Genomic DNA, 108,922 nt, shown 5'->3' with positions numbered 1-108,922 from the left:
AAAGTATAGAAAATGGCTATTATTCCCCGCAAACTTTGCTTTTGTGACCAGGACAGTGATATTTCAAAATATCACTATTTCCAATGGGAAAACGGGCAAATGTGTGTCTTTTCGTTCACATAAAGTCAGAAAAAAACAACATATGAATCCAAATTAACATGTATTTATACTAAAGTAATACAAAAATGACTACAAAAAATTTAGAAGTGAGTAGTTTTTCGAGATTTACGATTATACTGTAAATTATATTGTTTTTTCTGACTTTATGTGAACGAAAAGACACACATTTGCCCGTTTTCCCATTGGAAATAGTGATATTTTGAAATATCACTGTCCTGGTCACAAAAGCAAAGTTTGTGGGGAATAGCAGCCATTTTCTATACTTTTGAGGCATAAGCAATTAGGAAATAACACAAGTGTATGAGGAATCAATGTAGGCACACCAAACATATCTATCTTAACAAATTCATTAAGTTTTGCATATTAATGAAATGTGGAATGGACTTTCCATCATGCTCAATCTAATCAATTAGTAGTGATTTATACCAATTAGAACCAATTTGCTTACAATAGAAAACAGTTTTCCAGTATCTTCTGAAATGGTTGCCTATTGTCCTATGCAGTTTAGCATGTTTCAAAAGGTATGTAGGTATTCCTTTACAAAACCATTTGGAAAAAAAAAGCAAAGATGTCATTCTGAACAGGTAGTAAATTTATCACATCGGGCTGCCACCACACTTGTTGGACGTCTTGCTTATTAAAATCTTTTGCTTGCTTTTTGTTTCATTCAGGGATACCACTAAGATATTTAGCAAACAAGGGGACTGGGTTGGATGCATAACCAATACTGGTCCCACCCCCAAAACTGTGTTATTTCTACAAAAAGGATAATGTTTTGGGGTATCACTGTTTCTGTGACAACTTGCTCATAAAAACCATATATATTTATCTGAAGATTAACTATTTGGGGGTAGCAGCATGTTTAGAGGGTAAGCTGTCTGGAAACAAATGTCATACTCACAAGCATCACAAGCAAAAAGGGCTAGCTTAATATTTCCACTGTTCTGAAAACATGTCTGTTTTCTACAATAGAATAGGGAAAATTACAAACAAATGGAAACAATACTTGAACAACACTCAGGGGATATAACACATTAGCAACACAGGCAGGATATAGCCATTTTAAAATGCATATTTGCAGGCTTCTCAGCTCATTACATTGTGAAATACAAATTACAATACACACTATGGCTTTCGAAGAGTTCTGCTATAATGCCTATTATGCAGCCACTGTATCGTGTCATCATAATGTTTATTAATGGACCTGTCTAGCAGGCAGTTCATCACTGCCTGCCTGTGCTAGGCAATGCACACTTAAAAAACAATCTGCAATTGCTTTCTGTCCTAGGAGATCTGCATATTAAAAACCAAACAACATGCTGTGTCAGATGACTGCAAATTAAATGTGTAAGTGCTTCCAATGCCTGTGATTGGAAGGCGTATAAATGAATAAAAGCATTTGGAAATCAACAGGTCTAGTGTTACAAAGTCCATCCACCCATCCATCTTTACTTAAACTTACAAATGAAGTGTGTCATGGAGATCACTGTCACATGGTTAAATATGGTGACATTCAGGGACATCCTCCACAAGATCGGTGTGCTACACTAATCGTATGGGTTTTTTTGTTTGTTTCTTTGTTTTTTTTTGGAAATAAATTTGGAATCTGCATTTTTTTTGTTTGTTTGTTTTCTCCCTAATTTGGAAAGCCCAATTTTTTTTTTTTTTTACTTAAACCCTGCTCACTGCTGTCACCTCCACGTTTACTCATGAGAGATGAAGACGGACACACGCTTCCTCCAAAACCTGTGTTGTCCATTTCTTTTCACTCTGCAGCCCCACCATGCAACCAACTCAGAACTACAGCGTCGGAGCACCACTCAGCTTTGGGCAGCTTACAGGCAAGCCCGTAGGCACCTGGCCAGTCTACAGGGGTCGCTGGTGCACGGTGAGCCGAGGACACCCTGACCGACCTAAGCCCTCCCCACCCAGGTGGCAATTGTACGCTGCCCCCAGGGAACTCCCATCCATGGTTGGCAGTTAAATAGCCTGGACTTGAACCAGCGACCTCCAAACTATAGGCACACCACACAGAGTGCCATTGCTGGATGCATCACTCGGGAACCCACTAATCCTATGTTTTAAAAGTTCTCATGATGATTGAAGATGGAGGTAGAACAGATGCAAAGTAAAAAATGAACACTGGTATTACTATTATGGTGCTGACTGCTGTACCAATACTGAGGGAAGGCTTAGTGCATGTAAAGAAGCATCTTTTGCCTTTATCACGTTTTGCACAGTTATCATTTTTCTTGTTTTTCCATTTGTTAAATTACAATTGTTGCAGCAAAAAAATAACCTGCATGATCTGGAATTTCATTACTAGTATCCAGCAAAAAATTTCGCCAAGCTGGCATTTCAGTCTGATATCTTTGGTCTCCAGAGTCTCTCTGCTGCTGTCACGAGCACAAACATCAAGATTATACTGAACTAGCATTAAACATAAAAAGGTTTATTAGAACTATTCAGTATGCTCTTTCCTTGGGATGAGATCTATACACATGATTAGATTGGAATTTTTTAACATTTTTAACAGTGATTAGTTGATTTCTCAAATATGACTCATCCATGGGTAATGTTCTACAGTGTTTGCTGTGCTATTTTTGTGTCACATGTTGAAATGCTTATTGACCTTTTCATACAGCCGTTAAAGCCCTCACATGGTGACCGTGATGTATGTGGTTTGAGCCCAGCCACTGTCTGTAACTTGGGAGAAGTCACATGGCTTTCCGTTAGCCTTGGCTGTTGTCTGGATGAGCAAGCACGCCTTTGCAAATCCATGATCTGGCTAGAAGTCCCTGTCTAAAGATCATCAAGTATGAGGACATCCTTTCTACCAGTCAGAATGTTACGACAAGATTGTTTGCATCATCCTTTATTTTCTATAACTTTAGTTTCTCTTTCCAAGATTAATCTCCTAGTCTTTCATTATTCTGCCCCTGGGGAGACAGTACCAATAGTTAAAGTTCACCAATGCAAAAACTCTTCCCTTAATTAAAAACACTTAAAACTGTCTTTACAGAACATACCTATTCAGACTGTAGAGGGTGGCATCAACTTAGGATTTTTTTTTTCACTAAACATGTTTAATTTAAAAATAAAATATAATTCAGTACTTGAATGCTGAATTTATGTCAAGTAGAATTAATACACTATTCAGATGAGAGATGAAAATTGTACAGAGTAACAAATGCATTCGTGCATCAACCTATTATTCCCAATATCATAAGTACAAATCAGCATACAACATGCAATGACAGATTCATTGTGACTGGGTGGATGAAACATCTCTTCTTTTGGCAAAAGAGCAGCTGAGAAAAAGAACAATTTTGGAAGGACAAAAGGCCGTTTGTCCCATCAAGGCTCATCCCTTCATACCCGACTAAGCTGATCTTATTTAATAGGACAGGATCAAATTATTATTATTATGCTGATGATTTATTTATTTTTTTAAATACAATTCCACACAGTTAAAAAATACTAAAATTCTCAGCTGCTGTGGCTCTTTCATGGGTCAATATTAATGTGTTTTGGCATCTCTTGGCTGCCATATATTTTCAATGGACACTCTTTGTTTGTGGTGGAAAATAGCTGAACATTCATAAACGGTCTTGAAAGATCCAAAATGTCCAAAATGGTTTTCTTTAGCTGAAATGCTGATGATGGGTCACAACGCCTGCTCAAAGATCAATCTGTTATTGTATATCTATCATTCTACAGGGACTGCTGCTCGGCATGCTGCTTGTGTAGTGGTCAGTGTTTGGTGATGCTCAGCCGTCACTGATTCTGAACCCGACCAGGTGACAGATGAGGTTAAGAAGGTTAACAAGAAAATTATTCAGGCAAAGAAATAGTTCCGCTAAGAGACATGCAGTCTTGTGAAATGTATTGTAAAGGTAAGTACACTTTTCAGCATGACATACAAAGTGCAGAACTAATTAAATCGCTTTTACAGTAAAATGGTTAGAAATCTGCATTCCATGTATGCTTTCTAATGGCGTGGCATTCAAAATAGCCGGTCTGTGGTTTAGAGTATAGACGCCTCTCACCAGGCAAATGCAGTTCATGAAGGAGGACTCCAATACAAAGAAAGAGCAGCTTTCACTTGGAGAGTGAAATGGAGAAGTTACTTAAACTGTGAAATATCTGCGGGAAATGCAGTAGTGCAAACTGGTATAAACGTACTGCATGAAACTAGCAGCCAACACAGGGTTTACTGAAGAAACTGTTAGCAAATTAATCAAAATTTTAAAAAAATGTAAAAAAACAGTAACAAATAAAACATTTCTCTGGATCTTTTCGTCAAGTTCCACTTTCTAGTAATGACACAATGCCTGTAGCGGATATGTCAGTTACCCATGCAGTATAAAATTATTATGTACTTAATGAATAATTTAATAAATCAATTTCTTTCACAAGAATAACAGCATCTTATGTCTGTTAAATAAATGGGCAAGAGTCAGCAGCATTACCAGAAAGCAAACATGTCTACGGAGATTATGGTTTTAGTTTTTTTTTTCTTTTTATTCTTGTGCCTGGTTTTCAAAGGGATTTTTTTTTTTTACCTTCAACTTCATGCTTGCCATTCCGGAACAAAGGCCTTGCTAATCCTTGGTCCCTGGGCCCAATTACTTTTATTACAAAAGGCTGCTGTGGTCTTTGATCTTTTGGAATTCCTGCATCTTTGGAAATTGGACACTGTTGATTTTCACAAGCTTGCAAGCTATTCAATCAGATTATGTGACCTACAGCAAAGGTACCAGGATGTAACAGTTTCTAGTGTTGACCTTGAAATATTTTCAACTAAAAGTTATAATGCCAGTAATAATGTTAATAAAGCTAATGAGATGTAAAAAAAAAAACAGTATACAATAAACACAAAGTGGTTCATACCGTGCAAGTTTAAAGTTGATAATTCACATCCAAGCCCCAGAAGAACAGGGAGCTTTTCACATCCCTGACAGTATGTCACCCATCGCCGAATTGAGTGTTTAACAAGTGGACACCACCTCCAGGATCAACAGCACACTTTTTTGTGTATTTCTAAGATTGTACGATGGAGCCGAGGTCCAGGTTGTGATACTGTGCACAAAACAACATTACTTTAGCTGGTGTCAGGGTCGTTCGAGATGACATTCCCTTTCAAACAATTATCAAGTTTGTTACTGGTATCATATTTTCCTGCATATACTACAGGGACAATAAAATGAACCAATAGTGAAGTGAGCACGTATCCTGAGACTAGCTCAAATATATCAAATATTTAACTCTACATAAACATATTTTTGAAAGCGTTTAGTAGATGTGGTTGCTCCAGGCATTGTTTCTTAATTGTGTTGCACTGTGAAGTAATCTAACAGCTGTGCTCATTAGTAACTGGGGGCTTCCGACTGAATTGCTGGAGAAAAGAAAGGGAAAAAAGCAGAGCAATATTCTAAGAAGATTACTGAAATCTCCAAGGTTATATTTTATAGTTCCCAGTTACAGCTTACATTTTAACTTAGTGGCACAGACTTAACATTTTTTAATTTAGCATCTCAACTTATATTTGCATTGGGTAGCTAAGCACAGCTTAGAGTGAACTGGGGAGATGTGTTTTCATGGCTTTTCTCTATTGATAAAAATATAAGCTCTCTATATATGCTATTTATATTATGGGAGATATTTAGCTTTTAACATTTTTAAAATTAAATACTGGTAACACTTTACATTGTGTCTCTAATTACTGCGTATTTACATAGACTAACTTAGTAAATACATGTGTACTTATACATTATTGCAATGTTGTTATACATTGTTACAATGTACATAATGTGTAGATCTTTTGCACGATATGTGTAAGTACACAATTAATATTTACGCTTTAAGTACATTCTAACTATGCATAATCACACTGTAATTATGTGTAAGTACACCTATATTTACTGTAGTGTGGAGTCACTTAATTTAAAGAGTTATATAAATATTTTACTGAAAGTTTTGGGAGCGTAGTTACTACAATTGTATATCACATGGAATTAATAATACATTGATGACTCACATGGTCTGATTAATAGATTAAAAGGAGGTATTAAATCCCTTACTTCCCTGCTGAAATGTTGCTCCTGTCTGGAAATGCTTTGCTATTGCTTTCTGCTGTAATACAGCCCTTAATTGCAGTCCAAACCCACTGAGTCTTAACCAATGGGGGCCTAATTACTGCACGTGGAGTGTTGAGGCTAGAGAGGTCAGTTGCTGTCTGCTGAATAGGATTTGTGTTCCTAATTGAGAGGGTTGTTTATTTCCTCAACTAAAATGAAGCAGAATACTTTTCGATTACTTGGACGATGAGATGAGGTAGCGTGAGGATGGGGAAAATACATTGGAAAACTGCCCCACTATTAATCACAAGGCCCTCTCTGCTCAGAAGTGGTTAGGACTGAATGACAATGGTTGTTGTGTAGTATATTGACTGAATATTGTGTGGAAGCTTACAAAATACCAGTATCACTGTCTCTCTTTCTGGTTTTGAGCATGAAAAATAAATCTAATTATGTCCCATACAGCAGCATTCAGTTGCCAATGCATTTGAAAATGTTTGTGGTATGTTTGGCTGCTACCATAAGAGAAAGGGATTCCATTCTTGGGCCAATCGCATTTCAGACATCAGGAGAATACCCAGACCTGAACCAAATGCTCTCTGACAGCTCTTTCTGAACAGGTTTAGTTTCAGTTGCAATGTAAAGGAAAGAGAATACCCTTCTTCCAAACACATCACAGTATATGCATCACGTCATCTTGTCATACAGTAAGCGGCTCAGTCACTGTGTGGTTCAGCAGTACCTTGGATTCAAACACTCAGATTGACTCACTCAAATTGAATAACAAAATACAACCTGGGGCTTTAGGGAGCGTAGCAGTCCAGAAGTTTGGACAGAGCTAAAAAATAAACCCGACATGAAATCCTCAAAATACGTAGTTATGATCTTGGACACCGTTGTTTTAATGTCTGAAACTATTATTTCAAACGTATGGTTTCAAGTTAGGTTTCAGACAACTATACATTCTATATATATATATATATATATATATATATATATATATATATATATATATATATATATATATATATATATATAATTATTAATTCCAGGAGGAAATACTCAACCCAAGTTGCCAAGCTTTTGAAATAGCAGATGGAAGAGTGAGAAAGAGAGCGATCTCTTCCTTCCTTACCTTCTTTCTCACATACAACTAGTCTGCAGTGGTTGCTGAAGCTTATCAATCAAACTCAACAATCTGCATGAATCCATCAGCATTGACCAAGCCAGCACAGGTCCCCTGTGACCCCCCCCCCCAGTGGCTAGTCCAGCTCAGAGATGCTGATTAGGGGGACAGTGTAAAAATGAACATTTGGGTGGTTAATTGCTACGCAGATTTCAGCAACGGCTGAATGTGTCTTTGTCTTGTTTGAAGCTGCCACCCAGCGAGGCTGCCATTCATTTCTGAAGGCAGTTATTGTGAAGCTGGAGCATCACTGCTCCTATTATCCAGTCGACAACGTTGGTGCAAAAGAGACTTTGTGAGGCATGATGGGGCATCACAGACATTGCAATCACTGCAACAGAAGAATTTATTAAAGAGGTCGTTGTAAATCCCCATCTCAGTTTGTGTCTTCTTATCTGGGCTGGCACTGGGGTATAGGGGCTTGTGGTAATGAGGAAGGAGTTGGATTTTTATTTGCCTTGTGTAATACAAAATCTGTTACAGCTAATTAGTTGAATTACAGATCTGGTGATGACACATCAACGTAAAAAAGCTCTCTACAAGGGTTCCAAACAGCTTAACGTTCCACTTTATAACAATCCCTATTTGAGTTCTGTTCTTTTAGGTGCTATGTTACAGTAGATAATGCAGAGTACTGCAAAGGTTGTGGAACAATACTGTTTACCAGCTAGTCGGGGGCATATACTCATATGGATGGATGAAAAGATGAATATATTTAAAGATTAAGCATCAACTCTACTAGCACCATGCAGCAATTCATATGGCTTAACTTTCAACACATGACTGCTTTACGCACACCATACTGTCAATGTGTCTCTGGCATCGATGAACCCTACATGCATCTTCACTAAGTAAATCCCAGGTGATCCCTGAAACATTATCTATGTAGATTTGTGAGCAGCAATAAAACAAACTTATTTAATTTGTTATTTTATTATTTTTTTTTTTTTTTTGTATTTGTATTATTATTTCTGAAAATGGCTGCACCTGTCTGGAGATATTTATAAACAAAAAAAAAAAACAATATATATATATATATATATATATATATATATATATATATATATATATATATATATATATATATATATATATATATATATATACAAGGCAGAGCCTAATTTTTTCTGTCAGTATTGCAACAGCATCTCACTGGTAAAGACATTCCAAAATGACATGCTCCCAGGTTGGCAGTCAGACAAGTTTTATGACAGCTCCTGGACTAAAAGAGCATAAAAGAGTAACACCTTTGCAAATAAAAACATTTAATCAATTTAAGGCTGTTTAAATTATTTTGAAATTGCATCGGGTCAATATGACCCAAAACATAACAGATGTACCTAAATCCTGAACATAATAGGAGGGTTAATGAAGGTCTGTGATGTTTGTGCAAGCTGCACAATGATATAGAAAGCCTTGCTGTAGTGTATTATTTTCCAGATACGTTGCCCTTGAGGATAACTTATTTGGGTGTAAATACAGTTAAGATATTTTTTAAAAGCTTATTGGACTCATATTAAATATGCACTGTACTAGATTGTCCTCAGTGATGTCCCTAAATAGAATATTCTCTTTCAGTGGATACAAACCGAGCGGATTTGACTTAGGGGAAAATAGAAGAATATGAAGGAAGGGAGAGAATATGGAAATGACATAAGAAAATTGAAATAGATTAGAAAGGGTTCTGTCACTGTGTGCAGGGGCTTTACTGAGGGATGGGAAATAGGAGAAATACTGTTTGCATTTTCAAACTACCCCCCTCTGTCTCTGACTGCTTGAGATCTACTTGCAGTTAAACGCAAGTACTTGAAAACTGTCATTCTTCTTGACATTTGCCAAAATGTTATAAATAAAATATGACACAAATGCTGTACTTTTGTTTAATCTTTCCAATTTTGTATTTTTTTTTTCATTCCTAACAACTGTATGAAAGCAAAGAAGGTTGAACTGCTTTATAATTCATTGACTGAGTTAGCTAGATTTTTTATTTTTTTAAATTAACCTATAAATGCAATTTTCATGAGTTTACAGAGAAATGAAAAACAACCATGTCTCTTTGAGAACAGAAATTAGGCAATTAGTCAAATCAGAAGAGCCACTTTAAATAAATAACCAGGTTGCTAATTAGTATGATTAATGAATAAGAAAGAGAACTGGATAAAGCTTTGATGCAATTGTATGGAAAGCATTGGGTCCTTTGTTCTAGCTCCTTGGTTGTGCTTGTTGTGAACCCTCCCTCACTTCTGGGGGGTTGGACAGACTGACTAACTAAAGAAGGGTATGAGAAGCCAAGCCAAGCCAACCTCCCAAAGAAAGGTAATTGCTGCACGTCAGTGGTGTCAACAGAGAGGCATGCACAGAGAAGACTGGGCTGAGAAAATAGCTAGCAGGCTGCAGTTTAAAGCGCAGAGGTGCGCTTTTAATACAAACTAAAATGTGTAATCAAAATAAATAATTTAACCACACAAGCTTTTCTTGTTCTGGCTTGCCAGTTGCCTTCACTGAACTATACCTCCCTAAACTCATCCAACAAAACAAAGGATTTGTCCTCCCTTTATACCATGTGGCTGGGACTTGATTGGTGATCAATTATTCAATCAAGACCCAGCCACATTCCCCATGGGATTTGACAGGAGTGGAATTAACCACATGCCTGTCAAATTTAAATTCAAACTAATCAGACTTTATTTTCACAACATCAAAACCACGCTTCCGCCCTTCTACAATGACAAATGATTTCTTTGGCTTAGTTACATTCTCTTAGCTCTAATGTGTAGCAAAAAACAACCAAAAGATGTTAAACAGAAGACAAGAGGGCCCAGTGATGGATCAGCGATTTGGAAAACTGACTGTTAGCAGCCACTTAGCACTTTGAAATAGTTGTAATGGTTAATCAAATTATTAGCTCTTCCAGAATAAGATTCCTAATCCTCAGTACCACTGAGTTACAATACTGATATCTGTTCTATCTACATTTTTTTGTTGCACCTACAAAACCATTAAATACTTAATCATATTAGTTCCAAAGTCTCTAAGTGGAGTCCCCAAACTCAACAGGGACTCAGCAGAATTGTGGGACACATAATTTTAAAAATTATTCTAATTAGCAGTGTATTTCCGTTCAAAAGAGAATGATGTTCGAATAAACACTTTTTAATTATACCCTGAGAGAATATGTCTTGGTAACCCGTAATTAAAGTTTCTAATTAATTCAGCTTTTCTTAAGTGTGACGAGGAACTGTGTTTGAATGTGAAATCGGCATATGAAGCAACAAGCCAAGCCAAATCTGGTGCTCTCCAAACAGACCTGGTCACTCCAAACAGACACTTCTAACTTGTAATCACTTCTGCATCAGCAGCGCAGTTGAAAAGCTGATCAGGCGGGGGTCCGATACCTGTGAGCCCCCTTCCCCTATCCAACAAAGCTTCTGTTCTCCATTCCTCACTTCTTTTAGTATAGAGTTTTAATCTAATCTCATCCTCTGAGCTTTTTGTTCTTTTGGCATTCATCTTAACAAAGAATTGAGTTTGAATAGGATTTCTCAAATTGAATAATAGTCATTACTTCCTACGCTCTGATGAAGTAATGCCACTCACAGAAACAATATCTAATCCTTCCCTTTTTTAACAGGGCTGATCCTCTTACAAGTCCAAATAAATAACCAATTTGCTACAAAAAAAAAAAAAAAAAATCAGACTTTTTAATGGCTTTGATTAAATGTGTTACTCAAAGATACTGAAGTCACCTCTATTAAATCCAGAGACACAACTTACGGTCTGTAGTTTCAAATGTGAAAGGCTAGCGCATAAACCGACTGAGCCTCCCATCCTGCTCAACACAATATTGTATCTGATATGAAAGATCATATTGTACTGTAATTACATTTTTTTAAAGATTAAAAGTTGCATATGGAATAAAGTCTATCAACAGCAGCAGCAATGTTGACCAGTTATAATAATGATAAACTGTTAAGAAAAGTAAAAAGAAAAAAATCCTTGCTCATTTGTGGGAACAAACTTTTGAAGACTGAAATAACTCATAGAGATCAGACTTTCTTCAAACAAGCTTGCCTTACTTGTGATAAAGCGGGTTCTTTTGGTCTCCAGTCATCCCAACTTGAAAGTTTCACAACTTATGGAAGTACTCAAATTGCAGCAACATTCTGGATGCATTGAAATCTCCTTTGGGACTTGAAGTAAAAAAGCTGTGACAGTCAACATAATTAAATATAGTGTTGATTTAATCTACTGTATATTTATAATAGGACAACCCAGGTTACATGATTTATTTTTTTTCCCCAGGGGAAGATAGATAGTACTGGTACATTGAACCAAAAGGCACATTGTCTTAACTCATAGGAAAAGTGAAAAAAAACAAACAAACAAACAACAACTAATAAAACCTCTATATGCATATGTAAAGAAATGATTGATATTGAAATTTCGGACCTCATTAATTTAACACTATTACCTAATTAGCTTCATCAATGGTGTTTGAGTTGAATGGTGTTTGTTTTAATGCAAAGGAATGTAAGGGGGACCCTGATCGTTTTAAATGGGGTTGGGTTGTGACTGATTGTCCAGCCTGGAGAGTTTAATTACCTTTGTCTCAGCCTGAAGGCTCACCATCCCCAGTCTCTGACCTACTTCCAGCCAGCGGAATACTGACTCACCAACAGCAACAGAGATAGCTGCTCAGTTTATGGAACAGCATTGGCCCTATTCACACAACATCAAGTAGATTCACATTTCATGTTTATGCTTTTTTTATTATTCCTTAAATTTATTTTGTGTGTGTTTTTTTTTCTTCTTCTTCTCCATAAAGGTGCTTTCAACTGAAGTTTCTCTTCAGGTCTACTGCCACATAGATAGGTCTGAGGCTGGATCAGCCAGCGTCTTTTACAGCTTAACAGCTTTTAATTCCCACTTTGCATCTTTGAATGGAAAGGTGAGGACTGGATGTGAACCACAAAGCTTACGGTTCAAAGACAGCTGTCTTTCCATTCAGCTAAAGAGCAAGCTTTGTAGTGGAGAGGTAATTGCGAGTCTTATGGTGAAGTCAGTATTATTAACTCATCAGCCACTAGGAGGAGATTCATTGCAATGGAAATGGACTCTAAAAACAAAACATTCCCTTTTCAAACAGGGTTTCCTTCCATCTTTAGTTTATAACGATGCACACATACTGTGCATTTCAACAGAAATGTGCTGCTATTGTTGGAGCCGTCATACAGCACTTTAAACACTTAAATGGGACATTCTGACCAACAATACTGAGAGAGGTGTGTGATGCTGCATTGTCAATGGTTAATAAAAATAGATCCAGATGCTTATTTCCTAGCTAGATGATCCAATTGAGCGAGAGGGGGCGAAGAGATGAAGGGCTCCAGAGAGAGAGGAATGGGAGCTCTGCAGTCTCTTTAGAGCTGCTCTGGGATTGCGTGGCAGCGGTCTGCAAGCTGTTTAGACATGAGATTCATTTCACTCAGTGGTTTTATCGAACATTTCCATACAAGGAGCAGAGTGCCAGGCTTTAACACAGGTTATGGTAAAAGAAAAAGAAGAAAAAATAAAAACCTTCATGTTCCAATGGCCCCGTTCTAACAGAGAGCCATAGATAGGGACAGGTCAAATTGAGGGTCTGGTGTGGTTTCCTTCAGTGGACTGGCGCACAGTGCTGCAGAGAGGATTAAGCTCCAACTCCTTGAGAAAGAGAGCGGGTATCTCCTGACAGGAATGAGCTCGTCAGCTGGCTAATCAGGATTGACATTGACAGGCAGGGCCGAGGTCTATGGCAGCCTTAGGGCTGGTTCAGTTTTGTCCTTGTAATTTGCAGTAAGGACCAGGGGGTTGAGGTAAGGACAGCTCCAGTAAAATCAGTTCTGAAACAAATGTCACTCGCCTGCCTGTACATCAGAAAATCAAACACTCACAAAAGAACTGTTTTAGTGAACTCAAGTAACGTCATTTAGTTCATAACTTGTGTTTAGTGATAATTATGAACGAGAAAGTTACTGTAGCAAGTATCTGGGTGGCCATTACTAACTGTGCTTGACAATTTCAAATACTTTCACATATGGTAAGCAGAAAATTACAAAATAAAATAATTATGAGCTAACGAAAACATTACTTCAAGTAGAATTGTTGTTGTCTTTGTAGAGAACTACTCATTAATAACAACGACACCATAAATTCTACTTTAAATACCTAAATAATGCTTTTCATAATGCATCAGTTACACTGTCAATAACTTGTCCCATATACTATTTTCATACTAAACTGATTAAAATTAAGAGCCAGTTCAATGAACCAATTGCAGGGAAATCCAACAGTAAACTCATCCAGAGAAAGAAGCAATCAGAAACAAGAGGGAACATGCTTTATAATGGACCATTGTGGAGTCTCTTGAACCAGAATGGACAGCTCTGATCAATTTACAGTGGTCTTGGTCATTGCAGAAAATTGTAACAGGATAGCCCAGTCTAGATCTAGACAATCATTGCACGGACTTCGTAATCTCACTTCTAGAAATGGAAAATGGATACATTTGTGTGTGTATCTATATAGTTTATCAGATTGTACTCAAAAGTAATCGACAATTGTGCTAGGCTAGGACTTTGGAGAATATCCATTAAAGGCAGTCTTTGTGTTTACCATATAGAGTGTGACAGACGGCTGTGATCAGTGTATGAGTCCATTATTTTTTACGAGAATTCAAACCTGATTTTATTAGGATTCCTTATTAGAGAACACAGTACTGAGAGCTGGCATGGATGTTACAAAAACATAGTGTACCTTATCTGCACACTAACAAGCTCCTGACAAGCTCTGTTTCCCTCTGCTGCAGCTGGGCACATCAATACCAATATCCTCCTCCCCATCCGTCTTTTTCCCCCCCTCTTCCCCCCTCCTCTCCATCCCCTCAGTTCTTTCCCTCCCTCTCCACTCCCCGCTCTCCCTCTCGCCCCCTCCCCATCCTCTCCCACCTCCCCCTTGTTCCTACCTCCCCTGTCCCCCTCCCTCTTCTCCTAGCAATCTCTTCCTTACATCCGATCCCACTCCCTTAGTCCCCCCTACTCCTCCCCTATTTCCTGTAAAAACCATGCCAATTAAACCCCAGCCAAAACCGGGCTAGCCAGCAAAGCGACTGGCATCACGTCACACCCTCCCGCCATCTCTGCCTGCAGTTTCAGCGAGGTGTTAAACAGCAGAATGTGCGAGATTAAGTGAGCATGTTATGGTCACATGTAACTGGATAAGGATGCTCATGACCTAATTGGGCCCCAGGTTACCGCACCCTTCATTTCAGCAGTTTCAGCACACAGTCCCAGCTTTCTGCAGTCTTTTTCTGAAAGGTTTGTGGCTCCCTCTGGTGCTCACAAGTTTAGTTGCATCACACTTCTACCTTTTCTCATGCAGTTTTAGGGAAACAGCCTGATACCACTATTTGGATGTTCTATAGATGCCCTGGACTTTAGATGGACACCGACACCCTCTCACAATTCGCAGAATGGTTAAATAAATTTGTCAGATGAATTTGCATGGGCGAGCACTTAGCAATTTCATTGGATTTTTGGCTTCAGTTGAATTAAATGTTAAATGATATATCATTTAATAAAAATATTAAAGTTATTAAAATATGGCTCTTTGAAATAATTTTGTTTTTTCATGAGGGAAATGTACTTTAAACGAGGGACTGGACATTTGAGAATTTTCCAGCCACATACTTTATTTATTTATTTATTTATTTTTATTTATTTTCTTGAAAATAAATTTTGTTTTGTTTCAAAGTAACACATATTATTCACGGAGGGAAATATATACTCAAAGTTGTCTGACTTTGGCTGAGTCCGCCAGCATAAGCTAAAAGCATTTACAGCAGCAATGCACTCAAACACACATCACAAACAAATATATATATATATTTAATTCAGTCTAACTTTTATTAATACTGGAATCACCACCGTGCATTATGTTACGCTAGCAGTGAATAAAGTTAACAAATTAAAAGGATAAATATTATAAAACAAAAACTTGTAGTTTAGGGGAAAGCCGGGGGGGGGGGTGGGGGGGGGGTTAGGGTTGTAGAATGTTATTTGGTTATTTACAAACAAAATTTGTTTTTACTAAATAAAACAAAAATGAGGAGAAATGCCGTAAATCTTTGAAACAATGCAGTGATATTCCTTTTTTTTTTTTTTTTTGTACAAAAACAACACACACATCATATTTTTTCACAAATAATAATAATAATAATAATAATAATAATAATAATAATAATAATAAACTTTTTTTTTTTTTTTTTTTTTAACATGGCAAATGTCAAGTTTGGAGACTGTGTTTTTAGCTTGTATTCAGTAGTGAGATTATGGGGGTACCTCAGGGATCAACCAAACAAACTAGTACCCATTGACTACCTATGGCAACCTCATTAGTAACATATTTATAACTGTACACTGAAGCGACCTTAAAAAAAGGTTTTAAATAAGAAAAATTGCAACAACCACAGCAACAAAATAAGATAATATTTCTTGCTTTGATTGGATTGTTTTTTTGTTTTTTTTCTAGTTAAATCAAAGAACAGTACTGTGTATATGAACACAGGTTAGAATAAGGCTGTTCGTATTACACTCCGAATTACACAATAACATAACGTGTCTGTTTGTATAGCAATTTGTTACTTTTGTTTGAAATTGTTAGTGTTGGCCCTAAGGTTTAGTGTACCTCTAGACAGCAACACAGTTTCTACGTTTCAATGTATTTATTTATTATTTTTCACATATTTACATATCTGGATAAACCACTCTGAAGAAGCTTTTTGTTACACTGAACTTCATGAAACCTACATTTATACAAAAACTGCGTTTAACAGGCTGGAGAAGTACATTACAGTGACGTAACTAGGAGGAAGCGTCTCCTGCTTTTTAACAATATGGTGTGGCAAGTGCCTATTATATACGTTTGTACAGGGTAATGCAGTGGCAATGGTAATCAGAATCTGTGCTATTTACAATATGACAAGGCAGAATAATGTAACTGCAGGCTGCAAGGCAGTGAGAGCATTTTATTTTGTAAACGCAAAAGAATTCTCCTTCTTAGTCCCAGAAACTCAGAAGGTTTAAGTAAGAAAAACTTGTGTCCAATACAAGAGGCTGAAACAGGAGCTTCCTTTCTACAGCATTTTCTGAATTTTTTTTATTTTTTTTTAAATAATGTGTCAAATGTACGCCAGTAACTTATGTAGCATATAAGTAAATTCACAAATCACGACAAATCTTTTAAGACATCAAAAAGCAACATTGTACATTCTTTTGACATTCTGGAAATTTGAATCTGGAAAGACGGTTTAATAATATTTTTAAACATTCATTCCAGGAAATATATACAGCATTATATTTTATTTTTGTTTACCCCTAGTATCCCTAAGTTCGTTCCATGTTTTTGTTTTCACTTCTAAAACCACGAACAGTGTCTGACTTTCCACCTATAGAATTACAACCTTACCTATAGACAAAAAGTCCAACGTTTACCTGAGTACACAATGACTACAAAAAATCGTGTGTAACAAGTCCTAGGCATGAGATGTAATCTATAATACACCTCCAGCCACAATCTTGAGACTGCAAAATGTAACAGGACATGAGATATGAATCAGACTAAAGAAAATTCAGATCACTGATCTGGAATGGCAGTCCAGGGAGCTGCAGCACAAACATTCTCAAACTCTCAGTAGAATCAGGGCTAAACCAGCAGTTACCGCTCATAATGCACACAAGACATCCATATCGGAAAATACAAAGTATTGGATAATGCATTATGCATCGCTATTCATTACATGGTTGCCCAGCTACCTTTACTAGGGATACCCTTCATATTTCTACAAGGCCTCCCCTTATTAATTGGAAAGATGTCCCTGCACAACTTTGTCCGCATCCCTGACCAACTGCCTGCAGTACTGCTGGATGACAAGTGATCAAGATTTCCTATGGAAGTGCACTAGAAGGCCTCTGTATTTTTGCACAGGTGCCCCTAGTTAAATCGGACTGGGTGGAAAAAAAAAAATATATATATAAGAACTTTTGATGGGGTGCAATATTAACATGGAACGTGATTGGGGAACTTTTTCAGATCAGCCCCCATTGTATTTGTATCTCTTGACAAGGATGAGTTATGACTGGGTTAAACCAAAATCAGAGCACCACTTTTGTTGTTCTGTATATATGCTGGTTACATTATGGCATTATAGCGCTGTTATAGTTATGCTAGTGGTCCTATAAATCTTGAATGAACTCTTTCAAGAGCCACCTGCAATCTCCTGTGTATCAGCACTCTCAAACCTGGAACACATCATCTTAAGTAGTATAGTTTCACCTGCAATACGTCTAACACAAATTCAACCATGAAAAATATACAGTTTTATTATTATTATTATTATTATTATTATTATTATTATTATTATTATTATTATTATTATTTAACTCACTTCAGCTAAAAACACATTTCTCTGTGTTCCCCTTAAGACTTGACTTTTGCTTTTTTTGTTCAGTACTTACAGACAATATTAGTGTCAAACACTTTTGCAACGTGACTTATACAATTGATGTTCACTTCCTTCATTTATATACAGGGTTACGACCTGTGCTTTACATTATAACTACAGATGAGAGATTGCTGGCAGCTGGCAAGGGTGGGAGACTTTGAAATGCGATGTGGTCAGTGAAGCTCCCATCTCCACACACACACACACACACACACACACACACACACACACACACAGTCTATGATTAAAGGTGAGCTGTGCTGTAAATGTTCCTGAGGCCACACCTACCATGCACTAGCCCGGAATTAACGTTTTAGAAAGGTATTTTCTACCACTTTTTTGTTTTACTGAGCAATCCTTTTAGCCGATGATGATGCTCACTGTTCCAGAGGTTAGAGATATGTTTAACGTGCCCTCTTTTGACATGGTCTCCTGCAGGTTACTAGCAGATTATGAGTTAAGATATTTCCATAACGCTACAGTGCATTCTTTATATCGCGTTATACTAAGTTAAAAATGTGAATCGACTGTATATTTAGATTTCTATTGTTCTTTGAATTTTTCAGAACAGGAGGGCATGACTGACACATGGTCAACTCCCATTGTTACAGTAGGAAGCATTCCAGCTAGTGCTCCTGTACGCCTGTAAACACCCCCACCCACCCCCACTCTCCGCAGAGCTGAGCACTCACTCATTCCTGAGGTCACTGTGCTTCCAGTAAACCTGATAGGTCAAAGCACTGCACAGCTACACCGTGCCATCTTCCCCATACTCAAACAGCACACACTTTATTGCGAGTTTCAGACGGTTCAAAATATCTAACATTTTTAATAAAAACACTAACAATTTCTTAAAAAAACAGGTGGTGAAATAAAATTTGATAAAAGTGCTTCAATTCAAGTTTGGGCTTACTCTATACAGTTTAATAACTTCAATTTCACAAATCATATATATATATATATATATACACACACACACACACACACACACACACACACACACACACACACACACACACACACACACACACACACACACACACACACACACACACACACACACACACAACACACACCACACACACACACACACACACACACACACACACACACACACCCCATGAGGGTAGACCACACCTAAAGAGAACATATTTTGGTCTTCTTTATCCCCTAACCCCAATCAAAAGTCAGTAAGACCTAGTGGTACCCCAAATAATAAAAGCCAATATGGACCATCATTTCTCATAATTTTAGGATTAGAGCCATGTATTTTTCTATAAGTTATATACAGAAGATATACTGAACTGTAGCTGTTATTCAATTTTTATTATTATATTGCACTTTACAGATTCCCAGGCAATGTTTACAACCACACCTTTATCGCAGAGCAACACCCCAGCTTTCATACAACTCTACCAGACTTCCTGCATCTCTTTATCAAGACCCTTTCCTTCACGTCCTGCTCTCTCTTACACTCTCACTCTTCCCAACACAATGTCCCGTTTCACTTTTGCAAATCACTGCCCACATATTTTCATTTATGCATTAATTTATCTATCACAATATCTAGTAAGGGAAGGCCCCACAAGGTGACACACATCTCATTTTTAAAGGACAGTGACACATTTTAGTGTACCATGGAATTAAACCCCCTCTCTACCATTATTCCTGTGTGGGTGATTTCATTGCTTACGCTACAATGAAACCTGGTGGTAGACATATGAATTACAGCCTGTTACAAATTTAATGTTGTTCCGTTACTCAAACTACAGCCATTCCTGTATCCAATTTTTAGTAAACAATCACTTGGTGTGTTTAAATACATATCATGAAAAAAAATTGCATTTTGCACAAAAAATGTTTCTGTTATTGTTACAATAATTTGTTGATTGTTATGGATGGATGGATGTTGCATGGTGGTATTTTAAAATCTTTTTAAGAAAAAAAAACCCCACAGCACAGAATGTATTCCACACCCTTGAGCCAGCCAGCTACACAGACAGACAGAAAGACAGAGAGACAAGGAGAGTGTTACCATAGAAACAAGTCTACAGTGTGAAGTCCATAAGGGTGGAGAGGAGCGTTGAGAAAAGACAGGCAATGATCTCAGTGATCAGTCCCTCTGCCTGCACCCCTCCCAGGCAGTCTAGGCTTAGGTTGGTGGGGTGGTTGAGGGCTGTAAGCAGAAAACAGCCTCCCCCAGCAGTATCTCAGTGCCTCGATACAGTCAAAACATCTGGTGGTGGCGTAAATTAGAAACTGTAAAACATGCGTCCGTACACGCTAAAGTAGCGGCCCAGGTTTTTTTTTTTATTTCTTTCTTTATTTAATTATTTCTTCACCTTTTATCATTTTTAATTTTGTTTTATGTATTCATTTTTTTATTTGACTTATTTTAATTTCTCTAAGGAGTCCGTGAAGTGTGAATTGTGTGTGCGGGCCACGGTCATCACAAAATCCTGGGCGCTGACCTGTCATTGGTGAGCGTCTTGCGCAGCCGCACGCCTCTCCGAATCGCCACCAGCATGTCTCCGTCGGAGGCTGGCTCCTCTGCCACGCCAGGGCCCGGGGGCGGGGCCAAGGGGTCGTCTCCAGGGAGGGAGGGGAAGGGGAACTGGCCCTCCCCCAGGGCGTGGGCGCTGGCCACCAGTTCTCCAATCTTCTCCACCAGGCTGTGGCGGTTAGCGGCTAGCAGCTGGTCCTCTTCGGAGGTCAGGACTATAGGAGGGGGAGGTTGGGCGTAGACGCTCATCTCCAGCCCCGCGCCGGAACCCCAGGCTGTGTTGGGGAGGCTGAGACGCTTGGGAGAGGCCTTGACGAAATCCATAGCGTTGGGTGACGTGTCCTCGGAGTAGAAAACACATTCCTCACTGCCGACCCTCACCGGAGGGCCCGTGTAACCTGGCGAATCAGGTACCGTGGGGGTCTTGACCGGCACTATAGGCGGGCGGATGGGTATGGGTCCAGCGTTGGACAGGGTGCGCCTCACCGAGGGTTTGGTGGAGGGGGTGCGGCGGATGGTGGCCACCCCCGGGGTCAATCCACCTCCTCCCCCTCCCGGGTGCCCCCCCTGGCCCGTGGCTCCACTGGGCAGGCCTGCAGTGCTGGCTGGCCTCTTGGTCTGGATCATGCGGCGGTAGTTCTGCGCAATGTTGCTGTTGCGGGGGATGGTGGAGGACTTGTCAAACTCGCTCTGCACCTCCCCCTCCATGTCCCCGTTCACTGAGTAGCAGTCATAATCCGACACTGTGGAGGGGGGAGAGAGGAGTCACAACTCTTCAATTTATTTCAGGTTTTGAGGGCTGTTTTAAATTTTTCATTTTTTTTTCTAGGCAGATTTGTAAACCTTATTATTTAACGCACAGCTATTGCAATAACCCCTAGATCAGTCCCTAAAGCTTTACTAGGAAGGTGTAGCGGTTGTGCCGGAGGGGGTGCTGTCTGTTACCTTGCGAGGGAATGGTGTCCTCAGAGCAGGAGGGGGTGGTGGTCTGGGTGCTGTAGCCGCTGGAGTACTGCAGGGAGTCACGGCTACTCTTCTGGTGTTCCATGCTGAGACCACGAGTCAAGACCATGGCCAGATCACTAGCAGCTGGGGACATCTCCTCACCATGCTGGAGTATAGGGGTGAGGTGAATGGGTGACAAGCAAATAGCATTGAGAAGTTATTAGCATACTATGCCTCTCTGCTTTCCTTTGCATTAAACTCCACAGGGAAACAGAATAGAAAATCAGTTACATAAATCCAGAAATAAATATTACATATATACTGAAGTAGGTCATCTATCTGCACAGCGTAGAATAGTAGATGAAATTCCCATGCATAGTTTCATCTGTCAACTAAAATGGTTCACTAGATACAGTGGAGCCATCAGGAAACCAACCATTCAGGCGCCATAACAAACACAACTCACCCTTAACTATACTTGTGCTAAGGAATGCCCATACCGTGTAACTCTGAGTCCTCATTTTTTGGGCATGTTTGTATTTTGCAATTTAATTTACACATCAATGGGATGCAGCTTGTTCCCGATAAGTGTGTGGGGCTTGTTTTAGAACACCAGGCTGCTATTTGCATACTGGTGTGAGTGAAAGTCACCTTGGCAGCGATGGTGGCCGGGGTCATCCTGAGCCTCTGGGCGTCCTCTGGGTGTATCCCAGGGTACACCTGGGGGGGCAGGGCCAGCTCAGACTCTCTGTGTCGCTCGGCTGGCTCCTTCCTCCGCTGTAACGTGCTGACCATTGGCTGGTCATAGGGGCTCGGCTTGGACCAATCCTGATGAGGGGGAGGGGGTTACTTAGAGATAGAGAAGGGAGCAACCTATCAGAGCGCAGGGGCTAGGTATCCACAAGGCCTCTGAATTTGGCACCTCAGCATCTGGGTTACAGTGTCCCATGAACCTGCCCATTCTGTCCTGTCTTCCATCACGGTGACGAAGCGTAACCTCAGTTGAATCATGCAAGAGTTAACTGAACAGATCAGATCATAGTGGTTTGGGATTGTTCATTGACAGAAGCAGGATCCAATTTGACATTGATCCCAGCTGCTACGTGCCATGCCAGTGTTTACTTTGGTCTATCAGAGAATGCATAATACTGTTGTTGTACAGCAATTCATCAGAATATTGCCAAACATTTGCTTTGTATAGCACTAGATGTCCTGGAAAACTATCAATATGTTACTGTGTGTCATTTATTTGTTTGTTTATGTATCTCGATGCGCTAACTTAAACGACTGCTAATTGCACCAAAAAAATAATACAATCACTTTCCAGAAAGTGCTTCATTGCTACAACGTATGCAGTTGAATGTTTGCAGTTGAATGTTCAAATCCCTAAAAAAAAAAAAAAGGGTTTGTAGATATAAAGAGGTTTGCCGTATTTACTAGATGTGTTCAGTTTTGCCAAACTCTTACACACGGAGTTCAGGTCACCCCTGGAATCCCGCAGGAAACAGATGGTTTTAAACAAGCGATGAAGTGAATGAATAAATGAAGAGAAGGAAAGCAAAAACAATCAGCAAAACCAAATCAAACAAGCGTTAGTTCGAGAGATACAGCGAAACAAAAAAAAAAAAGCAAACTAAAGTGCAAATGAAAACAAACCTTCCAGCAAGGAACCACTGATGAGGGAGTGTAAGTGTTGGTTCCAGGGGGGCGATTATGGGGTGGGGACGCAGGAAGAATGACAGAGAGAGGCCGGATGGAGCCAGTGAGAGAGAGAGCAGGGCGGAAGGTAGCGAAGGACGAGCCAAACTGCGAAATGGAAAGACAAAACAATCAGAGCGGGCACAGCTCAGGGCAGCCCAGAGACAAGGACCCGGAGCCTTGGTGTGGAAACCCCTCTATACAAAATACAGCAAGGTGGGAGTCTAAGTGGCATTACTTACACTATATTTACACACTAGCAGGCAGTCAAATAAGTATGTGTGGTTAGATGGCTAATCATGTAACTTTATATTACAGTAGTTTCTTAAAATGTTAAAATAATTTTAATTTGCCTGTGGTCGAACAGTTAAATTAAAACAAAACATAAAATATATCAAATTAAGTTTTGTATATTAGTCACATTTTGTTTTGTGATGTTACCTGCTTGTAATTACACATGTAGTGTCACAGTAATGATCCAACAGCATAATCAACACCACTTAAAATGAACCCTACTAATTGTACACCAACTTTCCCAGCACAGACTGTGAGTGAGTGGTGGTAAGAGAAAAGAATACACTGACTGGAGACTGCAGAGCATCATCCCTAAAGGGTGTCACCTCCATTTCATCATCATCCTTTTACTCAAAACAGACCCCCACAACAGAACTTACCAAGGTGAAGGAGTGCGAGTGGGACAGAGCGTGTTTGTGAAAGAGTGTGACACAGCACGTGAGTGTGTGCAGGAGTGTGACACAGCAAGTGAGTATGTGAAGGAGTGAGACATACCAATTGAGAGAGTGAGACAGTGGCTGTGTGTCAAAGGACGAGACAGTGAGTTGCAGTGTGTGCGTGTGTGTGAGAGAGTGTGTGGGAGTGAATTCACCTTTTCTCCCCCTGACCAGGCCCCAGCGGTAGAGGTTGAACTAACCGAGGTGGGAGAGCTGCACTCGCTCACTGACTGACAGGTCTCCGAGGCTTCAGAGGAGGCAGAGCTCGAGGACTTCTGCGGAGAGAAAGAGGAGGGTCACAGTCCCAGGAAACACTTCACTTCATCCAGAAGTCAACTAACTGGACAATATTTTACAGTATGCAAGAGAAAATGAATTGAAGTATATTTGCATATCAGGCTAATTCTGTTGTGTGTTTTATAATTTGAAAGCTGATCAAATGCTTTTTTCAAATGTTGGAAGAGTGTTGAAGTTACAGTGTTGCCCAGAGCATCTATATTCTGGTACATTCACTTCAATAGTAGTGAAACTGTCATCATCACACAGAAACACATTTGCATAAATAGTGACACTAAAAATAAATTGTTGACTAAGGGTTAAAACTTAAGGGCTTGATGCATAAAAACAAGTGTTTTTTGCAAAGTATGTAATCTAGTTCTAAAATAGCCTTGCTTTAACAAATGCCTTCATTAGTCTAAATTTTGACGCCTACATTATTTTGAAGTGACAGCAAAATGCTATGGGAATAAAACAACAATATAAAACTAGAATGAAAGAAACAACTCACTGTTTTGAGCAGCTTAGAGTTAGTTTTAATACGTTTTAATTCAAACTACAGGCCTATGCGCTCTGAGTTCTGATTGGCTGTGTTACCTGGCTGATGATATCAGAGGGCATAGGCGAGGGTGGCTTGGAGTAGAGGGCAGCGTCCTGCGAGATGAAGCCCGAGTCGTGAGAGGAGACGCTGCTGAGCCGCTGGGTCCCGCCGGGCGGGGGGTGGGCCAGGCTGCGGTATCGATAGGACGAACTGGGTGAGTGAGTCTGAGAGCCGCTGGAGGAGCGAGATGCACTACTGTGGGTGCTGTTTACACTGCTGGGGAGCGAGGGAGAGGGGAAGGAGGAGGGAGAGGAGAGACAGAGAGATACAGAGAAACAAGGGAGACGGGAGGGAGGAGAGAGGAGACAGAGAAACAAGCGAGACGAGAGAGGATACAGCGGGGGTAGCGAGGAGAGTGGGGAAGAGAGGAGGGAGAAAGGGGAGAGAACAAGGGAGTAGGGGAAAGGAAGAGAATAAGGGAAAAGACAGGAGGAGAGACAAAAAGGGGAAAATGGAGGGGATAATGAAGTGGAAGAAAATAAGGGAGGGGGTGACAAAGATGATAGGGAGAAAAACAAGGGAGGAGGAGAGATGTGAAGAAGAGGAGGGAGAGGGAAATAAAGGATTGAGGAAGAACAGGTGAATACAAGGGAGAGGGGGAGAAGGGGGAGTGTTGCAGGTGACATGGGAAAGGGTTAAGAATGGAATGGAGATTTTAAGGAGTCCGGAGAGATTTTAGGGTAGGGGGTTGTTAGACAGACAATGGGTTGGGAAGAAAGCACGGAAAAAGCAAATTGAGACGGTAAGAACGAGAGACTGGCAGACAGGAGAAGAGCAGACACATAGCTCTAGGACCTGTCACCTTTAACCTGTGACCTGTCGTACAGCCCTCCCCATAGCAATAACAACCAGCACTGTGCAGTGGGAAACTGGCAACACATTACAACAGAGGGTGGTATGTAAACGCCAATCCATATCATCAAAAAATATACTTTTGGCTTTCTACTGAATTTATCTTAAGTAATCATCATTTTATCAGGGGTGCAATATAAACAGCCCTCTCCATATTGCCAGTGTTACCCTTTAGTTCATTTATAGTTACTCCATAGTAACTACAGTATTATAGTAACTGAACAGTTGTTTTGCATATGGGTCTTGAGCACATACATATTGACAGACAGACAGACAGAAAGACAATCAGACACGCTGGCCAAGTGATTTATCTGCATAACAGTGACATCTCTTCACGCTCAATACACTTTCCTCACACTTGCTCTCAATGGCATCGCACACCTCCCTCAATGGATTTCTCAACTCCTACCCCCACCCCCACTCCTTTAAAACTATTGCTTGCTTCCTCTTTCTCCTGTGCCTTGATTACAGGTTTAGGTTCCTTATTCCTTGCCTTCAAAACACACACATGTTCTCTTTTTCTCGTTCTGTCAATCACACGCTCTTCCTCCCCGTCTCTCCCTCCTTACCTGCACATGCTGGATTTCCTGGAGCCGGAGCTACTCGGTGAGGAGGGAGGGGTCTGATAGGACCAGCTATAGTCCGAGCCCTTCAGGTCCATGATGACCTGAAACACACAGCGCACAAACACCATGAGCCATGAGCAGCGGGGTTGAGAAGCTCAGTGGTTAGAGTACTGGGCTATAGTGTGGAAGGCAGTGGGTTTGAGAAGCTCAGTGGTTAGAGTACTGGGCTATAGTGTAAAAGGCAGTGGGTTTGACAAGCTCAGTGGTTAGAGTGCTGGGTTGCAATGTGGAAGGCAGTGTGTTTGAGTAGCTCAGTGGTTAGAGTGCTGGGCTGCAGTGTGGAAGGCAGTGTGTTTGAGTAGCTCAGTGGTTAGAGTGCTGGGCTACAGTGTGGAGGGCAGTGGTGTCGAGTTGCAGTTTTTTGTATACCTGCTCGCTGGCCGGGGGCAGTTTGTGAGGGTCGGCGGTCAGGACAGTGAGGTCATCAATTATGGCCTGGAGATGAGTGATCTCTCCCAGCATGGCGATCTCTCCATTCTGAGGAAAATAAACGTTACCCTCCATGCAGTGAAGCCAGGAACGCCACCTGACAGCTCCTCTTCCCCTCCAGCCTCTCCCACTCCACTCCCCTCTTCTCTCCCTTTTTAGAAGCTCTCCCTGCCCCTCTCACCTCATAGTCTCTGTCAGCCCCACCAATATCACTCCACTCCCCTTCCACTCTCCCTGCAATGCTTCCCTTCCAATCTCCCATCTCCTGTCTCCTCTATCTCCCTGATTCCCTCTTAGTCTCTTCCACCCCCTCCTTTCTTCCCTCTCTCTCGCAGACCCTCTCTCCTTCAGTCTCTCCTATCCCCTCTCTCCTCCCTGTCTCTCCCAGGCCCCTGTTCTCTCACCACAACAGGCTGCAGGAAGCCGATGAAGGTGCAGAATCTCCCGCGCTCCTCCACCAGAACCCTCCTGACTGCCTGCTTCTCTGTCTCTTCCAGCAGCAGGTACATGTCATTGACATCCTGCAGGGCACTGTCCAACTGAGGCTGCAGGTCACCCTTACCTAGGGGGAGAAGAGGGAAGGAAGGATAGAACAGGGGAGGAGATAAAAAGAGGGAGATAAGAGCAATAGGGATGAAGGAAAGAGGGATATGATGAGAAAGAAGAGGTATAAAAGTTAGAATGGCGCAAAAAATAAGTTGATCACCACAAATACAAAACAAAGATTATACTAAAGATGTAGGTGTGGAATTCACTAAACCCAGCTGTGAAACACTAAAAACAGAGCAAGCCCTCGGATGGGGCATGATGGTGTCTGGAACCATGCAGGAAACAGGAGAAAGAAACTGGTGAGAATGAGCGGGTGAAGAACAGAAAGGAGAAAGGAAAAAGGGCTCCCCAGCACCAGTGAACGTGCAACACAGAAACAAACTCTACAGCCAGGTTGAATCGCGCAGGGTTCTACAGCGTGCAAATCTACATGGAGCCAAACACAGCAGTTATATGAGGCTGGCCCTTAACTAAAGTGGTCTAATGCAAGCAGAATAAGATTTGGTTAAGATTCAAGTAAATTAATTATCTTACATATCTAAAAAAAAATACTTTTTAATATCATAAAAAAAAAATACTTTTCAGCAATGGTGACTGCCAATACTAGTACAACATTCAGTGTGGTACCTGCCTGACAGACACTCATTTTTAAGAAGAGTGATTATCTAGCCTCAGATACTAAGGTATTTAGTAAGCAAAATCATTTAAAATAACTGCTGAGTGCACACAGACCACAACTAGACTTAAAACCTCTGTTTTATCAATATACGATTAAGCAAAGAAAAGCAAGGCCTCAGTTACTCTGTACTCACCTAGGAGTTCTACAAGTGGAATGTGCGGTGGAGAAAGAGAGAGAGAGAGAGGAAGAGAGGGAGAGGGATGGTGGAAGGGAGAGAGAGAGAGAGAGAAAGCAGAGACAGGAGCTCAACGTCAGGGTTAGTAAAGAAGCCATTGCAGGATTAGCATGTTTCAGTGCTGCACAAATCCGGTGCGTTCGTGCAGTCTGCAGCCAGCACAGCAAGGCAGGGGTAACTTCACAGAGACGAGCTAGAGATCAGGACAGGAGCAGCTGGATTACAGCAGGTTCGGACATAAATTGGATATTTTTTCCCCAGCACTGTTTTTGTAAAGCCCTTCCTTGTCTTTGTTTTGGGCTTGTACTTAAACAATAGGTTTGTGCAATTTCCCAATTTACCAACTCGCTATAAATCAGGACACAGGACATCAGATTACTGCCATAAAACAGGCCTAATAATCGCTCATAAATACAGCTTTATTGCCACTTATGCCTTAGTGACTGCTTACTACATTCTTCCACAGTTGTCCAGTGAATTTCATTTGTTGTATTTAATGGAAAGTTCCCAAGGTTATGGAATATGATATACATACAGTGTATATATACATATACTATAAAAAAATATATATTTTATTTTTTCACAAATTTTCACTTCATTCTTTGATAAATTTTGACCTCAAATGGCATTCCTATGTTATCTTTACAGCAGGGGTGGATCATACACAAATTCTATGCTAGCCCATGGTCAGACTCCCCCCCCCCCCCCCCCCCCCAGAGCACCATTATTGCAGTGTAAAAACAGATGTTTGTCTAATCTGAAGATCTCGGGTTGCAGCAATTAAACATCTTCAAGGATTGATCAGTACATTACAAAAGGGGCATAATAAAGGCTCATGAATATGTAATTAGACAGCAGTGGAATGAAATAAAATAATCATTCCTGATTGGCAGGGCCTCGTTGCTTGGTAAATCCCTTTGCCCTGCTGTAATCTTTCTCTGCTGGTAACGACGATGCTGCAGGTGGATACGTTGCATAAACGTCTCACTGATTCATTTGCTCGCTCTTGGTCTGTTTTTCTTGCTGTGTGAGTGCCAGAGTTGACAACAAACCACCTGGGGACTATTAACACTGACAGGGGCTCTCATTTTCGCTGACAACGCTGGCATTTTACTGACCTCAGATACATGACAAACTGCATCCAGTTATTCCAAGGGGGGGACGGGGGGGGGTATGTCAAATAGGAAGTAGACGTGGTCCCTAAGCATGCATTTCCATCTTGAAATACAGCACAAACTATAATTCCAGTCACCTTAATGAAGCAGCCAGTAAAACAGTTTCTCTTTTACATAGAAGTAAATAACAGAAGCACCTTTAATATTTATCTCAAGTGCTGCTCAAGCATAGAGGAATACCGCTGTACCTATAGTAACAATCACCCAGTTGTAACTCCAAGCACACCTGCTATTACACATGAAGATTTTATGAATTAGAGGCATTAGGAATTAGAATTAGAGGCATTTTCTGGAATGTTGTCCACAGCATCATAATGCATTTTGACACATCCACAGTTTTTCCCAATGGAATTCCCCTGGCCTACCTTTCCTGGCCTTCTTCTGCAGCTTCAGCGTGTCCGAGGATTTCTTCTTGATCTCATGACGGGCACGTTTATACTCTGAAGAGGAGAGGAGGTGAAGGAGATACACATTTTTTTCGCATCAATATTAGAACACTAAGCTCTCAGCATGAGTTTGTTTTGCAAAATCCTTGCTTTTTGTTAATAACCCACATGCTGTAAAGGATGTAGCAAAAACAATGTGTTAAAAAAGATGACTTTTGTCTGGTCTGGTACTATTTTGATCATTTCTCAATAAAATGATCCTGTACATTCACACAAGCACCTATTCACACATGAAAAATGCATATCGTTGACACCCTCAAACCGGAAAAATACAGTCTTCCATGTATTGCAACAAAACACAACCCACACACATCTAATAAATTACTTTAAATAAATATGAGACAGACAGACACTGAAATGTGAGACGCACACAATCTAACAGAGGGACAGGCACCAAGAGACCGGGCAGTGAAGAGAGGGCACCTTTCGCATGGTCCTTGTCAAGCTGAGTGGCGGTCTTCTTCCAGTCCTCAATGCGGTCCTGCAGTGGTGTGATGAGACTCTCCATCAGGGAACTGCACGAAAGAAGCCACAATGATCACAACCATAAAAACTTATGTTCAATTTTATAAAACAAAAACAGGAACAATGTTTTGTCGAGCTGAAGAAATGCGAAATTAAGTTCATTAATTCAAAAAGGAACTCCTTCATTGATATGTACTGATGACTACAGGGTAGAAATATATATATATATATATATATATATATATATATATTATATATATATATATATATATATATATATATATATTTTTTTTTTACAATATTTTGGTAAATGGGTCTTCCAAGTCCTGTCAGTACTTTAAGAACTCTGACTTTGAGGTCCCGCCAGGACTGAAAGAGTTCACTGAAGGTCTTATAAGCACACTAACTTGTTTCTTTCTTGTTTTATAACATGGGTTATTGGTTTAAAAAAATAGGAGCTAAAAAAAAAAATACAAGATCGTCTCTCTGTCTTACTTGGTGAAGTGCCGCAGTTTTGATTCGATACTGCGATGTCTCATGCACATCCGGGTCAGAGCTGAGCCGATATCTCTGGTGGCGCCTGGAAAAGAGAAGACATACAAGAAGTCAGACTTTCATTCCAACACTGGCCAGCAAGGGGCAGCATCACCTTACAGAACAAGAGATGATTTAGAGCTGAGCACTAGACTTTGGTCTAGTGGTAAAAGCTGAGAAACTGGGACGAGACGGCCCTGCAGGGCTGACCTGGGTAACTACTTGTTTCCTTGAAGGAGAAGACAAAGATCCTCTAAATGGATCCTCTCTGTCATTGTCACATTCTCAGAGCTGCAGTGTTTAAAAGGCTTGACATCTGTGAGCTTTATAGAGCCCCCCCCCCCACATATTCACAGCACTGCGACTGAACTGAATTCATACAGTAAAGAGAAAAAGAGACTAGGGTCCTTACGCGGTTTAAATCCACACTTTCATAAGAACATGCTTTTTGAACAGGGCAGCATCAGTACCTCTATTGATCTGAAAGAATTCGCTGTAGGTTTCTGTGTGTATCATTTCTAAATGAAAATAATTTATACTGAATAGTACATATAGACACACTGTGCATACCTGTGGAGCTGGCTGGACATAATGGCAAATAAAAGGAACTGTTATACAGTATAATCATTGAATCTAAACAACAACATAATACTCCTTGAAGTCCCTACAGGGGTGATTTATAGATCCCCTTATTAACATAACAAACCACATTCACAATATAGTGGGAATAGGGTAATATCAAAGATCCTCCGCTCTTTGTATCATTATAGAGACCACAAGCCAGCCTCTTAAGCCAGTAAATGCAATTACAGCCCCCTACAGTGCAGTCCAACAAAGAAATGCCTGGGGGACTGTAAAAGCTGCGGACCAACATGGAGTAAAGAGCTTATCCATAGTGTCATGGCTTCAGGGGCTTTTTAAACAGTGAAGAAAACAATTCCAAAGGGTAAAAACCTTTAGTATTTACACCATTCTATTTTAGACAACCATCAACTGGACTGCTCCTTTGAGAGGACCCACTAAAAAGCATGTAAATGTTATTAAATATTTACTAAACCTAAGCTGTCCAATTTAGCTAACCCACCACATTGTCTAAGGGATCACAGCAAGTGCAAGTCAATGTTGCAATAAAGGATTAATTAACACACTCCAAAGCCATGAAAGCAATCACTCACCTCTGCTCACTCTTAGAGTAATTGAATATCTTTTGTCTTACTATAAATCTGCGTGCTTCTGCAGTTGGGTGCGAGTATGCGTGCAAGTAAAGTGTGTGTGTGTGTGTCTGCCTTAGTGTATGTGTGTGTGTGTGTGTGTGTGTGTGTGTGTGTAATTGTTTCACTGCTTTGGACTGTGTTAATTAATCTCTATGTCCTAAGAAATATAGGGGCATGCAAGGACAGATCCCAGACACAGCTGGAAATGTGTCAGCATGGGTCTGGGGGTTAGATAAACTGATGTCCTTATTTCTGACAAAATCAGTCTCTCGCTTGGTTGAAACTGCTCTGAGCCAGGCAGGCAGACACATGTACACACATGGCAAGGCTGGAAAGTGATTTTCTTTCGAGACAGCGAGTAGCTAAGAGCCTAATATTAGACATTGGCAATCGCTATTTAGCCGCCTTTGAGTAAACAGCCGCATCAAACCAAAAATGGAATTAAAAGCCTGTAAAAATAATAAGAAGCTGGCCCTGTCCTGCGAGCATATTTGCCAGCCATCTCTCAGACGCTGTGGTTTGTTTACCGTCTCCTCCTTGCACGGCTCCCACAATGCACCGGGGCTGGCCAGGCAGGGGGGATATTGATTTTTCTCATGACATTTGGTCAGCCTGAGCTTCCCCTGGAAATGATCTGCTTACTGAGCAAAGGAGGCACAGAGAACCTGAAACAGGGAGCGTGGTGAAGGAATATATAAGACAGGGTAGCAACACAAAGGCTGGCACCATCACTCTGTCTTTACAGTTTTGATGGTGTCAGCACCACATCACATTGAGATCTGATCATGTAAAAAATGTAATTAAATTAAAAAGCACCGATTGGTCAATTTTACAATATTTGACATTGAGGAATTGTTAACAGAGTGCCGCAGAGCAGATCCCATCTGCCCCAGCACCGTCACTAGCCTGGAAACAGGCCAAAACCTGAGTAACACACACACGAGTTCGGTTAAAGTCACGACTTCCGCAGATTTACAGCAGCTGGTTTTAAAAGTTGTAAAACAGCGGCCTCAGGCTTCCTCCTTAATACCACATACTGAGCTGGCAGATAAAAGCAGCCAAGATCACCTGCATAAAAACAAACATTCACTACACAGCAATGAAACCTGGTGATGATACACTCTAGTAATAGCACCATAAAGCCTTAGGGGGAGCTGTATCCCACAGCTGACGATATGCAAACGGGGCAGATGATGTTTTAATACTAGAACCATCTCTTTCGGTTCTCAGAATTTCTTAGATTACACTACATTCCGTTTGTTACGGTAAATCAGTCATAACAAAAAGCTAGTATTATGAAGGAGTTCTTCAGTCTCCATGTTTAAAGGCACTGGACTAGTCTCAATGGTAAACTGGTCAACATATTTATCAAGCTGGACTGAATTATTTATTTTCAGATATTCCAGTCTCGCAGCAGGGGGCACTACCAGGCAGCGGGGTTCAGAGGCATCAATAATATATACAGAAAGCCTTGGCCATACAAACAACTCGTCAGCGTCAAAGTTAAGAGGGGAGGCAGTGATTATGGGCTAAAGTATCAGTTCCCGTGCCGCAGGGATGGCTGCAATTTTAATTACAAGCCGCTCAGTAGGGTGCAGGTTTAAATGAGAAGGCTGCAGAAGCCCATACGGTCTGGGGCAGATAAAAGAGACAACTCCCTTTGCACAGGGTTAACCACCTTCAGCGGTACCTGCTGCTTTCTCTTGAAGTTCAAAACCACTGATTACAGTGTATATCCTTTAGCTCATTCTCTTTCCTTCACAGGCACACAAATCGGATTTTAATTATTGATAGGGCAAACGGGTCTCAGTTGCGAGTGAAGGGAGCTGCAGCTGTGTGACCAGGCAGGCAAGCAGGCAGTGATTTATAGACAGGCACCCCAGCCCTGCCCCCATCCTGGAGGAAAAGGAACTCCCTAATGGGATATCCCTCCATTCAGCCTTTCTTGCTCTGCCTTTCCTGAGAACATGCTGTTTACAACACTGTTTCCTCATCACTATTCTTACAGGAACAATGCATGCTGGGACAGCCTGCTAATTTAAAACAAGATGGTACCACGGAGCGTGTGTGTGTGTGTGTGTGTGTGTGTGTGGAACTGCCCAGCATACAAGGGTTAGGAAACTGCATCCTGGTCACTTGAGGTTCTTCACTAGCTAACCTATTGTGATGTCAACAAGGAGCAGCAAGCACAATCCACAATATTTAGAATTGGTGAATTCGGGGGCCATTTGTGTCTCCGTGTCTCAATAACTTTAGAACCCAGTGCAACTTACAAATGTTGATGCATTTGATTTTGCAAAAATCCTCGTGGCACAAGAATTAATTCCCCGCAGAGCACACCTGCCATGCCCAGACACTGCAACGTGCTCAGAGCAGAGGTTTGTTGTGCAGACTGGCTCTTCTCAGTTCAGTGGGGAGAAGTTCCTGGATAGGGGCGAGAGGGTGGTACATTAAGGTGCCGTCCTTGGCACTGTGCCTAGAGTTTGTTTACTCCAGTGCTACTTGCTCAGTGCACCCCTGGGAAACACAGAAACAGCCAGCAGCTCCCCTGAGACCCCAACCTGAATTACCAGTCTCATTAGCCAGTCATCCAGACATTTATTGATGCAGTATATTCACCTCCCTGCACGTTTAGTGCTCCCATCCAATCTCACTGTTAGACCAAAGGCATTGGTGTGGAGACCTTTACCACCGGTGAATGCAGGCTTAGCTAATGCTGCACAGATTTAAACAATTTAAACCAAAATGTATGTAGTTCGTTTATATGAAGTCCACTGCACTGGATTAATCTGAAAAATACAGCACAGCTTTATGATCTGCAATAGTTCCCTGTATGGTGCTAGTCAATTAAACTGTCAGATACACAGTGTTGCTAACATACGATTGGATCTTAGTTGCAGGGAGCTGCAGTTAAATGAATCCTCTGAAAATGTTCCTTTTGTGTGCATGCTGTAAATGCTGGGGTGCGTCTATGTGTTTGCAGTGCCAGGGAGCCTGGGGTAGAGAGAATGCAGTATATTCTGATCAGATTCGCTACTCCATTGCCATGCCCAGCCTGTTTTCTTCCATCAGTGACAGAGAGCAATACTGTAGTATGCCCTCTAAGCCAGCGCAACTCTCTGAGAAATCAATTCCCAGGCAAGCGTGTTGCTGTGATAACGCAGACCCCAACATTCTCTCTATCGGCACTTTGGTTGCCAGGCTCCATATTGGAAATTATTCCGGGGGTCTTATCGACAAAAAGAACTGACCCAACATTTTAGGAACACCCCCCCCCCCCCTCCCATACACACACACACACCTCTCCTCACCATTCATTTTGGAGTAACAGCTTGTTGCAGCTGAAATGAACTGCACAGAAACCTTTGAGAGGCCCCCTGTGAAGCCCTGCTTGTTATTCCCATAGTGAAGCTAGCCTGTCCTTCAACACTCACACGCATATATACAGTACAAACTCACACACTCGCAGACTGTGAATACAGACAAAGAGGGAGAAGGAGAGGGCTCCATTGAGGTGCTAAATATTCCCTCCCTGACAAAATATGAACAACAATCTACAGTGTGGTTCAACGACGGTATAAAGGGCTTTAAGATACTTCTTGTGTTGAGTACACCACAGATCAGTCCAAGCAGTAAGAGATGGAGTCTGCTGTACTGTTTGTGCCATCATGAGCTGGGTGTCCAATCAAACGTGCTGATTTGGGGGGGAGGGGGGGGGGGCCTGGGTGTTGTGTTATTCCAGACATGGCTGAATCTCTGCTCTGAATTCCAGCTCTTTTCTGAGAGAAAAAGCAATCCGCCTGAACTGTGCATGTCCCAGCAATCCCAAACAAATCACTTTATTGACTGAATATTTTATACTCTCTGTGTTCTTTCCTCACTGCTAATGACATCGTTTTGTTGTTTCTTTCTCTGCAAAATCTCCAAAAGGAAGAAACTAAATTTCTGGAACCCTTGTTACACGTTTCATCCCTATTTAATCTCCTTTACCCCCCGTCCCCATTTCCATCTCCATCTCTCTCTCTATCCATCTCCATCTCTCTCTCTCTCTCTCTCTCTCTCTCTCTCTCTCTCTCTCTCTCTCTCTCTCTCTCTCTCTCTCTCTCTCCCGTTTCCATAGCAACCTGGGAGATGGAATCTGCAGTGTGATTCAGAAGCAACAAAAACAGGCTATCAGCTCTCTCTCCTCGCTCTCTACATCTTGTCTGTTCTCGCTGCTGCAAAATACAGTCTGAACTTAATCTTGCTTTACATAAAGGGCCACAAATAGCCTTTAAAAATGCAACCACTCCATACTAAACCTATATATACACCAAAGACCACCTAAAATGGCTGTACTCTGTATTGCTTGTACATATTACAGTACATACTGCTAATATCTAGGATTTGGTCTGTAAATGAACCCTTTTAAATGATTACCAGGTAGCTGCATCAGTGTACAGTTATATCTATTTTTAATTTTATATTAAATCAATCAGTATAAAGCTACTCAGCTTGACTTATATCTTGAAGAGGAGTTGGATATGGAAGAGACAAGGAGATAAGTCTCTTATAGGAAATGACTGTGCACACCGAAAGGACAGGCCTTGTGGTAAACAAACAATCCAGAGTTATTCATTCTTGAACTTTATTGCACTCTACCCGAGCGATGTTAACCCAGGTGTTGTTCAGGCCCCCCTCTTCCCTCCCTTCCCTTCCACAAGGGTTGAGCTGCAAGGCGTCACATCATGTATATGTCCTGGAATTTCCTACACCAGGGCTCCCCACTTACAGTTAGGTGAGGTAATGTGAGCTTCCTAACAGAGCTTAGCCATACACCTCAATCCACACCTGAACAACAGAGCCCCACCCAGGCAAAATCAGATACACATGTAACAACCAGGGAATGCAAGTTAACCGATTACAAAAGATCTGCTAGGAAAAAACAAGATTGGGTTATTTATCTGAAACTGCAACAACCATGATATGTATAAATGCTAGTTTGTGTGTGTGTGTTGGTGTATTTTAGTGCAAGGCAGTCTGTTTGTGTGTGTGTGTGTGTGTCTATGCTCTGCCTACTCCAATCTGGATTACTCTTGACTATCCCTAAATATTAATTTTCTGAGCCAGTGTCTGCTATGGCATAAGACTAGCAGCCTTTGGACCTCCAATCGCTGTGTCTCCTACAAAACACGTGAATAAGACTCTTCGAAAATACCATATTAACAGAATTGTTTATAAAATTCTTATACTGGTTAAATTAAAATGACAAATTAGAAAGAAATAGTGCAAAACAGCGTATTTTAAGTTATAACTGTATTGGTCTTTTTAGTCCTTTTTAAAAGCACTATCTTCACTGCACATGCATCCAAAATCTCCCTTTTAACAAAGTGTAGGCCACTCTAGTTCCCATTGTGAGCAAGTGACTGAACATTCAGGCTACTGAGCCAGGCCCACCAATTAAAACACAGTTTGCCTTTTCACCCGACTTATCGATTGCCAAACCAGACAGACCATTGTCCTACTTTCTATTCAAACAGAAGCCCTGAAGGGAGAGCAGAGGCTGGCTCTCCGAATGAACAATCAGTGCTAAACAAACTGGGCCAAGCCTGCAATGAACACACAGAGAACCTCGACACACTCTCCAACACGTACACTACGCACACACACACATTCCTGAGCACAAACCCGCTGAACTACACACTTACACAAATGCACACAAAAACAGAAACAAACAACAGACACCCACTTGCATTTGCATGTGTAGTACTTGGTGTCACCAAAATATATTTAAGCGGCCTTTCAACATAAATAAAAGAGGACCGGGGTGACTTACATTAGATTCCTCATGGCTTTATACAGTACTTTGAAGAAATCTGATTTGATCTGTTTTATTTTGCTGTGTAAGTAAGTTCTTCAGGAGTGCAAGAAACTGTGAGAAAGCCAACATATCCCTTAAGGTTAAAAGTGCATTTGTTAGGAGGGAGGATTAGAAATGCCGCTGTTGAACTGAACTGAACAGAAGACACCAGTGCAAGAGAATGTCATTTTAATATCCGTCTTCCCAGGAAGCAGTTCAAACGGTAAGCTTAGACCCAAAGTGTCATGCGTCAAGGTATGAAACACCAGCAAGTTTTATTTTTGGTACCTGCCATTCAGAACTTCAGTCAATACCTACAGTTTTGTCAAAGCGTTTGTTTAATGTAACTGTTTTACTAAAGATATATGGTGCCTGGTTAGACCAAGAACCTCTGAACTGCGATTACAATCATAGCATGTCAGAAACACCAAGGTGTTTTTTGTCAGTTTAAAAAACGAGGGACTTATTGCATGCACTGATGGCATCACTTCACGGTAAGCAGAGCTTTGCCACATAACTGCAATAAGACTCACCGTGCCAGAAATGACTAAGATTACAAACCAGTGTGGCAAACTAGCATCTGTGAACCTCTCTTATTTTATGGGTCAATTATTTGAGCTAAAAAGCTGATGTCGGACAAAGTCTCTCGTTAATTTCCAGTCAATTTGTCATCGCTGTCAGATACTGTGCTTCTAATCACAACATGCTGGCAAAGTAGCAGGGATTGCTGGTGGACGGTCGTGTCTATATGAATCAGAGAGGTGCTGATAAATAGCTGAGGGGGTATTGTTATTTAGCTAGACAGTGGCCTAGTATTTATTGTTTTCAATGTCAACAGTTCCTCTCCCTGTTTTCTCTCTCTCGCTCCCAGTCCGTCAGTTTCTCTTACTGCTGGCCTGGCTGTACGTCTGGGAGATGGCATTGACTCAGGGTCCCACACTCAACCGAGGCTGACAGTCTTGTTGTGGCAGACAGGGCCTTCCCTCCGGCCCTCTTCAGCACCCCAGGGGTCTGGTACAGCCTGCCCCCAGCAATCACTTCTGATCTCACTGAGGGCCAGGCAAGAGATAGAGACTGGCTCACTGCATCCATCACAGCTAAGGCAGTGTGGGGAGCTGGTTAGACTCTACTGAGTTATCTGCACAGCTAAGCTGCACCTAGCCGGAGGATTGGGGGCTTGTATACCTTCATGCTCCACCGAGTTCTTACTTTGATACCAATGCACTGACGAGAGCCTGACACAGACAAAGACATTTGTCAAATTTTATGGGTGATACTGAATACGAATGGAACTAAAAGATTCTCAGCACAATACAAAATGAAAATAGTGTTTGCATATCTATTAATAATAATCTTTCGGTTAGAGGTCCTTTAGGAACGGCTGCAGTGTGTGCGAGAGAGTGAGGGAGATGCAGTGCTTTGTCTTGACCAGCAGGGAGCGCCCATGAGAGTTGCTAAAATGGCTGACAGGAGTGTGATGTACAACGGAGGTGCTGGGTGAATAATTCCTTTTCAATTAGAACATGTCGTCATCTGTCCCCTGTTATTAGACAGGGATGTTTTTTCTTCTCCCCGAGCAGACGTCTTTTTTTCATTTCTGTCAGCATGGAAGACAATCTCCCCTGGACACAGAATCAACCATCACAACCTGCCAGGAATTCTGCCTTGCAGTCCCTCATCTCCCACAACTTCAACCCTATGCCTCTTGGCCACACGGTCTCCCAGTCTAACCACTAAGCCAAACTGGCTCCTTGTCCCTCAGCTCAAACCCCTTGGTCATACTGCCCATTTGTTTCAGTTTTTTTTTTTTTTTTTTTTTTTTTTTTTTTACAATAACTGATGGGCTGACTATAAGTTATGTTACCTGTCGTGTTGTTTTAATTAATAAATCAGTGAAAAAAACTGAGAGTAAATAATGCATACTCATTACCTTCTACTGAACATGATTAATGTATTAAATCTGTCCCATTTCAAATGCAACCAGCGCAGACTTCCCTGTCCTTATTAAAATGACTACGACTGGTTTCTCTAGCGCAGTTCTTCATGCTGTCAAATTCCTGTAACGAACCATGCAAATGGTTCAAACACCTATTAATGCAAGTCAGAGCTGGACCTCTGCATTACAATATAGTTACAACTAGTTTCTCGAAGTAAATTAATTGCAAACCTCGTAACCTTATCTGTTCAGAACCAGCCAAAAAAATACAATCAGTCGATTGGGAGTCATCAATCTGTAAACAATGAGCATCCACTCTCTGCTGCGTGAGCTGTGCAGATTAATGACGGCATAATCACGGTTTGCAGGGATTAGGTGCGAAGTTAGGATTCCTGGTGCATGGGTGCAAGCTGAAGGTAAAAGTGAAGAAAAACAACTATGAAACCTCTTCAGCATCAACCATCCACACCAGGTACCGTACAGAGTAATGATAGTATGCATTAGGGACAGTGGTTTGAATTGGACCAGGTGCAGAATCAAAATGCATGACTGCCACGGTCCAATTACAGTCCCCGTCATGAGCCTGTGAACAAGCTTGAGAAGGGTCCCTGGGATCCACAGCAATCCAGCTCAAAAAGGAGGGAGGGAGGGAGGGAGGGAGGGAGGGAAAAGCTAGTCAACTCCCTGGCTGGTTTGGAAAATGAGGGCGAGAGAGATACTTTCTCCAATAAAAAAATGTAAACGAGGCAGGCAGCCAGCCAGAATCACTCTGTTCCTATCCATTATTGAGAGTCAGAGAGAAAAGAGAGTGAGAGACACAGAAGACTGAGCTAAAAAAAAAAAAGGAACAATTTTCTATTTCACGTATACTGTACATTATTTAAAAGATGTTACCAGCTCCTCTGTGTGCTGGCTAAACTTCCCCAAAAAAGGTACTTAGGGTTCCAGCAAAAGAGAAAAACAAATAACACATCTTTTCCACCCAATACAACAACAACCAAAAAGAAAAACTCCTGAGCTGTTGCCCAAATAGAGATTGCCATCACAGCACTACAGCTCTTTATCCCTGTTTAAAAGCAATCCCTTCCAGCTGGAATCAGATGCGCTAGAGGTACGGGAGTTAATACCATGGTGCAAAACTTAGCAATGGAGCAAAATCTCAGCAGAGCCGGCCCGGAAAGTCTGGGAAGGAGCCGAGCCGCAAGGCCTGCCAAAGCAGTGGCTGTGCGGAGCGTTTCGGATGCAGAGATCCTGAGGAATGGTGGCACTGCTGATTGGAGTCAGCTGGACAGAGCAGCATAACCCAAACCACCCTCTGGATGGAATTATTCCCGGGAGTTATTACAACCGGCTGGGAAGGAGGAGAGATCGGCTATTTATTGCATGAGGAGATTCCTGGCAGGGACAGGCTTGCTAAAAATACAGGATCCAGCAGATGTGTTTTTCATTTAACCAAGAACAGCAGCATTCCCAAAAACAGCCCTTACAGTCCGGGCCTGGGAAAGCAACAACAGACACAACAGCACAGAAAGGGGGAGAATCTCTTCCTCACCTCCACCACTCCCCCATAACATTGATTTCTTATCTACCACCCTTCATCTTCAATTCAAACTATTGCCCGGTGTCCCCATTCTGCTCCCTCTTTGTTGTAACTGGTAAATTGACATTTTAAGATGTTGCAAGGATTGCAGGCAGATTTCTGATAAGCAGGCAGACAAGACAAGACTGAATTACACAAACCTCCACAGCATTGTAGTTCTCACTGTACTGTACCGCATCCAGTACTGGACATGCTAATTATACTGGTGGAATTCTCCAGAACTCTCTAGATAACATGTTAAAGATTGCATATCACCAAGGACTAGTCTCCAGAACCTTCTGACACCTGTACACAGACATTCTGAAACTGTCCAATACCAAACAAAAAACTATTTTTAATATGTAGTTAGTTCAAGACTAGGGTGAAAACACTTTGGAAATGTGCCTCTTTGGTCCAAACGTTGAACTGAATATACTGCATAAGTGCTCTTAAACAGCCTGTGTTCCCCTCCGTGCTGGGAGACGTGCACGTAGGCTGCTGGGGGGAAATGTCCATCTGCACACCTGTTAGGAGGAAAGAACTTATCAAATAGAAAAGACAGAAACTGCTGAGTCATTTAGTTGTAAGGTTTTAGACAGGGCAGCCCCGTCAACCATTACTCATTTTCATATGCCGGTTTGAGGAAGATATTTAAAACAGGAGAGCAGCGTGCACGCTCGTTTCCAAAGAGGCCAAGTGCCCACGATGGGGGGGCGGAAGGAAAGGAAATTATTTGAAGGAAGGAATGCTATCGATCTACTGTAAACCACTTTAGCACAATTAGATATATTTAAACAATTAGATTAACGTATACAATTAGATAAACTTTCATATACAATTAGATAAACTTTCGTATATAATTAGTTAAACTTTAGCCATGAAGGGCAAACAGCAGAACTGTTGTGCTACCCAGTAAACAGTACAATGCACAATTAGCAGCCATTTAAGCTAGCGGTTTAATGTATGGCGCTCTAATAAAATGGAGATTACAGTACTTATATATCTGTTTATTGATCATTCTATCATACATTTAATCAGAGATTTCCTTTAAATGGATCAATAGCAGGTTTATAATCATCAATGAAGCACTTCAAATGATACCCTTCAAAATAAGTGTATTATTATTATCGGCCCATTTAACTGACCATGTCTAGCCCTTTTCTTCGGGTCCTATTTATTAAGTATAAATCAACAAACGGACATAATTCCAGAGAAAGAGAGCAGACAGACATACGGACGAGCAGACAGACTGATGGAAATGTCTTGATAGTTGACACGGTGTTATTCCCAAGTGCTGTTTGTTCCCAGTCCTGTTCTAATGCCAACCTAGACATTCCTGAGGTGCAGCCAGCTGGCCTGGTCTGTGGTGTCTGCTGACAGTGTCAAAGCTGCTCAGTGCTCCAGTCTCCTAAACACAGTGCTACTGGAGCAGCACAGCAAAACAACTCATGATGCAGAGCTACGCAGTGCAGCCTCACGACAGCATGGCACCACCGTATCTCTCTCATGAACACCATCATGTGTGCATCGAACATTACCGCGCTGTTTACAGTTCCTGGTAATGTTGAACGACAAACCACTGCATCTAAACACCCTTATCTGTAACACAAGGTCAGTAAAGGAAAGCAAGAATAAAAGCCCCTGGAGTCTTAGCAAACTCTCTCTCTCTCTCTCTCTCCCTCTCTCTCTGAAAGGGCATCAGTGCAGGAGAAAAAAAACAGCTAACTTATTTAACAAGATATTCTTAAAAACAGATCCTTGGTTTTTAAGACTTACATTCAAAATGCAAACCCCAACGCAACCACTTGCATCAAGATACTGAATAAGAATGAAAGACGGCAGTCAGGAGAACAGCATAGGTGTACAGTGGCAGATTCCAGGCTGAAGGTAATCTGCACAGGCTATATTGTCTACCAGGTATGATTGATCTGAACTGCAATTTCCCTTCCACTGGTGTGTCTGTAACTGCGAATAATAATTTCAAATTACCTATAAAACAACTGAAGCCAAAATTGCCGTTGTGTGGTTCCATGCTCCCATAGCTGGAAAGAGATGTAGAAACACACAGCGGAATCAGTACAGCTACTCACTTCCACAGTTCTCCTTTTTTTTTTTTTTCAAAAGGTCATTGTTTGGAAATATTTGATATTTGGTTTTGCTTTTCAGGGCTGCATTTTAGAAGAGAAGAACGGGAAGGGACAGCTACAACGATTAATGTTAGTTGTATAAAGGTCAGCTTCAGAGTTTGTCATATATTAAAAGCAAACTTAGCCTTGTACTTCCATTTCTTTGACAAACTGTACATATTGCCGTGTAGCACAGAGAGATAGGAGACAGGAGAGAAAGCTACACGTCCAGATGGCCAGCATCAATACTGTACAGCAGTAGCCACCTTCCCCCAGTCGCTGCCATCTGCCAAGCCAAGGAGTTGGAGGGGCTTACAGCCTGAATTACAAAGTGTAACGCCCCCTCGCTGACACACTGATCCAGGGCAGGCAGAGCCGCTGGAACTCAGTCTGTGTGTCAGTAAGAGAAAGCGAGAGAAACAGACAGAGATTACACTTTACTATCCCGATCGGCAGAGCTGGAGTCCCCCGATAAACAAGCACTGTGACCGCTGCCAGCAATTAGCTTCAAACCTGACCATACAGGAATACCAATACATTTCCCTACAGTGAGATGTTATCTAAGAATATCTATCTATCTCTACTGCCTCATCTCTTTATAAGGATGATCCAACATGCCAGAATTGTGAATGAGCTGTATCCCTCTTCCAAGGCTACCAAAATCCCTTTATCTCAATCCAGTTACTCACTGAGTGCTGATGATCTATCAGTCTACATGCCACAGAACTTTACATTTTCAGATTTCCCTTTACTTTGTAAAGACAAACCGGTTCCAAAGTTCTTACCTTCCTGCAGATAGCAAGACGAGTGCACATCCAGACATCTCTGGTACCTTGGTGGGATAGTGGCTGGCAGATGAAGCAGATCCTGGGTATTTTTTAGGATGACAATCCCATGGATGATAGTGACTGCACTGACCCGTCACACGCCAGGTGATGGGTCAGGATTAGGAGGGAGGCAGGGGCTGCCTTCCATGCCAACTGGAGGCAAGCAAGCAGTGCCACAGTCAACACTAGGAAGCTTTTCAGTGGGGCACCAGGCCAACAAGTTTCCCCTATCCAGCAGAGATAAACAGCTACTACAATACAGCACTGAGAGCCGGAACTTGCTCACCATTGATGTCAAATCACCCGGGGAATGTAAGAGTGCTCTAACTCGAAAGCTGCTTAATGAAACGGAGCATCTGAGTTCTTCCTGCACTGCCAGCCATGCCACAGCCCCAAGACAAATGAAGGATATGCTTTGCAATAACGGGCCCAAGTTTGCTAAGAAACTAATGAGTTATTTAAGCATGTTTTGGATTATATACAGTTTTGTATACAACAGTGCCTGGAAGAGGCTGATGACAAGTTATTTAATCCATTAAAAAGAGGTTAATCAACCATTGCCTCTTTGGAAATTTTTTTCCAGAACAGCTAGTTTTTTTCACTGCAGATTGATATGCTATTGCTGAGTTTACAGCTATGGACAAAAGTTTTGCATCACCTAGAAAAAAAAATATATATATATATATATATATATATAATATATTTTTTTTTTTTTTTTTTTTTTTTTTTAATTTTAAAAAAAATTAAATATATATATATATATATATATATATATATATATATATATATATATATATATATATATATATATATATATTTTTTTTTTTTTTTTTAGGTGATGCAAAACTTTTGTCCATAGCTGTAAACTCAGCAATAGCATATCAATCTGCAGTGACTTGCACGCTATTATTCATTTTGTGCTTCCTCGCTATACCTGTCTTAAGGGGGAGAGCTGTACATTCATGACAATTTGAATTACTTAGAGCTTGCTATTAAAGTAAGACACACTGAAAAGTGAATTCAGGCTTTTGAATACAATCACTCAAACAAGCTTCCCAGGAACCTGAAGAAAGCAGCTATAAATATCAGTGTTTGTCTTGCCCTGCTCTCCACTGAGAGAGGCAGTCTGTAAGTGTGACAGTGTGTGAAGCTCAGGCCTGGCTCCCTGCCACAGTAAACATGCAGAGCTGACCTCTGAACCCTGCTCCCGGAAATGGAAGCTGTTCACATCGCTCTGCAGCGATACCCAATGAGGTCATCACAGAGGAGTGACCGCCGTGCCATCTCCACAAGCAAGGATCCAAATAAGACATATCACTTACAAAAACATTGGAATGATTCCCCCACTAAACATGTGGAAAATCTCTAAAGCTGCCCAAATTCAAATGTTAATGAATAAGGCAGTTCTTGAAGTCGTTCAATACGGTAACAGCTCTGCAGCCCCATGCGATGACAGCGTTTTGGATGAGTGCCACATGAATAAGGGGTCATTCATTCAAGAAAGACATGCATTACTGCTGTATTGCCCTTTTCTATGCTGCTATTAAATCCACAGCACCACAAAGATAGGACGCTGTGTACACGCTTACAGGGGGTCTTCATAACCTCATCATAGAGAATTTATCAGATTATAGCTAAATTAAATCCAAAACAACTATAGGAGGTTAGGAGTGTGCAAAATCAAGGCTGTTATCGTGTTCACCTAGTAAATGGTGGCAGACAGACAGACGGATGCACAGACAGATGGAAGGACACGCTGCATAGTTTTGCCAGTCATGGGTGTACCTGTGCCATCACAATAAAAACACTTGCAGTCTCTAGCAAGATCATGGCTCCAAAACCTTTACACAGGAACACTTAGCAAAGCTGGTTTGTAAAACCACAGCTATAATTTAGCAATAATGCAGTACATTCATACACACTTGCTATGTGTTTATATGTGTTCTCGCTGCATTACTTATGTTGCCATGCTAACCCAGACAATGGCAACAATAAATTATTAACAAACATTTTGAATGCCTCTGTAGACAACTCTGCAAGGACTGCACTGAATCCAGTTGCACATTGGGGGTGGGGAGGTGGGGAGGTGGGGGGTGTGCGTGAGCGAAAGCCAGCGCAGGGTTATGAAAAGAAATGTGTCAAATAAAAACTCCAGCTGAGCCAGTAACAGCCCTACACTGATATTGAGAGCAATCATGTCTGATTCCCAGCACTTAATACCAGGGATTACCTTGCCTTAATCTGGGCTGCCTAGTTGCTGGTTTGTGTTGCTCGCCCCCAACCTCGCTCATCTGCAGCACTGCACGAGCCTCGGCCACTACAGGATAAATCAGAGCTGACACTGCCTCGGAGGCCAAGAGTTGACAAGGGCAGACTCCACTAAGGTAGTGGCTGTAATTTACACTATCTCCAGTCCCTCAGTTCTAGCCATTAGGCCACACTACCTCCCAGTCCCTAATCTCTACCCACCAGACCACCCCAACTTTTTGAGTTGTTCCTTTTGTTTTTAATGTATAAAAACAACATTATTTCGTCCAATTAAGAAGAGGTCACAGAGATTTCCAGCCCTCTCTTGGAAGTGTCAAACAGGCCCTCAGTGTCCCTTGCTCGCTGCAGCGGAGACTTCCTCGTCTCAGAGAGGCTCATTGTGCCTTGACCTGCCAGCACAAAGCCTCCACTATACATGGGAACAGAATAAAAACTCCTTTACTTCCAGTCCAAGTTCTTCCTAATGAGCTGCGAGCGCTACAAATAGACTCCAGTGCCGGCTGCAGGCGCTTCTTCAGAGAGCCATGCCAGCAGCGCCCACAGCAAACCAACAACAGTCCCTCTCTGCCCGCCCTGCCAGCGGCCTTGAGCCCAGGCTGGCACCCCTTTGTTAATGGACTGAATTTCCACTTAATAAGGCACAATGAACAGGCTGGCAGGAGAACAGTGGCTCAGTCACTTCCCAATCACGGGGCAGAATGAGCAGAGAATGATCGGATGTGCTGTGAGAATCTGGAGTCAGCCGTACAATCACAAGGCGACCTAATGGATACAAAAAAAGGTGATCCAAAACTAGTCCTAGAGTAGTGGGAGCCCCTTTACTTACAAGTTGTAGCACCAGTACTGTATTGTGCACTCTTCCTTAAGTCGGCGAGAAAAATTGTCATAAAATACAATTTTGATGTAAAAAAAAAAAATGTGATGAAAAACGAAGACGAGGGCATTAGCTGAAACACTGGTCTCCTTCTTGTAGCTTTACCTGTTAGTGTAAAATTACAGAAGGCTGAAAACACAATTCAAAATGTGGGTATCAAAATGTTTTTTTAAAAACAAAAGTACAGTAAGTACACCTTAAGATGTTTTTCCTTTTATATGTAAGTTTAACTATTCCTGCAGGTCAAAACCTGTGCATGCTGGGTTCAGTGCTGAACAGAACCCAGTAACTGAACTGATCTCTTGTACATACGTGGCTGTAGATCTGTTGCTATAATGAACAAGTGATGATTCACCGTGCCTGTCTCAGCCCTTCTTTCGTAAGGCTGCTGTCTTGGCAGAGAAGCACTTTTGAAATAAGTAGCGAGTCTCAAGTGGCCCCCCTCCCAGTCCAACACATCCTTCCTGTCGGATTGCAAGTAGCTCTACAGTTTTCGATGATTTACGGTACAGCATTCTCATAGCATGCTGCTGGTCACGTGATAAAGTGCCTTGGTTTACAAAAACAGTCAATTTCTTCACCTCTAGATAGAAATCAGGTTTGTGTTTTTTTTCCTGACACAGATGTGTTTTTATGCACCGCAGATTTTAAAAGTTTTTTCTACCAGACAACAGCAGGATAGGAGTGAATTGTGCAGTGCTACAGATTGTGCACCATTCACTTTTCACCTTAGATTACTCTCCAGCAACAGGTGTGTGTGTGTGTGTGTGTGTGTGTGTGTGTGTGTGTCTAAAGAAAAAGAGGTACGGCATTGCAGAGAAAAAACAAATCGATGACAGACCAACTATTTTTGCAAACTAAATATGCCATGAGTCTTGTACCATAATGGGAAAAGGGCCAACTGAATATATCAGCTTACAGAATATGCTTTCACAAGCTGTGTTTGTCATTTGACACTAAGGGCTCTGTTACTTACAAATTGCTCTTTTTGAATTATGAAATTTAGATAATAGACATTCACTTAAATCTACCGCTGTGTAAATTCAACCCTATGTCACATGACACCTAATCGATTCAGTTCACTTTTTAACTTTTAAAGTAAATATGGTCCAATCATTTAATCAATACTCCAGGTCTGTACTGCTCGCAATCAATTTTTCCAATCAATCCATCAAGTTCCAACTCCATCTCTTAATGTGTTATTGGCAAAGTGCTGCTCTGGACTAATGCGTGGCTCTGCTAGCTGGTACTGCATCAGGACCAGTGTGAGTGACCTCTGTGCTTGTTCATTATCTCCCCCGGGACGCCAATGAAAACGAGGTGGTGCAAACTCTCTGAGGATTCTCTTGGTGTTTTTCATAGCTCTCCGGCTCACCAGTTATGGAATTTGCATGCAATCCAACAAACTTAAAGAAATGCATCTTTATTTGGGCATTATTTGGCAACGTTTCCTAACCCAAGGAATGCCCTAGAATGGTGGAATTGTCCATGATCTGGTTGTGAAGTGCCTGGCCCCAACTAGTACTTTTACAGGCTGTAAAATGAATGCTGTTTTTTCAAAGCACTGAGTCTGTTCATTGAAGAAACGCTGGTTAACCAACAAGGGTCAAATTCTATTGTTAAGGCCTACAGTACACTAATTTATATTAACAGTACAGGAAATTCCATCTGGGTTGTATGTCATGACTTAAGTGTCGCTTTGCCACATCCATGTCAGGGTTACTGTGATTCTCAATTCGGAAGATCTACTGGTGAACTTTTACTAATCTAGATTAGAAGGACACTGTTTCTGCGCAGAGACCCCCCCACACCCACCATCTGTGTTTGTTTGTTTCTCTCGCTCGCTGTCATTATCTCTGTCCTCTCTGGTGTGTGTGTGTGTGTGTGTCAGTATGTGTCAGTGTGTGTGTGTGAGTGCTTGTCTGCCTCTTGTGTGAAGATCTGTCAGTAGGTTCTGACGATTCTGAAGACATTAAATATTGAAAGCATCCAATATTGAAAGGGATTCTTGAAAATTATGTGGCAGGTATATGTATGCAGTTTAAGCACATGACACTATAAGAGGTAAATAAGATGTATACAGAAAGAACTGTTCTTTAGAATGAATTTTATATAGCTTCCATGCTTCTGATACAGAACTGCCCCTCTGTTTTCATATACCATTTCCTCCTGTTTTATTGCTAAAATTTTTCCAATTGATGTTTGAAGTATATGACATCTACGGTAAGGAATTGAAAAGGCTTGCTTCTGGAGCTAATGATCTCATTGTGCAATTATCAGATTATCACATGAACAGTATACCGGAAATTGGTCAAGATGGTCATTTTTTAAAGATATGCTTGCATTTTTTTTTTTTAATCTATTATATGTTTTCTTTCAATACATTTATTTTATCCTTTTTTACCATAAGTTAGCTGGATAAATGATCTTCAAAGGATCTGGTTAGGTTCAACAAAAATGTGCAAATGTTTCTAAAACATATATATTGTGCAGGTTCCCAGCCACACAAAAGGGAGTGTCCGAACCAGGAAACAAGGAAGAGGAAACAACAAAACCACATTGAAAACTTAATTAGAGTTTGTTTCCTGTGAAGGAATGACAGGAGTACAAATGATGCCCAAGAGAAGACAACACAAATCTGTGCCTCCTCGATACTGTCAGTTTTACTCCACCCTCCAGATCGCTTTTGTTATTCCGGAAGACCCAATAAGAATCTTAAACTAGACTGTAGGAGTCATACTAGAATATAGTTTGGTTTCCCCGCATCTGTTTCTAACAAAACACATGAATAAAAACAGGACTTTTTGTGGTCCTACAGCACTTTAGGACTTTACTACACCTTTCATTGAAATTGGTACAATACAGTATTAGTAACAGATGTGGAAGGCACCAAGACACATGTAGAAAAGAAAAATGCAATAAAATGTCATAAATCTGTCTAACCTAGTATATACTAGTATAGGAAACAGATGGTTCCTGGTGTGTAGGGGGGGGGGGGTGGTCACGATACATTACAAAAAGACAATTCTAGAGGTTAAAGTGGTTAAACGTAAAAAAAATGTAACTGCTAATTCAGATCTGAGACGTACTAAGGGCCTATATTTGAACACAGAAGCTCAGTCTCAGTCAAAGGGATGTGGCTGGCCTCGGGAACAATAGCCCCAGTCCTCACAGGAAGCTTAACTACCAGAGGGCATGGCAATGATGAAAGAGGGTGACTCCTATTGTTAAAAAGAAGCCGCAGCCGAAAATAAACCTAAATTAAACTTTCACATTTAATAGGCATGCTTAGCCACATGGTTAGAGCTTGCAATAGTTCATTATCAGATGCAAAGTAAGATTCCCAAAATAAGAAACATATTGAACATCGACTGATTGTTTATTCCAGTACTTACTGTATTCTGGGGAATTGCTAAGCATTATGCAATGTTGTAATGAAATGCTTTGCCATTATATAAAAATCTTATGCACCTGGAATGTCGTTGTTTCCTTATGGAGTTTAGCACTGCATGAGATCAGAGCCAATCTCCAGGCTTGCAGTATGAGTTGCAGGGCCCACAGGCTGTCCAAGATGTTTAATTAGACATCAAGCAAATGCGTTCTTTTTGATGAACAGTGCAATGCTTTGTGTTTGTGTTTATTTAAATTTGTGCAGACATTCAACATTATCTTTATAAAACGAGATGTCCGAATCAGCACCTTCAACACAAGAATTCGACCTCTCATGACGAATCACAAACCACCACTGTTCAAACGAGGAAATATCTCTCAGCACGCAAGCTTCCTCCCAGCCCCTTGACGACCCCCAGCGTCCTAATCGCAGAGTGTTTTCTATCGAATGTGGACAAGAAAAAGTCTCCTTACCTCTGGTGTTGGTTGCCATGTCTGCCACTTTCTGAAAGGCATCCAGGAAAGCCACAGCAGCCAGCACTGTGGTCCTGGGACAGAGAGAGTCAACATTAGTCGTTCCTACCCATCTATCTACCTGCCTCTCTGTTCACAGGGCAGCTCCAGCACAGGGATTACCTGTGCAAGGTAAGGGGCAGACAGCACTGGAGGTGATGACCTTTTTCCAAAGAGCAAGGGTGAGGAGCGGGACACATGAGAGCCGAAAAACAGCTTTCACAGGGACACAGCCAGGCCACCACCCTGGACACACAGCTAGTGGGTGTCTGAGTGTACTGTAGTGTGCAGGTATGGAGAGAAGGAGATATACTGGACTCACCTCAGCTGAGAATGCAGTTTGGTGGCCTTGGCACTGAAGTCTTCCCAGATGGGGTAGGAACTCTGCAATGGGAAAAAGAAGACATGTTAGTTTTTTTACGGTATAGCCTTGCTCTATATATATTGGGACACAGGAATCACATTTGTACTGTCTTTGAATAGAATCATCATCATTGTGCTTTCCCAACATTACAGTCATAGTACTAAAAAAGTTGATTTATAAAGATTTAAGGACAGGAGAAATTGCACTGTGAGTCAGACAGACACAACAAAGAACCCAGACTTAGATATTAGTCATTGCTGACTTTAGAAAGTGTTGATCCCAACTCAAAGCAGAAAGATACATCTCCCCTTTTCAATGTGTGGTTATTCTTTAAGTATCATTAATTAGGACTTTTTTTCTAATTAACATACTGGTACTGTGTTTTGTAATTACATTGTTATAACAGGACATTGTAATACACCATGTAGGTACATTCTACACAACTATATGTATCATTAATGCCATTAAATAATTAGTTCAATTACTTACAGATAGGCTGGCCATATCCCGGTTTTACTATCCGCCCAACCTCAATGCTCTAGTTCTCAAGTAATAGAGCACACTCTAGTCAATAAACTCGATCAATTGTAAACAGTCACAATTTGTTTCGAAGCAATCCACTCCAATTATCAAGCAGCTACTCTCAACAAACATCAGTGCTATTTCAGTGTTTCTTATCAAAGCTAAAACTCTGTACAGGGCTTATCGACTGGGGTCTCCAGTCCGCAGACAGTGGAGAAATGCACCTGTTCTCATTGTGCAGTAGTTAGCTATTACAAACTGTAGGAATGTTTGAGCAATTTATCTTGGAATTGCACAGGTCCAATAGTCTCCTTCACCTGGCGCAGATTTTAATTTTTATTTGTACGTTTTTCTGGTACACTGTGGTAAAACCCTGACAATGCACATGGATGTGTGGTAAAACCCACTGTATAAACATGGCTAAGAATTGTACATATAGAAAATGCAATGTATAAGCACAGAGAAAACAAATAGCATACTAAAATACATTGAAGGTCTGTAACATTGAAGTCAATCTCCATACTACTCGTCTTTTACACATCTATAACCTTTTAACCACGGGTGAATACATTTGACTGGATACATCCCTTCCACACATTGCTTGTAATAACTGGAGAAAATAAAACAGGTAAATGTTTGTATTACTTTAAATTGAGTTATCGAAATGTTCCTTTATAACATTAAAAGGGCTCTCTCTCTCTTCATTCCAAAAGCATTCCAGCCTGGTTGAAGTTCCGTTCTCTGCTACAGTTTAAATATAAAGGCTGGTCTGTGATATACTGTAATATCGTTGATGAATATGAGTAGGATGCATTATGAATGGAACACCAATATTAATTAATCATGAAATCACTAGGTTATGTTTAATGCTAAAGTTGCAATGTTATCTGCCTTGAAGTCAACTGGCCGTCCAGACAAAATGTACAGAAATCCTAGAATTTGTGTTATTTCACCAACTGCAATTTTAAACACTTTTTTTTTTTTTTTTTTTTTTTTTTTTTTTAATATAATCTTGAGTGCACATCCCATAAAGCAACTTTACAAAGCAAGTCAATGGCGGTACAGTAATTGCAAACAGAAGGAAAGCTGGTTAAAGCTGAAAGGCTCTGTGACACGGTTTTATTTTATTCTGTACGCCTGGGAAGAGCTCTTGCCTGCCATCATGTGTGTCAGAAGATACTTTGTACTACAAGAGACAGGGTAGGGGCATATGCTTTATAAACGGTGTGTGATTGAATGGAGAATACTGTTCTTTGTTGGGTTTTGTTTTTTATTTCTGCTTTACTGTCATTTTTCCTGCGATGTGCTTGTCAATGCATTGTTATGACGAAGTCCTCAAGAGCTGTTCACTGCAGAGTAAATGAAGCCTAGATTGCAAATGGATTCATATGGGATTTTGGCTACAAGTGAGAAACCCAATAAAAACGCAATAGTTACTATGGAAGTCGGTTCACCTATAACAGAACTAGCATAGTCATACTGTAGAACAGAACTTGTCTATTGGCACATTTTTTCATGCGTATGGAATCCTACGAATGCCCATTTGAACAGAATGTTTCCTATTTTGTATCCATTTTTTTTATATGAGCACCATCTTTAAACATGTCACCTCTGCATATTTATCACCTCTCATGCTAAACTTGAAGTTCCACAACATAGGATTTGATACACATGGAAAAATGTGTTCCATTAAAGGTAAAAACCACCGTACAGTAAATATTTAATTTGTATCCGTCACAATCCCCATCGTTTAGACCCCTGTCCTTTGCACAGGATGTGACAAAATCAGAACCTAACCAAATTGCAACAAGGACCCTTCTCATTCTTACTTCTAGGCTATTCTTGATTCCAGCAACATCTATATCCCTTTCATATATACAAGGTGGAGTACTGTAGACATACCTCTGTAGCATGCACACTAACACAGCACTTTACCATCTCTCAAGACTAGTCCTGTTCAAGTAAATGTTGGACAGGAGGCAGTGTACACAATTCAACTCATTTCCCTGGTAAACCACTGCAACATAGCCTGGCATTCACACACAGTTGGCAGCCCCACTTATTTTTCACAGTAATACTCACTTGGCAGTGCTGTCGTTATACATTTTTCACTTAGAACTCTGTGTCCTGAGTGCCCCATGTCCATACACTGACACAATGCTGATATCAGACTGCTTCCCCTAGACAGTCTTTTGAGTACAAGAGACGCAAATCGAACAACATTTCGAAGCCTGAGTTTGAAACTCAGTAAGTGCTTCACATTGCAGCAGTAGGGATTTGTTTGTGAAAATTATTTTCAAAACTTTGTCAGTGTATGTACCGGAGCAGGGGTGGAAGTAAGACTCCCATTGCATAGCAGTTTGATCCATTCCTAGTTTTACTGTGAGTTTAATAAGACACACCTGGGTGTGTTATCTATATCTCAGGGCTAATCAAGCACATATTCAAATTTGCAATGGGTGAAACCGCTATGCAATAGGAGTCTTATTTCGATCCCTGCTGTAGGGAAGTTAGTAAGTACTGTGAAGAAAACAATTGAGGGTTGTCCTGAAAAAAAACTTGCTATCCTACAATTTCAGATTCACCTAACCGTGTTTAACATTACCATCAAAAATATTTTCTGGAAAATAAAAAACAATAAAAAAAAAAAAATTCAGTCTGAAGAACGAATGGGTGATGTAAAGATAATTAAATTGTGGGCTATCAAGTTTTTTTCAGGACAATAGTATTTATTCCCACAAATGTGTGTTCAGTCAGGTAAATGCTTTTAAATAAAACTACCAAAAATGAATACCCCAATACAGTACGTTTGACTCAAAGAACTTACCATTCGACCTCATCTTTCAAAACATCTGCCACAGAAACTCGCTGGTTTAATTGATATTACACAGCATGCAGCTGGGATGGAAATAAGACTGCCATTGCATAAAAGACTTATTTCATTTTTCACTGTGAGCATGATTGGGCACAGCTGAGCTTTTCATCTGTGGTTTGCCAAATAAAGCTCAGAAGTGTTCAGCTCACAGCAAAACAGAACATTACTTTTTATAGTACTTAGATATAATGACATTTTGTAAGTTTACTGAAAACAAACGTTCAGTTTTACCAGCTGTTCCTATCCTGGCTGTGCAGTTCAAGGCTTTCTATCAGAAGCACTCCACATTACATGAGCTGGATCCTTACAAAGAAAGGCATTTTCATCCGCTGATGTTTCTCACTGCAACAACTCCCACCATGGTCGCAAGTTACTTAACCAAGGAATGTTAAAAAAATGAATGATTAATTCATTTCATTTTCCAGTGGAAAATTAGGGAAGAAGGAGAAAGTGGGAAAACAGTCACAATTGCTTAAGTTTGACCTCTGTGGGTATCCTAAAGTTGATTGGTTTCCTACATAGACTGCAACATTGTTCAGTGGGCCAATTTCCCTATTCTTTATAGTGTGTATGAATATAGCTCCTTGTCTTTTAATTCTGCAATAATAAAACAGTTCATCAATGATTATTACATCATTAGCCCCAATTATCTATTTTTGTTTATACAGTTTATATAGATTACATTCCAAAGTACTGTAATCTGTTTGGAATAAATATTTTAGTAACACCCTTGCAGTATGTTAAACTTGCTTTAGGCTTCTTGTGAATGTTGTGGGTTTTTTTTTTCCTCTCCTGACCCGGCTCGTATTGACAAGTTTTTACTTAACTGCAATGACATTAAAATAATCACATCGGGAGGAGAGGAATGGAGTGAAAATGTATGTGGTCGGTACGATCATCGGTATTTATTGGAAAGATTCGATTTTGTGTGCCCAATTCATCAATTGTTATTTGGAGTCTTAACTGACAGCCCTGGTATGGATGGTGCTCCCTGGTTACCGCTTTGATCGATGTCTCTTGGTTATTATTCAGATTTCTCTTTGTATCTTTTCCGTTCTGTAATAACTATACTTGAGACAACTGACTTCATCAAAAAGCATCCCTTATTAAAGGTCTGTTGCCAAAGCATTTGAAATGTTCCCTGAATAATTCCTGTAATTGCTAACAACCAACACTGAGAAATTAAGCTGCAGAGGCCTTTTATATTGTAATTAAATGGCTCCCCTGTTTTAGCACAGTGCTGAATTTACAACAGTCTTGTGCTGGTGTTTTAAATTGCCATCTGGGGAGGAAGCAGGAGGAACAGAAAAAAGACCAATGCAAAAAGATTTTTTTTTTTTTTTTAATTGAAGACAAGAGAGAATAAAGTGGCAGAGAGATTGATGCCACAAAGAAATTAAAATTTGGAATTACTTTTCAGCTTCATAATATCCTAACACTGTGTGACAAAATCAAGTTTCGAAATACTTACAATTCAGAAAAACAGTATGCAACTAGCACATTTCCAGATCCACTGGGTCTAAACTACCTAAGTCTAAGTTCCATTGTTTTCTTCTTCTCCGTTATGTAAAAGGCAAGTTATTCATCATCATTGAGGTTTCCTATTGCTCTTGTGACTTTGTACACAACTAAATAAATCTTGCTTGAAGAAACCCTGTTGTGAAACCAACCCAAGATTTAAAATAAAAAATATTAGGCTTATATAATAGGATGAAGAAACTGAATGATCCCCTAGTTTAGAGTTTAACAGGAGCCTGGAGCAAAACAGTTGCCGCTGAGAAACTCAAACTTCACTACCTTCTGCACTTCAGTGAATCCAGTAAGAAGGTATATAGAAATTGCTTATTTGTATTGCTTATTTATATTGCAAAACTTAGAAAGAAAGAAAGAAAGTTATGACTAATTAAACCTCCCTCTCTTATCTGCCACACTATTGAATTGTTATTATTTTAGCCTTCCTGAAAAAAATGCCCAGAGTAAAATGGCTTTGTGGAGTAGTTTTGTGATATGATGTCAAAACGCAGGACTTCAAAGAAGAAAGTGCATGAATCCGTTGTACTGTCTAATAAAATGAATAAAGCATCACATCTACTCCCTTTATGATAATTCATAAGTATTTGTATTATCATAAATATTAAACCACAAATAAAACCTGTACATCAGCTAACAGCAAACATTTTAACTGGGTGCCAATGGTGGAAACACACCCAGTTACAGCACTAGCAGCACCTTAAAACAAAGTGTATAGGTCTTTGCTGCAGGAGAACCCTGAACCCCTGCTCCGTCCTAGAGTACCTCAGTGTAACAGAGGCATGGGAACAGTAAGCCAAGGCTGCGCCCCTAATCTGCCATTTCAATTAACATCCAGCTGATCTAAAATAACAACACGTACTTGCTCGTCATAATAACAAGCCCGTCTCAGCCCAGCGCCCGGAGGCTTTACAGTACAGATGTAGTGCACTGAGCACAAACATGCACATACAGACACAAAACACTTAGCAATGGGGACGTGCTGGGGAAACGTTACCAAGACAGGGAACTGAAGCCTGTGTGTGTGTATGTGTCTATCCTGAGGTACAGAGCCAGTGAAAAGGGGGTACTGACAGCACTGGATACAGACAGACAGTAGGGTGGGTTTTGAAGAATACACTGTAGCACCGTGTGCAGCAACCAACCACCCACGAATGTATTGTTAATTATTTTATGGCTTTGAAAATACATATAATATATTTAATTTCTAGAATATGTATATGTTACCCATTGTGACAACACAGTATCAATGGGTCTTGATGTTTTTATTTCAGCACTCATTAGAAAGTAACACTATTGTAACAATCATAATTACAGTATATTACTGGAAAACGTATGGGGGTCATGTCCAGCAAAGTACATACATATCAAGTCATTTTGCAGAAGAAAAAACACAGACTTGCCAAATGTTTGGGAAAAGGTTGAAACTGCCACACAGATAAACTGATAGACAGATGACAGCTCTGTAGATTTTACAGTATCCACCACGGAATGGGTTGTATTACTTAATGATGCGGTCCTTAAAAGCTCATAGCTGTTGCCGTGGTTACTACTTGACCTATATTTCTTCAGTCAGTAATGTAATGTCAGGGGGCAGGATTAGACGGGGGAGGTAAAATATTAAAATATGACCGAGAAACACCGCAGGCGAACTGTGGGGGGTGGTGGTTGAACGACGAAGTCTGTACACCAAAAATGAACTAGTACGAACTATAAATAAAATGAATTTATCACCAAATACCTATTCCCAAACTACATTGCTATTAAGCCACACCCATTATTAGTATTACTTGTATCGCATCCTTCAACCATATGATTTGTATAAAAGGGCAACTAGGATATCTGGATCTTAAAAAAGAGCTGAAACATTACATATACATTGTCGTCGACTTGTTAATAACATTATTGTTAACAGTTCCTGGTATTGTTGTCACCTCTACTACTGCAGTTACTAAACAACTAACGATACAGTAGCTGTAACAAGAGGGGGAAGCCGTGCGGCTACAAATTGCTAATGTCAGATTATGTATGGGTATATACACCATGGATTGCTCTTCCCCAATCCAATGGCTCTATCTGGAATAGCACTTTCGTGTTTTGCAAACAGGTTTTGTTTTGTTTTGTTTTAATATATTCATTTTGTCATCGTGTCACCTGACGATTTTGTCCCCAACTCTGTCACTTTGAGTAGAAGGAGACAGACTGACAGACCAGCAAGTGTTCTGAACAACCCACATAAATACCGCTGTGGTTTGTGTCCTTTTATTTATCCCATCTTGCTTTCACATGTGTTTTAAAAATAGTACTGGCAGTAATACAATGTATTTATAGCAGAACAAAAACCGCTATCCATCCTCTCAATATGCAACATACACGAATTGCTGTTTATTCAATTAACGTTAACAAAATGCAGCATCCGTGACCTCCTTTGTTTTGTTTTATAATACTGTATGACGGTATAGATTGTAATGATTTATTTAATCAGAAATCGAGCAAATAACTGCAAACCTCGTTACCTTACCTTTAAAAAAGCTACATATACAACAGAATAATGCAGTGATGTGGACACCAATGCTGCATTGCAAACATTAACAGTCAGCTCTTCTCAAATTAATATTAAATGACTCAAGCAAAACACCAACTGTAATATGTGCATGCAATAAATACATAAATAAACCATGGCAGTGCTTCAGATGTATATGAATCATACCTTCATATCATTGACGATAGCCTGAAAAAGCCCGCCCAGAGCTCCGCACTCTTTCTCCACATTCTCCATATTAACACATCCACGGAATAAAATTAATTAAAGAATAACAAAATGGTCCTCTGTGAAAAATTTCCAAGGCAGACAAAAAGCAGCGTATTTTCCCTCCAAGATAACGTTCTAGTCTGATAACAAGGATGCAGATCTCGTTTATATTGACAATATATATATATATATATATATTATATATATATATATATATATATATATATATATATATATATATACAACAGACCAGTCTCTATCTTCTAATGGATCGTCACTCCGTGCCCGAGAGAGATTAGCGAACGACGGTGAGGCGAAGAGAGTTATTTATTCTCTTACCAAATCCCGGTTTACCCCCCGCGGCAGGAGACGAGAAGACACGCAAACGTCTCTGCTATGGGCATTTTTCACCTTTTTTTTCTGGATATAAAACGAAGCTGCAACCGAGGCTAATAAAGAGATAATAATATTAGCGGTGTATCGAAATGTGAAATGTGCACTGTAGTCCGGTGTGCTCTGCAGCCGCAGATTGTAGCGGTGCTATAGGCTACAGCAAACAGGCTGTGTTATCTGATCCATGGGAATTGAAGGGGGGGCGGTCAGCATTTTTTGTCACATGGAGCGGAGAGGGAGGGACACCCCGTTACAGATATACAACAACAGCCAGCATTGGCTTTGGTGATACAAAAAAAAAACGTCGAAGAGATTTACTGGCAGGGTGAAAAAAGTGTGTGTGTGTGAGAACGAAGGGTTGCAAACCGGTCAGACTGAACCTGTAAATGTGACACTGAATAAAAGTGCGTATATTTATTTTATTTTGCTTGTGTTAACCCGAACTGACAACCTGGTAACATAAATTGAGAGATTAGACATTTAAAACAAAACATAAGCATTATTAAATATGTGTCAACAATTGTACTTAAGTATGTAAAATATAACCTAAGATCTAGATTACGCCAGGCCAATGTGCAGAGGTGTGCCAAGTGTTACATAGTTAGCTAAAACTTTGTTCTTGTTTGCCTACCATTGGGTTCCTGAAATATCTCGCTATGAAAAGATAAAACGAGAGTCTTCTAATGTTCCATTTGCCGGTGTAGGGTCAGGGTTAGGGTCAGGGTTAGGGTCAGGGTCAGGGTTAGGGTTGGCGTCAGCGGTGCGGTTAGTTTGTTGTATAACAGAATGAACATAAACGTGTCTCTTATAATTTCTAAAACGAGTGCAGCAAATGTATCAAGCAGAACAGTACATAAATACCGCTTGAAAATAAATAAATGAATACAGATTAGCGTTTTCACCTTTGTTTATTTATAAAGTACATTTATTTAATTGTGTTTCTCGGTTTGGATTGTGAAGTAGCAATATAACGCTCTAGTTGTACCTCGTCATTTAGTTCGAGATAAACTTACAAGCTCATGGTACGTCCCGTGTTGCTTGTGACATGGAAAGAATAGTCATACCTGGAAAGGGACTTACTAAATTACCCCAATGGTTAATGCTAAACACTCAGTGATCTTGGTAATTCCAGATGTGGTGGATATAAATGCCAAGACATCACAAATCGTAACTTTCTAGCCTGCTAGATTATGCCCAGTTCATCATAGCCATTATCAATGTATATCAAGCTCACATTTTATGTGCACAGCTGCAGCAGACTATTGTAATTTAGCAAAAGCTAAGCTGGCTAAATATTATATAGATCACATTGGTGCACAATGTGTTTAACTTAACCTGCTTAAATACATCTGAATAAACGACATTTCAATCACTTACACAATATTATTTTAAAGCTATTACATAATTACAGCTGCTGATAGATATGTTGTTTGTGAGTTTAAGGGAGATGGATGTCATAGTTGACTTATTTGGTTTACATGGATGTTCAGTAATGAGCCTTTTTCTTAATGTATTTTAACTGTGCACTCAGCCTTGTTTAATTCAGGAGACGACATACATTAAGCAGTGCCTGCTGTTTGTTTTTCTGTTCTGCCACATGAATATATGGTTCTAGTTCACTGCAGTGTGCAAGAAAATAACAGGACAAGTGCTGTTCAGAATTCAATGGATGGTTTAACCTTGACTAGCTACAACAGTTATCATGAGTCAAGTATACAATTACTTCTGTTCAAGAAGGCATAACGAAAGGAAAAATAAATCCATTACCAGCATTCAGGCCGTCATTCTGTGTTATTTTAGAAGTGTCCTGTTTCAACCTGAAGATATTTAAACCTGATGGATCTCCTGAGATGCAACAATCTAATTTCCAAATCGTAGCCCAGTTTTTTTGTTTTTTGTTTTTTACTTTCATTGGTTTCATATGATTTTCCAGCTAGGGTGGGTGGAAGACTACAGAAGACTTGGGAACATTGAATTTTTACCTTGCAGAGGAGATAAGGTGTGGAACCAGGGTTAACCCTTTGCAGAGCAGACATGACCACTGTTTAACAATCACATCATTGTAACTTTCTGTCAAAAGGGAGGATATACCTTGCTAGTTTTAATGGGGGGGGGGGGGGGGGACTACATGGGTGCAAGGCTAGTCAATGCCTTTGCACAGATGGACTGGGCTCTGCACTGTAAAGCGGGGCTCAGGGCTCATTTCTCCCTCTCCAAAAGCCCTAATGAAGCTGGCACTAGCCCTGGGTGCCTGCCCAGTTAACAGGCATGGAAATAAGACTCCCATTAGCAGAATAGTTTGATCCATTCCTGATTTGACTATGAATAAAACCTGGAATGGGTTCATCACATTTGCACTCAACGACAACATCGATCAAAGTGGTCTCCCCCAATAGAGGCAATGATGTTTAAAGTGCCTCATGCTGGTGACCAAATGGATTAAAGTGACAGAAAGTAAAACCCAACAACTTTTTTGTAGAATAAACTGATAAAGCATGGTTCACAGTTTATTTAATGTTGCACTGCATTACAGACTGCATTCTATTTCACACAGGAGTTATGTAAATTCTAAGGCAACATGCATCTCAGAATGAGAGATAGAACAAGAAGGTATGACAGGCTGCAAGAAGGGAGAGACACTGAAAGACCAAGAGGTAGGATAAACAAACAACTTAAGAGAGTGAACAACGGGAGAGAAGGAAAGAGAGAGACAGTGAAACTACAAAGTCAACATCAGCTTCCCGCAACTTTTGGCAGAACCTGAATATTGCTACAGGATGGGTATAGAGGCTACAGAAGACATTTCAAAATAACTTCTGCAGTCTGCTGAACCGACTGCGTTTTCAGGGCTACAATTTACACCTGTCTTAATGAATGCAATTAAACAGCCTGTTTATAATCACGTGATGGAATTTCCATGCTGCTCAAAGGCCAGAATGAGAAGAAGCATGTTTAACATTGGACAGGGTGTCATGCTAAAAACAACAAACGGTTCTCGGGACCATAGAAAAACATGACAAGTCTGTATTTCAGAATATTCAAGTTTTGCCAGTGAATGGGGGAGCAGATTCAGTTCACTTCCAGTTTAACAAAGCCACGCCGATTGACACATGATCCAACAGCAGAGACATGTCAACAAGGACACCCCCCCACAGAGAATAGAGTGCATTGTGGGGAGGTGGAGGAGAAGCCATTTGACTAAGTTAGCACACACCCAGCACTTTTTATTATTATTATTATTATTATTATTATTATTATTATTATTATTATTATTATTATTATTATTATTATTATCCAACAGTAAATACTTGTTCTCAGATCTTCAGGCCTGTGGATTCTGCACCTTCATAAATAGCTCTAAAACAAAATCACACATCAATTTAAAATTAAAAAAGTTTTCCCATGGGGGTTTGGTCCAGGGGGCAGCGTAAAGTTTTTTTGGTCGGTTCCGAGACAGCATCAGGCTCCGGCCCCCAACTCCACAGGCTTGATGTGTGAGGAATGCCCGAAGTCCTGCTAGGCTGGTCAGTCATGTCTAATGGGATGTGTTGCCTGGGCAGGTCCCCTCTCCTTCAATCAGAGCACAAGTTTCCGGTCAGGGTGCTCGGCCCGGCCTGCTCTCTGGTGCCGGACCTCCAAGTGTTTGTTTTGGACCTGGTCGAAATGCTGCAGTAGCTCCCTGTAGTCAATGTGGACTGGGGCAGGCTTACTTGAGTCTGCAGGCTTTTTTTGGGGCCTACAAAATAAGTAAGACATTTAAAGAAAAACTGTAATTGTTGTTGCTATTTTTACTTCTTTCAAATACATTTCTGCACATGTGCAAAGCAACAGTCCATGGCAGACAGATCATCAACTTATCAATTTATTCAAGGAAGATTTAGTAAAACAAAACAAAAACAATCCCCAGTAATCTGCCTGGTCACTGTACAACATACAACTGTGTCTGGGCAGATATTAAACTACCTTTCCAAACAGAGCCCCTCCCCAGTCTTCGTCACTGTAGCCAGTTATTCTTCCCTTCTCTGCCTGTTTATCTACTGCACTTCATCCAGTGACCTTGTGGCGAGAGGGCAGGTAATGACTGCCGTCTGGGGGTCTGTGGACGCTTCGCAGTCAGTAATCCCCAGACAGCCCTTTTAATTCAGTCCCACGGACTCCCTCGCTCTAATGAGCTGCATATGCCGCTCAGGCTGGCTGTTCCACCAAATAAAATGAATGCCAGGGTCTAATACAGTACCATTCTGCAGCCAGGCTATTTCCTCACATCTACGGGTTGGTTTTAAAGTGGCTCAGTCACTGAGAAAAACAAACAGCCTTTCCTAACTTGATTGAAGGACACCATCCATCCCAATTGTTGTGTGTCCTGCAAAGTTGTTCAACTATGGAAGTCAACCGTAAAAAGGTGTTGATACAGTGCCCCCTATGTGACCTGTGGTGTCAGTACTAGAATCTTGCTGATTAAAATGATCACTAAATGGATAGGGGAGTAAGCAAAACACTTGAGTGAACCACAGTGCAATGCACGAGATGTTCGACAGGCTACTTGTGTATTAACTACTGAAGAACAATTGGTTAGGACATGTAATAACATAAACACCTGTACCCTATCAAGAATAGCCATTTAAGTTGCTTCATGATTCATCCATACACCAACATAAACTATCTTAATGCGCTTGTAATGTGGTAACTGAAGTGCATGTGAAATTCAAAGTATCCTCCTAAAATGAAAGCTATTTTACTGTGTATAACAAGTCCAGAACACCTGAAGCATCAATCCCTCAACAAACTGGGTGAAAATGAATGTCACACGTTGATCGCAGTGACAGTGTGTGTTGCCAAATCGAGATGAATGAACAAAGCAAACAAAAAATACATGTAATAATCAACAGCACTATTGTGCCGACATGAATATAATACATGGAAATGTATTCGATGGTTTCTGCTTAGTCCTCATTGCTGTTTGTTCTTCACCATTCAGTAGCATTAAATTCACAACAGTTATACGCCATCTACACTGTATTCTGGGTTTATAGATTACTTTGTAGAATTTAAAATTGGTGAATACAGAGAAGCACATTACTAAACACCAGCAGTAGCTCCTCACCTCACTAACTATTCCACTTCCTAGCAAGGGAGAGTTACACTGAGTGACGTCACCACAGACAACAGCCACCCTCCTACAATGTGAGCACGCTAGACAGCACTGTGAAGCCATGAGTGCTTAACCCTAACCTGCAATTTGTCCAACACACTTTAATAAAGTGGTCCACACACTGCAGTGCATTACTTATTACAAGCGTTTAAAGGGTTCTATATTAAAAGGTGCACAAATTATTTTCCTTTTCATTCTCATTTTTTTTTTTGGTTTCTGTTTCAATACATTATGAATTCATGCTTAGGTTACCCCACATAGACAAATTAAAATGACCGTGAAATAACCACGTGTGCAAGCCAGCTTGTGAGTTTTATAACTTTTGAACACAAATCTGAATATGCCTTCATAAGGGTGGGGGAACAAAACACACACAATCACAGACTATTACAGCAAAGCATTCCCACAAAATCCACAAAATACTCATGTGTTACTAGATCTGAGTGTGATCATTAGCGAGCGCACATTTGTGTGATTTGCCCTGTTGGCCAAACACACTTCTTATTTAATTTTGACAATATTTGAGCCGTGACGCAACAGAAGGTTGTACTAACATTAAATCAGAGAGGAGGTGGTGACCTGGCCTTGACCTCTGAATTTGAGAAATCCAACCAAAACACAGGATGGAGAGCCCAGGGAGCAGAAAGGCCTACTGTGACAGACCAGCGCCTTTCACCTCAGCATCATTTCTCTGTCCTGACCCCTCCACCCCGGCTGTAGATCACGTGCAGACTATTGCTGTGAACTGAGAGGGATCCTCATTAACGTTCATTCATTACGTGGATTCACATTCTTAATAGCCATGGATCCTGGATGCTGGTCAGATTTTAAACCCTTGTTATCCTCTAGAGATGTTTTTGCTCTTAAAAGAAAACGCTCAAATCCCCACTGTACGAGAATGTACAATGTTAACTAATTATTTGCACAGGAAACTCAGGTTGTTCTCTCGGTTAGGTATGCCGACAGAGATAATGATATGCTTAAGCAAGCAGGGTCGTTTATAAGGAGAGAATGCTCGTCATACACCCCGCTCCCATGCGGGCAGAGCACTCCGCAGGTCATAAGGGTCACGTAGACTGTTCCAATGTGCATGGCTGTGTGCCAGTGTACTCACGCAGCCCTCATCAGTTCCGGGTTGGGGACGCAGCGCAGCCTGTGGGACAGCATCATAAAGGCCTGGCTCTGTGGCAGCAGCATGAGGAGCCCATAAAGGGCCTTGATCAGGTAGGGATTGTTCTCTACATCCAGCAGCTGAAGACGAAGATCTGGACAGCAAGGGAGAAAGAGAAGCATGAGACCTGGAGAGAACGGGAGAGGGCTTAGGGGGAGAAAGTGTCACTCCTCAAATCCATCTCCTGTAACACTGCCACAGGATGCAGGATCACAATTACTCCCCTCTCAGCTAATCCTTTTAAAAAAAAAAAAAAAAAACAGAGGCAGTTTAAAACCATGAATTGTCAAACCATTCTTGTCCCCTTGAGGCACATTGCATCCTGTTCTAAAGAACTGGCCCCTGTGATGAACAGGTCTGTTCTGTTTCTCTTTGAAAATGTCACCAGTGGCCTTCCAAGAGTGGAAATGACTGGTACTCCTGCAGGCAAACTATTAAAGCAGAGAAGACCCTGGAGCTACACAAAGCCTGCACTGGACTTCTATTATCTCTCAGTTCCGCTCTTACAATTTCTTCGCCTTTTTGTGTGTCCATCAATGCAAAAACAATGCATATTGTGTGTATGCCACATGGTTTGACTTGTATGGATTTGTAGGTTTTAAAGAATATAACATGTTAAAACCGCATCACTGTACATCACATAAGATGCACTGTATGTCTTTTCTGTATGGATCTTTTCTACTGTTCTCTTTTCTGTCTTTTATGTTTTAACCAATCCTTCCTTCCCATCTGCATGTCCCTTTGGTTTGGAGGTTTTGGAGAGGCTGGGCTGCATGCACAGGCCTGTTCAGACACTCTCCTGGATAGGGGCTGGGTGCAGGGCTGGATGCAGAGGGAGGGTTAAGTGTGGTGTGTTTGGGGACAGCTCCTCTCTCTAATCCAGAACCCTGCTTGGATTGCTGAATTTAGGTCTCTGTACGCCTGCAGCCATCAGCAATCAGTTCTGCCCCAGTTACTGAAACAGCATCAATACTGAAACACTTTCAATACCAGCACACATATACACTTACATACTGTACACACAGCCACACTGTATACACATGCATATGGCAAATTCATTATCCCCACCAGACAGATGCATTTGTGAAAAACACCACCAATTAGCAAATTGCAAACAATACGTTTAAACACCTACAGCCAGTTCACAAAGCCAGTGGGACTCACATGTAAAGATGGGACACTCAATGAGCTGCACTAGTTTGTCCACCTCCATCAGGAAGTCCACAGTCACCTCAAGATCACCACTGAGCACAGAAGTCAAGGAAAACTCCTGTCGTCAGGAGCTGTGGATCTAAGGATCGAGTTAGCCTTTCGACTCTGGAGGGCTGGCATCAAACCAAGCTTAAGAAATGAGCTTCAGTGGTCAAAACCTAATTCACTTCACTAAACCACTGCCATTTATCAAGCTCATTTCATTGAGAGGAGCCCAGGACTTATCTGCAAGGACTTCAAGTCAGGATTGAGGTGTTTTGGCAAAGCGTTTTAGGGGAACCTACACAGAGTAGCATTTTTCTGTTAATTCCTCACCTTTAATTGTAGGACTGGTACTTAAAATTGTTCAGTGCTTTTTCTTTCACAGGTACTTATTTTAGGTGCTATTTTGGTACGTTTGTAAACATGTGTACAATAATCAGAATATCCCAGGACGTCTTTCTACATCAGCGCAATAGAACACACGCACGGGGGTAGGTAGAGAGAATTAAGGAAAAACCTGCAGTCACTACATTTTTTTTTATCTGCTCAAACTAAATTATTTAGAATCATTTTATGTTGCAGGCAGATTTTCTTTCCGCAATAATAAGATAACAATGTCCATTCCCTTCTCCATCTCCCCGGCTGGCTGCCCCACTAAGCCCACATGGCTCCCCCTTTGTGGTAATAGTCACTCCCCCTAATCCCTAACAATATGCACTAAACACTCAATTCTCAGATCCCCCAGGACCTTAATAATAAGCACAAAACACTCCATTCTCAGCTCACCAGCATTGTCACCCTGCACGTTAAAACAACAGAGACTAAAGCACTCCATTCTCACCATGTATTGTTTCAAAAGGAAGATGTTTTACTTGAAGTACCTCTTTCTAATAAAACACATTGTAAAACGCCTTTCACATTCATGTATATTCAGAAAAAAAAAGAAAAATCTTCAGCCGGGGCTGCTCCCATCCATGATGTAAACAACTACTTCTCCACTTATTCCTATAAATGGTAAAGTCAGAGCAAGCCAGCTTGTCTGTGTGTTTCATCTGCCAGTGCCAGAGAATCACTGCCAACAGGATGGAAAACTGGGAATCAATTAAGAGTTCCGACCCAGATGAAAGTGGGAGCCGTGTACTCCAAGGAGCAGAGTAAAAGGATACAATTTCTGGATGAGGTCGTAGGCGTGCTTGTAGTTCTGGGTGAGGAAGCAGAGGGAGACAGTGGCCACTGGGCTGTGACACCAGGAACGGTACAGGCAGCAGAACAGAGCACAGCTCTCCTGCAGGGAAACACAAGCACAGGGAGAGCAAGAGAGAAAGAGGAGCCGTGTTAGGGTGAGCAAGCAGAACAAGACACCTTGAACGATACAGAGTGGAGCCAAGCTTACCATGCATCTTGTTTCTATCGAGCCAAATGCTAGCATATTTCTCATTGTAGATTTTCAGAACTGAACAGCTTGGACACTGACAAAGTACCCAACCCTGCCACTTGGGAGACTGTTTGAGTATGTGTGTGAGAGATATGAAAAAAATATATAGCTGTGTGGCTATGAGGGAATTAGGTCGTGTATGTGTTGGGGTGGAGGACTGGGTAAGTGTATGAGGGCGAGGCGTGTTTGATGTGTGTGTGGATGAGGGCAAGTGTGAGATTGAGTATAAATGCTCAAGGTATTAGGATGGTAGTCAGTGTGCAATGCAGTGAGGGTGTGTGTGTGAGACAGCGTCCTAGGGTTAGGGATGAGTGTGTGATAGCAGTGTGCTGGGTGAGGGTGAGCGTGTGATGGCAGTGTGCTGGAGTGAGACGTGCGCTGGGTGAGGGTGAGCGTGTGATGGCAGTGTGCTGGAGTGAGACGTGCGCTGGGTGAGGGTGAGTGTGTGATGGCAGTGTGCTGGAGTGAGATGTGTGCTGGGTGAGGGCGAGTGTGTGATGGCAGTGTGCTGGAGTGAGATGTGTGCTGGGTGAGGGTGAGCGTGTGATGGCAGTGTGCTGGGTGAGGGTGAGTGTGTGATGGCAGTGTGCTGGAGTGAGATGTGTGCTGGGTGAGGGTGAGCGTGTGATGGCAGTGTGCTGGAGTGAGACGTGCGCTGGGTGAGGGTGAGCGTGTGATGGCAGTGTGCTGGGTGAGGGTGAGTGTGTGATGGTGAGTGTGCTGGAGTGAGATGTGTGCTGGGTGAGGGTGAGCGTGTGATGGCAGTGTGCTGGAGTGAGATGTGCGCTGGGTGAGGGTGAGCGTGTGATGGCAGTGTGCTGGGTGAGGGCGAGTGTGTGATGGCAGTGTGCTGGAGTGAGATGTGTGCTGGGTGAGGGTGAGCGTGTGATGGCAGTGTGCTGGAGTGAGATGTGTGCTGGGTGAGGGTGAGCGTGTGATGGCGAGTCAGACGTACGCTGTGGTGAGGGTGAGCGTGCGATGGCTCTGGTACCTGAGTGTGGAGGTCCTTGAGCTGGTTCCGGAGCTGGAAGAGCTCAGCAGAGGTCAGCAGGATGGTGTTGAGGGTCTGCACCATGATGGACGCGAACTTGAGGTCCTCCTCCTTCAGCAAGATATCTGCCATGGAGTGGAAGATATTCTCTGCATTGAGCAGGAGGCACAGCTGCCTGGGGAGAGGACACACAAACACATCATCCCTAACACGTGATCATAAAATCTGAGTAAAACTAAAAAAAATGTTTCAACAGGTGACTTCTGTAATGAGTTCAGACGTATCAACAACATAGCGTCCACCAAATCCACTGCAGTGCACCTCCAGTTTAAAATACACATGCTAAAAAAGACTGCTAAGAACTAAAGCGTTTTTTATGGCACACAATGAATAGTTGTGGAATTCAAGGTATTATTCTGCTGTAAAATTAACTGCATATCACGTGCCTGTACAGTACATACAATCTTCATCTTCAAATACAAATAAACTGTGGGCAATAGCTTACAGGGCAGACAAGATGTAATTAGGCTACATCATTTAAAAGACACCCAGAGCAGCTACTGACACTACAGAAAACAAGTCACAATTATAAAAACACCAATCCAAAGGTAAGCAGCCCCATCAATTTCATTACTGTCTTTTAACAAACACAAGGACACAGACCACCATCTTTCAACAACAATCTTAATAATGAAACCGAAACGCTGCATTTGGCTTCAGTGAAACAATTTGCTACATTAGCTTTTAGTTTTGGCAGCCGCATGTTTCAGATAAAGCAGTGCTGTGAACACTACTGCGCAAGTGGAGAAATTAGAAAAGCTGGGCTAATACCGTAGTTTGAATTCATAATTTTAATGTTGTTTCCAGTAAGAACGGACTTTAATGAGTTCTGCACCCCCGCTGGAACTCCAGCCGATTTAGAGAGCAGTTGTTCACCACCTCCTAATAACTTGCAGGTGAAGTAAAGCAGAGAGTGAACTAGTGGAAAGTAGGCCGGGGTAAAGAGCAACTGAAATCCTCCCCCTGTTGTCAGCCTGCGATTTTCCAGTGACTCAGGGAAATGCAAATTCTGCCTTTCATCTCCTTTCTTCCTCTTGCATACCAGAACGCCCGCAGGTAAGGCTAAACTCCTCGAACCTGCAACATGTGAATTCAACCTCCAGCACAGAGTGGCTAAGTGACTTCGCAGCCTTCCTGCACTGAATAACATTCAGAACTTTTCAGAGAGTTTAGGAGACAGTGCTGTCGTTTTTGCTTTGCTAACTCGTCTTCTGCTAAGACACAACAAAATGAGTGCCATCAATCACTCTGAGCCGTCACTTTCAGCCGTGTAAAATGAAAAAAAAAAATAAAGGCATTTGTTCAATGTCACACTGTGTAGGATATACAAAACTTTACCAATTATTTCACCAAAGTTGTACGTGATAAAAGTTGGAGTGATTGTCTACTTTGGAACAAAAGAAAACTTGTGCTCACCACCCCTGTTGTAAAATGGCATTTTTTTATATTATTTCTGCAAATAAGTGTATCTCAAATGGTTTCTGGAGGTATCACAAGTAGTAAGAAAGTAAAATAGTATGTACCAGATGTGAAGCTAATATTTAAAATCTCAAAGCAAAGCAAAAAAGGCAACTCATCACAGATATGGCAGCCATATCCAGTCTTAAATTAAGGTCACCAGTACATTTAACCTGGAGTTTATAGAACCCTGTGCACATGAAGGCTGCATGTCAAATGGTTTCCGAGTTAGGAAGTGGTGACATTGCCACAGCACATTTACTAAAATATACTGCACTCCATCACAAGGGTATACTTAAAAACAGCAACCTGACCCTCTACCAATTCAATTCAGCCAGTCTGAACAAGCCAGTCTAAACTTGAACATGACACGAAGCTAAAAACGGTAGTTGTTCTGTTTAATAAATCTTCAGGGTTTTTTATATTTTGGGAAAAAAAGCCTCTGTTTCTATTTGCAAAACTTCCAATTAAATCTCTCATTAAAAGTTTAATCTCTTGTTTCAAATTAAAACCTTGAAACATAACCTTGACAGCGAAGTCTCACACTTTACAGAACTAAACAAAGGCAAGCAGTGCTGTGAGACTCGGGTGTAGCTGGTAACAGTGACATTAACTATAAGTGAACCCTTTGATCAGGAAAGCTTACAAGTAGTGAAGTGAAAATGTCTTTCTTTTCTGCTTCATTGACACACACATGCAAGGGAACTATACATATAAAGCCCAGTCCAACTTTGCAATTGTCTTTCAGTGGTAAGCAGTAAGCACTACACTACACTTGTGCACACTCCTGGATGTCTGTCCACACTCTCGCACACTTGTCAACGCAATCCTGCACACCTCTCTATACAAAAAGATCAGGCCAGCAAGGCCAGGAGACTCATACAATACTTGCTAACTGTTGCCATTTATTTATTTTAAGCCAATTGGTTTTAAGGCCAGTCAGAATGTGACCAGGAGGAAAGCTGACGTGTTTGAACATTTCAAACACGTCTCTTATTGAACTGAGAACAGTCTAGAACACTGCTGTGCTGACCTTCTCACCCCAGGTCATTGCTGTGGTTTAGAAACACCACTGAAGGCAGCTCTCCCCTCCACCGACATGGTCAATTCAACACTTCCCTTCTCTAGAACAATGCAGTATACATTTTAAAAGGGAAGCTGGTTCCGCTAGTAATAAATCCACTGGCGAAAGCTGCCCACACATTTTTAATGGTCCATTAATAACAACGTGGTGGTGGGGCAGAGATATCAGATAATAAGATCTCTGGGTCTTTTCTGCTCCCCTGCAGATGTGTTTGTGAAGCTCAGCAGGGATCTCAGTGATCATTTAATACCTGTACTGCAGTTCAGGAAAGATAACTCCATTCAGAAGTACAGACCTAGTTATACCCATATACTTTATGTGATTTGCAAATGGGCAACAGTGGCAGTTGCACAACTATTTAAGAAAGAGGGGTAACCCAAATAATTCACAAGGAATGAAGTGCCACATGAATGATTAAAAAAAGCAAACCACTTTGAAATTCCTTTTTTTTTTGTTTGGCATAACTGACCAAAGGAAAGGGGGGGGGGGGGGTGCAGCACTGATGTCATGTGTGACCAGAGGCACAGCCCTCTCACTGCCTGGGTATTCTGTCCTCTCAGCTGTGCACTGTGGCTGGTTCTTCTCTCCCCCAATCTGATGCCCTGACTGGGTTCCTTGGAGCTCTCTCCCTGCTTAAAGCCTAGCAAGGGGCAGATACTGCAACGCAAAAGAAAAGTCCATCATTCTAGTGGTGGCCTTTGGTATGTCTTAGAATCCACTTGAAGGTTATGCTTTAACCCTGAAATTCTATTGCTGCTCTTCAGGGTAAAAATGAATAAGCATTTGGATAATTGTCTTGCACAGTGCTACACAATATGCAATGTGTATTATATTGTGTTATACTGTGTATGGCTGCTGGCATTGTCCCAATTTTTCCACACTGCTTCATGAGGGAGCTCTGTGGGAGTGATTGGTGCTGACAGCATGACGCTGACTCACAGAGAGGAGCCAGGGGATCATCGTCGGCATCAGCTTTATCACGCAAAGTATTTACACAAGGGAAGACGCACAACCATTGCACTCCATTCCCAAAGCAAGAGGGCTGGTGTTCCAGCAATAGCAGAAGCACGCATACGTGTTTCAAAAAGAGGTCTAACCCACATGAACTGCAGGCACACAGGGAAAATGCTTTCATCATTTGAAAAAATGCACTTGTTTCCAAAAAACAATTAATCAAAAAAAAAAAAAATGAAACGGCAGATGCATGAATCAAATGTATGTAATGCAGATGTAATGATGATACAGTACTGTAGCAGACAGAGTGAGGGAGGCAGGCAGGCAGAGGGAATGAAAGCACGCAAGATCAGCGACAGATCAATAGCTCCAATTATCAGTTAACTTCTTCAGCCTTTGACAGGGATATTAGACCCCTCGGGAACAATTGTGTCTGAGCTAGGTGCATTCAATTAGTACAAACAAAAAGGTGATTGTGTTAATGAACAGCACCCTCTACTGGGAACATTCATCTTCATGCTGCAGAACCTGCTGGGATTGGCTGGTGTTCAACCTGTCCAGCCTATAGGTGCGCACTGCACATGTGGAGTTTGAGCACTGAAACCATACCTGATAAACTGCTTAATGATAAACGTGTTGACCTTGTACACTAGCTGCTGCACTGAGGGGTAATATTAATGGCTTGTTAAAGTGCTACTTTCCCCCATATTAAATAACATTTTGTTGTACTTAACATTTTTAATTTCCTGTCCGTAAATTAAAAAGGTGACGAGACACATAATCGAATTTCAGCACTTTTGTCTTATTTTAACAACCAAAAAACACTGTTATCCATAGAACATCAAGTACCACTCTTTTAACATGGATTGGCTGAGTCATATCATCTCTGATTCGGTTGCTACGGTAGTGTTTTGGTAAACATTCCAGGAAAGCAGGCCTGCCCCTTTAAAAGCCCCCGGCCGTGTGTCCCAGTGCGAGCCAGTCTTGAGGGGATTGCTCTCATTCCTCTGATATTTGGCAGCAAATAATTTTACTACAAGCAAGGCTCAATCTGCTTCACAGCGCCCGATATCCAACAGAAAGGGAGAAAATATGCACTCAATTAAAAATGTCCTGTTAAAGACAAACACACACATAACAACAATGTGGTTTCCTTTCCAAACGTTTTTGTAATCCTCTTTTGAAAGAAACCAAACATCATGGTTAAAATATTTACTGGGAAATATGTTTTCAACACGCTATGTCGGTCATGTGGGTTCACTTCCCAGAAAGGACTGTTAGACAGGATTTATGAACCATCGTTTAGAACTTGCTGTTAAAACCCCTACGCCGCTCCAAAAAGTTCAAGGTCCCCCATCACATTCCCCAAGGGATTTATACATAACCAACTCTCATCAAACATCTCATAAAGAGGTTTATCTCCAGTTCTGAAGTCTCTTTCACCTGGTAAATCTCCATTTAGATATACAGTAATATGTTGTCTATATTGATCTCTTTACTTTTGTTTTCTGGCAATATACTGCTGCACCCTAGATGGTCCTGGTGTATGCTTTTATACAAACTCTTGTCTGCATTACATATTCTATGGAAGGCAACTACAACAGCTCCTGATCTCACAGTCAAAGCACCATAAAAAAGAAGGAAAAAAAAAAAAAATCACCTTATATAAATAGTTGCAATAAGAACTCATAACTCAGTAAAGCTGTAAGCATGCCAACAATTACTAGAAACATCAAAACTGCACGGTGATTAGTGTGGGAATGAAAGCATTACCCCATCTAGTGAAACCGTAATTCAAAGCAGTGCAAGCAGTAATGTTGTGCTCTCCAGTGTCACAGTGGTGCCGGACAGCCCATGCACCCCCACCCCTATCCCTACCTGATGATGAAGGTGCCTCTCATCTCCAGCAGCTTCCTCTCCATGCTGAACCGCTTCAGCAGGTTGATCATGAACTTGTAGAAGTAGGAGTTCATGCTGGGGGTGGAGGGGGAGCAATCAGACCCCTTCGAGCCTGGAACACAGCAAAACAAATGACAGGGAATTGAGTTAAAGCCAGGGAGCCCACAGGGACATCCCCACACTCGCTTTCACAGATCCGCTGTTCCTTTTTATTTCTAAAACATCTGTTGTGAAAGCTGACCTCCAAGCCAGCTGTGTGGGAAAGGGGCTCAGACTTTACCTAATGGAGATATCTAGGGGAGACTGAAGCAGATGATAACAGCAGATCAAAACAAAATACACAGAACTTCTTGTATGAGAACTAGGGTAGTTTCTCCCATATTTAAATGGGCAAGTAGGTACCATAACCACACTTCGTAATAACTAATACTCAAAACTATATGCAGTAAAACCTTTCCTTAAACCAATTCGATATTTGAACCACTATCTGTTTGTCCCTATCTGTCAGCCAAGACCTGTGGCATTTATTTATTTATTTATTTATTTTTGTGTGTGACAATCCTTTCCCGAAGGCTCTAGGTATCTACTGGGTCTTTAAAAATCATTATCCTTCACAACTCCATCCTCTCGCTTTCAGGGTTACAAATGGCTTCACTGGGTCGCTAATCAGATCCACCTGGGAGCGGATCTGCTCTGCGATCCCAGGGATTGACACTAGCAGCGATTTCTGGGAAAGTGTTTTATCTGGAAAAATAATTTGGAATTGTCCCACAGGGATTGAAAAAAAAAAAAAACTTTTAGTGGTCAAAGATTACAATGGATTCACTCAGTTTCCCAACACTGAGGACCAAACAGGAATGAACATATGGAGGTGCAAAGCAGCCTATGTTATCTCAACTAGCTCAGAACAACAGTTTCAAAAGAAACTAAGTTGGCAGTGAGCAGTGACCTCATACTTTGAGACGACGGACTAGGAGGCAGTGTCCTAATGGTTAGAAATGACTGGCTCGGAAGCCGTGTGTTCCAATCTGTCAGGAATCAATGACTGGGCAGCAGTGTGGATAAGCAGCTGAGGGACTGGGAGGCAATACATACATACATAAATAAAGAAAGAAAGAAAGAAAGAAAAGAAAAAATGGTCAATAAATCTTATAAAGTAATGGAAACATTAGATTAACTGCATGTGAATCTTGGGAAGGTGGTTAGACACACATCTGCTTTTAAACTAACACAGGTGTGTTCTCAGTAATCGTCAGAGAGTGTTATACAGCAATCAGGCTTAATGCAGTTCACAGGTCACTTCACTCTGATGTTTTACAATGTTCCTGACTGCCCTTCGACATCACTGTCACTGCTGCCAGATGTGCTCTGAAGCTCTCCAGTACAAACTGAAACTCAACGCTGCATACCCGGCTGCATGGAGCACCAGAAATGCCTGTAAAAGGAATCTGTCAGGATGGACATTTTCTATTAGTTTCTGTTCTATTGCTGCAACACCTATCGGGTTACACTTCAAACTGCGCAACCCTGGACAATGTTAGATACTGGCTCGCTGTAGGAGCCAGAAGACAGCCTACACAATCACCCTGTGAATAGCAAAACTGAATGATTTTCTTAGATTTCCCTTCGACAGCTAGACCCCACTGCTTACCAAGAAAACCTTTTTAGGAGAGCTGCTTTTAAAAAAAATCTCCATTTTAGTTATTGAGTGATGCAATCTGTTGTCAGTGCGGCACTGCTGCTCATTTCCATCACAATGACTGGTTTCCTCTCCTCAGCGCTGCATCACAATGCACTGTTTATAATTCCAGCCACAGTGCACACGTATCCCAGAGTGCTCTGGGGCAAAGGAGGCAGGGAGAGAGTAACCATGGCAACTGCTGGGAATGGAGGCCATCAGCATGCACTTCCTCAACCACACAAGCTCGCTCTCTTTCTATCTGCCCTTTCACAAACCACAAGACAACATTCTTGCAACAAAACTGTACATCCATTTCACCAGGACGTGCTAGTCAATAGAGAGGAAATGACAGGAAGGCAGTTTTTTTATTAAGCTGCTAAGCAAGGGGGGGTACTCCTCCAGACAAATCTACAGGGGGCCTCAAATCTGTAGTAGCTATCAGGGGCTATCAAATATGTATATATATATATATATATATATATATATATATATATATATAGATATATATATATATATATACACATACATATATATATATATAATATATATATATATATATATATATATATATATATATATATATATATATATATATACACACAATATACACACACACACACACACACACACACACACATACACACGATAGCCTAATCTGTGCACATCTTCTGTGTGTGTGTTCAATAGAGGCTTTGAGTGGAATTAAACAGTGGCACCTAGTGGTCGATTGGTATAACACCAATTATTAATCTTTTGCTCCATCATTTGCAGTTTAAAAGCAAAAACACCATTACTTAGGAGAACAGGAAATGGGGTGGGAGACTTTTGGATGATTTTGGATGAGTCAGTTACTGAAGGATTTAGACAAGATGAAGTGCATTCTCTGTGTCACAATGGGTGGCTGAATAACTCTGGGAAATCATCTTGAATGTTGCAATGTATGTTGTGCAATATACAAGTATGAGGCAGCCAATTTAGCAGCTGGGTTAGCAATGCATTTCAATAAGGCTGAACAAAGGGGTCATTAGGACACATCTAGCAGGTGAATATCTTGGGGTCAGACACTCACCAAACCCGCTCGGCTGAACCGATTTGGTCAACCCTCGAACCTGGAGCTCTGATTTGCTGTCCGAGCTGTCACATGACCCCGGTGCGTCTGTCTGTCCGGCCGGAGAGGAGGCGATCTCGGCCAAAACCTCCAGATCCTTGAGGATCACCTGTGAAGAACAGACGGGAGGTTACAGGTGGTCAGGCCACCTTTCCACAGGTGCGAGATGTGCGATTTAACACATGGGTACTGTAAAGTACATTTTGTACTATTATCACATATACACAGTGAAAACAGTGTTTAACAAGTGTGCACTGAAGTTTGAATTAAAAACACCTAAGACTCATTGGTTGTGATGAGGATGCCAAGGACTATGAGCATTGCTGTTGTATTTGCAATTGCCTAGCTATCTGCCCCCTCCTTGGTTGATGCAGTGAGAGCGAGTCCCTAGCTCGCCCCGCTCTCCATTTCCATTCCCACGATCATTCAGCAGCTCCTATTCTCAATGGTCAATGCAAACGCACATGACCTCTAAACCCCCTTCCCATTCACCCGTTTCCTCTTTGAATAAAGTTTACAAACTCAGAGACACCACTTCCACACACTCTCCTTCACAATTACACAATTCTTCAAACCACACAGAACAAGGAGATCAGGGAAACACCCCACCCCGCTTGCCAAAGCAATTGTGACTGCCACATAGACGACTGGAGTTGAATTTCTTGTTCTGCAAAATGTTTGTTTGTTCGTTTCATATAAAGAAGCAACAACAAAAAGGCTTCGCTGAACAAGAAAACACTACCTATTACACTCCCAGCCTGCCCAATTCTTAATGTAAGTTACACCTTCCCAAACATATTCTAGTGTGTGGTTTTCACTATACCATATGAGTGTACAAACAATTTTTTTTTTTGTCATTTGTGTAAACACTTGCATATCAAAATAGCATAACAGCATCTTTTTTAAACAGAGCACAACACTTGACAACACGTGATCTTAATATCGCTATTCTGATCAGCGATACTACACCCCGCTCTCATCTGATTCTCATGTGTTTGCTGTCCGGCCAAATTATCAAGACAACACACCCAGAGAACCGAGTAATGTCACGCACACACAACATGGCAGAGGTACCTCTGGGACTGACCGCCGGGGCCTGCAGTAACTGTGGAGTCATGTGACCCTGCCCTGTCCGGCAGTGGTAATGTCCTCTCCACGCTATCACACTCATCACTGCCTCTGGGGTGGCGGCTTCCTGTTTACAGCAGCCAGGGATGATTGTTTCTCTCAAGTATTCCACACTCCAATGATCTCAAATTCAATACACAATGCCGAACTTCCTCTGGTTAAACAATTCAACACTGTGAATTCACCAAATTATTTCAAGCACACAGAATTCAAAAATGGTGCCTCAGCCAGGTAATGGTGTTGTAGGACACACTGAAAGGGTATTTTGCAAACACCTTATAAAAAAAAAAACTTCTATCTTTCTCTCATGGTGCACAGTGTGTTCTGTATGTTTAAAGATGACCCCGAAGGTTTACTTTACAGGATTTCTTTTAACTGATGGACTCTACGTGACCTTCACTAACAGCACAGTATATGGCAAAGCTTGATCACACGTTTCCAATCATGCAAAAAGCAACAGAAGAAATGAAAGAAAGAAAACTACAGGAAACAGAGAAAAAGGACTACAAAACTCGACAGAAAGTGACTGAAACAGGAGAAAGAGAAAGAAGAAATGAGTTCCAAAGCTGTGTGCCAACCACACATAATTGTATAAAATGTCAGGGCCACCATTAGCACAGAACCCCCTCCAGGCTCGCCCCTTCTAATTACTGCTTCCTATGGACCTTTACAAGAAGCTGTTTGTGTGCTGCAGCCCGGGGCCTTCCACTGGGATACGACTGTGAAGAACTCCAGGCCAACGCTGCTCATCTCTGGACTTTCAGAGGGGGAAGGGTGATGGTATTCTACGTTATTCTCTCCCACTGCCTGCCCGTTTTATCTGCAGAATATTTTTGAGCAAGGCTATTTTCAAGGGAGATCCCAGAGGGAAAATGCAGCAAGTTATAGTACACATATAACATATACATCCATTACATCAAACACTTAATGATAAGTGAGCTTGTGAGCTATTATATAACCCCTTTTGAAGCAACAACTCTCCCTGCTGTGAAGACGTCATATTTCCATTGAGAGCGGAGAAAGTAGGTTAGTTACTTCTCAGTTCAACATGAAAGAGGGCTGCTGAGAATCAAAAGAAAATAAGACCTCCCATTCGCCCAAGGACTGGTAAAAAAACTCCCAGAGCATCTCCGGACTGCACCCACACACATGAAGACACTGACATACAGTTTTTAAAACTGTTTACCTGCTTACCCAAACACATAAAAGAAAGAATGTATGCTTTTCAAGTGGCTTGCAAAGCACAGCATATTCTGAGGCAGGCTACATAGGTTTTGGACCTTGTTCCAGTTTTTAATATGTGCTTGATTAGCCACAGTATATAGGCAACAAGCTCAGGTGTGTCTTATTAAACTCTTAGAAAAACCAGGCACGGATAAAACTGCAATGCAATGGGAGTCTTATTTCCATTACTGTTTGTACAGTGCTTTCTCAAAAAGAACAGCACTGCAAAGCCCCAGCAAGCACAAGTGCACAAGTGTTACTATGGGACATGAAAAGCTTGTTTGAACCTTTGAAGCACTTGTTTTTAAGCTGGCTTTCAGCACCCTTGATCTACAAAGGGAAACAATTCCAACGTTTTACAGGATCTACAATCTACGCTAAAAACTTGATTATTACAACTCTGACTTTACAAACACCTCCATTATCTGAACAGCCCTCTGCTAACCTGCATCTTCTGTGCAACACTCTTCTGCCCTGTTGTCGTGGAGAAAATGCATTAACCAGTCCTCTGTCTCTGGTTGTGACAACACCATATAGTTCTGTACACTACGTAGGGCCAATTTAAATGTACACCGCTTGTATTTAAATTATTAGGTGCTCTCATGATTGGGAACAACATGCCTATTTTAGGACTATCAATTCGATTTTCATTATCAAACCAATTTTAGACCCCTGACCCAATTAGTTAAAAGATTCACTGTAAATAAAAACACATTCAGGGTACAGTTTTAAAAAGGGGTTCTTTAGAAGCGTGCAGCATGATTGCACAGAGGGGTTTCCTTGTGTAAAGATCTTCGCTTCCTTACACAGCACAGGTGAAAAATAGTGGCCTGCAAACGTGTGTCAATGTTCTGAAATAGCTGGACTGTAACACTGTGAATGGGTTCCTATGTATGTGTATTTGAAAAAGGATGCTCACTTCCCTTCACACTCCACAAGGTCTCTGTGGAAACGAGTGTGCATGCTGCCCATTTCCTAAGAGGCTCCACTGTATAAATAAGTTACATTGCAGAGAATAGAAGGTGAAGCTGGGAGCAGGACAGGCCAGTCAGAGAGGTGCAGAGCTCACAGAGGACCAGTTCAGTTCTGCTGTGCTGCAGAGCGAGAAGATAACAGCACAGCCAGTGTGAACCAGGAGAGCTGAATGGTAGGGAAACCAGCCACTTCCACAGCTTTCATGAGATGAAGCAAATCATCTTTAAAAACAAACAGAGCCGGATATGTTTTTTTTCTCTTCGCTCACAAAGAAATGAGACATAGCACATTCTGAAGACCATTGTCGCTTCTGAACAGTAAATAAAAATGGCTTGGGTCACGGCCAAGGAAGCTAAAACAAGGGATTGATTTATCCTCTGCCTGTCTTGCTAGCCAGCAATGGTATCCTAGAGATGGAGTGAACTTCACAGCACTATGTGTATAGAGATCCCATGTGAACTGCAGACATGGGAGTTCCCATCTCTGGAATTCGAACTTCATCTTTAGAGACAGAGTTTACCAGCACTGTCTGTATAATGGGCTATCTTCACATACCAAGGTTATATTATATACACTCTCTTACCTCATCCGATTCATCAGAGAGTGTCTTCAGAAGCATTGGGAAGAGGCTGTCAGTGTGGCGGAACATCTTGGGGCAAACGGACACAGAGAGGAAAAAATGCTTTAGTTACATGCTTAGCTACATCTACTGCACCTGACCAATTGCAAAATCTGAACATGAAAATTTAATGTACAGTATTAATTAGTGATATTTACTTGATTCAATACGGCTATCTTTGCTCTGTAATATTCTGTATAGGTGCATTCAGAAAAGCTAGCACTAAGACATTTTAGTGTTTGTTCATAGTGGTTTCTTGTTGTGAGGAGCGATGACATTGCATGACACAGGGTGAATGGAGTCGGGCCACGCCCTCTCACCTTCCGTGGCGTTTTGATATACAGGTGGTAGAGCCACTTCAGCACAGTGATGCGAGTCATCATTCCTGTAGCCGGGTCATGGAGGTGCCGATCCAGAACCTGCACAATCCCGTCCAGGTCTAGAGACACCTGGGCCCTCTCCGGGCTGGGAAGAAATGGGCCTCATCAAGCACACTAAACGATCTCTCCGTTCTGAGCTGATATATACAGCGCTCCTCTAGGGAGTTTTATTTGAAAACAAAACCACCGCTATAATCTATAACCATCGCTATAATGTGACTGGAAAGGCCCTGTCACAGCACCAACATCTACTGCAATGAAAGATGGGTGTCTCAGGCAGAACTTAATACAAAGGACTGGATCTCTATGGGAAATCAAAAGAATTGGAACACTGCATTGCTGTGTATATTGAGAATTTAGAGTGAAGGTAGTGTTCTAGAATAATGCTAGAATTCCATTGAGGGACAGGGTGGAGACACTTTGATCAGTGATTTTTTGTTGGTTCTTGTTAATTGTGTTTTTGACAGCAGTCAGTTGACGTTTTGATCTAAAATACTAAAAATGTACAAAAGTGTGTCACGTATCCATGTCATGGGTAACAGTGGAGCCCTGCACATAAGGTGTAAAGTGGTACTAGCTGGCCCACGGGTGTATTTGTGAAGGTACAATAATACATCTTCACTATACAGTATACTGTATTATATGTACTGTAGCAGGGCACAGTATGATCATCATTCAAACTGGAACAGCTAAACGGCAGAATGAAACAGAGATTCCCTTATCAACCATTTTTGACATGGTGCTCTATGCATAACCACAACAACAATGATTAAAATCTCATAAATCTGCAAAGCCTCTTGCTTTCCACAGCAAGGCTGGTTCACATTCATTAAATGGAGATGCATTACACAGAGTTGTTTTAAAGCGAGTGGTATACAGAATCTAAAACATGCAATTCCTGCCGATGACGGGAGGACGATCAGAGGTCATGTAATGCAGAGGTTAAGGGGTTAAGCAAGCTGTGATCTAGGGAGGGTCACAGGAAGCGGTTTTCAGAGTCCACTTGCTTACTACTAGGTCTCTAAAGAGTCTTGAGACATGAAATGATGATGGTCGCGATACTTAGACAGGTGGAGGGATATTCCTACACTCTTCAATCTGTGGTCTGCAGAGATGGAAGTTAGAGGCGTACAGAAGAGAGACTGGTAAAGAGAAGAACCGCAGCGCAGCCTGTGTGAGAGGAGGGAGACAACAGAGCTGTGATGCTGCACTGGACTGGACAGAAAGAGAAGGACCAGGCTACTGCAGTGAGACAGAGGGAGAGCCCACCAACGAACAGCCACATTGTCAGAGTGTCTACACGCAAAAGAGATGAAAAGACACATGTTCTGTAAATAGAGTGTGAGCAGTCAGGACACTCAGGATTACATGCCAAAGAGAGACGGCCTCAGGTCACGTCATTTTACAATGATCTGATGGCCTCTCCTGTAGTCAAAGCTCCCGACTAAGCACTATCTCTAGATTTGTAATATAATGTGGGGTAAACGAAGGGTTCTACAATTGTGCACTCAAAATTGCGGAAGGGTTATCAAATCACCTCAAAGGTCTTATAACTGACTGTGGAAAAAGTTGTGAAGAACATTTTACAGAAAACACTGCTTCAAGACAGCAAGCATGATGCTTAATATCTCTGCTAAGAAATAAATAATGAATGCACATTTTGAACATTTGATTTGTGCTTTCTCGCTGTACTGCCTCATGGCCTAAGGAGGTAATATCTTAATACAACAGGCGCAGCCACTTGCTCAGACACCCTCGATACAGAAAACGACTTAAATGTGGTCATACCTGTTTTAAAAAAATAATAAAAAATGGCAGGTAGTGCACCAGCGCCCCCTGTGGCTGATAGGGCGCCTGCGGGTCTGCAGTGGAGCCATTCAGATCTGTGTTGTCCTCCGGCACTATAGGTCTGGTGGCTTCGCTGTGGATCCGCAGTGCGAAAAATGAGGGCTTGGCAGGAACACGTTTCGGAGGACGCGTGTTTCAGCCTCCGTTTCGCAGGTCGCCGGGGTGTTGCAGCGGTGAACCGGGATTAATAATAACACAATTGCCAATTCCAAATTGGGGAGAAAACTGGGCTAAAATAATTGGTAACGACTAAATTTAAATACAAAAAAAATAAATTAATGGTGTAAATACAAGCTTACCTGGCCGGCTTGAAAAAGCTGATGTTGCTGAAGCCAACTGAGTCTTGTGAAGCATTCAGTGAATCTGAAAAAGAATGAACAAAAAAATAAATCCTGTACCTGTGACACAGCATATATTGTTTAGTAGTTAAATATTACATTTTTTTTGTAATAACAAAGTTTAAAAAAAAATACTTTTTTTATTTTTTTTATTTTTTTAAACAAAACTTTCTATTATTGGGGGGGAAAAAAAAAAGTGAAGCTGCATTGGCCGGGAATCGAACCCGGGCCTCCCGCGTGGCAGGCGAGAATTCTACCACTGAACCACCAATGCTGCGATGGGACAAACACCTCAGACAGCAGCCTAAACGGTGGGAGTGAGCTGCAGGCAGAGCCACATCACCAGAGGGATGTGCAAGGAATGTGCAGGGGGAGGAGCAGCTTCTGAAAATGCTCTTCACAAGAAACCGGGAAACAACATTCACTCTGCAGCAATGGCCCCCCTTCACTGGATCACTGCATGGAGTTGTACCCTGCCTAACAGCACTGTGATCTAACCTCTACCAGCACAGCAGAAATCTTCCAACCAAACAGCTTCTCTTATCATTGCTCCATCAAATATCATGTCAGTGGTAGAACATGTTTAATATGAGTTTAATAAATACAAATAAAAAAATAAAAAAAATGAAAATATAGCTGCATTGGCCGGGAATCGAACCCGGGCCTCCCGCGTGGCAGGCGAGAATTCTACCACTGAACCACCAATGCTGTACTGGGAAAGATACAAAAATACAACCCTACCATATGGTCCTGAGACACCCTAAATGTTCCACTTTCATTATTCTCAAACAGTTCCCCTTAAATATTTATTTAATAATTCCACGTGTATTTTCCAATCTGTTCGGACTGGCTTAATCTCTTTGTGTTAAATTCAATATCTAGAACCTATAATAATCTATACGTCGTCTTTAAATTAAAAAAAAAACACAAAACAAAATTGAAGATGCACTAATGCTGTGCTGGATCCTAATCCTGTCTCAGAGCCGTAGAGCAGAGCAGAGCAGAGCAGAGGGGAAACCTGATCCCTGCTAAGCATGCAGTGTGCATGGGTAGGGATAATGCCAGCTGACAGCCCCTCCTACTGCTGACGTGGCTCTGCCTGAAGTTCACTGCTCTCTATCTAGGCAAACAATTGAATATAATCTCCCAGCACAGCATTGGTGGTTCAGTGGTAGAATTCTCGCCTGCCACGCGGGAGGCCCGGGTTCGATTCCCGGCCAATGCAGCTAAACTTTTGTGTTTAGAAATAGAATAAGTTTTGTTTACCAGAAATAATTAATAGCAGGCAAATTCAAAAAAGTATTTCCCATTAATGCCACAATTGTTTTTTTTCCTTGAAAATATCCCACCTAAAGTCACAATTATGTTACGTTTTCCAGAAATATTGAATTTTTAATAGATTCAGTAAAACTTCAAACTGTTAATAAAAAATAAAAACTGAAAATAAATGTCCTTGGGTACAGTTTATTAGCCTATATAAAGCCCAGATAAAGCCGTCCAGCTGGTTACTCACTGTCCAGGGTGTCCTGGGTCCGGGGAGGGGTGTCGTCCTGCCGTGGCGGCTCACTGCCCCCTCCAGCCTCCTCCACATCATCTTCGGGAGTCACCAACTTCATCAGGCTGTGGTTACAGGCATTGGCTGCCTCTTTGGTACCTGGGCAGTAAAGGGTTAAGGGGGATTTGGAGAAATTGACAGGGCTCAGAAACAACCCCGCCCTGCACCCTTCAAATCAAAGAATGGGATACAGTTGCACACATTTGAATGCTTAGAGTGTACATATATGGTTAGGGTTAGGCCAGTAGTGTTGTCTCCCAGTCCCTCAGCTCAAACCACTAGCCCACACTTCCTCCCGGTCTATCAGCTCCAATAACTAGGCCACCCTGCCTCCCGGTCCCCCTGCTCTGAAGGATACTCTTCTTGCGGTCGTCGTAGGACAGGCAGGGCAGCACAGCGGTCAGGATGCCCGAGGAGTAGGGAAGCACCAAGCGCCCCGCCAGCTGGATGAACTCCCGCATCCACGACATGGCCGTCAGCTGGATCAGGTCATTCGCTAGGGGAGGCAAAACAAACCGCTACTATCATGGGAATAAGAAAATGGAAAATAGACTTCACAACTTTCAGAATACATTACACTGTGTTATACATACTGTACAGCAAGAGGAAACGGTTATGCATGACAAGCTTTCTGTAATCTAAAACTAGAGCTGCCCACTAAATGCAATCAAAAGAAAAGACTAAAGCACTAAATTGGATATAGATGTGTTCTACCTGTACTCCACAAGGGGGAGCTAATGCAACAAATATAAACAAAATTAGTTTTTGTCCAGTGGATGTACTACCAAAATCACTAAGCATCAATTAATGTGAAAACACTGATACATACTCAGTTTGGACTCCTCTGATCCCTGGCAGTGGATCACTAGGATATTAGCCATTTCAGCAAACTTGACACTGGAGGGAGTCTTCTTGATCTCCTTGAGGAATTCCCCTAAAACCACTTCACACCTGAAACGGGACAAGCAGCAGCTGTCAGAGGGGAACAGGATGGGAGCCAGAACTCAAACCTACTGGCCCCATGCATGTACTGATACGGGATATTGATTACAACAAAAGCGGAAAAGCAGCTTTTTGGGGGACTCACGTCTTGCGGATCTCCTTGCTGCCGTCCCCCAGTATCTGGAAGAGCCCGTCCAGGATCTCGGGGAGATAGTCCAGCAGGTTGATACCGGGGACAGACTCCAAAACCAGGATCTGGGGACAGGAGCACAGGGGGTAGTGGGGGGTCAGCATGAACACAGCTCCTGCCTTGCATGTACAGCATGAAAATGAATGCGGGGGCTCACCCAGGAGATGATGAACTGGCGAGCGTACTGGTTGTTGGAGTAGATTCTCTCCCGCAGCAGAGGAACGAAGGCCACGAGGTCGAACTTGTTACTCTCGGTGACAATATCCTGGGGGAGAAAACACAGTGTAGCACTACTGGAGAGGAGCACACAGCCTACCCACATTCACACAGCACTGCCATACTGCTCCTCTCTCTCCCACACACACATAACACTGCCACAGCGTTCCTCTCTCCCCCACACACAGCACTGCCATACTGCTCCTCTCTCCCCCACACACACATAACACTGCCACAGCGTTCCTCTCTCCCACACACACAACACTGCCATACTGCTCCTCTCTCCCCCACACACAACACTGCCACAGCGTTCCTCTCTCCCACACACACACATAACACTGCCACAGCGTTCCTCTCTCTCCCACACACACATAACACTGCCACAGCGTTCCTCTCTCCCACACACACACAGCACTGCCATACTGCTCCTCTCTCCCCCACACACACATAACACTGCCACAGCGTTCCTCTCTCCCACACACACACAGCACTGCCATACTGCTCCTCTCTCCCCCACACACATATAACACTGCCACAGCATTCCTCTCTCCCCCACACACAGCACTGCCATACTGCTCCTCTCTCCCCCACACACACATAACACTGCCACAGCGTTCCTCTCTCCCACACACACAGCACTGCCATACTGCTCCTCTCTCTCCCACACACACATAACACTGCCACAGCATTCCTCTCTCCCACACACACACAGCACTGCCATACTGCTCCTCTCTCTCCCACACACACATAACACTGCCACAGCGTTCCTCTCTCCCACACACACACAGCACTACCATACTGCTCCTCTCTCCCCCCCACACACATAACACTGCCACAGCGTTCCTCTCTCCCACACACACACAGCACTGCCATACTGCTCCTCTCTCTCCCACACACACATAACACTGCCACAGCGTTCCTCTCTCCCACACACACACAGCACTGCCATACTGCTCCTCTCTCTCCCACACACATAACACTGCCACAGCGTTCCTCTCTCCCACACACACACAGCACTGCCATACTGCTCCTCTCTCTCCCACACACATAACACTGCCACAGCGTTCCTCTCTCCCACACACATAGCACTGCCATACTGCTCCTCTCTCTCCCACACACACATAACACTGCCATACTGCCCATCTCTTTCTCTGCAACATGCAGTACACATGTATATACTTCATTACACAGCCTGTTCATAAAATTTTAACAAAGCTCCATCTGCTCTGCACAATAGTTTGACTATGAAGCCACAGTGACTTTGCATAACGTTCTATAACCTGTCCCTTTACTTTAAGTATGAAACAGACTATACACCCCACACTGTTTTAATGCCTTGCAACACTGCTCCATTCACACACACTGCTCCATCTTTTATCCCCAGTTGTTGCTTCTCTAACTGGGCTGATTTTGGATACTGTGTCATATCTTTACAGACCCTACTGCTTTCTCTTTTTGTACATATGAAACGTTTTTTATTCTGTTAAGTTAACTTGCCTGCAGTGTCACTCACCTTCAGCAGTCGGTCCAAGAGCTCAGAGCCACTCTTGACATTGGGATCAGGATCTGCTGCCAGCTGGAGAAGGAGCAAAATAACATGAGCAGTAATCACCTGTCTGTATAATCAAAATGTACATCAATGTATGTATCTACTCTGTCCACCTCTCGTGCACACATCTCTCTCTCCCTCCCCTCTTTCCTATCCTCTCAAGTTCCACAGTAGGCCCATATACATTATAGTGTGTTATGCATACTTAGGGCTCTTCATTTTTGGCCATGATGACTATTAGTTATACTAAGCTGACTCTGTTTCTTAACTCTTGGAAAAGTGCTGATTGTGAAAAAAGATCACACTTGTTTTTTCTCCTGTAACTTGAATGACAATTGGTAAATTTCATTGATAATGTAAAAAAAAAAAAGTCAGTTCCTTATTTAATTCAAACAAAATTATCAATGAAACAGAATCAGTGTCTCAATCAAGTTACAAGAGAAGAAACTAGTAAACTTGTTTCACAATCTTTTCCTTGGAGTCGGCTCACTATCCAGCTAGCCCTTCCATCCCAGTTGTCCGAGTGCTACCTTGCTGAGACCGTCGAAGAGCACGTTGAAGTGTGGCACGACCGCTCCCCGCGCCACCTTCACAATGTTGTAGAGAGCCTCGCAGGCGTAGTAGCGCAGCCGGCTGTCAGAGTCGTTAAAGCAGGTGAGGACCGGCTCAATCAGCTCCTTCAGGTACAGCCCAGAGTCCTGTCCAGTTAGAGAGGAGAGAGAGAGTGGAAGAGTGGGAGAGTGGGAGGGAAAATGAGCAAATAAACTGTGATAGACACTAAGCAAACTGAGATCTAAGAATAGTACAAATAAGACATGTATCTGTTTGTTAATATGGACTGAAGGAGAAGCATTGGCAGGAGGTTCTAAGCAATCCCCAGACACGATCTTTAATAACTTGATGCACAGGGTCTGCCCACCTTGCCGAGCGCGATGGAGCAGGCTGCCAGCCCAATGAGCCCCCCCTTCCTGCTGTGGGGGTGCTGGGACAGGGCGAACTCCATCGCCAAGATCTGGATCACATGCTTGATCTGGGTGGAGTTATTCTGAGCGACAAACTCACGCACCAGCCTGAAAGCAGAAAACACACACACAAACAAAAACAACTGCCCATCCACTACTCCCGGCCAGTTACACAGATCCGAAGAACACCAACACTGGACTATCTAATGTTACGTCAGGCAAGGGGCAGGTTCAGTTCATCAGGTAGATCACTGAACCAATATAAATTGCACATAGAATATTGGAATACCACAACTTCCATAAGCTGGCTTTTACTGGTACAGTACTGTATACCACGGTGAAAAAAGGATTTCAAATGCCAAAGTATCTTGCAGCCAAGAAACTAAATTCAAGATCCCACAGTAGGTCACTCTTCTTGGATAATATACTTGCCATAGTCACAGGGTTAAATATTGCTAGGGAATTACTGCAATAGAAATTTCAGCTCTATTGGTTTACAGGATGACCCGTTTGGCCCAATACTCCAGCAACAGGCATTATTAGTATCACATGACAGCATTTCCTCTCTCATCATATGACTAATGAGTCATCATCACCCACTACTCCCCCTTTGGTAGAGCATCTGTGAAAGAATTTACTTTCCTGACTAACTGGCTTTCTTGTGCTAGGCGATTCGTTTTAATATTTCCAGTTTTTTTTCTTTTTTTTTTTCGGCTGGTGTACCTAGCATATTAAAAGTATTGAAATGTACCAATATCCTACTAATTTAGAAACAGCAACATACAAACTCTACCAGGTTTTGAACAACTTATTATATCATCATTTTGGAAAACACAAAAACTTGAATGTAATAAATGCACTGTAAACAAATATTATAAAAGATTAAAAAAAAACAAAACACAAAATTACTTCATTGTAATCTCTGTAACAATGCTATAAAATATATCTCTCAATCAACCAATAACCTTACTATGGCATAGCCAAGGTACACATTCATAATTCCTTGAACATGCTTCTGTGCCATTTAGAAAGTGTATTTTTTTGTACAGCTGGTGACTGATTTAATATACTTAAACTCTGGATTAGGTTTCATACTGCACCCTCATTATAGGCACACACACAGGTAAATACAGATGGCCAAAGGGGCAAACGGTATCATATTAAAGCCAAGACAAACATAAATCTAGCTCATACTAAAAACGGGACGCAAACAGGATAGTGCTAGAAATCAAACTACCTTGTTAAAAATGAAGCCTATAAAAAATAAAAGGCCATGATATTGGGACCAGCACTATAATAATAATAATAATAATAATAATAATAATAATAATGGGATGGGGTTAAATAAGGTGTGGCACATCTTTCAGTTTGAGAGGACAACACTGGCGTAATTAAGAGAGGCACACATTAATCAATTATTTTAATAACTTAAAAGGGGTCACTCTCTAGTGATGCAAGGTTTAGAACCCCCTCTTACTTTTCAATCTCGAGGGCTGCCACCTTCCTCTTCTCGTACAGTTTGTCATTGAGGGCCCGCACAATGCTGGGGGTCAAAGGGGAGAAATCCTTTTCCGTGTTCATCTTCACACATCAACCCCCCAAAAAAACGAAACCCACAACAATGTTTCTTCCGCTACCGCGCTTTCTTCTTTTTGTGGGGTCTCGCTGCTTGGTTTCGATAATTCAGTCAAATTGCTGAAATTGATTTCCGTTTTTGTTTTTTTTTTTTACTACCCAAGTTACTTGTGAAATTACACACAAGGATTCACGAAGAAGCAACTAATGACAGTAATGTGTTTTTTTCCTAATAAGCCGTTCTGTTAACAGGGTCTTGGTCCTGTTGACGTCTGACACGTAACAAAAGAATTGTATTTATTTATAGTCTCGATACAACAATAATAAATTACTCGCTATTTTCTGCAAATACTATGGATGCTCTGAAATTGTCCAGACTGTATTACTTCTCTTCGGTAGCGAAAACAAATAGGCTTATACTAGTACCGATATTAAAATAAAAATAAGTTACATGAAAAAAAGCAAACTTAATAGCGATATTTTACTACGATTTGTTTGCATTGATTCACATACTGTAGCTATATTAACAATGCTGATAAATAAGGGCAATAGATTAGAGACGCAAAACGTGAAGGGAGTGCATGTAACCCAGGTGTTGCATGTCCTTCCTTCTACCCGGTTTCGTTTCTGTCCACGGTGTCCGGTGTCTGCTTCGAACAGCCCGACTGAGGTGCAGAGAGAGACCCAAACTTGGTAGGAGAGTAAGGGGTGCTTGTATTGACAGCCCTGTAACTAAAATGATTGTACACTGCTGATCATTGCAAGAGTGTAGTGCGGGAGGCCTTCCGCGCAGCTTTAAAAACGTCATCTCTGTAGGAGTTACACCCCTGTCATGTGACAATTGAAAAATAAAGGCGTACACGTTGGGCGCGTTAAGTGAGCAGCTCAGAAAGCACACTGAGCTACACGAGAGCGCAGAGCGACATTTAAAAATGGAGAATAATAATAATAATTTGCTTGTGTGTGTTTCTGAGGTGATGGTAGATGAAATGGCCCTGTGGGAGATTACTGTCCCCTGCTGTACCTCACTGAGTTCGGCGCTGTGTTTGGACTGAACCTCATATCTGACTGTGTTTAATACCGACATTAACAATGAAAATGATGAATAATATTAATACTACATGCCTAATAACAACACATTAATAACCGTAAAACAGCTCTGCATTAAAAAAAAAAAAAAATGAAATTAAATGATATAAATTCGAAAACAACAATTTTTTTACCATCTGATTTAGCCAATTCATACATAACTTCACATAAGTCGAAACCAGTTCATCGTTCTCGACAAACGCATTTGTCGATCCTGTCTATCATCTCCGCTTGTTTCCTGCAGGTGGCCTATGGCTGCCTTCCTAAAGACTTCCAGACACATGCAAGAGTTCTGTGCAAACAGCAGTGTACTTTGGAGAGATCTGCACATTACTTCCTATTATATTCTTTTATATATTAGAAAGGCATACATTGGCTCCATATTCCCAGTCTAAATTTAAACTTAGAAAGTAGAAAAGCATAATATCAGATGCATATATGTTTTCTTCCCAATCAGAGATGTCTCAGGTTCTAGTGGCAAAACACGCTTTACCACTAGACCTGCCTACGATGACATTTCTCCTGGACAAAGGGCTGAGAGTGTTATATATTTTAAAAATGTCTCTGGATGGTATTCCGATTGCGTTTGTCAATATCAACAGTCCACGTTTTCCCAAAACAGCTAAGAGACCTACGTTCAGATACATTTACCGTCGTGTCGAAGCCGTCAGCACCCTTGTTGCCAGCCCCCACCCCCCCCCCCCCCTCCCCCCCATCAAGACAAGTCGTCTGGTTATCACCCGAGGTGGCCCTAGAGCGCTGCCCATCCAAGGGGAGAAGTTCCAAAAAGCATATAACTGAGTTCCGTCAACCAGCAGTTAGTTTGGTTTCCAGATTGGTGCACATTACTGGTCCTAACAGTTTCCTTTCACTCTTCGAATTGCATACATGGGCTCATATTGCCCAGTCTAAATTTAGTCTTTAAAGTCGAAGGGAAGCAGAGGTTTTGTAGAGCATAATATGGTGTTCTTCGACAGGTCAAATAGACTGTAATGCTCTGAGGACCTGGTTTCAAAACATCTGTTCATAAGTTAGGAACCTACTAGAAGTTTGATGGGACACTGTGCATTGCCCTGCTAAATCCATACCTGTTTTGCAGCAGCGCACCTCCCCCCCCCCCCACCCCCCACCCCCCCCCCACCCCCCCCCCCCCCCCCCCCCCCCCCCCCCCCCCCCCCCCCCCCCCCCCCCCCAACCCCCACCCCCACCCCCCCCACCCCCCCCCTCCCCCCCCCCCCCCCCCTTCCCACCCCCCCCCCCCCCCCCACCCCCCCCCCCCCCCCCCCACCCCCCGCCCCCCCCCCCCCCCCCCCCCGGCGCGTATGTGTTCAGTCATGGCACCAGGGGTGATAGTCCCTGGAGTCATCAGGTTTCTCCGAAGCACTCTCTCCATTTATGTCGAAGGTTTGCTGCAACAACAGCTCAAAATAGAAATAATGATCGAGTTTATGTTGTCTACCAACTTGTTCTAAGTTAGGAATCTTGCCAGGTTTTTGGGACCACTGATGCTAATTGCTCCTGCATACCCTCTACATACCTACGAGTTTGGCAGCAGCCACTCCTGGCAACAAGGCGACATCATCTCATTTGGGAGGCTCAGATGTCCCTTCTACCACCTGCTTTGCAGGAGTTGCTGTGGTTGCAATGCCAATAACCCACTCTACAGTCAACAGCGCTGTCTCTCAGATAGGATAGGTGGCATTTCTCCAGGGTCGAGCAGTAAAACCCCTGCTCTTGACTTGTTTGTAAGCAAACACATTGCAAAGAGAAGGATATAAATAGTCGTTCTAGAAGTCTGAAGAACTGACTAACGAAAGTTCTATTTTCATGAAAAACATGATTCTTTTCTCTACTCTTATTTTGCTTTTTCAAGTGGCATTCTACATATGCCATGCGCAGAAGGTAAGTGATTTTAAAATATTTTAAAACTTTTAGTCTTAAATTGCTAACAGCATGTCACTAAGCTTACATTATACAGCTTAACTTTCTTCAAGCACTTTTGTCTCATGCAAGTACACTTTCACTGTCATGCTTTCTTGATACATTGTTTTCTAAATTGTTCTATTTATATGTACATCAACTTATATTAACCTGTACACATTTTGTAACTCAAAATATACTTATGTAGCCTCAGTATGTACCTTATTTGAAGCCCTCCAGACTCTCCCGAATCTATTATAGAAATCCATGCATTTTGAAACGGATAACAATCTAAAACTGTCCTGAAAATAACTGGTGTTATTTCAGTGTGATTTAACAGGAAGCTGGGTAAACGAACTTGGATCCAACATGACTATCTCCACGACAGACAATAAGGGACACATCTTTGGCTCCTTCTTCACTGCAGTGACAGCAAACAGTGGAGTGAAAATTAAGGAATCCCCCCTCTCTGGCTTTAAAGATGATTCTCATCAGCCGATATTTGGGTTTCTTGTGAAGTTTACTTTCTCAGGTAAAGCAGTACTTTTGTCCATTGCACAGAATACCAGAATACTTTAATGAATATAATGATGTGGCATTTGTCTTTCTGTCACATTACACTTTTTTTTTTTTTTTTTTTGCAGATTCTATAACAAACTTTGTTGGCCAGTGCTTTGTTGACAAGAATGGTGTTGAACATCTTGAAACCATGTGGCTGCTCAGATCAAAAGCAGATTCCAGTGGAGATAACTGGCAGAAAACCAGGTAATACAAAGACAAGGGCAAATTACCCAAAACAAGTATGCAGTTGTAACAGTATTCAATTCTAAATGGTTTTGAGTTGTTTCTTGCTAGTTTTACACTATTCAAAGCATTTATTCCACCACAACAACTTGCCTTTGCTTTATTTTAACACAATAACTGAATTCTATATATTCAGATACTTCTGTCTAGAATGGGCTGTTGAGGTGGTGTATTACCAGTTTTATGACTGAAGAGGATTTTAGCAAAAAAAAAGATTCTATTTTCAAATAGCATGACATTCATTTTACAAGAATGGCTTTTGTTAACACGGTTTATTTTCTCTCAATCTGTAAAACAGCATTGGCAGTAATCAGTTTCGTCGGCTGACTGAAAAGAAATGAAGCAACGTTATCAAAAAGGGCTGAAATCATCTGTTCTCCCCCTCCTTGGTAATCTTTGTTCTCATCGTGAAATTTAAATGTGGATCTCATTTCATTGGATTTTCTTCCATTCTTCATAACATGTAAAGCATGAAAATGAGATGCATATCTCAAGGGTTCTATGCTGGTTAAATAAATGCATTAAACATGTATTGTAAACATTTTGTCTTTCTTTAATCACTTACTGTATTCCACCCCCCCCTGTCCTTACCCCTGTGAAGTGATTTTTGGGTTTGTCCTGACTGACATATTGAAGACACCGCCCAGGTTTGCCTCAAACTTATCTCCTCTGAGCAATGTATTGAATGCACTATAGGAATTTGTGAGGGAGAGTGAGACAACAGTGAAAACACCAACATGAAATTAGTTTAAATTCATTTTTATCATTCGTTTTAATAAAAAAAATAAAAAGTAAGAAGAAAAACATACTTTAATTACAGGTATAATGTGGGAAAAACCAATACTCTCTTTAATAAATAGAGTTTAATGAAGCATGCATGTGTGCAGAGTTAAACAAATATTAAAAACACACGCTTGAGAGCTGTTAGCTGACTGGAGTACGCGCAGTGAACTATTACATGGCTTGCTCATTTACAAACAGACTGACCTGCTCACAGATGTGAATTGCACCAAAGCTAAAGCACAGGCAGTCAGCAGTTTCAAAACTACTGTCAGACTGGGCATAAAACAAGCATTAAATCTAATAAAACATTGAACACTTACACAGCCAATCAAGATGCAGCATTTCAGGGTATTATCTGCCACTGATCCTCATTCCGGCGTTTTAAACAAGCAAGATCAATCCACGTTAATTAAAAAAAATATCATCGAAAACATAAACCCGAGTATCTGGTGTATGGAAAGTTAGCATTGAAAAAGAGCCAGGCTGGTCTGCATTTGCTGTTTAACCTCATCTCACCTCACTGATGGGGGCTAGAATCTGTGACAGCAGGGCATCACACAACACTGTTGTACATGCGAATGTCTTGTTGCATATATATATATATAATATATAATACCACTGTGACATACTTAATCCGCAACATATATATTATATATATAGAAAATATCGTATTATATATATATATATATATATATATATATATATATATATATATATATATATATATATGCTGCCATAGCCTAATTCAAGCATCTTTTCAGGATATTGAATGACCACTTTCCTAATCAGCAGGACAACCCAAACTGGCCTAAATCAGCCTTACTTTATGGATCAGACAGTGGAAATATGACTGTACAGTGGTCTTCAGCTTCTATAGGGACACCACTAGGCTAAACTGCACCTGCTTCCTTTCTGAATGGAGATGTTTTGCCCATCTTGATCAAACCATGCCTTTGATTCCTTTATCATTCTGCAAATTTCGTTTAATTGCTTGTCGAAATGTGTTTAAATGCTATTCTGGTTAAATGTATTCTGGTTTTAAGCAGGTTGTTGCTTATTATTGGTACTGCTTCTTCAACAGACCTAGGTCATTGTTTTTTGTAAAATATTTTTTTTGTTTTCAACTGAGACTGCGAATATGCGCTGTCCAGCAACACGACTTTACAATTCATTTGGTTAACACAAATGTATTGTTAATACATATCCTCTGTACCTTTACAATGCTCAAAGTATAAAATATAATAAGAAATGTAAGGAAAGCTGCAGCTTGATACCACCTATTTTTAAAGGCAATGGAGTTTGACTACACAGCTGGAATTTGTGCTTTTTATTTTAATTTCCAGTATGTTTGTCCCCATATTTACTATAACTATGAAGTGTAATGAAAAAAAAAAATTGTAATTGTTTACATACATGATTAATAAAATGTGAAATTCCTGTTGGTCCTTGAGTGAATGTATTTTGCAGAGGTTTTAAAGTTGACTGCCATTCATTGTACATATACTTTTATGCATCCAGTTTAATTATTCTTACCTTTGTTCGTTTTTTTTTACTTACCAGCTATCACTGTGCTTTGTATTTACAACCAATTAAAATGCCTGTGCTTAAAGAACCTAGTGAAATTTGGAGCCATGTCGCTGTACTTATAATGGTTCAAATGCTTTGTCACGTAGTGGTACAGGTAAGTGACAAATTTGTATCCTTTTTATGTGGTACATTTCAGATCCTTTATTATAGTTCCTTTAAAAGGTAGAAATACAAATTAGGAAGAGGTACTATTTGGTCACGGTGGGTACTTAGTACCAAGACATTAGAACCATTAATAGGTACATAACTACCACGACGTACAAAACGAGACTGCACAGACTGTAGGGCGGGCCAACTGCACCTTTTCCTAGTATAGTATACCGTTTACGTTGATTCCGTTGAAATAAAAAAAAAAAAAAAAAAAAAAAAAAGGTAACGTTTTATATTGCGTGGCATAAATTAATATTAAATAGATATGCAATTGCATACTAAATTAATATTAAAATAATATTTCATAGATATGCATGGTTTCTTGCTAAATGTTAACGAAATGTCGATTGAAAATGTAATTGCATATCACGTCCATTTATATTATGTTTTGTGACCCTTGAAAATATGTAATAATTTCCCATTGTTTACATGTTTTAAATTGAAACACAGTTAATCTGACTTAAATGTTAATGGAAAGTAACAAGGAATGCTGGAACGTAAATTTAATATCAAGTGCATATCTATTAAATATTAATTTAACATTGATTTATGCAATTGCATATCTATTTAATGATAATTTATGTCGCGCAATACAGAGCGTTACCAAACATGTTTGTGCTAACAATGCCTTCCGCCTGTGCTTCCTTGTTTTTATTGTGGTTTTTCCTTGATAATTGACTTCTTCTTTTTGTGGCTACAAATACATTTACATACTGTAGGTTCTGTAATGTAAAAAAGTGTATAATGTGTCATTGTATTAATAGTGTAATTGTGTACTGTTTTGTAGACGCAAAGCTGTTCACACATAAAAGGGGAATTCTTACAGAAAGAGGTTCACAGTGTGTTCCAGTTTGCATTTGTAAGTATATTCATTAAATGTGGTTATTTATTTTAAAAAATCAGGGAGATGTTTGTTTCAACTGAGGTTGTGCCTGTTGGTTGATAACTTATTGTTAGTACCAAAATACTTGTACCTACCTGTTTTTTCCCAAAGAATAACGGGCCACATTCTATGGGTTATGGGATACTTTTTTTTCTTAATTTGGTAAAATCCAACCTGGACTTTTGTACACGTTCTCTAATTATGTCTGATACTTTTGTTTTAGTTCGATTTTTAAAAAATGGGGATCCTTGGGTTCTGAGCGAGTCTGTCCGTCCGTCTGTCTGTCTGTCTTAGTCCGTCTGTCTATCTGTCCGTCCGTCAGTGACACTCTACAGGAGAACATGATAACTACCTTGATTTTTGCATCTTTACCAAAGTATTTATTATACATCCCTGGTCTGTATTTGGCAATAATCGGATAATACTGTTTATTTACCGGGTTCTTCTTAAATGACTTTTATTGGCATATCTGTATCATATTCAATGCCGTTTTATTTCAGTTATTAATCGACTACTTTTTAAAAGGAGAGAAATACCCATACCCATTTATTATATTGTAAAACCAAATAAAAAAAATAAAAAAACATGCAACAGATTTGAAACAAATCTTAACATTTGTTTGAATAGTTTCCCATAAACATTACAGTGTACATTCTATTAATACTAATTCTTTTTTTTTTATCTGTTGCATATGACATGTTTAATTATTTTCAAACATTGTGTTTACAGTGTAGATGTCAGAAAATCTCACCCTCAACTGGGATATTTTAATTAAGTAGAACTTTCATAAACACAGCTTTTTTTTTTTCAAATTTCACTGGCGTTTCTCCTCATAGAGATCAGCTAGAAAGACATGAAAAGTCAGTAAGAGACATTAAATATATAGCAGATTAAACAGAGTCATACAGAATACTTGTAGTTTGTGTCACTTCTTTGACTTGATAATTGACTTGACAGGCTCAAGATAAAACAGTAGATTTATCAGGGAAGACGATCTAGCTTTGTTTGATAAATTTCTGAATACAAAATAAAGTAATGGATAGATGTGGCAAATCTAACACATACTTTAACACAGGCGGACACTCCAAACAAACATCATTAAACTAACAAATCAAAGTTTGAAAGTGCTATTATAAGTATAAAGTAGGACTGGGAAGATATTGAAATCCTCAAGACTCATGATTTTAAAAATAGTGTTAAGAATGATTGTGATGTTTGCTAATTCTGTACATGAAAATGATTGGAATTCAGATGTGGTTCTCTGTCTTAATGCTGACATTTCCTGCTTTAAACTAATTTAGAAAATATGGCGCTGATATTATTTAAAAAACAAAAGTCATAAATTCATTCACCTAATATTACAATAAGTTAAACGCTGTAACTCAAGCCTCAAACAGGATTTGAACTGTTACTAAACTAGCTGAAACACTTAAACAGCATCAGTAGCAATACAGTCGTCACAATTCAGTTATATGTAGTTGCTAATGTTAAAATCAATTATTCTACTTCACCTTTAAAGGGAAGTTAATACTGGAGATAACAAGATTAGGAAACACAGTAAAGGTAAAACATTACATTATTATGGATTTTCAAGGAAAAGCTTCCAGTTTTCTAAGAGAATAGTCAAAAAGACAAACAGGCTTCCGCTCCTTTGTAATTAAACTGTACAAAAATCATATATATATAATATATATATATATTATATATATATATATATATATATATATATATATATATATATATATATATTAGAAACATAAACATGTATTTATACACTTCAACATAGTACATTTTTTACGGATAAATGGCTGAGTTTATGATGCGAAAGATACAGGTAAAGTACGTTATATGCCATTAACAAATTATTTGAATCCATATTAAAAAGAAATCTGCAGTACTTAACATGTATTGACAACTTTTAATAGTATGTGGCTAGCCACTGTTTAAAACATTACATTGAAAAACGTTATATATCTGTGTGAAGATTAGTAATTGCACATTATAATATATTTAATTGAATAAATAAAGAGGTTTTGTTTTGGTTTTAGTTTTTTTTTTATTTTTATTTTTTTTACTGAGGTTTATCACAGATTTGGTGCTCAAATGACAGCTTATATGGTATATGTACAAGCAATGAAATTTTCAGCTATTTTTTTGCAGTCTTCAAATTTAGCTCCAGGATGGTCTGGCCCACTTGGAATTCCTGTGTGGTTTCTGCAGGGCTGTGGGGCTGTGTTCTTTTACTGACGTCCCTGAGTGCCTTCTGCGCTTCCCCAGGTAAGTTATAAATTCAACAGGCCATTCAGTTACAGCTCCAAAGCAGTCACAGTCACACTTAAGTTTAAGAAGCCATGTTTAATACTATTAAAATACACTTTATTACAATAACTATACAGTATATAAACTTTTCATCTTGCATTGCCAATAATTCTGGTTGGATGACAGGCTAAGTGTACACTGAGAGCTACTTACACATGTTGGTTTGTTGTTTGCAGGTCTGTGCCATGAGCCTTTACAATACCTTTTATAGCAGTCTAAACTACAACCTTAGATGAACATCGCTGTTAGGTAAACTGGCACTGTGGGTAAACGCAGGACATGAGGCAATGGTGTCAATCCACTGCCACCAGCATTTTGTATTTACACGCTGTCAGTGAAGTTTTCTGGGTGCTCAGCTTTATATCCAGTGCTTAATAAAGTAGAATGTCAAATTGTTTCTAAGTGTATACAATTATTTTTTCATTGGAAGTCAGCTATCACTGGTATTAACTTTTTCGTTTTTTTTGACCCAGTCGAGTTACAGTGTGATACTATTTCAAAAGAAACACTTAGTAAAATCCTTAAAGGTATATATTTGTATAATTATATTTATTTTATAAAAGTTTTTTGCAGTATTTTTGCAGTCTATTGTTGCACTTTTGCCATGCTTTTGCTAGTGTACTACCTGGTTTAAAATGAACGTACAGGTTTGCTATAACACATATCTCTTTAAAAACTGCACATTCCATTTCGCTGCCGCTAATGGCATTGAATAATGGAGAAAGATTTATGGAATTATTTTGTTCGCTACAGTTACTTGAACCTTTTCTTGCATCTTTTACATTAGGTTCTATTCCATAGATACAGCAGATCAGTGGTCCTCGATCCATTCCATTCAGAGCCCTTTTCCAAGCAGATATTTCAGTGTTTAATTGAACCTAGGTGTCCAGTGAAGTAATTAAGGATCTGCTTGGAACAGGGTCCTGGTTTGCAATGGACTGAAAGAGCCACTAGTGAATACCATTACAGCAGATGTAATTCATGTTTGATTATGGTGAAAGTTCTTCGACACCATCAGTGCAAAGAGGCACAGGCTACGTTAACCAAAGCTTGATAGATACAAGCTATTACTCATGGACTGAGATTTGTCTTCCTTAATTACGTATTTAATTATGCAGTTTAAATTGTAGAAAGCTGAGTCTCTGTAATTGTTCAATGTTTTTAGTTGGTGCTGTTCAAACCTCAATTTTTGTGCAGATGCTCAAACATTAATCAACAAATGCAAAGGAAGTGACGTGGGGCATTGTAAAGCCTACTCATCTATATTACAGTGAGTATCATTTGTATTTAACTGTTTTATATACCACACTTGCTCAGCTACTTATTTAGGTTTGAGGCTTCCTGGAAAAAAAATGGTTTGTTAATATTTGTTTGTGCTTGAGTTAACTTTAAAATAACATACATAATAAATAAATAAATAAATGCATAAGTGCTTATGTGACACAATCTAAAAGTAATTTGTGGGACCAAAGCAGATTCTACTGCAGTTTTTGTAACTGAAGACTTTTCACATAAAATCCAATATTATTATTTTTTTTTCTCTTAGATGTGTTAAAAACATAGTTAAGGATACCAAAGAGTTTACTGGGCCAATAAAGGAGATTACTTCTGAAGGCATGAAGGGACTTGTGATAAAATACAACAAACATAGCTTTACAGACATCCAACTTGCATTACCATCTTTAGGAGTAAGTATCTAATATCTATCCTACCTACCTGCATATGTAAGTATCTATTACAGAAGGTTAACATCTCAGATAATAAACAAAATTAATACATACAAATTTGACAAAAGTAAAAGGACATGGAACTTATGGATAAGTGTTTCTATGATTCAATTCTAATGTTCCGATTAAATGTATTAAAATGCACCAGACCTAAAATGCTTGTAGATGAAGATGGAAGCAAGTAACACTGTTGTAGAAATAATTGTGGTTGAAGGTGTCTGGGGATTTACTGCTTCAGTTAGCCTTCCCTGACATCATTTTCACTATTCCAGCCACAAATCCGGCAAATTGAAGCTTCTGTTTCTTTTCATGGGGCTAGATTCTCAAAGCTATTTACTCCAATGTCACCATTAGCACAGTCGTTTTGTTTCAGAAAGGAAAAACGCACACAACAAAGTTACTAAACCAGAAATAAACAATTCAGACATTCAATTTGGAGGCTTGCAAGTACAGTAGTTTTAATTGCTTCTTGTTTGTTTTAGAATCTAGCCTTGTATGGTTTTCTGTTTCAGGACACAAACAAAGATACAGATACTATAAAAGTCACAATTTCCAATGAAGCTTTACAGAAGGCTATTGGAAGAAATGAATCCATGCAAGTTGGTATCATTATGTTTAACAAAAGCATATTTCCGGTAAGAAAAAGAAAACTACTAATTAATTAAACCAACTACTTATTAAAAATGCTGTGTTAGTCTTGTTAAGTATAAAGTCTTGTTCTTTAACCTTGTTCCAGCGGTTGTTCCATTATAAATAATGGGCCACATCGTCAAAGCATTTCAGTTTTTACTTCAAATCTTTTTAGCACAATTGTTTTCTGAATTAAACTGGCACTAAAAGGAATGGAATAGTGGTTTAGAGAAGGTGACAGCTCATATTGGTTATCGACTATTTAAACCAACTTTGACTTGTCCATGTACTAAGTGTGTCAAACAACAATTCAGATCCAGGGAGAATATTGTATGGAGTCAATGTATATCTTACCAAATAAACTGTGCCTGACATCTTATCTTTCAGGATGCGCAGAACAGTTCACTCCTGTTAGATGAGGTGATTGCAATCGAACTGGGGACTCCAATCTCTGATCTCACTGACAACATAACAATAACCTTTTATCATGAATACACTTTGGAGGTAAGGCCTCTCCAAACTGCTTGGTCATTCGTGGTAGTTAGGTGGAAGGTAAAGGCGATATATATCTCATATACGCCATATATATATATATATATATATATATATATATATATATATATATATATATATATATATATATATATCATATATTATATATATATATCTGTGATATATATATATGAGAGAGAGAGAGAGGAGAGAGAGAGAGAGTAGAATATATTAACCTACATTATTTAAATAATTATTTTGATGAATCACTTAATGTTTGATATTCCTTCATGTATGTTCCAGTGGGTTTCATTTTTCATGATGAGACATTTAATCCGCCCCCCAAAAATCTTTAAACAATAAAGTGACAGATTTGTGAATAAAACTGAGCGTGTAAGTCATTATGACTGCAGTAAGAAAACAGGAGTTTTATACACTGTATTGTAAATGTTGACGAAGCCCCTTTAGTCAATGAATGTAATGGGATGTCATCAATCTTGTTTCAGGACCGAAAATGCGTATTCTGGGACGTGATCTCAAATGGTAAATCCAAGCCTTCAATATTTAGATTGATGACATAACAGTAACATGAAAAGAATTAGGATGCTCTCTTCAAACTGCTAAACGATACATATGTAAACTAGGCGTGGGAGGAGGTTTGCATGGACACATCTGCTGTTAGTGAGTTTCAGAACCTTTTTGCATCTCAGCACCAAACATGTTAATAAAAAGGGTTTTTGGTTCACCATGTGTTCTTATTTTTATTTTTACAGGAAGTAATGCAATCTGGAATGAATCTGGCTGCCAGACTGTTTGTGGAACAAACCAAACAGTGTGTAGCTGCAATCACCTGACATTCTTTGCTGTGTTAATGGTAAAGCTTGTACTGAGAGTTCATGCTGTTAGCTTTGTTTTTTAGGTAACTGAAAGTTAGGTTAAAGTGCATCAGAACTGTATTATGGGCCACAGTATTTCTGAAGACACAGTGGGAGGCTATCTTGCTATTCTGATAATATGTGTTACTAACAGGAAAACAAGTTGATGTCCTGACACACCCACAGAGGAGATTGGTACTGTATGTTCTGTATATATTGTTTATTATTTCAGCCTGGTCTAACTGTATATTCCCACAGAGCCCTAATAACATCACCCTGAGCAATATCTCCTTGAAAGCATTGACGTACATCACCTACATTGGCTGCGGGGTTTCACTCTTTTCTTTGGGAGTCACCCTGTTCATGTACATAATGTTAAGGTATTAACAGGGACATTTCAATTCTTTTTTATCTTCTTTTTATCACTTTAACTTCAGTTTCTTTTTTGTGTGTGAAATCTTAAATAGCCGTGAATGTCATTAAGCCAAATTACACTACTATAGATTAGAGGGCACAATGCAACCAGAGTTCATAATAGAAGGTAGGAAGTACTTTATTACCTGAATTCACTGATAATGATATTCTAACTGGGTGTAAATGGTATATTAGCAGGTGACAAGCCTCAATGGTAAACAGCCTTACTGACGTTCCCCTTCTTTTTTCCAGGAAATCCGATCACTCCACCACAATCCATCAGAGCCTGTGCTCAGCGCTGTTCCTGCTAAACCTCGCCTTCCTCCTGAACGAGTGGCTGACATCCTATAATATTCATGGGCTCTGTCAGTTAATTGCCGCCCTCATGCACTACTCCCTGCTCTGCACCTTCACCTGGTTTGGAATCGAAGCTTTCCACCTGTACCTGCTGATGATCAAGGTCTTCAACACCTATATAAAGCATTACCGGAAGAAGCTGAGCCTTGTTGGCTGGGGTGAGGCTCCATTGGAGGATCAGTATAGGGTGGAGAAGTAGCCCTTGCGGTTCATTTGATAGCTGGAAAGGGAGCTTTTATGGTTTACGAGCATGTTGATATAACTGCTGTACCAAACACAACTACTATACAGTAATAATAATGGTAGAAGACTTTGATTATTGGCCAGCTTTCTAATATTATTTCATAACATTGGACGTGTACTGCCCTGTCTTACAATGTATCATTCCAATGTAATGTCTTGTTCTTTTCCAGGAATCCCAGCTATAGCTGTCATTGTGTGTTCAAGTTTGAAGAAGTATGGGAATTATACAATATACACGGAAAAGGGGTCTGTTTCAATGTAAGTTATGGAGCAATGTTTACTTCACCTGCGTAGTATTGTCAGCTGTGACAGAGAGAAGAATGGCAATCTTTAAAAATAAAAAAATAAAATAAAAAAAAGCTCCTTCTGTGTTTTCAATCTTACCAGGTGCTGGCTGACAGATCCTGCTGTCCGTTATGTTACCATCGCCTGCTATGCACTGGTGTTTCTGTGGAGCATGGTGATTTTCTCAGTGGTGACACTGAAGATAGTCCAGCTTGGAAAGTCCGGCTCCAGCCACTTAGAAAAGGGGAGCACCAGAAGGAATGTCTGCACGCTGTTGGGGCTCTGTTGTCTGTTGGGATTAACGTGGGGGATCATATTCTTCAACTTCGGGGCCCTCGAAGAGCCGGCGCTTTATACGTTTACTATCCTGAATTCCTTGCACGGTAAGAAGGGTGACATATACAGTATGCACAAAATGCGGGCCTTACACTGGAGACAATACAGCACTAGAGGATAAGCATGCCTTTTATCTATTATATAGATATATATTATCTAGTATGCAGTTTCAGACTGACATACACTTCATATTTTTATTGTTTGTGTTATGAATCTGGGGGTCCAAGTCACAAAACCTTTACCTCAAATTAGTGTTTAAAGAATGTCACGATGATCTAAATAATACTTTAAATTAATAATAATTTAACTCTTTTTTGGACTGCTGTAATGTTAAATCTTCCTTTAACTTCTCAAAACAGACTGAGTGAAAGCTTTGTGACTCACTGTATGCAGACTAGGTGGTTAACTACAGAACAGGACTGAAATGAACCACTAGCATGCAGGCTGGGTTCAGAGCCTCTAAAAAAAACCCTAATCTGCAGCGCCAGTCTCCCTCTGTTCTGAAATGAACCACCAGCATGCAGGCTGGGTTCAGAGCCTCTAAAAACCCAATCTGCAACGTTCCCTCCCAGTTCTGGTGGTGCTACTCCAAAAAGATTTGGTAGCACTATAGATAACAGGGCATACATTACCATGTGATAAACTCAGAAAAAAGGAAATAACTGGGTAGCTCCCAAGGTTTCGGCTTTTGCATGGTAACTAAATTTCTAAATACGTGGAAATGGCCTGTGCCACCCTGTTACCAAGTAATTGCATAAGGTAATAAAATATTGTTCACATCGCCATATAATTACACAGTAGTAACAATCAGTATCTATCATGCTATTACAGTGTAATTACATATATTCTAACATGCTATCAGATATTCTAACCTTTAGTTATAGCACACCAGATACCAACCTCAGCCCCTGCCAATATATTAACAAATCTCCCCATGTTTTTATTCAGGTTTCTTTGTGTTTCTGAGATACTATGCACTGAGCAAGGCTCGCTCTTCTGAAGCAAAGATTAGCACTAGCACTGACTGAATCACCAAGAATAGGGAGCCATGGTCTCTCTTCGCAGCTCCTGCTCAAATGAAAGCGGAAATAAAGCATCTTTGTTATTTTTAAGTTTTGATTAATTTTGTTTTTTAATGCAGTTAGCAGTGAAGCTAACACATAAAATAAATGTAGATTGTAGGACATGATATTTGAACTTGTATAATATTTCAGGAGGTGAAGCTCTGTGGCTTCAAGCTGTTGTTTTATTAGACTAAATGAGCAGATGCTACATTTTCTTGGTATCATAAATGTTGGAAGTAATTTAATTCATTTGAAATGCTCTTATTTTTACTGCGGCTGGGTGGGCGGGTCAATATCCTGGTAATATGTTAATTAAAAAAAACTATTGTGCATGATCTGTAAATACAGCACGTAGTACTGAAAAACATTTTGATGAGTTTCTTTTGGTATTCATACATAATTATTTTGGAATCAATAACACATATTCTATATCATATAAATTTAATATACTGTAATTGAAAGTGTCAATTCATATAAAGCTGTAAGAATGCATTCTCTTTATTGTGTGTACAATAAAATAATAAATACAAATGTATGCATGTTTCATAATCTTCATCTGCAGAACAAATGACCTTTGTAACAAACATACAATGATGTGGTAATATCCTACACTTCCTTTGTGCACTTATAAGTAATACAAATGGTACTAAAAAAACGCAAAAGCTGTCTAAGGTATGCAGTGCAGTGGACACATCGTGTCCAGATTAATTCCCCAGATTTGCAAAGAATTGTGCTTAAAGGACAAACCAAGTTTCAAATAGTTCTAAATAGTTTTAAATAGTTCTAAATAGTTCTAAATAGTTTCAAATAGTTTCAGATAGTTCTAAATAGTTTTAAATATTTCTAGAAGTACATACAGGCACCTCCAACACCCCCAGACATGCACCTACAGGAGGGGATAATAAACAGACAATTCGCTTTAACAGTCAAGAAATGTTTAGTGAAGAACAAGCTGTCTTCATGAACCCAAAAGAGCTTTTACAAAGGGCCTGTAAATAAAGTCTGAGTGAATCATTCATAGGACCCAATGCAGCGTACACGGTTTGTGTTACAGTATGCAAAAGTGTTCATATGAGTCTCTTAATGAGCTTTCTCAGGAGGGAAAAAACAGATACTGTAAAGCAAGAAATGTTTGCTAATTTTGCGTTTATTAAAATTCCGCAGAATTAATGTGCCGTGAAATACTTTATTCATACATGTGCCGTACATTAAAAGAAAAAGAAGTGCAAACATTTATTGCAGCAAAAATGGACCTTGAAGGCCATTAGTGGAATTAGACCATGCAGTACATTACTGCCGGTATAAAGACCTTGGTATACAGCTCCAGGTCACAATTGGTGACGACATTTAATGTAGACAACGGCAAAAGTTCATTTTTTTTCATTTATTTAAATTTTTATTGTAAAACTGCAAAACGTTGTACCACAAACAATACAAGACACATGGCAATTCAGAGCATAATTTCATGCAAGGGTGGGTTCTATGGTGACATGCTCTTCAATGATCTAAATAAAATGTCCATAGCAGGTACCTGTAACACGAATATATCTGACTCTCTATGGTATAATACATGAGCAAATCCGGCCTGTGGTCATCTACAGTGAGTTTGAGGTATTTTACATGGAGGTAACAAGAACTGGGTGTGAGCTATCAGGTTAAGTCCT

General features: G+C 40.7%; 4 protein-coding genes and 3 non-coding genes across 23 annotated transcripts; 3 read left to right on the top strand and 4 right to left on the bottom strand.

Annotated features, from left to right (window-relative positions):
- Window positions 1–19,008: 19,008 nt before the first annotated feature.
- On the bottom strand, window positions 19,009–59,373 carry LOC121296222 (protein MTSS 2-like). 16 transcript variants are annotated; one of them, XM_041221535.1, is made up of 16 exons: window positions 59,178–59,373; window positions 51,499–51,560; window positions 51,138–51,211; window positions 30,572–30,656; window positions 30,035–30,126; window positions 29,531–29,605; window positions 27,949–27,957; window positions 26,992–27,149; window positions 26,528–26,635; window positions 26,102–26,199; window positions 24,677–24,896; window positions 23,959–24,078; window positions 23,031–23,180; window positions 22,026–22,202; window positions 21,375–21,540; window positions 19,009–21,172 (listed from the first exon to the last, which is right to left on the bottom strand). In XM_041221535.1, exons 1-16 carry the CDS (start codon window positions 59,244–59,246, stop codon window positions 20,376–20,378), a joined length of 2,460 nt encoding a protein of 819 aa, XP_041077469.1. In that variant the 5' UTR covers window positions 59,247–59,373; the 3' UTR covers window positions 19,009–20,375. The 16 variants fall into 16 exon arrangements, with proteins under 16 accessions (XP_041077469.1, XP_041077475.1, XP_041077470.1 ...); XM_041221541.1 differs by having other exon boundaries at window positions 24,004–24,078; XM_041221536.1 differs by having other exon boundaries at window positions 24,677–24,893.
- Window positions 59,374–62,106: 2,733 nt separating this feature from the next.
- LOC121296297 (protein VAC14 homolog) lies at window positions 62,107–92,114 on the bottom strand. The gene is made up of 19 exons (XM_041221680.1): window positions 91,203–92,114; window positions 89,683–89,833; window positions 89,294–89,461; window positions 88,728–88,790; window positions 87,156–87,263; window positions 86,954–87,063; window positions 86,696–86,817; window positions 86,225–86,362; window positions 85,825–85,965; window positions 84,273–84,336; window positions 82,066–82,210; window positions 81,710–81,775; window positions 77,761–77,908; window positions 74,990–75,122; window positions 69,556–69,730; window positions 68,296–68,414; window positions 67,100–67,179; window positions 65,879–66,029; window positions 62,107–63,348 (listed from the first exon to the last, which is right to left on the bottom strand). The coding sequence occupies exons 1-19, from the start codon at window positions 91,304–91,306 to the stop codon at window positions 63,189–63,191; spliced, it is 2,346 nt and encodes a 781-aa protein (XP_041077614.1). The 5' UTR covers window positions 91,307–92,114; the 3' UTR covers window positions 62,107–63,188.
- trnag-gcc lies at window positions 84,515–84,585 on the bottom strand. The gene has a single exon. It is a non-coding gene; the product is annotated as a tRNA-Gly (tRNA).
- trnag-gcc lies at window positions 84,949–85,019 on the bottom strand. The gene has a single exon. It is a non-coding gene; the product is annotated as a tRNA-Gly (tRNA).
- On the top strand, window positions 85,466–85,536 carry trnag-gcc. The gene has a single exon. It is a non-coding gene; the product is annotated as a tRNA-Gly (tRNA).
- Window positions 92,115–94,065: 1,951 nt separating the features above from the next.
- On the top strand, window positions 94,066–95,643 carry LOC121296542 (avidin-like). Its single transcript, XM_041222221.1, has 4 exons — window positions 94,066–94,291; window positions 94,637–94,841; window positions 94,954–95,074; window positions 95,412–95,643. Exons 1-4 carry the CDS (start codon window positions 94,217–94,219, stop codon window positions 95,452–95,454), a joined length of 444 nt encoding a protein of 147 aa, XP_041078155.1. The 5' UTR covers window positions 94,066–94,216; the 3' UTR covers window positions 95,455–95,643.
- Window positions 95,644–98,298: 2,655 nt separating this feature from the next.
- On the top strand, window positions 98,299–107,668 carry LOC121296156 (adhesion G-protein coupled receptor G2-like). Of its 2 annotated transcripts, XM_041221411.1 has the most exons (13): window positions 98,299–98,492; window positions 100,677–100,793; window positions 102,033–102,105; window positions 102,382–102,523; window positions 103,075–103,197; window positions 103,580–103,696; window positions 104,191–104,227; window positions 104,458–104,558; window positions 104,818–104,939; window positions 105,226–105,488; window positions 105,744–105,831; window positions 105,961–106,241; window positions 107,143–107,668. In XM_041221411.1, the coding sequence occupies exons 1-13, from the start codon at window positions 98,378–98,380 to the stop codon at window positions 107,220–107,222; spliced, it is 1,659 nt and encodes a 552-aa protein (XP_041077345.1). In that variant the 5' UTR covers window positions 98,299–98,377; the 3' UTR covers window positions 107,223–107,668. The 2 variants fall into 2 exon arrangements, with proteins under 2 accessions (XP_041077345.1, XP_041077346.1); XM_041221412.1 differs by lacking the exon at window positions 98,299–98,492 and having other exon boundaries at window positions 100,314–100,793.
- The last annotated feature ends 1,254 nt before the right edge of the window (window positions 107,669–108,922 follow it).

Source organism: Polyodon spathula, chromosome 21 (assembly GCF_017654505.1).
Source record: "Polyodon spathula isolate WHYD16114869_AA chromosome 21, ASM1765450v1, whole genome shotgun sequence".
NCBI lineage: Eukaryota > Metazoa > Chordata > Actinopteri > Acipenseriformes > Polyodontidae > Polyodon > Polyodon spathula.
Note: the sequence above shows the minus strand (reverse complement) of the source record. Positions and strands in the feature narration are given on the sequence as shown.

What these genes read in the sequence shown, in the direction of transcription:
- LOC121296222 (XM_041221535.1), bottom strand. Translation starts at nt 59,246, where the DNA reads ATGGAGAATGTGGAGAAAGAGTGCGGAGCTCTGGGCGGGCTTTTTCAG. An exon ending in CCTGGTCAGGGGGAGAAAAG is followed by an intron (nt 23,181 to 23,958) that starts GTGAATTCACTC and finishes TCCATTTCGCAG; the next exon opens with TTTGGCTCGTCCTTCGCTAC. An exon ending in GGACACCATTCCCTCGCAAG is followed by an intron (nt 21,173 to 21,374) that starts GTAACAGACAGC and finishes CCCCCTCCACAG; the next exon opens with TGTCGGATTATGACTGCTAC.
- LOC121296297 (XM_041221680.1), bottom strand. Translation starts at nt 91,306, where the DNA reads ATGAACACGGAAAAGGATTTCTCCCCTTTGACCCCCAGCATTGTGCGG. An exon ending in TCTTCGACGGTCTCAGCAAG is followed by an intron (nt 88,791 to 89,293) that starts GTAGCACTCGGA and finishes CTCCTTCTCCAG; the next exon opens with CTGGCAGCAGATCCTGATCC. An exon ending in AGCAAGGAGATCCGCAAGAC is followed by an intron (nt 86,818 to 86,953) that starts GTGAGTCCCCCA and finishes GTCCCGTTTCAG; the next exon opens with GTGTGAAGTGGTTTTAGGGG.
- LOC121296542 (XM_041222221.1), top strand. Translation starts at nt 94,217, where the DNA reads ATGAAAAACATGATTCTTTTCTCTACTCTTATTTTGCTTTTTCAAGTG. An exon ending in ACATATGCCATGCGCAGAAG is followed by an intron (nt 94,292 to 94,636) that starts GTAAGTGATTTT and finishes GTGTTATTTCAG; the next exon opens with TGTGATTTAACAGGAAGCTG. An exon ending in GATAACTGGCAGAAAACCAG is followed by an intron (nt 95,075 to 95,411) that starts GTAATACAAAGA and finishes TCTGTAAAACAG; the next exon opens with CATTGGCAGTAATCAGTTTC.
- LOC121296156 (XM_041221411.1), top strand. Translation starts at nt 98,378, where the DNA reads ATGTGTCATTGTATTAATAGTGTAATTGTGTACTGTTTTGTAGACGCA. An exon ending in ATCATGAATACACTTTGGAG is followed by an intron (nt 103,697 to 104,190) that starts GTAAGGCCTCTC and finishes ATCTTGTTTCAG; the next exon opens with GACCGAAAATGCGTATTCTG. An exon ending in TATCCTGAATTCCTTGCACG is followed by an intron (nt 106,242 to 107,142) that starts GTAAGAAGGGTG and finishes GTTTTTATTCAG; the next exon opens with GTTTCTTTGTGTTTCTGAGA.